At 41.2% G+C, this 122,525-nt stretch overlaps 1 protein-coding gene across 2 annotated transcripts; it reads right to left on the bottom strand.

The window, feature by feature from the left end:
• Positions 1-2,584: 2,584 nt before the first annotated feature.
• On the bottom strand, positions 2,585-82,373 carry MARCHF6 (membrane associated ring-CH-type finger 6). 2 transcript variants are annotated; one of them, XM_055246298.2, is made up of 26 exons: positions 82,101-82,373; positions 59,162-59,258; positions 58,228-58,301; positions 55,123-55,266; positions 50,030-50,102; positions 46,578-46,746; positions 45,371-45,560; positions 42,958-43,019; positions 42,316-42,348; positions 39,797-39,848; positions 36,227-36,285; positions 34,919-34,999; positions 34,609-34,677; positions 34,454-34,528; positions 33,521-33,655; positions 31,353-31,472; positions 29,818-29,918; positions 26,274-26,411; positions 25,000-25,204; positions 22,029-22,098; positions 20,859-21,040; positions 19,128-19,262; positions 12,745-12,834; positions 10,052-10,184; positions 6,538-6,673; positions 2,585-2,992 (listed from the first exon to the last, which is right to left on the bottom strand). In XM_055246298.2, the coding sequence occupies exons 1-26, from the start codon at positions 82,117-82,119 to the stop codon at positions 2,902-2,904; spliced, it is 2,733 nt and encodes a 910-aa protein (XP_055102273.1). In that variant the 5' UTR covers positions 82,120-82,373; the 3' UTR covers positions 2,585-2,901. The 2 variants fall into 2 exon arrangements, with proteins under 2 accessions (XP_055102273.1, XP_063476000.1); XM_063619930.1 differs by lacking the exon at positions 55,123-55,266 and having other exon boundaries at positions 82,101-82,350.
• Between the last annotated feature and the right edge of the window lie 40,152 nt (positions 82,374-122,525).

Genomic DNA, 122,525 nt, shown 5'->3' on the forward strand with positions numbered 1-122,525 from the left:
CTATGACCGTTTGATAACTGGTCATGTAAAACTAACCCCAAATGCTGATTTGTCTTCTATATATAAATAGTAAAAATAAAACAAAAAGGTCTTCTTTCCTAATTAGCCTTCTTGAAGGTTGTTTTAACCCAATATAAAATTAAACAAAATTATAGTATAATTAAAAAAAAATTTATGTGAAGAAGGGCAGCAATACTAACATTTTCTGAACTATAGGTTTTCAATATTTAAAAGGCTCTTGGTTAATACTAATAATAAAACCTGGATGCTACCCAAGCAAATATTATGCTGGAAAATGCTTTCCCTATGAAAATACTTATCTCATTGAAAACAACAGGATAAAGTACAATTGAAAAACTAGGGGAGAATTCTTAAGTAAGACAATATAAATTACCTGCCAGTAAAATGGAGGGCAATTTTTTGGCCATTCATATTGTTTGTTTACAAAACATTTGGTAAGATTCATTTAAAATTCTGTAGGATTAAGAATTTTTAACCTTTTGAAGTATCTGCCTAGGATCTCTTGCTGTTAAAACAGATATGTTCCAATGACTTTATACCAAGATCCACAAATTCTCTGAAAAATTAAAAAACAAAACAAAAAAACCCCAAAATTAATATAATCAAGTTGGCCAGGCATGGTGGCTCACACCTGTAATCCCAGCACTTTGGGAGCCCAAGGAGTGCGGATCACTTGCAGTGAGGAGTTCCGAGACCAGCCTGGCCAACATGGTGAAACCCTATCTCTACTAAAATAACTAAAATTAGCCAGGCGTGGTGGCGCACACCTATAGTACCAGCTACTTGAGAGGCTGAGGCAGGAGAATTGCTTGAACCTGGGAGGCAGAGGGTGCAGTGAGCCAGGATCATGCCACTGCACTCCAGCCTGGGAACAGTGTAAGACTCTGTCTCGGGGGGGGAAAAAAAAAAATTATATATATATATAAAGTTATATGCTCAATTCAATAATAATGTTTTTCTCCCAAAGAGAGCAATTTAGAAATACACCATAACAGGCAGCATTATATTTTAAAATCCTCCTAATTTTTTATAGTAGGACTAAATTTCTGAGTAAAGGTAGGGCTAACAAAGACCTTATTTCAAATGAGAGAAAAGGCTACTCCAAAGTGCCAAAGAGTGTAACACTGAATCCTATGTCAGGCATTATTTCTGATACTGATTTTTTTTTTTTTTTTTTTTCCAATTTTGCCTAGGTTGGCCTCGAACGCATAGCCTTGCCTCCTTGTGTGCCAGGACAACCGGCTGGAGCCACCGCAGCTCCCGATACTGATGTTTTTAAAAATATGTTTTAAAGTAATTGCTTACCACTTAGGGAAAATATTGTTGAAGTATAAAACAGCCAGAACACATTGCTCTTTATTTTGGTAGCTTATGTTTGGCTGACTTGCAAATGTTAAAAAATCCTCAGATTTTAGTCTATGGATTTTAGTACTATATGAAAATTCTTTTATAGTTTCTGAGGACCTATGTTATACACTTTCTATGAGACCTTCTAAATTATCGTTCAAAAACAAACACTACCCTTACAGTATACCTTTAGCATTAAACATTTAGATCATGTACCCAACCATTCTATTTTTCTAAACTTCTAATCTGAAGCTTTGGTTATGAGGGAAAACAAAGTTTGTAAGCGTTCAGTTCTCTGAGATTTTTCAGAATGTTTCCAATGAAATACATTCCTATGTTAAAAGGCCAGCTCAGCCAAGCTTCCTTCTGGACAAATAATGAATTGGTTTTATTTGAAGTTTTATTCTGTAAACAAAAAGCTTTGGAAACTTTGGGATTTCCTAATATGAAAAGCTAGGAGAAATGCACACCTAGTCCTCAGCCAACGACGCACTAACCAGCGAGACCAGATGTTCTAACCAGTCTTCTCTAATGCTGTCAATCTAAGATCACAACCACATCTATACTTCACAAGCATCTCAGAAGTCCTAAATCCAGTAAGATGCAGTACAGTTGGTGATGTCATTCTGAAAGATTTATGACCTTGCAGGACTTTCAGCCACTGCTACGAAAAATAAAGAGATAGTTGTGTGTGGAAGAAAAGGGAGGATGCGGGTGTGGGGGCGGGGGGGCTGACTAATGAAAATCTTCATTTGGACTTTTTTTCTCTAAGTATAGACATGCCCCTAACAAGCACTGAAACCCAACTCCCAATGCTGATCACACTAGGAATATTAAATTATCAAAATTAAAAATAATTTCCTCACCTAGCACAAGATACTATACAATATTACAAACACAGACACATGAAAAAAAATCAGGCAGTAGAAAATGTACAACAGCTTTGGTGTTATACAAAATAACTTCCACAAACAACTAACAGTGAAGCATAAAGTTCATGTTTTCTTACCACGGACACTCCACTGCTGATTTCTACTTGTTTCCTTTAACGTTCTTGGTAAGGTCTGAATAGCCAAGAAAGAAAGCATGTACAGTTCCCTTAGTGAGAGCTGCTAGGACATCATGAACTGCGTTCCACAAGACGTCACTGAAAAGTCTTGCCTGCGCACTACTGCTCTGTGGCACGTTTCCTGTCGAGATCACAGCAAGTCCAAAATAAAGTGACAACTAGATTTAATAAATTAATATACATTTTGTTTAAAGATGTACAATGCACATTCTGTTTAATCCAAGGTTTTAGGGTATCAAGGAACTTGTATTTACACATATACAAATCTTAGACAGCAGTAATGTCAGAAGATCCAGGGAAGAACAGCAGAAACTTACACTGCTGCTCTCTGAATGCTGAGAACACAAGTCAAATACATTTAACTTAAAAACAACGCTGAGAGATCACTGGGAAAAATCTCCAAAGAGAGAAGTCCACAAAAAAGGACATGTAAAGGGGAAGGTCAAGTTGTTGAGACAACTACTTTATTCTTGGGATGACTGTGGAGGTGGTGGAGATGAGCCTTGTTTGCCAGATTTCCGTTCGTAGTTCACGAGTCGTTGACCCACAAGGTACCTAGGTTGCAAAAACAAGGTGGTTACTCTCTTGTATGAACTTACAGAGTAAAACACTCATATGTCTTTTAAATCTAACTCCTACTTAAAACCCGTCAATGGTTGGGCAAGTCAAAGGGACTCTGGCACCTGTAAAGGCCGGCACGTCTACCTAGGTATGGGTTTGTAGGAAGCTGCAGAAGCAGCAAAGGCTGGAAGGCCTCCAATGCTGTGCAGTGAAGGACATGCTTCAGTCAGTGGTTTAGGGGGTCTCAAAAACTCAGACATGTGGAGGCCAGGAGGGATACAGTAAACTTATGCAGTGGATTTATCTGTTACGGTTCAGATTTTATAAAACAACTTAGTGGGCAGATCTAAGAAGACAGACTAAAAACATGACCGTCAGATAGCTAGGAAGGGGCTGGGCACGGTGGCTCACGCCTGTAATCCCAGCACGTAGGGAGGCCGAGGCGAGTGGATCACCTGAGGTCAGGAGTTTGAGACCAGCCTGGCCAACATGGTGAAACCCCATCTCTACTAAAAATACAAAATTAGCTGGGTGTGTGTGGGCCCAGCTACTAGAGAGGCTGAGGCAGGAGAATTGCTTAAACCCGGGAGGTAGAGGTTGCAGTGAACTGAAATTGTGCCCCACTCCCCTCCAGTCTGGGCGACAGTGTGACTCCGTCTCAAAAAAAAAAAAAAAAAAAAGTAGGAAGGGGTGAAAGTAAAACTGGAAGCTCTAGTTACAGAGAAGAAAGGATAAATCAAAGGAGAAATTTCGGTGAAGTCAAAGGGAAGACAGCATTGCAGTGAGTGAGTGTGAGTGACAGGAGGTGGGAGAATATGGTTCAACAACAGAATGGCAAGTGTTCCTAACTTATGTATGTGATGAAAGGAGAGAGAAGGCAATGGCAAAGGCCACAGGGCTGTAGAAACAAGGCAGATGTTACTGTAGTTGGAGCGACAGGGCAGGAGATCCTACTCAAGGAGACAGACATCTCCAATGCCAGGGAAGGGCGACAGCTGCATTGAAGGCTCACTGAAGGCCTGCCTTACTTAATGGGGGCAGATGGCTTGCAGGCTGATCCCAAGAGGACAGCAGGGACAAAGCTGGATGGCAACAAGCTGTAGGTGGCTGGGCACAAGTGTGAAGGGCACCCATTTGGAGGCAGAGATGCAGATCAGGGAGAATGTCCAGTAAAAGCCCACAGAGTTGAGTTAAGGAGACCGAGGGAGAGTGAAACCTGCACATGACAGGCTGCCAGGCAGCTTTCCTTCGTCCCTTTCCTCCATTTACTCATCAGTGAAATGAGACCGATAGTCCCATGCTGCAGCATTGCTTTAAGAAAGGGAAAGTGTATGAAGCCCGGTGACAAAGGCTTAGCATGTTTTAAGGGTTCACTGTGGGAACTCTTACTTTTCACCAATACCTTCTCCACCTTGACTTTCATCTATCACTTTTCTGTAAATGCACACAAGCCTAAGGAAATATTTTGGCAGTTTATGTCCAGTAGTTTAATATGTCACTTTTTGAAAAGTATGCTAATCTTACTGCATCTTTATCCATAATGTCACTGTTTTCTTCCTTTTCTTTTGTCTTACCTTCTTTTCTTGAAGATAGCCATTCCTTACCCCACTGTTCCCCAACCAACCACTGATTTTAAAACTTTGAGAATTTTGTAAATATTTTAAACAGTGAAGGCTGAGCAATATCTGCTAAAATATACATAGCACTACCTGGCACGCAGTAATGACTAAATAGCAAGATACACTAAAAATATGGTCAGCATTATGGCAATGACAAAGCAAGTAAATAAAAAGCATACAGAAACCAAGTTAAATTGTACAAGTCCAAAGAGTAATTCAGTGGCAGAGAAAGGAGACGCTGAACCCAACTCCCTCTCTTCCACCACCACTCACTCTCTCATACTCAAGCCCACCACACACACACACACACACACACACTCACTCTTAGCACCTCCTGCAGACCAAACCCTGTGCTAAAGAGTACATATACAACAGCTAACAAGACATGCCCTCACTTAGGTCTACAGTTCAACACCTTTCTGCATGAAGGAATAGATGGGAAAAGAGGAAAGAGGACACTGGGCTACAGGAAAAAGCAGAAGAAGATAAAGCATGAAAAATAAGAGGTCAATGGGAATAGACCCCTGGCAAAGGCTGAGAAGGGCAGGGTGCAGAAAGGCAGGCGCTCAGCGTAAAGAAAGAAGCAGGCAGAAAGTTCCCTGAGGGCATGTCTTGCTTGTCATTCTGTTTGCACTAATTACGCCTCTGCCAAAAAGTTGAGTGCTAAAAAGTTGATTTTCATCATTGAAAACACCCCTTCCCCTTCTTTCAGTTGACAGTCCTTTGTACTCTGACTGCCTAAGTGTACTTGTATTTTTTACTGTCAGTAAATGCTTTAGAGAAGTCTTGAACACTATAAATTTCATTCTCAAAAATCGTACTCCTCAGAGTAAATAAGGTAACTATAATTTGTTGTGCAAGGGGGGACAAGCACAAGTAAAAGGGGATAGTGTTAATAATGACACAAAGGCAGCAGGTATAAACTGGGACTCTCTTGGCTGACTGAGATGGAGAAACCATAAACTCACTTTCTCTGCTAGAACCCATTGAAGCAGATGATTCAGCCTACAGTTCGGACATAAAGGTCAAATATTATCCCAGGAAGGTGTTTTCCTTGGCTTTCCTCAATCTCTCACTGAAATCAATGACAGAGTTTTCAACGGTTTTCTCAAAACAGAGAGTCCCACAACATTTTTGCAGTAACCCTCAAGCCTCTCTGTGCAACCTCAGAGTAACCTAGTGGCCCTCCATAAGCAAGAGGGGCTTATGCAGGCACTGCTGGTTTCTAATGTAGGTTTCTTATTTTTATCTAAAACTGTTTAATATACTGTCAGACCAAAACACTTCAAAACAGACTGAAAAACTATTTGGAATGGGCATTAAAAAATCTCTTGGCTGGGTGCAGTGGCTCATGCCTGTAATCCCAACACTTTGGGAGGCCAAGGCAGGTGGATCACGAGGTTAGGAGATCAAGACAATCCTAGCCAACATGGTGAAACCCTGTCTCTACTAAAAATATAAAAATCAGCTGAGCATGGTGGTGCACACCTGTAATCCCAGCTACTTGGGAGGCTGAGGTAGGAGAATTGCTTGAACCTGGGAGGTGGAGGTTGCAGTGAGCCAAGTTCGCACCACTGCACTCCAGCCTGGCAACAGAGCAAGACTCCATCTCAAAAAAAAAAAAAAAAACCAAAAAAAAAAAACAAACCACCACCAAAAAAAACTCCCTCTCCAAAACAGTTTCTCCCAGTCTTTTCCAGCTCCATAAATGACAACTCCATATTCCCTGTTGTTTGGGCCAACTAAGTCCTTGATTCCACTCTCCTTCACATGTCACAATCTGTCAGCAAACCTTGCTAATCCCACCTCCAAGTATATCCAGAATCTGAGCATGTTTCCCTCCTATGATTTGTCACATCAGATACATAAATTAAGAAGTGAAAACACCTAAACAAGAGACGAACAGAACGCCAGACTTACTTGTCATTTTTAATATGTTCATAAAGGCGCTTAAACTGGCGGACTTGGAAGGACAAAATTGCCATCAATACCACGACCATCAGTAAAAATGGATAAATCCGCCGATGGACTAAGTTTTGCATTTCCGCAGTAACACCTAGAAAACCAAAAAAGAAAAACTTTTAAGTGTATGTGAAATAACAGTGACATGAAATGTAAACATGTCCTTCCCCTAGAAGAATGGACTGGGGCAGACAAGCTTTCTAAGCCCCAGGTCTGTTAACTTTCTACAATCTGTGTGGGTCATGAGCCCTTTCTGACCCCCAACTTTCTCATTTGTAAAATAAGGAGGCCAGGCATAGTAGCTCGCGCCTGTAATCCCAGCACTTTGGGAGGCTGAGGCGGGCGGATCACTTGAGGTCAGGAGTTCTAGAGCAGCCTGGCCAACATGGTAAAACCCTGTCTCTACCAAAAAAATACAAAAATTAGCCAGGTGTGGTGGCGTTGCACCTGTAGTCCCAGCTACTCAGGAGGCTGGAGTGGGAGAATCGCTTGAACCTGGGAGGTGGAGGTTGCAGGGAGTCAAGATCAGGCCATGCACTCCAACCTGGACAACAGAGTGAGACCCTGCCTCAAAAAAAAAAAAAAAAAAAAAAAAGGAACTGGATGAGATGACTTCTCATGTTCCACAAGCAGTGGTGTCATTGATACATTTCAACTGCACCAGAGTTTAAAGAAGCAAAACCAAAACTGTGCTTACACAATAAAAAATATCCTCAAACTTTTAGAACACACATGTATTTATTTTTCTATATTTAACTCATGAGTTTTAATATTTCTTTGGCAGAGGGGACTGAGGGGCTTTAAAATCAGAGCAAGTACTTCCGAGGAAATCAGAAAATTAATACCCTCACGTGGATTATTCCAAACACCACAATAGTGTGCTGTGCATAAGCTCTGGAGCTGAGTTTGAAATTTGAATGCTGCTCTTACTCCTTAAAAACTAGACTTTGGGGTAACATTCTCAATCACTATGAACCTCAATTTCCCATTTCTAAAACAGAGTTGACAAAACATATTAAAAAGCTACCCTAAGAATAACATGTAAGAATTACATAAAGCATCTAAACAGGGCAAAACAGGTACTAACATTTTTCATTTGCCACTCTTTTTCCCTTCCAAAGTCTTTCCAGAAAAGCTCACAATAAAATTTTTAAAAATGAAAACATGAATGACTGGTTTGGAAATCCAAATTCTTAAGTCTATATACTATTAATGGGCAGAACATAATATATGCTAATTAGAATAAAAAAGAAAATAGGGCATTTCTACTCTAGACAAAACCAGTAAAGAGATTGTTCTAAAGAGTCAAAATAATTTAATTTTAATGATGTATTCAACTAATAAGCAATGGGCTGGGCGTGGTAGCTCATGCCTGTAATCCCAGCACTTTGGGAGGCTGAGGCAGGTGGATCATCTGAGGTCAGAAGTTCAAGACCAGCCTGGCCAACATGGTGAAACCCTGTCTCTAACAAAAAGACAAAAATTAGCTGGGCATGGTGGCGCATGCCTGTAGTCCCAGCTACTCAAGAGGCTGAGGCAGGAAAATCGCTTGAACCCAGGAGGCGGAGGTTGCAGTGAGCTGAGACTGCACCACTGTACTCCAGCCTGGACAAAAGAGTGAGACTCTGTCTCTCAAAAAAAAAAAATAATAATAATAATAAGCAATGGGCTTTGAAATATATTTTGCAGGAAATATATATTTGCATTTTAATATGGTATTTATGATACTTGGCATAGTCACAATTCAAACCAAATAAAAGCCTTGAAGTTTCTACTTAGAAGGAACCAGGAAACGATGCAGTTTGCACACTGTGGGCCCTCAGCTTAACTGTTCCCTGTTTCCCATGCCATCCTGCAGATTGAGGGATACATTGCTTAGCCTCTCTCTATACAAACCTGTGTTTAGCAATTTTTTTTTTTTTTTTTTTAAAGAGACAGGGTCTTGGCCTGTTGCCTGGGCTAGATTGGAGTGTCACAACCTGAGGTTAGCCCTGAACTCCTGGGTTCAAGCAATCCTCCTGCCTCAGCCTGCAGGGCAGCTGAGATTACAGGTGTGCGTCACCACTCTCAGATAATTTATTTTTATTTTTTTTAGAGGTTGGGTCTCGCCATGTTGGTCAGGCTGGTCTTGAATTCCTGGCTTCAAGCAACCTCCCACCTCAGCCTCCCAAGTAGCTACTGCACATGGCTAATATCTTTACTGTCTAAGAAGCAATGACACTATTAGAAGTCAAACCAGTGGCAAAAGGTAAAGAAGGGCACACACGCAGAGGGCTTCCAAAGGGCTGGAAAAGTTCTATTTCTTGACCTAGTAAGGTAACATACAAGTATACATGTTACACTGCAAGTTTGGTTGTGTGTTTTTTTTAAGCTCTTCTCTCATGGTTAAAGTGAGGAGGGGTCATTTCTGGCAGATGGATAAGACAAATGAAAATGAGACAGTTATGGAGAGAAGAGGACATGGTGTGTTTGATAAGAGGCCATTCCATGGTTGTTTAATCAAAAGTCTGCGTATATGACATGGATTGAGGTCAAACTGAAGCCCACGTCAAAGCAAAAGGAGGAGGCTTGTAAACTATGCCAAAAGTTTGGACTGCATTAAAGGCCACAGAGGAACCAATGAAAAAATATTCACCAAAGAGGTACAATGAGATTCATTCTTTTGAGAGGTCATTGTGCCCAGTGTGGAGAAGGAATTAGTGATGGCAGGTTCAAGGCTGGGAAACCAGATAGGAAGGTGCCAAAGTTAGGGTAGGAGATGAATGACTCAACAAGTCAGGAGCAAAGGCTCCAGAGACGAGAGACCAGATTCTTCAGGGAAGAATGGGACACCTGGAGACCAGAGGGACATGGAGGACACAATAAGGTGACATGGATAGCCTTCAAAGTTTCTGACTTATGCAATTTGTTGGATGATAATGTTTGCTGCTGAGAGACGGAATTCTGGAGAAGAAAAAGATTTGGGAAGGAAAAGCCTCTGCTTATAATTTTGAAAATATGCTGGGTTTAAGGATCTATGAGGGTTCTTCAGTACACAATCAACAAGACAGTGTATTTCCAAGTATAAACATGTTGCCCATTAGCATCTCCTCTTTGGATCTTTTATGCCAAAGAATATTTCTTTAAAACTTAAATATGACAACACTGTTACTTAATTTTATATGACTACAGCACTTCTAGTCAGAAGAAGACAACTTGAAGGAAATCTGATCCTGCCTATTTTGTACAGCATGTACATTTCAAATTTTATCTTCTGGTAGAGAAAAGGACTGTATCAAAGAGCTTTATGATCCTCTAATCTTACCCAGAGTAGTCAAATCTAAGAAAAGTGGTATTTTGAAATCATTGTTTTAGTTGGACTCACATTTACAAATAGAGCACATGGAGTGAGACTAGGGGTAAAAAGAATGTCCAATGTTAATAAAAGTTAATAAAAGTGCTCCTTCAAGGCTCCACAACCAGCATTACGTACCTAGTAAAGGAACAACACCAGAAGCTATGACATAAGGTACACACAGGGAAAGCAACAGCACAGAGATCACTGGTGCTGCCAGTTTACGAACAATATAGTGAAGGTCAATGTTCCGGATGCCATTTGCGTAAACCTGAAACATTACAAAAAACAATTAGAACAAAAATACAGGACAAATTCCTCCAAGTTAATAGAGCAATCTCCACACAACTGAATCTGCCAACCCAAAAATAGTCAAACTGGTTACTTTTTCTAAAGTCAAGGCAAATTCTGGTATACCAACATAAGCGTAGTGCCCACGAGTTTCTGAAGAAATGTATTTACCCACTAACGCTCTGCAGTTAGCTCTGCTAAGTGATGAAATAAGGCACTAATCTAGAATAATTTATACTCTACTTGCATTATACAATATCAGATGACATTCGGTGGTATTCATTCAAGACCACATTACTTGAAGTAACTTCATACATCTTATGTAAGAGATATGTAATATGTAATATTTTGTTATTATACAATATTGCATTCATTTTATCTGAGTATGATGAGAAAACACTGAAGCAGGAAACGTTTCTGAAAAGCTTGCATAAATCAAATTTTAACAAGTCAAAAGGTATTTAAAAATTTAGTATGAAAGAATTCTATAGTGAATATTTAAAAAGCAAGTCCAAGAGTTACTAGAATATTTCCATCATCTTATCCAGAAAACTCTACAAGAGTAATGCAGAGGAAAGAATGGATGGAAATGGGAAAACCTCGGGAACAGAAAATTTAGATGGAGTGCAGACAGAAACAAGGCTTAGAAGGCTGATATTTTCTTCTCCTCTTGCCTCACCAGCAGCACTTAAACCTCTCTTAGCTATGACTGAATGTAGCACAACTGAACCTCATCACCTCAGAGTTTGAATGGCAAACATGCTTAACCTTTTAAAGGCATGCTGCCATTCCCAAAGACACCTAGTTAACCCAAATGTATTTTAATCAATGAAGCAAGGCATCCCAGTGTTTCTCAACCATTCCCATTTTTCTTCAATTTACAGAGACACACACACACATATGCAAGAGAAAACAATGAATAAGATAACATATTATTTAGAAGATCAATGATGTTCCACAGCCTCCAGTATGAATAAACCTCATCTCCATGCTCCTTTTTCAAGGGCCAGAGGCTAACCTGTTCATTCTAGAGTGTACTGGCCTGCACTCTGATCCTGAAGGGATATGAAGCCAGAAGCCCCCAATCCATCACACTCCTGGTGGACTTCAGAATTAACCCATACTTTAGAGACACACACAAACACACTGCAATTTGCTGGCTCCCTAACCCCCAACTCCTAAGAATCAAAATCTTGAAATACAGGCACTTTTTGAACAGATTTTCTTGAGCATGCTTGGCTAACTACTGCCTTTACTTCTCATACATCAAAAATAGGTGTACTTTACTGCTGCAGAACTGTTATGTCTTATTTATGTGGCACTGGCCTAAGGATAAGAGGGGTCCCCACAAGTACATTTACTAGATAACTAAAGCATAAAGAAGTAGCAAAATCTGTTATGTTGGCCATTTTTGATAGAAATTTTCCTTAAATGAATTACCATACTTCCTAGTCTTATTATCGGAGTGCTAAAGCACAGTCTACCTTTTCCAAGGTATTGTCACGACAATCAAATTATCTGGCAGTTCTGTAATACAATAATAGTCTTAGGTACTATGTAGCTAGATCAAGCCAAAACAGCTCCCCTTCTGTAATGTTTTTTCCTCTGTCTTCTTTAATTACCTCGAGCAATAACCTTTCCCCCACTCCAAATCTACTACAGGCTTAGAAACATTAATATCAACCTTCACCAGAAAAAAGCACATATTTTCATTTTTGTCTCCACTACGAACAGGGTTCTAGATACTGTAAGCTACTGGTTAACCTTCAGATACAGGATGGCTTAAACGTGGTTGATGAAAATTCATGGGAGTATAGAAGACCACAATATGCCACCCTAAAAATACGCCTCTTAGGCATAGGGATTGTTTTGAGTTGAATGCAACTGAGAAAGAGTAGATGCAGGAAAACTTTCTGTCCTCCCTCTATTGCCTAGAAGCAGAATATAAATGTATAAAGACAAAAGGTAGCCCACCCGACTTTCCTCCACCACGAAGGACAAAGATTACCCACTGAAGGGAGCTTTGGGCCTTTCTGGGCCTCTAGATGGCACCAGAGAAACCAACACTGCCAAGCTTTACTAAGGAGCCGCATCTGCCATTTGTTTGCTTCCCCCTACTTGCCACCCCTAGAGACTCAAAGTCTTTTTCCTTCATCTTGTCACTTCTCTAAAAATTTATTATTCTTTGTTGAAGATTAGTTGGAATTCAAAGCCACCTCTTTGAAATTACTCATTCCCTGGGTATCTCCATGTGTATATGAAATATGTACTTTAATAAACTTTTGTTTTTCTGTTGCCTTTTATTTAAGGGTTCCATTTTAACTAAAAAAAACAAGGGTTGAGAAAAAAATTATTTTTCCTCCCCTACAGTGGTAAAACAAAACTGCTGTCTTAAAAAAAAAAAAAAAAGTTATATATGCCCATCAAAAAAAATGTAGAAAACTCAGCAAGGTAGGAAGATAAGAAATAACAGTTATAGCTGCCAAACATAAACACAACCAATTCCAGAATGTCTTTCTCTGAAAACTGATTTTGCTTACCTGTTCAATTACAGTTTTCAACCACCACTGAGGACCCATCAATGTTATAGCTGCAATGATTTTGGCATGCAGGACTCCAAGTGCCCAGTCCTAGGGAATTAAAAACCATTTAACATATTTCTGTTGTTTTTTAACAATAAACACAGCAGAGAGGATGTATAATTTTCTTACATTATTTCACATCAAAATAGAAGTTCTATAGGATTGGCAACAATTTTACAAAAGACTAACATACTGAAAACCCAGAGAATTTTTTTTCTTCAACAGCTCAAATTCAATGTTTCCATCAAAAATTGTTCTTCTATCTTTTAAAAATCTGTATTGTTTTCCCAAGAGTTAGAGAAAGTCTGGACATTAATGGATATCTCAAAAAGCAAATAAAATAAATGCCAAGATTTTATTTCAAACTATCTTTAGGCTATTTCATTGGTTTCAAGTGAGCTGATTTATGTCAAATTAAGACTGTGGAGCAAAGTCTGGCCTAAGAAACCATTCTAAAGGCTCACAAATAGCTTCTAGCTTGCAGCATTTGTGGTTCTACTGGGGAACTGTTACTAAGTTCCTCCTCATGGTGCAATGGACTCTTGGCCTGCCCACTCTCCAACTCTCCACCAGACAGTCAGAGTGATAACTACTTCCTCCCTCCCCACAGCCCCCTTCCCCACCACCACCAAGTATCTCTTTAAATGCAAATCAGACCATGAATGTAACTTCCCTGCTTAACAACCCTAAAGTCCTTAGCAAGGCACACAAAACCCTTTATAACCTGGTCTCTATCTAGCTTATTTAAAACAACAACAACAACAAAAAAAAACGGTATTAAAAAAAAAAGAAACCACATTAACATTTAGACTGATTCTTACATAAAACCAAAATCTTTACAGAGAAGATTGGAGTCCTCTGTGACCACTACCTTAAATCCTGATCCCTCCCCAGCAATAACTACTATTAGCTTTTGGTACATACCATCCACGTTTTTCCCCATGCATTCAGCTGCATCTATACATCTATATTCCATAGAAAATATGTAGTATCATTTTTATATGGACTTTGCTCAGACTGTTAATTCTCCTCTTCACTGTCTACCATCTTGAGGCCAATGTTTCCATTTCTTTACTGGTTTGATTGGTTATTCTAAGGATCTTCTTCAAATGGGGTGAGAGGTTGATACACACACTGAATTCTTGAATACCCTCAAATATCAATCTTCATCCTGATAGGTGAACAGCTAAATGATTTTTTGTCTGTGTAGAGGAAGCTTGGTTTTTGTCCCTTTTACCCAGTCGTCTATAAATTCTCTGATCTTATGGTTTTCAGTGCTACAAAGTCCAATGACAATGCAGTTTTTTGAAGCTTGTATATGATTTCCCTGTGTCTAATAAGATACACCCAATTATGTGTTTTTATCTTGGATCTCAATCTTACCAAATCTCATGAGCCCTTTCAAACTACAGAACCATATCTTTCTTCAGTTAAATTTTCTCCTATTTTTGTATCAATGCTGCCTCACATTTGCTCCTTCTGGAACCCCCGTTATCAGTACGCTAGGTCTCCTAGATGTTTCCTCCTAAACATTTCTCTTTCTCAATTTCCTCTTCCATTTTGCCCAGTGCTTTGCATTCATCTTCCAAGCCTCCAAGGCAAGCCCAGTGGTGACTATCCACATCTTTTTTCACTACTAGATTTGTCTGAAATCTATGCCATACAGCTCCACAACAACTGCGTTCTGCTTTAGAGCTGCTGCTTGTGTGTGCGTGTGAACATACTGCACTCAGCGTCCTGTGTGTTTGCTCTTCTCTCTGGAAGCTCATGGCTCTGCAAGCAGTGCTCTGTCAAACTGGCATGTGTCCTGACTGCTCTGCCTTGACTTCCTTTCTGTGGCTGCTGAGCCTCCTGCATATAAAGCACTTGTTATAATTTCCTCTGCAGCCTCGAGGAGGCTTGGGCCTGGCTGAGAATATCCTAAAGGGCTTCAAAAGGATCTTTTACCTCTTCAGATCTTTGGGATAGCCGTCTAACAGTCTCCTACTGAGGAACATGAAGAAAGCCTCCCTGCTTTTTCTCACAGGCAGGGAAGATGCAACAACCCACCAATTCAGCTTTCTCTTGGCCTTATGGGAGTCCAGCAGACACCCAAATGAGATTAATGTTTACCCAAGGAGGTCCAAGATCACTGTGATTCGCGTTCTCTAAAAACCCACTGCTTTGCAGTCCTCTCCTGCCAGACAGGACACACCACACTAGCTGCTCTGCTAGAATTCCAAATGGCCCACTATCCCACAGAGCTGCAGCCACTTGCTGCAGGAAAGGCAAGTATCTTAAAGTCATGAATGAAGAAAAAGCAAGCTGTTCCTTCAAAAACTTGGGGATTTAATGCAAAACATTAAGGATAGCACGCAGCACATTATCTGTCTACAACTTGTGCTTTCCCCGGACTCAGAAACATGTCTGGGAGCTACTGATATCAAAACAAGTATCTCTACTTCATTTTTTCAATTGCTGCATTGATATTCCACATTTTATTTGGGCATTCTCTACTGGTGGACATCTGGATCACTTCTTATTTTTTGCTATAAAAAATGATGTATTTGCAGAAACAGCCTTGCTCATGCCTCACAGTAGGTTCTGAAAAGCCAAATTGCTGAGTCATAATATATAAGCATTTTTAAACTTTGATAGTACCAAAGAATTCTCTAAGGTGATGATGATTTCACAAGTAATGCTGAGTACTGTAAAGACCACCAAAAATACAAGTATAACTAGAACAAGTTGCATTTATTACTCATTGCAGCAAGGGAGTAACGCAGCATGGAGAACTTGGGGCCCCTCAGTAAGAGTGCTAGAAAGGGGATATTATAGGATTTCAGCTTATGTTAGGGATTTGGGGGAGGATTTAAGAAAGCAGGTATCAGATGCTATTAGAAAGCAGAGTAATCTGTGAATGGTTATCTTAATAAATAAATCTTATCTAGAAAAAGTGGCAGAAGCTAAAACTGTAATTGGTAATGAGGCAGTAACCAATTATGTTAGCAAGTAAAGGGGAATGTTTGGTCATTTCTGTGGTTTGAATAATGCTCATGTTCTGTCTGTGTTCAGACATGATTACAGAGGGCCTTGCTTTTGTCTTCCTCTATCTTGATCATAGAATGACGGTGTATGATGTTGATGTTCTGTCAAATTGTTTATGTCCAACAGGAGAACACTAAGGCCTGGCTAACAGTGCCAAGACGGCTGTTGATGTCACGGGATGCTTTGGCCTTTTTCAGGGCTCCTGCTGCGTAACATTAAAAGGCAGATAGTATCTGTTTGTCCCATTTGTAGCAGTACTGTGCTTGATCACTGACCAGGTTAGGGTATTGTCAGCCTGACCCCTCCACTAGTTGTGTGTTTCCCTTTGAGCCATCAAGTAATCCATAAGGTGACACTTTGCCACCATGCAAATAACCACTTTCACACTGCAATGTAACATACCTGCAAATTCTTTTCCCATCATGTGGTAGGGTGTCTATGTCCTCTTCCCTTGAATCTTAGCCAACATTTGTTACTTGCTTATACCCAGTAAAATGTACTGAAAAGTGATGTTGTAGGCCTTCTGACATGGGGTCATAAAAGATGATGCAGCTTCTTGTTTGTGGGGTCACTCATTTCCCTGAACTACAACATAAGAAGCCCAAATACCTTGAGGTTACTTAGCTATGAAGCAGCCCAGGCACATATAGGAGCTCCAGTCAACAGCCCCAGATGGGTAGCAACCAACAACAAGCATCAACTCTCACACTGTTCAGTGATCACTGACTGGGTTAGGGTATTGTCAGCCTGACCTCTCCACTAGTTGTGTGTTTCCAGCCAAATGATTCCATCCATAACTGTCAAATCATTCCCAGCCATTGAATCTTCCCAGCTGAGTCCCAGATAGCACAGAGCAGAGACAAACTGATATGCCCTGTCTTAATATCTGACCCATAGACTCTATGGACAAAATTAAAATGGTTGTTTTAAGCCACAAGTTGTGGGATAACTTGTTACACAGCAATAGCAACTGAAGACTGATCAACCTTTCATCTGTTGGGTTCAACATCCATTAACAATCCTTGCTATAATCAATTATTTTGTTAGGTATTGCAAAATAGTATTTTTCTAATTGTGTTAATCTCTCTACCTTTATTTGCTGGCATTGTTCTGTAAAAAAAAAAAAAAAAAAAAAAAAAAGGTAGCTCTTTCCTTCAATTACAGCTACTGTTTGACTACTCTGGAATACGGCTCTTACAGAAAGGCATAACACGTTTAATTAGATCCTCCTCAACTTACAATGATGTTAGGTCCAGATAAACCCATCTTAAATTGAAAACACCATAAGTCAAAAATGCATTTAATACATTTAACCTACCAAACATCATAGCTTGGCCCAGCCTATCATAATGTGCTCGGAACATTTACATTAGCCTACAGTTGGGCAACAACTTCTAACACAAAACCTATTTTATTTTTTGCCTTGTAGTATAACTGAGGCCTAACAAAGCCTATTTTATAATTACATAACGAATATCTCGTGCAATTTACTGAATACTGTACTGAAAGTGAAAAACAGAATAGCTGTAGGAGTACAAAAGTAGTTTTTACTGAATGTGTATTGCTTTCAACCATCAAAAAGTTAAAAAGTCATAAATCAAAACACAAGTCAGTTCTGTACTTCTTTGTATTACTTATTTCTCACCTATTCTAGTCTATGAACCAGACTAGAAAGGAGGCAGTTCCCCACATACGCATGCCTTGTCTCATGCCAGGTCTGCCCATCTCCCTCCTGGAATATACTTCTTCCTTTCTTACCCACTTCTCTGTTCTCTACTGGTTAGGTTGGCTTAGATACTATCGCTTATGGAAAACCATACCTGAAACTCCCAAAACTAGATTAAATGCCTCTCCTGCACAATGCCACAGTTCCTTGTGCTTCCCCTAATCACACCACACAACACCTGTGTACCTGCCTAGCTTTCCCATCAGAGTGTAAATTCCTCAGGAAAATTACTGCACTAGCCTCATTTTCATCCGGGGTGTAGGTACACCATTAAAAGCACTTAAATACAAATTTTCTGGTAAATGATGTTTGTGGAGGTTCTCCATCTGGAAAGCAGAGAAAGGGAAATATGGCCCAAATAATTTTCATTTTCTGAAAAATCCATTGCAATACACTAAGAGATAAAAACAAAGCTAAAAAGCCTTTGAAAGACTGAAGTCAATACCTAGCTCTTTTCCCTCAATACCTACTAAGAACTTGAGATCTTAATTCTGTGATGTTAAAAACCTCAGGCTCTAAATACAATAGAAAAGTTCCATTTCTTTTTCCATGAGCTTTGAGACCTTTGCTGTGATTTACATGGGTTCCCTCAGGATGCTCTTGGTTTTTTTTTTTTTTGGAGACAGGGTCTCACTCTGTCGCCCAGGCTGCAGTGCAGTAGCATGATCTCAGCTCACTGCAACCGTGGCCTCCCAGGCTCAAGAGATCCTCCCACCTCAGCCTCTCGAGTAGCTGGGACCACATGCCTACACCACCATGCTTGGCTAATTTTTTGTATTTTTGGTAGAGACAGGATTTCACCATGTTGTCCAGGCTAGTCTTCAACTCCTGAGCTCAGGTGATCCACCCGCCTTGGCCTCCCAAAGTGCTGGGATTATAGGCATAAGCCACTGCACCCAGCCAGGATACTCTTTTTAATGAATCTGTGACTTTGTGGGAAAACATGCTATAATAATTCAAAAGTATTAAAGCCTCCAAGTTAAAAGGAATAAGACAATTCACTCTACCTCAAAGGTGAATAAAAATCAATGACTATTAGTTTGTATTTTCAAGTATTAGAGAAGACTAAATGGTTAGTAACATTTTAACCTATAAAGTAAGCACTTTTAAAGGAGTTATAAGACCTGCATATTCTGAAACAAAAGATCAATTAAAGAGCATTAAACAATTTTATGAGTTCCTAGATTTAAAAAAAAAAAAGTCTTTCTAAACCAGCTGCTTAAAATCACCTAAAATAATTAAAAATTATATTTTTTTCCTTTTCTTTTTTCTTTTTGAGAGAGGCTCTCACTCTGTTGCCCAGGCTACAGTGCAGTGTCATGAACACGGCTCACTTCAGCCTCAACCTCCTGTGATCCTCTCACCTTTGCCTCCCAAGTAGCTGGGACCAGACGCATGAGCCATTTTTTTATAGAGACTAGGTCTTGCCACGCTGCTCAGGCTGGTCTCGAACTCCTGGGTGCAAGCAGTCCTCCCACCTCAGCTTCCCAAAGTGCTAGATTACAGGCGTAAGCCACATGCCTGGCTAGGACTATTTTCTGATCTCAAATCCTTAATAAAATAACATGAGCAAAAGACATACATTTACCTGCCATGGATAAAAAAGAGGAGTCTGATCCAAGGGAACCCTCAGAGGAGCAACAATGACCAGCTCAAACAGGAGCCCCAGAAGGAGAGGGACAACTCCAGCCAACAGCACCGCAACTATCAAAGTCTTCATGATCTATTAGGAAACAGAAGCCCATATCATTAAAGAGGATCTTTCTGACTGAGCCAAACTCTATTTCCATTTTGAGGTTTGAGACTGATGCCTAACAGAGCAACCACAGTCATCCCTCAGTATCCACGGCGACTGGTTTTAGGACCCAGAAAATCTGCAGGTGCTCACGTCTCTTACATAAAAAGCACACAGCTGGCTGGGCTGTTTTTTTCTCACAATCCAGTTCTCAGGACTAGGCTTCTGTTTGCCCAAGAAAAGCCACCGACTGTCCGAAGCCCCTGCTCCAACGGTGGCCCACCCATACACAGGCTGATCTGTGAACCTTGAGGTGGACTGGTATATAGGAAGGGCTCTGCACAATCCTAAAGTAATTAATAAAGGTGATCAAACTGGCTCCCTCAAAGAACAACATGGTCCAATAGAACTTACCATACTGATAGAAATGCCCTGTATCTGTCAAACATGGTAGCCATTTAGCCACATGACTAGTATACCAGACAGTGCAGCTCTAGCAACTGGACTAAACGGCAAAATGAAAATAAAGCTGACAGAGAGGAGACATTATAAAAGAGTAATGATGAAATTCTGACCAAAAAAAAATGATTTAAAGTGGCCTTGGATCCTGATGACCTCTCTTTTACTTCAGGTGGTCTCAGAGAACACACCTGTTTCAACAAGAGACTAAATATGATTTGTGTGGAAGACAAAGTACTTGTTTCTCTACATGGCACTTTCTAATAATGTGGAAGCTATCAAATGACAACTGGAATTAGCTGGATTCTGTATTTTAAATATGGTTGTCTCATTATCTTATGGATTAAATAGCAATTTAACCCCTCCATAATATATAATGAATCTCTCACTATAAAAATGGATTTTATGTTTTTCTTCATTAATATTAAATGGCTATTAAACTTCTAATGAAATTAAAATCAAAATATAAATCAATAAAAAATTAGAGTTGATTATACAAATGAAAAGGTGTAAGCAGTAACCTAAACATACTTACCAGTTACAGCCAACATTACACACATACAGACATAGAGCACTGCACTCAGATAATCATTTTACAGTATTTTTTTTTATCCTACATTTGTGGGAGTCAAATGTGTTACTGAGAGCAATAATGTTATGAAGTGTCCAGTAAGGCCCTTAAGTAAGTAATATAAGCATGTGTGGGTGTGTGCATGCGCCTGTATAAAGAAAAACATGCTACTAAGTGATCCAGTAAAAATATATTATATACATATACTTTTTAAAATACAGATGGGGTCTTGCTTTGTTGCCCAGGCTGGTCTCAAACTCCTGGGCTCAAGCAATCCTCCTGCCTTAGCTTCCCACAGTACTGAGATTACAGGCATACGCCACTGTGCCTAGCCTGTTTTTCTTTTAAACTTCATATATCTGAATGTAGGACTCTGAACAAGAATGAACTAGAAAGCCACTATCTTGAAAGAATATTTCTTCTAATTCAAAAAATCAACTCTCTTGAAACAATATAGTAAGGAAATAAATGTGCCAAAAAAAAAATTTAAGATGACTGGAAAAATATTCACTATTCCTAACAGACAAGATCAGTCTTTTATTACAAACACATACCATGAGAGACCACTCTTTAACCTTCTGGAAGATTACTCTGCGTCCCTGAGGCATCCATGCCACCATCACCGTCACAGCCCTTATGGTTAGCCAGCAAACATAGAGACCACAAGCAGCTGTGTAGAGCTCATGGATTTTGGCAGTCCCCGTCCAAAATGACATTAACCAACGGCCAGCAAATACTGAAAATAGAAAAGCTGATAAATGAGACATGTGGCTAGGTAAAGAGAACTGTAATCTTCATGTTGTTATGTTAGTATTTTCACATTACGAAAAAGATATCACATTCGATATATCAATGTCTTCATCAAAAAAACAAAAGACAAAAACCACAGTGTCTAAAGAGTACACAATTTGATGAAATCACAACCAAAACAAGGTAAGTTCAATGGAGGCGAGCTCTACTGGGACATACACTCTGACTTGTCATGCCAATTACTTATTCTTTTAGGTCTAAAAAAGCTTTTGAAGGAATTAATATTTTCATTGTTTTTATCACCAAATGAAACTGTTATGCAAATAATAGGACAAAAGTGGGGAATTTCTTCCTCTTATTTGTGATGTCAATACTTTTAATATTTAGAAACATTACAAATAATTTGGGGTAACTTTCTTCCAATTGGCTCATTCATCAAGACAGAAAACTAAGCTTATTTTAATAAGGAGTGGGCAAAATAACATTTTAAAGCACAATAATCAAAGAATACCATATTAATTTTCTTAGAAAAAGTTAAGACTATCTGAATATACTGGAATGTGAAAAATGGATTTGAGAGCAGTCTAAGGGAGTGCCTCATACAAAAAGTTGTTCAGAATAAACTCTATGGCATCCCACAACAATCACTTGGGTAAGATCATTTACATAATTTAGTAACTTACTTTATATGATTACTTCTCAATAGGCTAGATAGAACAGCAAGACCCAAATTTCCAGTATATTTTTTCCTACAGATTATACTTTTTGAATACAGATTATACTTTTTGAATTCCTAAATAGAGCTATAGATCTAGCTGAGGTGGAAGGATTGCTTGAGCCCAGTAGTTCAAGGCTGCAGTAAGCTATGATCACACTACTACCCTCCAGATTGGGGAACAGAGCAAGACTCTGTCAAATAGCTAAATAAATAACCTTAATGATGCTATTAGCTGAAGGCTAGCACAAGCTCATACCTGGTAAAGTAAGGCAGATGAGGCTGGCAATCAGTAATGTTATACACATGAAGACAATCAACAGAAATATCTGCAAAGTAAAACATAAAAGAGTGCATAAATAGAGAACACGTGCTCAATGTATTTTTATCAAAGAATCAACACAATCTTCCCATTAAAAAGAAATCGCCTATATTTGTGTTGCCAGGTTTCCTGCAATTTCACATAAAATTTTTATTTTTAGTAAAATTACCTATGATTTAGGCCAAAATGAAAATAAGTATCCATTTTCACATAATCAGACACATCTCACAATAGCAAATATGTTTTAATCAGAGAGCATAAAAATAAAATTCAGCTTAAATTTTCCCTTGCTATTAAAATAAAACATTACAAATTAAAAACATTCACCTTTTAATCAAATAACAGTGCTATCCAATCAGAATGTTCTATAATGACAGAAACGTTTAGATCTGCACTGCTCAATGCAGTAGCCACTACACCACATGTGGCTACTGAGCATTTGGTATGTGGTTAGTGTAAATGAGTAATGAAATTTTTAACTTTATTTAATTTTAATTAAATTGAAACGTAAATAGTCATATAAACTAGTGCTCCTGTACTGAGAAGCTGATATGGTGTGACTGTGTCCCCACTCAAATCTCACCTTGAATTGTAATAATCCCCAGGTGTCAAGGGAAGGGCCAGGTGGAGATAACTGAATCATGGGGCAGTTTCTCCCATATTGTTCTCACGTAGTGAATAAGTCTCACCAGATCTGACGGTTTTATAAATGGGAGTCCCTCTGCACAAGCTCTCTTGCCTGCTGCCATGTAAGATGTGACTTTGCTCATCATTCACCTTCCGCCATGATTGTGAGGCCTCCCCAGCCCTGTGAATGCTATGAGTCAATTAAACCTCATTCCTTTATAAATTACCCAGTCTCAGGTATTTATTAGCAGTGTGAAAACAGACTAATACAGAAATGCAGATAAAAAGCGATCACACAGAGAGGGGGAAACCAGTTTCCTTAAGCAGAAAGGCAGCAACTGTGAATTGCCTGCTAGCTTACCAGGTGGATCTCCACAAGACCAGAGGGCAGAGCTCTGGTGGGAAGCCTGAAAAGGACAGATAACAAAACCCAGGAGACTCTGAGGCTTTGTCAGCTCTGCCTGAAAAGTCATTTTTTGATTCTGTCTCTGATCTGGCCAGAAAGTAACTGTTGCTCAGAAGGCCTTTTTTGTCTCTGGAGAGGCGAGAGAGCTAAGTAAAGACCAAGGGGAAAAAAAGGGAGCTGACTATGAGATCTGCTATTAAGAGATAAAGGAAAAGATGACTTTCATGCTTTCCTCAAGGTTATGCAGCAAAGTCCTCTAGAATAAGCCACTGAATCAGGAACAGAGATATGCCCCTCAAGGGGACAAAGGAGCAGAAGAACAATTCAGTGAGTGTGGCCTCGTGCAGAGGGTGCTCAAGGTGCTCCATTATCTGGTTCCTGCCCATCCAAGAGCATTATCTCCCACCACTCCTCTTGTCCCTCACCTCTTCACGACCTTATCCCTCACCGCTCCCATGGCCCCTCATCTCTCCCCTTGTTCCTCACCTCTCCTGGACACACACCTCACCCTCTAAATACATTCAATTAGTCCAGGCACAGTGGCTTACACCTGTAATCCAGTACTTTGGGAGGCCGAGGCAGGCAGACTGCTTGAACTAGGAGTTTGAGAACAGTCTGGGCTACACAGCAAAACTCCATTTCAACAAAAAATATAAAAATTAGTCACGTGTAGTGGCATGCACCTGTGGTCCCAGCTAATCGGATGGCTGAGTAGGTAGGAGGATCACTTGAATCCAGGAGGTTAAGGCTACAGTGAGCCGTGATCACCAACACTGCAACCCAGCCTGGGCAATAGAGCAAGACCCTGTCTCAAAAACAAAACAACACAATTCCCTTATCTGCAATTTCAAGCCCACCATACCTAATGTGCCCTAGTCCTGACATATTCCTGGAATACCCTTCCCACTTCCTTTTTTTCCACTCTCTGACAGGTCTCTCAATGTTTAAGACAGTTCAGGCACCACCTATTCTAGGAAGATTCCTTTGGGCCCATATTAAGAACGAGTGGTTCTTGATTGAAGGAGTCACAGCACCTACTGTAAACACCAGCATGAGAACTCAAATCTGCCACTGTCTTTCTCATCTCTGAGTAAACTGTAAGCTCTTTCTGAGCAAAGACCATGTATGCTCTCTACATCCTCACAGACACTGAAAATATCAATCATAGACACTTAAGACATGTTTGCTGAATGACTGAACACATGTGACCCACAGTAATCTACAAAGGTATAATAATGACTATTTTTACAAAAAAAGAAATGTGAGGCTGAGAGGTTAAATAATCTGCCCGAGTTTTAAAATGATAGGACTCACAAGCCCACGTCATTATTAAAGGGCATTTTAAAATAACAGACGATATAAATGATGACTTCACTGTAATCATATAGCAGTCATCAGCTTACATTTCTGACAAAACTCTGAGTTGCACAAAGATTGATCACTTGCTAACGAACATGGAATAGGCACATTCTTAACCAATATTGCCTTCAGTTTCCTTAGCTATAAACATGAAATTATCGCCTATACTTTGCAGTATTTGAGTGGAGATTAAATGAGAGAACATCAAAATGCCCATTCTAGTTCCTGACACATTGTTGAAATGTATCAATAACGTTAGTTTCTTAATTACTCTAGAGTCTTTTCCTGTTAAATAGGGAGCAAGAGCCCAGGGAATCCCAACTCTTTGACTTATCTCTAAAATTTGATAAACTTACCAAATCATTTACGTTACATAATGATGGTAATAAAATGTGGAACGTGTCTACACAGACGACTGCATGCTAACAGCACCAATTCTCAACAGCAATTTGAAAAAAAAAAAAAAAAAAAAAAAAAAAAACCCTCTGTATGTGATGAAGTCTGTATAGCACCTACCCTGAGTGGAAAATTTAAAGGTCGGCGGTAAGGCTGAAAGCCAACAGGCCCTCCCTGCTGGAGTATGGCTTGGTGGGCTGCATGAAGGCCTTCTCCCACCACAGGAATAGCGTTGTTATTTCGAGCATGCTGATTATTGTTAACTTGTTGATTTGCACTGTTTTCATTTTCTTCCTGGTCTCCCAACAAATAAGAATGAAGATCCCTGTGCAAAAATTACATCAGTAACAAGTCTCACTTCAGGTCACAGTAAAATGGCAGACATGACACTCATTTTCTTCATATTTACTACTAAGGGTAGAAAATGTATAATACAGAATTTGTGCACCACATTATTACCTAATTTTGGTCTAAATGTTCCTACCTGCTTTAAATTAAACGTTTCTAAATTTAATGTTAATTAACTTGTAGGATATCCCATAAATTCAACCTATTTTATGTTTTCTTCAGCCAGTGTCTGAGAAGAAATCAGTAACTGAAAGAAAAAAGTACAATGTACAAGATACTTACAAGTACACTTGTAAGTACAAGATGTAAGTACTTACAGGCACAAGGTGTAAGTACATACTTAAAATGTACAACATTGTTAAGGATCTACAGGAGGAAAAGAGAAATTTCTTCTCTTCTCTACAGATGACTCTACTGCAACATACAGCTACAAGCTATAAATGTGTAAAACCTCCAAGCTATAAATCAGCTAAGTCAAAAATGAGACTGGGGGAGGAAGCAGTTAGAGAAGGACAGATGTTCAAGCAAATATAACCAAATCTGTACTTCACCTTTAAGATACCTACAAGACGTCAAACTGAAAAACGTTTAAAGATTCAACTTTTAAATAAATATAGAGTATACAAAGCTTGGAAAAAAAAAATGCAACATGTTCACTAAAATATTGAGAAATCAAATCTGAGAAGAACCCATTTACCAGGTTATGAGCACTAAATAAAGGTAAGTTAGTTTGTCTAAAGAAAGGTAAACTGGTTTTCAATGCGCTAAAAAAAAAAAAAAAAAGACATTTACTCCATGAAAGCTGGACCAGCAGCAAACTTCTATAAGAGGGCAAAAATATGCATATATTCTCCATGAAAGGATGGACAATGATAAGAAAAAAAAATTTTATTTAGAAGTATTATATGCACTTGCAAATATTACTAAATTGTCTCTTATGAAAACTAATTTTTCTCGAGTGGGCCATGGAACATACTTTTTCCAGAAAGGTTATTCAATAGTCACAAATGACATGCATGTCCAAGGAGTCAGCTGCCTACACTCACAGCAAGTATCCGGCGGTCACAGTCCACGCTCGCACCAGCCCTTTCAGCCACTGTCTCGTGTGTCCCTGTTCGAGTAATGCTGGCAAGACAACCTGAAGCAGAAGCAGCTCGAGGGACAGTTCACTCACTGGAGCATCACTGAAAGAGCCAGGATTTATAATGTGAATTGTATTTGCATATGACTACTATTTAATGGGATTACAACAAAACTTCTTAAGAGTCTAATAAACTTACTGTCTTTATTACCTCTCCTTTCATTCTCTCTCCAACTCAATGAGGCTTTCCCCACAAACTCCACCAAACTGTTTCTGATAAGGGTCACCAATGACTTTCAGTTTGCTAAACTGATGGGTAGGTCTTGGTTCTCTCCTCACTTGCTATATTAGTAGCATATTACACAAAAGGTCACTCCTTTGACACCTCACATCCAAACAGCTACAGAATCCTTTTGACTGTACCTTAACAATATCCTAAAAATTTCTCATGGCCTCCACTGCTACCTCCCCTTTATCTCTGCCACCCTCACCTCTCACCAGGATCATTGCATTATCCTCCCAGCTGGCTTCCTGTTTCTGACCTAGCCACTCCAACCCAGTTTCCTCTCATCACAGCAGTCAGAATGATCCTCTTTAAACCTAAGTTAGATCACTCCTTTGCTCAAAGCTTTCCAAGAGCTCCTCAATTCACTCAAGTAAAAGCCAAAGTGCTTATGTTCTACAAGACTCTCTAGGAGGTGGCTCTCCATGACCTTTCTGACTTCAGGGCCAATTCTTTGCCTTCCTCCTTCTACTGCAGACAAACTTGCCTCCCTGCAGGTCCTCAAACAGACCTGGGTGCCACTGCACCTACTTTCTGCAAGAATATTCTGCCTTCAGGGATCCACGTGGCTCACTCTCTCAACTCCTTCAGGGCTTTCCTCAACTGTCACCCCCTCAGGTCTTTACCAGTCACCATTCCTAAATTGTAACCCCATCCTGCCCACTTTCTATCCCCTTTCCCAACATGAATTTTCCCCCATAGCACTTATGACCACTGGCACCATTGTATATTTCATCTATTTTAATGTCTATCTGCACCACTAAAATGTAAGCTCTACTAGAGCGGGATTTTTTCTTGATTCTGTTTTTTTCACTGTTATGTCCCTAGTACACTGAAAAGTACCCGGCATATAATGGGCTCTTGATTTTGTTTAATGGATGAATGAACTAAATACTGCTATAGCACAAAAAACTCTGCTAACCTTCTAGGTATAACTGATCACCACAATGGGTTTATCCCAACAACATATAAAGCTGGACATGTGTGTGTTTCCGGTTCTCACTATGACTGGAATTATATACATACTATACATGAACTAAAAGGTAAGAAATCCTCCAAATCTATAAAAACCCTAAGTGTAGAAAAATAAAGTTTTATCACAAAAGAGTAACAATTTTAAAAGTCATAAACTGATGCTGCATTTTAAACTACTTACTGGCATTTTTTCTGCCACTTTAAATAACCAGGATGTAAGTATTTTCCAATTCTAATTTAATAAAATACAAATTTCAGATTTTACTTTGTGTACAGTAAACCTTTTATTTTTGAACAATCATGTTCCTATGCAAAGCATTAAGATCCAAATAAGAGGCTAGGTGCAGTGGCTCACACCTATAATCCCAGCACTCTGGACGACCAAAGTGGAAGGATTGCTTGAGGCCAGGAATTCAAGACCAGCCTGGGCAATATAGTCAGACCGTCTCCACAAAATATTTTTTTAAATTAAAAAAAGAGAGACAGAGAGAAAAAGACCTAAATAAGACATGATTTCTGCCATCTTGGATAAAACAATACATATTTGTAAAGTAATGTAACAAATGCTATAAAAAGAAATACAATGATGAAGACAATTTTAAAGGATGGAATGATGGCCAGGCACAGTGGCTCATGCCTGTAATCCTAACACTTTGGGAGGCTGAGGCAGGCAGATGGCTCAAGCTCAGGAATTCAAGACCAGCCCAGGCAACATGGTGAAACCCGGTCTCCACAAAAAATACAAAAATTAGGCAGGTGTGGTGGCTTGCGCCTGTAGTCTCAGCTACCCAGGACACTGAAGTGGGAAGATCACTTGAGCCCAGGAGGTTGAGGCTGCAGTGAGCCATGATCACACCACTGCACTACAGCCTGGGTGACAGAGCGAGACTCTTTCTCATAAAAAAAATAAAATTTAAATTTAAAAACCTTAATCTGGATTTTAAAAAGAATATCAAATGCTTGCCACTCAAACGTGGATAAGCAAGTCATTGTAAACAGAGAGAAAAAGACAAATAACTAAGTAAATTAGGGGAGCCTCAACGGCAGTGTAGCACAATTAAAAGAACTGAAGTCAGTCAATGCTGAGACAAGATGCTGAAAAAGCAACATGAGATTATGCCAAGCCTTACATCTCATTCTAAATGGTGTAGATATCACATAGATTACAGAGGAAGTGCTGACAACTTTTAAACACAGGGGTAAAATAATCAAAGTTCTAGAAAATCTAGAGGCAGAGGTGTTGCGGATGAATGGAGAGCAAGAGGAAGGCCTGAATTAAGTAAGTGGCAAATCGAGTTAGATTAGTAAGAGATTTTAAGAAATTAGAATTGACAATACTTTAAAGACTCGTTAGAAGTAAACTTGAGGAAATAATCCAATTTGCCTGCAATTGGGATAATGACTGTGGGGATAATGCAAGTCCCTAAAGAAAGAGCATATAGGATGAGTGGTAGAGATTACCAGTAGTGGTAGGTTTCCGGATGGCATTTTTTTTTTTTTGGGGGGGGATGCAGTTTCACTCGTTGCCCAGGTGGGAGTGCAATGGCACGAACTCGGCTCACTGCAACCTCTGCCTCCTGGGATCAAGTGATTCTCCTGCCTTAGCCTCCCGAGTAGTTGGGATTACAGGCATGCTCCACCACGCATGGCTAATTTTTTTGTATTTTTGGTAGAGACAGGGTTTCTCCATGTTGGTCAGGCTGGTCTCAAACTCCCAATCTCAGGTGATCCACCCACCTCGGCCTCCCAAAATGCTGGGATTACAGGCGTGAGCCACCATGCCTGGCCTTAGCCCACTTAAGTTTTTAAAGCAAAAAAGATTTTCCATCTACAAGCCTTGTACCCTATTTTTAATAATTAAATGTGCAACTCTGGCTTTATTCTTTATAATGTGCTTTTCAAAATAAAGATGATGCTGATATACTTTCATTAGATATGGTAAAACATTTCAATGCTGTGCAAATGCATACTTTATGTGCAGCAAAAATAAACATCTTCCTTTAGAAAATGAAAGTACTAATTTTATCTGATCTAAAATAAGGCAAAATTTATGCAAAGTGGAAAAGGTCCAGAAAATTTCTTAAACATTAAATTTAATTTTAAATAAAAATAAAGGTAGAATAAGGCAAAATTTAATTGTCAGATGATTTCCAGTATCTATAAGAAATGTTTTAAATGTTTAATGTAATCTGAATATCAAATCCCTAACAGAGATAAATTGGTAAAGCTATTCTAAACTTTTAAAACTTACCTGTAGAGCATGACATTGTATGGAAGAAAATTAGGCAGCACACTCTTAATTATACGTATAGGAAGCCAAAGCATCAGGAGGACAATGGAGCCAAAGACAATCTGCAGAAGGAAACAGGGTATGACACCACTATAAGAGTCAATCACTCCTGTGCAAGACAGGCAGACTTCTGAGCACACTCAAGCAATATGCAGCCCAGGCCTGTGTCTACTCAAAGCCCAAGCGGTTCCCACTCTACACATTATCTTTGGGTCATTCTGTATAAAAATGTTTTCCTAAGATGCCTGCCCCTCTTCCTGTAAGGACCTCCCATCTAGGACACAAATGCTAAAACGGAAGCCACAAAGGATAATCACCACTTGCTACCTAAGGAATGAGCTAGAAACTTAAAATGAGGAAGCAAAAATGCCTGCAACTTAATAAATCACTTGTAACCAGCTAAGACTTGACCCCATGTTAATGGCTACAAAAGCTTTCAAAGGACGTAATGTTACTTTAGAATTTTATTTTAGAAAAACTTAGATTTACAGCTGGGCAAAGTTATCCCAGCACTTTGGGAGGCCAAGGTGGGCGAATCACTAGGTCAGGAGTTTGAGACCAACCTGGCCAACATAGCGAAGCCCCCCCTCTACTAAAAATACAAAAATTAGCTGAGCGTCATGGTGGGCGCCTGTAATCCCAGCTACTTGGGAAGCTGAGGCACGAGAATTGCTTGCAACACAGAGGTGAAGGTTGCAGTGAGCCAAGATCGTACCACTGCACTCCAGCCTGGGTGACAGACCAAAACTCCATCTCAAAAAAAAAAAAAAAAAAATGAAAGAAATTAGATTTAACTATGTAATTTCTTCTTCCGGGTGGGAAAACTTTGACATGCTTCTGTTAAGAGTTTAATTTACAAGTCAGTAATAAGTCTCCATTGCTTCAATGCAAATTAAACGTAATTCAGACAACCGTAATTTAGCAATCAATCATACCAGTAGTCCCCAACCATTTTGGCATCAGGTACCAGTTCCATGGAAATCAGTTTTCAACGGGGTTTCAGGATGAAACTGTTCTGCTTCAGATCATCAGGCATTAGATTCTCATAACGAGCACACAATCTGGATCCCTCGCACTCGCAGTTCCCAATAGGGTTCCCGCTCCCATGAGAATCTAATGCCAAGGCTGATCTGACAGGAGATGGAGCTCAGGTGGTAATGCTTGCTTGCCCGCTGCCCATCTCCTGCTGTGCGGCCATTCCTAACGGGACATGGACCAGTACTCAGCCAAAACATGGGGGCTAGGGACCCCTGAATTATACTACTATGGAACAAGGAAGTATCTTCCTTTTAGTAAGTATCTTTTTACATATTTATTTTAACAAAGTAACCAATAAAACAGCTACTTGACAACTGAATACCACAGGCTTAGATAAATATATTATTCAATATACTCCATCAGCCCGCTTGAGAACTGGAAAAAAAAAAAAAACTAAACAATACTATAGGTTAGCACACTTTATTCAAAAAAAAAAAACAATGGAAACATCTTCTTACCACTGACAAAATAAATCTTCGGAGATGCCTATATATTGGTAAATGGATCATTTCCTGTACTGGATTGAAATCTGGATCATTCAAATTCCTTAGAAACCACAGGACACCAGGTCGAAGTACCTGCAAATACATTTTAAATACTATAAATATTCACCAATGTCTTCAAATTCTATATATGAGCTAAAACTTGAACAGAAAGATAAGCACTTAGAATTATTCTGGCATCTAAAGTGGGCCCCAGAAAATGTATATGGTATTCTTAGGAAAGTAAGTTCCTAAACCAGAACTTTATGAAAACTACCCTGTGTCTGATGATGTCCTTTGACATGATCATTCACTGCGGGCGGGGGAAACATTCACTGGGTCCAATGTGTCAAGAAATCTAGACCTCTGAGATGAAAAATAAATACAACCGTTACTATCGTAAAAGGGTTATGTTGCAATTTATAAATGTCCTAAATAGATGGTCTGATTTCAGTCTTACACTTCCACACAGGAGTTACCTTAATTAAGAAACCCTACAGCCTCAGTATCTTCAATTTACTATCTATGCCTTCCCCCTGTGAATGAAAATCATCACCCAAGAGGCTGTAGGTGATGGGGTAAAGGAGGAGTCTGGGTACTAGTTCTATGTGGTCCAAACTCACTGAGTTATCCTCTGTAACACATCAAATCTGCCCAAACTTCTATTCTCCATCTCCTAAACAAGGGGTTACAGTGTGTGATTTCTAAGGTTCTGCCTAAGTTCCAAATACTAAAATTTTATATCAACAAAAACCACCACACTGATAAAATGAAAGAAATCATTATAAAGCATTTTATTCACTTAATGAAGTAATCTGGAGTTCACATATAATTACATTTTTAAGAAACACATTTCTGTACTTGTTTTAGTTCTCAACCATTTGTTTCAAAGAAAGAATGAAAGCTTTAGTTACCAAGAGAATTTACTGAAATTATACTGTATGATTCAGAGAATGCTTTGGTCCCTGACTCCTCCTCCTCTTCTTCAAATCTTTCAAAGAACAAAGTACACCAACAGCAGCATGCAGCCTTTGTGCTTTTGTGTTCCGTTCCCACTGGAACTGTCAACCTGGTCCTCCACACCCTGCACATCTCCATCACCCATCTCCATGTAAGCTGACATTTTCAATGTTGTATTCATTTTCAGGCTATAAAATCGAGGAGAACAGGAATTGTGCCTTTGTTTCTCACTGATACCCCAGAACGCAGTATAGTGTCCGGCACACAGTGAGCATTCAGTATTTGGGGAATGACTGAGCTTGAGATGTGCACTAATCAAATACTCATCTGCTGTCATCATCTTCAAATCACTAAGAACCAGATTCCAAAAATAGGACTAATAAAGGTATCAGGCCAGGCACAGTGGCTCACACCTGTAATCCCAGCACTTTGGGAGGCCAAGGTGAGTGGATCATTTGACGTCAGGAGTTCAATAACAGCCTGGCCAACATGGTGAAACCCCGTCTCTACTAAAAATACAAAAATTAGCCGGGCATGGTGGTGGGCTCCTGTAGTCCCAGCTACTTGGGAGGTTCAAGCAGGAGAATCGCTTGAACTCAGGAGGTGGAGGTTCCAAGATCATGGCACTACATTCCAGCCTGGACAACAGTGCAAGACTCAGTATCAAAAAGTAAACAAAATAAAAAAATAAATAAAGGTAATCCATCAGGCCAGTGAACTGGAATCATAAAGGACCCTCATTGTAATTCTATACTTAAGGCGCCTAAATCAAAATGATTTTAAATGTCTGATCCTGCAAAACCATATCCTTTTGGTTATTTCCAGCAGTACAGTTCCTTGAAGTCTGAGACACTCACATCATAGAAAATTCCAAGAGTCTGTATCAGAGGATGGCTAAAGTATATACGAAGTATGATAAAATGAGTACTCTTATCTTTTTCCTCAGTTGAATCGTCTTTCAGACTCAGACAGAAATATTAAAACTTGCCAATTATGGAGACAAACAACTGAAACAGTTTAAAGTAATTAAGTCAAAGTCCCCTATAAGTTATTCCATCTTAGAATAAAATAGTAGAGAATATGATTTAGGTAGGAAATCATCATAGCCTTTGAGACATGACTGGTGGTGAAAGCAAAAGTCCTTTTTATAAATGTACAGCATCAGCATTTCCCTGTGGACTTACCTCTCTCAGTAGTAGAATGAAGGAGGCAAAGTAGAAGACATATACCATTCCCACTAGCCAATGCAGAAACATGGTAGTACCTGGAGCCGACTGAAAGCTCAGTTCTCGATCTTTCAGAGTAGCATCAAACATTTCCTGAGCCAAAACAGGACAGGTAAGAGAGATCCGTGCCCCCTACATTTGCCAAGTTAACATTTTCATCTCCTACGAAATAAATAATCAATCTGCATGCAAGGAACAATTCCTAGAACTACAGTTCACTTAATGTCATTTCACGGTGTCACAGAACTATATACAAGATTGGCTACTGCTTCAAATATAAAGAATGATAAACCAACTGGTAAAAGCTTTATTATTACTGATTATATTAAAGAACTATTTTTGATGAATGTAAAACCTTTTCTTGGTTATAGGTCTGCATTCTTGAGAAGTTTTAAAAGTAAGGTATGGGAGGGTAAATGTTATCTCAGAACCAAAGGCAGTTTTTCTACACATAAAATATTCTTGAAACAATCAAAAACTGATTATCACTAACAGCAATTAAAGATTATAATCAAGACTGAGCATCTTAGTTAAATCAAATGATTAGGGTTAAATTTATTACTACAAACACAGTTTCCTTATCAAATTATTCTCTATATATATAATGTCTTGGATTATCTACACAAATTTAAGACAGCAAAATGGGCAATAAAATTCTCCACTATTAGAAAGATTCCATCCAAACTATCCTGACATCAAAAATTTGCACAAAGCCTCAAAAACTCAGGTACTCAAGAAAAATTAACATTAAGATTCTATACTGATACTCTTGCCAAAAGAATAAGCAAATTATCAAATATTTACTTTCCTTTAAAAAGAATCCATGCTGAAGACTTCCTTTTTTGAAGCCTTGAAATTATGCTATTATACAATAATGAATACTCAACTTACCAAGGAACAGATATCCAGCCACCAACCACAAATGAGAGGGAATACTCCAATTTCTACCACCACTAACAAAGAGACCTTAAGTGAAAATAAAGGTCATCAGTATCACCCAAATGTAAGAGAAATCATTTCCAATTTTAAGTTATAACAGGAATTACCTTAACAACAATATAGCAGACTCCCAGTAAGCGACGAGATCTATGAAATTTCACAAGAGTTGCCAAGCCCTATAGCATCAGGTCAAGGAAAAACTGAGTATTTAAAGGTACAATGAAACAGGTAACTACTTAGCCAACATTTAGTATTTTTTGACAGAATTAATTTATTCCACATTTTGTCCACACTGACCCTTACTGCAAATACCTACAACTTTTACTAAGATGACAGGGAGAGACAAGTTTTACCATTAACGAAGAGTTCTTTGGTGTGAATATTAGTGAACACCCAAGTTGGTTCATTAAAGGATACATGACAAATTATCAGTGTTATTGCTAAAAGTATATACCCAACTATGGTTGTGATTAGGCCTTCAAAATGAGATGCTTGGACCTGGAAATAAGAAAAAAGTAAATAAAATTAATCTTACAACATGTCCTACACCCCAGTTTTCCCATATTAAACAACCCAAATGACTAAAAGAGAATTGTCGAGACAATTTATAACTAGAAAACAACTGTAAAATCTCCTTTGGATGACATCTCTGAAAACCAAATTCTCTCACTGACTGTTATATATTACTAAAAAATGAAAAAAAAAAAAAAAAAAAAAAAAAACACTTTACCCAAGGAGACAAAATAACAGTAGAGTGAATTCAATTTTACAAAAACAAGAGCACTGTAATACAACAGCCTGCCCTGTACTCTCACTCTAAAGCAGATTTGCTAAAGGCTAACCACTGAAAGCAGGAACACACTGCCCAAGTCACCCACCAGCTGGGTAATATCCTAGCCACTTCATTTCCTACCACTAGAAGTAACTGTTCAAGTTTCCCTTGCTCTGCAAATCTGTCCCATTCTCAACTCACAGAAAGAATTTTGAAAGTAACAATGCCTGTCGGTATTTTTTGATTCCTGAGTTTCAGATAGCAAGTGGCAAAAGTATGGAAAGTCAAAATTTTTCAAAACACTTATCTGAACCTTTCAAGTTCTTGCATTCAACTAGTGAGAATCAGAGGTGTACTAAATATTAGAAGACTTCAGAATGTGATCTCTCAGATCTCAAATATACAAACTGAGCATATGATCCCAGATAGTCAGCTCTTCCTTAAAAGACTAAATTGTTCTAGGGCCCCTACAGAGAAGTAATAATCCTTCCAAAATTTATTTACCCCTGGAAAATACTGATAAAATGTCAAAACTAAAGCACTCTAGAAAACACTACAACCCATCATTCCAAAATAGTCTATCCTTTTTTAATTGATTGATATATTGTTACTTTTCTATATTCAGCAGGGGGCACCTGGGGAAAGGGAAAGAAGAGAACATACAAGTTCTTGAGATGGACAGAAAATCAGCCTGTGGGAAACTTTCCCACGTTATGCCTCAGGCCCACCCAGCTGAATGGATTTCAGAGCACATTTTCATTAGCTGGCAACATGACCACTATCTCTTGAGCCACTGTTATTTTTTTTAAAAAAAGAATTGAGACGGTATTGCCTAACTATTCCCTTGCATAATGCCAATGAAGAAATGATGTAACTCTTTAGAATACTATTTGATTAATAATCACATTTGGGAGTAATGAATGAAAGTAACTTTGTAAAAGTATTATACTCACGTGTTCTTCAAATCCCAAACCAACAAGGGAGAAATGACCAATATGGTAAGGGCAAAATGCTAAAAGGGGGGAAAAAATTCAATGAAATCTTCAACATCAAAACAATGAACACTCCTACTACAATCCCCCACTAAAAGGAACTAGGGCTTCTTGGAGAAATGAAAGATTCCAGAACTAGGCTAAAAATATACTGCCTAGGACATTCTCTGTAACTAGAGAACAACAAAACTATTAAGGTCTAATAGGGCCATGCCAAATCAACACAGAAACCATTGTGAAAACAGGCCAAAGAGAGGATAATATGAGCATCAAAAAGACTAATGACCAAAACTGATGGAAAAACACTGAACATATACAAATCCATGAGTTTATGATGCTCAAAAAAGGAAAAGCCCAAAATAATAATCACGAAAAGAGAAAAAGCAACATCAAAGAAAACACTTTGATGTTTTGGAAGCAGTTAGCACACCAATGGGAATAGTTAATGCACCAATTCCTTATTCTGAAAACCAAAATTAATGGCGAAAATATGAGCATCTGTCCTACTTGCCCTGGACAGACAGGTTAGGGTTGCCTGAATAGTCCCAAATTGATAAGAATTTCTTCTTCTTTCAGAAAAGTCAGCCAATAAATGTAAAAAATGACAATTTAAAAATCACCATTCTGACACCCCTAATACAGTAAATAATTCTGGCAAGGATCATCAAGAGCTAATAAAAATCATTAAGTGGAAGGCTGATGGAACACTAAGACACTAAAATATCACTCCCAACAGATTATTTTATAATGGTAAAGGGAAAAACAAAACCTAAGATTAGAGGCCCAGGTTGATATCAGCTGAATCCAGTGATAAAAGTGGATAATCCAGCATCATGTATCTCAGCTCCTCACATATACTATTAATAGGCACAGTGTGACCAGTGATGGATTTGTCCCAGATGTATTGAACCTGAATCTAATAAGGCCCTTAGATCTGACTTCCAGTTTAAGAGAAATATGGGAGACAAAGGATAAAGGCAGAGGACATCCAGGAAGCAGATGGACAGATGGAAAACATGACATGCTGCTAGAACAGTTAATCTAATCCCAGCAACAAATCAATGGCCAAATAGGATGAGTTGGGGGAAGCAAAGAGAAGAGTACTCTAGATTAAAAGACTAATAACTTACGACTTAACAACTAAAAGTAATATGTGGACCTTATTTGGGTCTTCGAAGAAACCAACTGCAAAATAGTATCTAAGGGGACAACCCAGAGAGTTTGAATATGATGGATTATTAGGAAATATTAAATTCTAGTAATTTTGTAAGGTGAGATAATGGCATTATAGCTAAGTATGAAAGTCTTTTTAAAATCTTTATAGCAAGAATTTTTATAGTCTTCTTTTTCCTCAAGCCTTTCTGGCTAAATTTTACTTCATTGCTAATAATAAAATGTAGTTATCTTTTCTTTATGGTAGAAATAAATCGACAGCACAGATTACCAGAGGAGTGGGAAACTCAATCATGGAGAGAGAAGTCAGAGTGAACCTACTAGGGATCTGGCCTCTAACCCTTCCTATTTCATGGGTAGGAATCTTTTTGAACAAGTATTCCCAATATATTTAAATTTATTTATAAATTATATATACATACTAGTTTACTAACATATTGTGTGTAATATAAAGCAGAAGAAATTTAAAAAGGTAAGGAAAAAAACTGTGTTGAATTTTGCCTATTTTGCTCTCATATCCCAGTCTGAAGACGACTCAACGAGGCCCCTGGGAGGGGCAAGTTTTAACTCTATTAGCAGATATATTAAATAATTATTAACCTTAAACACCAGTACAATCAACTTCCATCCCATTACACACAAACTAATGGAAAGGCATCCTGAAATTAAGGACAATTTCTCAGGATTGTCACCTTCTACTGGAAGACCACAGCTTTGTCAAATTATATTTCTGCAAAGCATATGACCACAAGAGCCAAAAAACTGCCTGTAGAAAACTTCCAACAGAGCAACCCGTGCAAGAAAAAAACAGGAGGGTGTTTAATCCCAATGATTAAAAGAAAAAGTATGTTCCTAATGGAAGAAAACTTGTTTCATTTCAAAAGATCCTAACTATATAATAAAACATAAGTTTACTAAAAAAATCTTTTCGCAGTATAAGCTCAGGAGGTTGGATTAGAAAAAGCTTTACTTAGATTTGATTTCCATAAATGAGAGTTCTTATTTGTATAATTCATGTTTTAAATGTGACCTGTTTCTCCAAACATTAATTTAGCATTAAGCTTTTCTGCAAGAGTAAAGACTTAAATCTATATTTTCTCTAAAAAAAATGCAGTCAAGATCATAACATTTTCAGTTTATATATGAATTATTTTACATAATGAAAAACATATGCAGAATAACATACAGACACCCCCACATGCAAAGAGAACAAAGAATCCTAATAAATCTGCACCTTTGTGAGTATCTACTAAAAATTAAGAAATCAATGGAAGTATCCAAAATACTTTGTTAACAAAATACAAGTAAATTTATCTTTCTCTTTTACAGATAATATACAGAAATCAATTTTTGGTCTCATCCTCAGTCCAAATATTCAAAGCCCCTTACACCACATGGCTTCTTATTAAAGACATCTGTTTTACACATCACAATGTAGTCCCCAACAGAGCGAATAACTTGGAATTTGGTGGAAGAAGCCTTGGGAAATCTCTACTCATCCTCTTCAGCAGAGCTGAGGGGTAAATCCCATGTACTAAGGAAGGAATTTCTCATAGATTATCCCTATATAGGGATATGTTGCCTGAGGTCTCTGAGATACAAATCATAGGACACCTAACAACCCCATTCTATCAGACCCTACCTCCTCACCCCTAAGAGATACAGAAACTGAATTCTAAGGCCTTGGTTTACTCAACTTAGTTTTCCTTACCTCTTCTGGAAAGGAGAAAAACCTCTGTCAACAGTGTCTCCTCAACCTTGCCTTTCTTCCTCTAATTACTCCCAATGGGAGGGACCATTGTGTGCTGTCAAAGAATCCTCACAGCTGCCCTCGCAGAAGTGCTTGGAAGTGATTTTGCATGTGCTGGAATCTGGTTCTAAGGGGCGCTCACATTTGGGGAAGGCTTACTGTCTTCCCACAAGCCTACACTCAGCTCTGGTAACAGCTCCCAAGTCAAGATCTCTAGAAGGCAATGGTCAGGATTTTGACAGATGAAAACAAGATATTCCACCATAGGGAAGAGCACACAGACAATCAGCAGAAAACTAATTCCAGAAATGGGAAACTGTATATTTTCAAGTCGGTCTAAAACCAGCTTCTACAAAAAAAAAAAAAAAAACCCAGAAATGCCCAACAGAGTGAGAGACAGGTAGGTAACTGCAGTCACTGCTGCTTAGGAAAGTATCTGTCTGTCTGGGGCCTAGCTATACAGGGTTTGTACCTGAAACTATTTTCATATACCGCTTAGTATTTATTTCTATGTTAAAAAATAATAATACTAAACCTATAACAAGACTCCTACAAAATTAAATTCCTACCATAATACTATAAAAAAAAAAAGCACAAACATAACTTACCAAAAACAAGAATGAACAGTGTATTTAAAGATACCACCCAGAAGACATGTTCCTAAAGGAAAAAAGCATCAATAAAGCATATTAAATTCATATTTAACATACGTTTAATTGGACTATTCCACTTATTTAGCTAGAGCCAAATAGTAAAAACAGCTAAGATTGAAATTTTCCCTCTCTTGTTTTGGGATTTCAATCTAGACATAATATGTAACTTTCATTTTTCATTAGACAGCTCATACAACTAAGCCTAATAAAACTCAGAAATGTTACATGTAGAAAAAACAAATTCATTTATAAATACTTCCTTTTTAGAAATAATCTACCACAAATTACACAGATTTTCATAACTACCAGATTTCATTTAAATCAAATGACACTGAAAAATTTCAAATGCAGAAAAATTTGAAAGCCAAATTAATTGTAAACATCATGTTAATGTCAACTGCAGTGTTTCTTTCAATGTCCAATCTGCCTTCTTGACACCTACAAGGTCACTATTGCCTGGCTACCACTCCTTTGGAAAACTCTAGCTTGATCTCCTCTGGTCCCTCCACTCCCTATGGTGGCCTGACTTTCTTTGTCCTGTCTCACCTGACCATCTGGTCACCTCCCACAGTTACATACTGTCACCTCTAAGGTGACAGCTATCTGCCTATTCCTTCAGCCATGTTACACACACTTTAGCTATGCCCCATGCTGACACTGACCAGACTGCCCAAGTCCATTCATTCATGCCCACAACCTTCCCCAACCATCAAGTTAAATGATCCTTCCAAAGATCTTTTGTCTAAAAAAAGGATTTCTCTGGTCAGGTCCCATAATCTTCCACAAAGAAGGGTAATTAGTTTGTAAATGACTCCTACATTTCTTCTCACCATGGTGGCTCAATTTTTTCAACCTCTCTGCCTTAAGGGCTCCTAAATTTTCCCTATCCCCAACATATTTTATACTTCAACCTCTACGTTATCTTCGCTGAAAATTTCCTGCTGACAAACTCCATTCCACTAAGATCTAATCAAACCCTCTTTTGTGCCCCTCTTGTGTCCTATGCACACTTTTTGTCACTGAGTCTCCAAAGTATTCCTTGTTTACATGTTCATTTCTCTCTACCACACTACACAGCATCTTTGAGAACAGGGACCCCGTCTCATTCATACTGAATTCTCCAGTGCCTATCACAATATCTGGCACACTATACATATTAAATATTTTTTACTAAAATAATGAATTCATCCTGTCAAAGGTTTTTCCAATAATTCAAATGAGTTTGAGTCAACACCACTATCTCAACGACTTCTGTTCTTCATTTATGAGGAACTGACGGAGTAAGAAATATAAATCAGTACGTGGCCAAATAATGCTTTCTATACTGACTGTGATCAAACCATGACTAGAAGCTCATTAATATCACATTCCCACTAAACTGTGGAATTATGCCAGATATGTTCCTAAAAACCTACACACTGCTAAATTCAACATCCTCTTCTGGTTAACATCTGGAGCCAGCCTGAGGAGAAGGCCAACACTGAGGACAGCAAAGGAGACAGATGGAGATACCTGGGTGTCTGATGACATTGTTGGGCCTATGGATCAAGCAACCTCAAGCCCATTCTTCCTCTGGACTTCCTGTTATATTAATGTTCCAACCAGTAGAGGTTCTGCTACCTGCAGCCAAAGTCATCTTAAGCTATTTAAAAATCCCAAATGGCAAATAACTTCATATTACAGGACCTGAAAACAGCATCATTTCTTCTTTAAAGAACAAGTTCTCTGAAGAATTGCTCCTCACCTTAGAGGTGCAATCTTTACTAATATGGCAAAGTTCCTGGGTAAAGACAGGTGGGGTTTAGCAAACAGGAAAACCTAACATCAGCCTGGGGTGTCTCACTGTGAAAATATGCAAAACTGCTTTGCTTCTACCAGCACAGGCAATAAGCACTGCAAGATGAAACTTTAAAAGAAGACCAAGTTCTTTTTAACTACCATTAACTTTGGGGTTTATTTTCTTTGCTAAAAATCAAATATTTAATAATTTGTTTAAAATATTACCTTTATGCTTTTTCAATATTTTCAGCACACTAAACATACAATCTTCAACATATAAAGTAATCAAAAGCCAAAGGGCATCTTGACCTTTACTACATACTATAAATGTGAAGTTTCTGAATCACTAAGACAACTCCAATTCTGTTATTAAAAAGAATTAGTTTTGGCGGGGCGTGGTGGCTCACGCCTGTAATCCCAGCACTTGGGGAGGCCGAGGCAGGCGGATTACGAGGTCAGGAGATCGACACCATCCTGGCTAACATAGTGAAACCCCACCTCTACTAAAAATACAAAAAATTAGCCGGGCATGGTGGTGGGCACCTGTAGTCCCAGCTACCTGGGAGGCTGAGGCAGGAGAATGGAGTGAACCCAGGAGGCGGAGGTTGCAGTGAGCCAAGATCACGCCACTGCAGTCCAGCCTGGGTGACAGAGTGAGACTCCGTCTCAAAAAAAAAAAAAATAGTTTTACTTACCAGAAAAACTAGTGATCCATCAAGTCCTAGCATCTAAAATAAACAAAAATGATAAGCATTAATTTAAGATACAACAGAACTTTCTATTCTAATTTATGAAAAGCCTCATTTTCCTTTCAATATTTTTAAACACAGTCCTCGCCCACTTCCTATACTTTCCAATACTTCCTATCATTTTCAGAAAATAAAAAAAATTCTGTTTCTGAATGAGAGTTTTATATTTTGGGTCTCCTTTTATTCAAAATTACATGATTTATAAAGTTTAAAAAAGTTCCATCTTGGATTTGTTACTCAAGATATACAGCTAATTAAGACTACTTCATAATAAAACTGTATTATTTTTGTCAGCTGAAGCATGAAAATACTACTTAAATTTAAATTGTTATTTTGTTTTTCAAAAGTCCACAATTTCAGGTAAAACATTTCCTAAATGGAGCAAGATTTTGTAAGACAAAAAAAGTCACCAACATCACAATATTTTGACCATAAACAGTGTATCACTTAACTTTCACTAGGAATGAAAATTCTAGTAACTTTTCATCAACTGTAACGATAACATTAGTGTATACATCTAAATACACCAAAGTTTAAAATATATTTTAGGATTAAAACACCACGATACTTGACAGAAAAAGGTCTTACTCTTTCCCATGTAAGCTCTTCGGCAGCTCGGTCCCATTCTAAAGCATTCCAATTCATGTCATCTGAAAATATAATTGCAATTTAAAGATTACTGATGGAACTTGAACTAAAAATAATAAATTATAAAAAAATAGAATGCACTAAAAATAGTAAAATTTAGTACTTTGTAAGCTGTTGTTGAGAAGCTAAGCCACATTTCCATACTGAGTATTTGCTTGTCAGGGAACAAATAAGAATAAAAACATACATATAAATAAATAATACATATACAGTAAGGTAATCCTAGATTGAGATAAATGCTAGAAAGGGAATAAATAGGGTTATGTGAAAGAGAGGAATTCAATAGCTCTAAGCCAGGAAAGAATCTGGCAGATTTGAGAAAAGTAAGGAAGCCAGGGGACTAAGGACATTCTGAGTAATGATATGGGTAGTAGAAAGACAGAATCAGATCATACAAGAGGAATGTGGAGTCTGGATTTTATTCTTTAGTAATGGGAAAACTACTAAAAGATTTAAAGGCAGCAGAGTAATATGAACTATGCGGAGCAAGAATGGAAGGAGAAAGAATAGTTAGGAGCTACTGTATTAGATCAAGAGAGAGAAATAATGGCCAGACCCAAGGGTAGCAGCAGGCTGTATTCTCAGAGCCTCTGACCTCTCCCTGCAAAGGCCCCCTGTTAACCATTACACAAGTCACTTTTTCTCATCCTTCAGAGGTCTCAACTCAAATACCAGGTACTCTGAGCTACCTGGAAAACCTTATTTAAAATAGGTCTAGGCTGGGCACAATGGCTCATGCCTATAATCGCAGCATTTTAGGAGGCTGAGGCAAGAGAATCACTTGAGCCCAGGAGTTCAAGACCAGCCAGGACAACAGGGAGAACCCATCTCTACCAAGAAAACAAAATCAAAAACAAAATTAGCTGGGCGTGGTGGCACACATCTGTGGTCCCAGCTACTTGGGGAGCTGAGGTGAGAGGATCACTTGAGCCCAAAAGGTCAAGGCTGCAGTGAGCTGTGTTCCTGCCACTGTACTCCCACCCAGGTGACAGGGCAAAACCTTGTCTCAAAAAAAAAAGTAAATTAACTAAATAGGTCTCTCCCCAACAGGACCCTCAGAGCAACCTGCACAACACTTATCATGACGTGTATTTCCTACTTTTTCACTAAACCAGAAACTCCAGGAATGCAGCAGCCTAATGTTTTGGTCACAGTTAAATGCTCAGTGTCTAACAGAGTGCCTGACACAAAGAGACACAAAAATATCAGGCATGTCAAGTAGAACTAGAGATAGTGCAAAGCTTGACAGGAAAACTGTGGTGGGAGGTAGGAGGGGAAGTGAGTGACCGACAGCTGACTGGTAGACCCTGTCTTGGATCTTTTTTTTTTTTTTTTGAGACAGAATCTTGCTCTGTCACCCAGGCTGGAGTGCAGTGGCATGATCTCAGCTCCCTGCAACCTCTGCCTCCTGAGTTCAAGTGATTCTCCTACTCAGCCTCCCAAGTAGATGGGATTACAGGCATGCACCACCACGCCCAGCTAATTTTTGTATTTTTAGTAGAGATGGGGTTTCACCATGTTGGCCAAGCTGGTCTCAAACTCCTGACCTCAGGTGATCTACCCATCTCCTGTCTTGGATCTTATTTTACATTCTAGAGTTTACACTGCTAGAAAACGAGACGTTGATTTATTTAGATGGCACCTTGTCTGCAGTATACACTTCGAGATTCTTTTTCAATTTTAGAAATTGCACTGACTTAAGGGACATGGAAAGAGAGAAGCAAATGAATGAGGTAAATCTGTATCAAAGTCCTTTATTTAAAAAAAGTAGTACCTAATCCAACGTAAAAAATAGTTTCTTCCTATCTATCCTATTAAAAAAGTCCTGTGTAGGCCGGGCGCAGTGGCTCACGCCTGTAATCCCAGCACTCTGGGAGGCCGAGACGGGCGGATCACGAGGTCAGGATATCGAGACCATCCCGCCTAACACGGTGAAACCCCGTCTCTACTAAAAATATTAGCCGGGCGTGGTGGTGAGCGCCTGTGGTCCCAGCTACTCAGGAGGCTGAGGCCGGAGAATGGCGTGAACCCAGGAGGCGGAGCTTGCAGTGAGCCAAGATAGCACCACTGCACTCCAGCCTGGGCAACAGAGACTCAGTCTCAAAAAAAAATAAAAATAAAAAAGTCCTGTGTAAAAAGGATTTTAAAACACAAAACATGCCCTGTTTCATAGAAAAAAAACATATTTATGCATATGTACATCCATAAATGCCAGTTTGCCAAAATAAAGTAAAAATAAGTTAGAAATAGAACTTCACAACATTAAAATTTGAAAACGCCAGCCCTTTTCCTCAATGCAAGTTGAGAACAGATTTGCAGTGCTGAAGAATGAGGACACACAAGCAGCCATTACCCTGGGCTCCGTTATTAGCATCTGCTGCATCTTCCACACCAGCGTCATCTTCCTCCTCATTGTCCTCCTCCTCCTCTTCTGCCTGGTCATCCTGGGCATCAGGGTTTTCCCCCACCACTGCATTCTCAGCTGGTGGGTTAGCAGGCTGATCAGCAGCAACATTTTCTGCACCATTTCCTCCTGCTGGAGCCTAAAATCACAGAAAAGCCCAGAAATTTAGATCCACTTGTCTGTTTTGCTCTGTTTCCAAATCACATTATTCTTGCTAAAAAAAAAAAAAAAACAAAACAAAACTAGGCCAGGTGTAGTGGCTCATGCCTGTAATCCTAGCACTTTGGGAGGCTGAGGCAGGCAGATTGCTTGAGCCCAAGAGTTCAAGACCAGCCTGGCCAGCACAGCAAGACCCTATCTGTACTTAAAAAGTTAGCCAGGCATGGTGGTTTGCGCCTGTAGTCCCAGCTACTCAGGAGGCTGAGGTAGGAGGATCTCTTGAGCCCAGAGGTTGTGAGGCTGCAGTTAGGTGTGATCATGCCACTGCACTCCAGCCTGAGTGACAGAGCAAGACCCAATCTCAAAAAACAAAAACAAATATAAACTCTACTAAATTCTTTTTAAAAAGAAAACCTTTCAAAGACATCTTTTTTAAATGTATCCGATGTGGGATCAATTTTAGTATATAAGAACATAACCTCACTTCATAGCACATGTACATATTCATTCAGTATAATTTAACGGATTAACAGTTCACAAAGCATTATAGAAAATGGTTAACAAATCTGGCTCTCTTAAAAACAACGTTCTGTAGTCCTCTTTATGAGACAGCCTTTGTCTTTATTGACAGCATCAGGGATGAAAATACATTTTTTTTTAAATGTACATACATATATACATACATGCTCTGTTATCAAACACCTGAGGAAATGTTTTCAAATTTCTGCTCAGTGGGTAAGATTGTGCACATGGACTTTAGTATACCCCCTAATGCTGTTCCCACTCTAGCTAGAAAATTAAGAGGCAAAGTCATAATACCACTTTCTTGATTTTTCACATCTCTCTTCATCTTCACCCAAACCTTTCCACTGCCCTCCTTTGTAATAACAAAAGAATGTTTATGAGGGACATGGAAGTCAAGAGTTTGAGTCTTAGAAAGAGACAATAATTCTCATGACCTACCTAAGTAAAATCAATTTTGGGGTAGGGGAGTTACCTCATTTTGGTGATGCCCCGCAGCATTGAAGGGTGGAGCAGCATGCTCCAACCAAATTGGTGCTCCCCCGTGGACTATCTGCTCTCTCAACCACACCAGGCTGATGAATGCACACAGTGTGCATGTCACCACAAAACAACCCTGCAAACAATCTGCCAACAAATTTTCCCTATTAAAAAAAAAATACATATAATTACTCCAAAGAACACTTAAAATTAGGAAAACAAAGGTAAAAAATTTTCTTATACTAAAGTCTCAGAAAAAAAAACAGCCAGAAAAATAAATCATAATTTTTTGGATGAAAATCTCAAGTTTCTCCAAAAGAACAATTTGTGATTACGGTGAAATTCTATTTATAAGAGAACCTATACATATTTATGTACTTGTATTACGTATCTTATTTAGGCATCAAATACCATCAGAACTATACGGAAATTACCTATCCATAGCCTATCTTTTGAAAATGGCCTAGAAACAGAAAGGCAGCAAGCAAAAAAAGACAAAAGCAGTCTAACACTTGACAAAGGCCATGCATTAAATTTATGTAATTTACCAAAGGTTAAAAACTCTGTCCAACTCTAAGAATTTCTGTATCTTTATTTTACACACGTTTAAAAACTTGATTAGCTGACACCTGAACCCACACAAATTAATAGAATCATCAAATCAGAAAAGAGGAGAAGCTCCTCCAGACAAGTCTAATGACAACATAAAGAAATGAAGGTTGAGAGATATTCAGTATGCCATATGTAAGACAAAGAGGTCTATTATAAATTTAATAGAAGTTTGTCACTTGGCCAGGTGCAGTAGCTCATGCCTGTAATGCCAGCATTTTGGGAGGCCAAGGCAGGCAGATCACTTGAGGTCAGGAGTTTGATACCAGCCTGGCCAACGTGGTGAAACCCCGTCTGTACTAAAAATACAAAAATTAGCCAGGCATGATGGTGTGCACCTATAATTCCAGCTACTCGGGAGGCTGAGGCAGGAGAATCGCTTGAACCCAGGAGGCAGGGGTTGCAGTGGGCCGAGATTGAGCCACTGCACTCCAGCATGGGTACAGAATGAGACTCCATCTCAAAAAAAAAAAAAAAAAAAAAAAGAAGTTTTTCATTTAGAAAGCAAATCAAGTTTTGATGCTAACTGCAATCATACCAAAAGTGTATTAGTTTCTCAACAAATCCAGAAAGGCAAAGTATGGTTCCTTTAGTAATCATACAAGAAAAAATGCATCAAATATCGTGATACTGAAGACCATTTTGTCCTTTTCCTTTCTTAAGAGGCTTATCTTTCCTTCCCTAGTCCATGTTTATGATTTCAGAATTATTCACAGATAACTCAAAAACCTCTGGACTTTTAGCCATTGGAAAATCCATTATTTTAATGGAATCACTTTTTTCCTCCAAAAAAAACCTGAGAAGGGTCAATCTGGTAGACCTTGACCCGGCAGCTCCAAACTTAAACTAAACTGGTACGGCCTCTAGGAAAATATAGTCTGCAATATGTCCTGAATCAAAAGACGAATCCTAACTACCACCTTAGTAAGGAACTCTCCAGGCTATTAAATTCTGAAAGGTTGGGACCAAAATATCCCCTTTACATCTTCCTTGCCATCAGCAATAATCCTGTTTGTTACAGATTTTAAACATTTGGTGACAAACTCTGGAGTCCTTTTTCCTTATTCCTTTAATCTGGGCTGGTTTTGTGGATCCTGGACAGAGGTGATGCTGCCCAAGTTCCAGAGCCCAGAGGAGGGCCTGCAAGCTTCTTCTCTTGCCCTTTTAGAATGCTGTCCTGAGACTACCATGTAAAGAAGCCCCACTAGCCTTCTAGAAGATAAGAGCCACAAGGAGGAGAACCAAGGCATCTCAGACAAACCATCTTAGATCATTAAGTCCCAGTAAAACAGCTGAGTGACCTAGGCAAGCCCAATAGATGAAAAGCTCAGCTGAGCCCAGCCCAAACTGCTGACCCCAGAATTATAAGCAAATAAAATGGTAGCTGTTTTAAGCCACTAAGGTTTGGGACAGTTTGTTTTGCAGCAATAGATAACTGATACAGTGCACCTAGAGATGACCTCAATTACTAAGCTACAGAATATATAGAAACTGATAAGACATTAAGGAAATTTAAACTAAAATTTCACAGAAAAAAAATTCCATAGAGAGTATAAAATATTACTCAGAAAAAAAGTAGTGTGGTCACAAACGCTATCAGAAAAACTGGCTCAATTTTTCAAACTGTAAAAGGCAGCTTAGGACTATAAAACCAAGCCATGTTTATAATTTATTTTGACTAGCCCACTAGGCTTCCAGTGGTCCTCTGGAGTCAATGAGTAGTCTAATGAAAGCAATTCAGGTGACCCTCAAGCCAATCAGGTGAGAGGGGAAAAGAAGCCTGCCAATATAAGGCAAGCAACAATGCTTAATGTCAAGATATAGTAAAGTAACTACAGGCAAGTTCTTAGCATTTATATTCTAATGATCATGGAAAACATTTAAAAAATAAATTTGAGTTCAAATGTGTATGTTAAAAACACATGTTAAAATGAACTCTTGGGCAAGCACCGTGACTCATGCCTGTAATCCCAGCACTTTGAGAGGCCGAGGTGGGCAGATTACTTGAGGTCAGGAGTTTGAGACGAGCCTGGCTAACATGGTGAAACCCCATCTCTACTAAAAATACAAAATATTAGCCTGGTTTGGTGCCACACGCTTGTAATCCCAGCTATTCAGGAGGCTGAAGCAGGAGACCCAGGAGGCAGAAGCTACAGTGAGCAGAGATCACACCACTGCACCCTACCCTAGGTAATAGAGCAAGGCTCCATTTAAAAAAACAAAACAAAACAAAACAACTCTTATGAACATAAGACAGTAGTATATATCTCAAACTGCATGACAGCCTATTTAAAAAGTCATCCCAGACGGGCGTGGTGGCTCACACCTGTAATCCCAGCACTTTGGGAGCCCGAAGAGGGTGGATCACCTGAGGTCAGGAGTTCGAGACCAGAGTGACCAACATGGTGAAACCCTGTCTCTACTAAAAATACAAAAATTAGCCAGGCATGGTGGCGAGTGCCTGTAATCCCAGCTACCCTGGAGGCTGAGGCAAGAGAATCGCTTGAACCCAGGAGGCGGAGGATGCAGTGAGCCGAGATCGCACCATTACACTCCAGCCTGGACAACAGAACAAGACTCCATCTCAAAAAAAAAAAAAAAAAGAAAAGTCATCCCATCATTACAAAACAGTCCCATAAAACAGGTATGTTTTAAAAGAAATGTCATTTACATTTATCAGCTACTTCTACTGCAGCTATAAAACTGTTAGTGTAATAGACATAAATTATTGTTCTCAAAACAAAAGAATTTACAAATTATAATAAAAATAAATATGCAAGGAAAAAAGCAAGCATCATCTACATCATGAAACATTCGTCACAGAGGTTCAATACTCACGTTGACAGCATATCTAATGGCAGTGTCAGTAGTGAGCTCACGGAGCCAGTAAACAAGCACTTGTAGATGCGGCCTACCGAAAAAGAGCATGATGGCATACAGTCACAACTCGCATCATGAATTCACATAGCTGCTCAAGAAAGCAGAGGTAAAGTGGAACGCCACAAATGCCACTGAGATAAATATTTAGTCTTTACAAGCTTAAGTCTCAAAATATTAAATTTTTTAAAACATGGTCAAGCACAAATATAGTGACAATGAAGAGTAAATGTTACACAATCATGTTTAGCGCTTAGATTCTCTCTAGGTTTACTTGCTTTTTTTTTTTATTGAATGAGCTTTGATGTTTGAAAAGAAAAATCTAAAGTAAAGATCTCCAAAATTATAATATAAAGAATTTTTTAAATTCTATAATCCCAAAATCCATTGTCTGCTCATGACAATAAAAGTTTCAGTTTTGGAGGTGTAAGTCTTTGAAATTAAGAGAATTTTTCAGTAGAGTATGTACTGCAATGCCATAAATGGCAACCTGACAACCAATATTTTAAAAGCACAGATTCACAGGTCCTCTAAAATACAGAATATATTATTCTAAATTCTGGCCATTTAGAGAAAGACAAAGTATGGGTGAAGGTACTGCTATCAAGGCAGAAAGTCTTTTAGTCAGGAAGGCAGAATTCTAGACAGAATGAGATAACAGACCACAGATTTGAAAATGGGGCACAAGAATAAAAACCTGAGGCTTTCTTTCAAACCAGTATTTGGGTATTAGCTTAAGCATTCCCTATACAGCCTTGTATCAGAGACTTCAGTTCAGATTTTCAGTGACTTATAATGGCTGTTTTCAAAACCAAGTCAAAATGGAAAGGTAGGAAAAGATTTTCTGTAACAAAAATTACTTACATGTTTATAAAATACTCAGGCAAGTATGCTTGCAACAGTGTAAAACTGACAAACCAAATGTTTAGATAGGTAAATGGATTCATATGCAATAGGCCTTCTTACTACAGAGTGCTGTGCATCGTTAAAAAAAAATAAGACAGCACAACACTCACTCACATGGAAAGACCACCAGGATACGATGCTAAGCTAAAGAGAAAAGTTACAGAATATGTATCGTGTGACGTAATTTAAATTGTGTGTATCTGTATATAAACAAATTAGAACAGAAATCAAGCTCGTGATTAATAACTGTTAAATCTTGCCTATTTCATCTACTGATTTCAAAGAGGCATGTAAGTCTTTCACTAGGAGGGTGAATGCTTTACGTATTTCAAGGCCCAGCTTTCTGGTGTATAAAAGTTCTTTAATTCTATTTTCTTAGTGGATTATGCCTTTTATTAATATGAAATGTAATGCTTTGTCCCATTTAATACATTTGAATGATATCTGATTAATATTGCTCTGGCTTTTTGAAAGCCATTTGCTAACAAAACTATTTTTGTATCTCTTTAGCATTAACTTGTGCTGCTTTGTATTTATCTCTAGTAGTAGTGCAAGTTTTATACCTACACATCTATGAAGCTCTCTTGTAACAGAGAAATCTAAACCCTTAGGATTACAGACGTATTTAATTTTATTTCCCTACTTCCTTCCTCTGCCTTCCCTTTCTTTCCTGCCTTTGTTTGCAATTTCCAAATTTTATTCGCTGTTTCCCACTCATCCTATTTCTATTCTTCTAGCACTTGCCCTTGAGTTTTGTTATGTCTTTATTAAAGCATATTTTACATAAATCTTAAGTGTACAGATGGGTGAATTCTTAAAATATGTATATCTTGGGTAACTACCACCCAAATCAAGATGTTCAACACTTCCAGCTCCCCAGAAGGCTCCCTCAAGCTTCTTCCCAGGCAACAGCCCCTGCAAAAGGTAACCACTATTCAGATCTCTATCACTGTAGATGAATGTAACCTGTTTTAAAATTTCACACACATGCAATCATACAATTTTGTGCCTGGCTTGCTTTTGTCAAAGAAGCAAAATTAATCCATGTTATTCCATGTCACAATAGTCAGCTCTTTTTTCACTGCTATGTAGTATTCCGTTGCATGAATAAACCACAATGTATCCATTCTACTATTAATAGGCATTTGACTGATATCAGTTTTTAAGTACTATTAATAAAACTGTTGTGGTCATTCTTATACACATATCCTTTAGTGAACAGAAAGTTCTTGTTCTGTTAGTTATATTCCCAAGAATGGAACTGCTAGATCATAAGGTATTTGTAATATTTAGCATCAGTAGATACTGCCAGTTTTCCAAAGTGGTTACAACATATGCACTCCCCCTCGATCACTGTATACGTGTGTTCCAGATGCTCTACGTCCTAAGCAACATTTGGCACTGTCTACTCTTTTTATTTTTAGTCACCCTCCTTGTGCATTTCTCTAATGATGCTGAGCACTTTTTCATGTGTTTATTGGCTACTGTCATCCCTTGGTATCCATGGGGAATGGGTTCCAGGACTCTCCTCAATAACAAAATAAACAGATGCTCAAATTCCACAGTCAGCACTGCAGAACCCACAGATATGGAGAGCTTAGTATATTTAGCTATTTTTCCAGAAATACCTGTTCAAACCTCTGTCCACTGCTTAACTGGGATATGTTTGCCTTTTTATTATTGATTTATATACTCTAGATACAAGTCCTTTGTTGGATATGTGTACTGCAAATATCTTCTCTCACTCCATGGCTTTCAATTTTTTTTTTGAGTGCCAGAATTCAATTGCCTTTTATTCTTAAAAGTGTCTAAAGATGAACAGAAGTTCTTAACTTTAATTATGTTCAATTTACTAATATTTTGTTTTATGTTTATTCTCCTGTATTTTATTTTAGAAGTTTCTTTTTAACTTTCACATTCAGGCTTTTAAATTCATCTCAAATTAATTTCTGTGTTAGGTTGAGGTAATGATATGATTCATTTTTTTCTGTATGGCCATCTGATTGTTGCCATACCATTTACTGAAAAGACCATCTTTTTTCCACTGATCTGTGGTGGCACTTTTGTCATTAATAATGTAACAATGTAGTTTTGAGTCCAGTTCTGGGTAGTTGTAAGTCTAGTCTACATTTTTAACGCACAGTTGTATTTTTTTACCTACATCTAGAACATCTATAATCTCCCCACAAATGAGACAAGCAATTTTAAAAGCTTTAATTTCTATCTTCCTGTCACAATTTCTCCCACGTTAAGATCATCTGGAATTTTAGTTCCAGGCTGTTACCCAAAAACTATTAATTACTGCAGATTAACAATTGAGACTTAGTCATATGAAACACTTCTTTGAATCTCACATCTTTCTCTTTGATTCCTTGCTCATTTAGTAAAGTATATCCTCAGTTTTTTTCAAAAAGGTTTAAGGTAGTAAACTTTCCAATCCCTCACATCTATTGAAACATCTGTAGTTTGTCCTTCCATCTGAGAGTAATTTGCAGAAAGGGAATTTTAGGTTCAAAAACATCAAATTTTGAGTTTCCACTGTCTTCTAGCATTCAACATTGTTAATTTTAAGTCTGATGCCACTCTGATTTTCTTTACTTTGTAGGATAATCTGGAAGCACACAATCTCTATACCTCTATCACCATCGCCACCTTACCCAGCTCTAGGAAACTGGAGAATATGTCTAGGTTCGTGAGACTTTTCCTTTACCATGGTCAGCTTTCTCGTTCAATCTAAAAGACACCAATTGTTTCCTCATCTCCATTAACTCTTTTACCTTGTGGAACTACTTAACTAGACAGACTAGACTAGCCTCCACTTGTCAATATTTATTTCTCATACTTGTAACTACTTTGTCCCTCTGAGTATCATCCTGGGAGAATTCCTTGATACAATTTTCTAGCTCACTCACTCTTCAACAGTACCTATATTCTGCTAGTTGGTGTATCTTCCAAGAATTTCATTTCCATAGGTAATCGAGACTATTTTATCATATTTTAAGGAGACATGAAGATATTAATTATACTAATTAAACATTTTGTTTAACTCTAATGAATCTTATCTATATACTCTGCCACCCATATACTACGTACTTCTCTCCATGTCTATAAGAACAACAAAGAATCCAAGAGGATTCTTTGGATTGATTAGGGGGGTTGATTAGTATATCACCCTCCCAAAGAGCCTCCTGTATCTGAAAGATAAGCCTCCCAATTATTTATGACCATTACATGTATGAGTATTTTTAAATTTTATTTGTATTTTATTGAGGCGAAGTCTCACTCCGTTGCCCAGGCTGGAATGCAGTGGCATGATCCCAGCTCACTGAAACCTCTGCCTCTCAGGTTCAAGTGATTCTCCTGTCTCAGCCTCCCGAGTAGCTGAGATTACAGGCGCACACCACCACACCCAGCTAATTTTTGTATTTTTAGTAGAGCTGGGGTTTCACCTTGTTGGTCAGCTGGACTCAAACTCCTGACCTCAAGTGATCCTCCCACCTCAGCCTCCCAAAGTGCTGGGATCACAGGCGTGAGTCACCACGCCTGGCCATGTGAGTATTTTTTTAAAGGAGGGTTGCGGAATCCCAAAAGAATTCATCTTTTGCAGTCCTTTTTTTTTTTTTTCGAGACAGAGTCTTGCTCTGTTGCCCAAGGTGGAGTGCAGTGGTGCAATCTCAGTTCACTGCAACCTCCGCCTCCTGGGTTCAGGCAATTCTCCTGCCTCAGCCTCCATGTTGGCCAGGCTAGTCTCAAACTCCTGATCTCGTGATCCGCCCACTTTGGCCTCCCAAAGTGCTGGGATTACAGGCACCAGCCACCGTGCCAGGCCATCTTTTGTAGTCCTTGAAAACTCTAGTATACTTCATATCTAATTATGATTTGATTTGATTTTTTCCATGCTTTCATGAACTTTCATGGTTAGCCATTCTGTATGCTGTGTTCTTTCCCACATTCATTCAAAAAACTGACCTGATAAACTCATTCTTAGTTCAGATGAACATCTTCTAAGTAAGGCTTTCCTAATATATGACATTCTGACATCAAATAACTAAACATCAGTCAAATAATAATATGATGTAATATTGCTTTATAATATTAAGTTGTTATGCAATGTTTAAATAACTCCAACCAGAGGCTTGAATACTCACATGCTGTAAGAGGAACAACTCCCAACCACGCAAAGGCCACAAGCGTATAATGAAACCAATATCGTATTGCAGTGCCAATACTTGTAACCAGTCCAGCAAATATGTCTTGAATTGGAAGCCGTGAAGGCATATCTGGAGAATAAACTATAAGCGGAAAAAAAGTACTTACAACTTCATGAAGATTCGAAAATAGCTTAATTCATAAATATAAAAATAGACATTAACTAAACTTCCAATATTTGCCTTGTGCTTAATTTTTTTCCTATTTAAAATAAATAAACCAAATAGTTACAATATCACATTTACCCAAGAAGTCATTTATGAGGCAAATCACATGTGAAATGTAGAAATCAACAAAGGCCTCTGAGCAGGAAAAAAAATCCAATAGATGTTCACATCCCTTGCTAATAGCCATGAACCTCATACAAGGCCCATTTACACATATTTTAATATTCAACCAATATAATCATCTGGTTTCCCAAACTATAAAAGATGTAATAAAGTAAACAGGAACAAAAGATGAAGCTGACAACATGCCATCAACACTCCCCCAAATATAAGCATTAAATAGCACTCAAAAAGCACAACAGTCTGCAGCAGATCATTTCACGTGGGAGCAAACATCCCACTGACATTTGTTAGCCACTTTCCCAATGTTAGCATAATACTTAAAATTTCAAATGATAAATTCAGATCTTCCCACTACTCTGTGAAATGTGGCTCAACACATTCAGAAAAAGAAAAATTCTGCCACATTTTAAAAGGATTCCCTTTTAAAATGGTTAAAATAAAAAACCACTGCTTATTATTAAAAACCTATACCACAGGTAGCTCGGAAAGAACATAAAGGAAAAACAAACACTTCTTTCTCCAGTAAGGCCAAAACAAGAAATTATGATATATTAGGGTTTAAAAGCAATGACCTAAAATTTATAAGAACACTATCACAAAACGGTTCACACCTATAACCACTGAGAAATAAACAACTGACAAATAGCAACTTTTTTTTTTTTTTTGAGTCAGAGTCTCACTCTGTTGCTTAGGCTGGAGTGCGATGGCATAATCTCAGCTCGCTGCAAACTCTGCCTCCCAGGTTCAAGTGATTCTCCTGCCTCAGGCTCCCAAGTAGCTGGGATTACAGGTGCCTGCCACCACACCTGGCTGATTTTTGTATTTTTAGTAGAGACAAGGTTTCCACCATGTTGGCCAGGCTAGCCTCAAACTCCTGACCTCAAGTGATCCTCCTGCCTCAGCCTTTCAAAGTGCTGGAATTACAGGCATGAGCCACAGCCCCTGGCCACAAATAGCAACTTTTAATGACACATGCCCACAGATCACTGACTTCAATAGGATATCTGGTATACAAGAGCAAGTCATTAAAACCAGTAATAATAGAGATTTTTTGCAAAAGATAAAAGAGAGAATGTAACTATCAAATGAAAATTAAAATGTACAAAACAAGCTTCTATTGGCCTCAAAGTAAAAGCCCACGTATTTCCTATCAACTGAATTTCATGAAGATACTCAACTATTTAGTCTTAGTTTCCTATGAATCTTGACAAGCTGTACAGCTTTTACGTACTACAGAAAATTAATGACTACAAAATAACAGAATTGACTTTTTTATGATAATATACAGCTCCAAAAGTGAAAATGTAATAACTTTAATCATTTATACTCATCAAATAAAAACAAAGTAAAACACTAATACAGCATTTATATTGAGAAGCTCAAGATGCTTAAAAAAAAAAAAAAAAAACCACACACAAACACACACAACTAAAACACGAAAATCCTTTGTAAGGGAAGGCAATATAGGGGACCCCAGAATGAAAAATTATGCTTCAAATATTTAATAATTTGCCAGCACAGTCCTCTACTTATTTAAGATGAAACATATGAAATATTAATAGGCACAGGAATTATAGTTAAAACCTTAAAGGCCGCAAAATATTTTATAAAGGCTTATGAAATATTGACCTTAAAAGTTAGTCTCATGAAAAAAACGGTAATTTAAAACTTTGTTTGGCCAAGCAATGTGGCTCAAGCCTGTAATCCCAACACTTTAGGAGGCTGTGGCAGGAGAACTGCTTGAGGCCAGGAGTTCAAGACCAACCTGGGCAATATAGTGAGACCCCCTCTCTATTTTTTATTATTATTTTTTAAAAAGCTTGCTGAGCGCGGTGGCTCATGCCTGTAATCCCAGCACTTTGGGAGGCTGAGGCGGGCGGATCATGAGGTCAGGAAATCGAGACCATCCTGGCTAACATGGTGAAACCCCGTCTCTACTAAAAATACAAAAAAATTAGCCAGGTGTGGTGGTGGGCGCCTGTAGGCCCAGCTACTCGGGAGGCTGAGGCAGGAGAATGGCGTGAACCTGGGAGGCAGAGCTTGCAGTGAGCTGAGATCACGCCATTGCCCTCCAGCCTGGGCAACAGAGCGAGACTCTGTCTCAAAAAAAAAAAAAAAGCTTTATCTTTATGACTATTATTCTAACCTATACAACTTTAACTCAAAATGTAGTCCAAATTTGAAGAGTACTGAGTATTTGATGAAATCATGGTATCATTGTTTATGTTCCTAGGTGGATAATGGTATTATAGTTACGTTTTTGAAAAAGAACCCTTACCTTTTAGAGATACATACTGAAGTATGTACAGATGAAATTATAAATGGTAGAATTATTTTTTAAATAATGGAGAAAAAATAAAAGGATAAAGAGGCAGGGAACAAGAGCATATGTAAAACAAGACAGGCTATGAGTTGAAACTAAGTGATGGGTACATGTGGACTTGTTAGATTTTTGCATGTGTTCGAACCTGTGTATAATTAAAAGTAAAAAAAATTTTAAAGACAAAAAAAAACACCCCACAAATCTCAAACCTATGTGTGTGATAAATGAGAGCATACAGTTTTTTAAAATATTTTCCTAAATAAAATATCAATACTTCCTATTATTATCAAAGAAAATCAAGCTGAAAATAGTTGCTTTAAAGTGCTTAAGCACTTTTTTCCCCCTTCCTCTGTCAACTGATCATATTAAACACTTTTATGCCACGAGTGATAACCAAAAAAAAATGCAGTGAAAATGTCTGAAGAACTTACTTGGTGTAAAAGCAAATCTGTGCTTGCATAATTCACAGTATTCTTTTCGACTGTGTTTCAGCCATTGAACTAAGCTGTAATTGTAAATAGATTGATAAGTACAGTGTTTACAACATAGAAACATTACAGTTCTGTTGAAAACATTGTTTTTATTAAAAATATATATCACAGAGCTTTTAGTTTCAAAATTTTCAAATTTAGAATATTCTTAACTTCTTGTAACTGCCTTCTAAGAATAAAAAACTACAATAGCTAGAGATAAAAACAACACATTTTTCCACCATTAAAAAAGGTTCAATTAATCAAAACTGTAATTTCCTCAAAGCAAAATGAACATGAAAGAATCTCCAAGCATCAACATCAGTTTTAATCCTGGTCTGAGAATACTGGTACCTGGTAGCTAGGTCTGAATCCTGGTTCTGCCACTAACTGGCTGGCTATGTAGCCTAGGACAAGTTATCTAACCTTCCCATGCTTCAATTTCCTTATCTGCATAATAACAATACTCCACCTCATCACAGTTTTCTTATAAGGATTAAAAATGAGTTGAGATGTACAAAACACTAAGAACAGTTCTTGGCAAAAAGTACTTCATAAATGTAAGCTACTATTATGCCAAGCAAAACTAGAAAATCGTAACACTTTCACAGAACAAAATAAGCTCTCCATGGTAGAAACAAATAATGGGTAATTACGTGTACCTGGAAGAGGATACACCAAAATAACAGCCATGGTATTAAGAATTAATGGATAATTTCTTTTCCAAATTTTTGAATTTTTACAATAAAAGGGCTTTTTTAGTTTCCTGTGCTCAGGACAATACAATAAAAATTTTAAAAATAATTACAGAGAAAGTACATTGAAACGATCCGTTACTGTATACATGACAAAACTGAAGCTCAGACTTACACAACTTTCTAAAAGTATGACTTACCATTCTTGATGGATAAACTTAATACTGCCAGTACATACACAAGGATGATAAAGCGGTTTCTCAGGTGTTCCTTCCGACCGACACACTCTACATATGTCTGCCAATGAAAAAGGAAATTTGAATTTCCTTTGGTTATAACTTTTTTAAAAAAACAAGAAACAAGCACAAACCAAAATATTGGACATTAAGGCAAGGATCTATCACTTGACAAAACATTAATAGTATGTTGAATGGAAAGTTGTGATTAAGTTGCTATTCAAGTGTATATCTAAAACTAAAAAATTCCTAAATAATGTATTAAAAGATAAGTTGTTCCTCTGTATGACAGATTTTAAATAAACCAAAGCCGAAAATAAGAGAAACAGATGTTTTTATTTAAAACTGCACTCTCCACAACAAATAATAAAAATATGTAAAATCAGGTCACCATTAGCATCCTAACAGTTTTAAACTCCAGTCTTAACAATTTAACGGTTTAAAGTCCTAACAGCCTAAACTCCACAAAACACATCTGAGGACTCACCACAATAACAGCAGTTAGAAGACACGCTTTTCGTGTCACCCCATCCCACAAGAGTGTGAGGTAGACAGACACAGAAACACACACACACACACACACACACACACACACACTTTAAGGGTTGGTGGGGGGAGGGGATATCCCAAAGCCACAAAGGCACCAGGCCACAGAGAGATGAGCTGGAAGCCACCTTAAGCAGAAGGGACAGTGCTAAGGGGTCCTTGGACCGCAGCCCACCCCTCATGCCCAGCACTACAAGACACTCTAGGGGCACATTTGTCTGTCCTTCTGCCTGGAGTGGCCCCAAAGCAGCACGATGGCAGAGGAACCGCGACTGATCCTTCGCACTCTGGCTCTAAAGCTCCTACCCGAGTCCACTTAGGGAACCCTGGTTACAACTTTTATTTTAGACTGTTCTCAGCTATCCATCAGGGCCAAGAGCCAATCCCTAGTGGCCTATTGGAGGGAGAATGGGCAGAAACTTAATGCACACTTTCGGCCTGCTCTCTCACAGGGAATTCTTCCTTAACGAGGACTTACTACAGTCCCGATCCCCATCACTAATGGACTTAACAGGTCTCTGGCATCCATCGGATTCAAGTGAGCACATGCCGAGAGCAGTGTGGTGCGTGGTTAAGAGCGTGGCATTTAAGAGCATCACAGGCCTGTGGCTACTCTTCTGTGGGTGGGGGTGCATGCCTTTTCTAGGCTGGTGGAGAGCTCTATCTGGTTACTTAGTGTGCTAACCAGTTGGGTGATCCAGAGCCTAACTGCTCAATCTCAGATGGCTGAGTGCCATTTGTCTAAATTGGGGGATGCCGAATGCTCACCTAACTGGTTAGCATGCTACTCTCCCTGGTTATCGATTAACTACTAGTCAAATCTCTTCATCAAGTAGAAAAGCCATGCACCCCCACCCACAGTATAACTATCAATGGGACAATCCTGTCTGTGCTGGAAGCGGGTAAGGTTGCTCATGTTCAGTCAAATTAAGCTGTCTCTACTGCTGTTGCCTTTGAAAAGGTTTCAGCTATGAACACAGACCTTCCCCCTACCATGACCCAAAGGGCTCTGGTTTCCTGGAAGCTGCTAGTGGGTCATGGGCATTAATGCAGTGGTCAACATCACATTTATGTTCATAACTACACAGGACCTGAACATCTTTAAACTTCCCACTTTCACCTTCATTCTTGGTTAATGAAAACATCCCTGGCAAAAGCTTTCACTCTGATCAGTCTTATTACTGGCCCAGAATTTGAGTCCTAGCGGTGCAATACTAATGCCCCAACTGCCCTGCTTAATCAGCTTCCTCAAAGTTCTGACACAAACAAAATAGAACCACGCTCCCATTCCATGATTCCCACCAGCAGTATCCAGGCAGCCCATGCTACTTTGAACACTAATTTTCTTCAAGTGCACACTTCAGCTCCAGGGAAACTCAGGGAAGAAGAGCCCATAAGGTACCAAAAGACAAGAAGCATGGACTTTCTTGCAATGGACCCCGGCAGCACGTTAAGATCCAAAAACAAGCATTTTAACTGCCAGGAATTCAGCACACCACATTGAAAGTGGGATTACCATGGCTGCCAGCACCAGGCTTGTCCTGCAACAGATCCTCTTTAAAGGATTTAAACTGGACTCTTTCCAACTACAGGGCCTTGAAAGAGTTCTATGTTGTTTTAATCACTATCCTCCAGAGTTGGGAGTGGGTAATTTGTGCGCCTGCTGCATTCTTTAGATAGGGTATTAATTTATCAGGCTCTCTCTCTGCAGAACCAAATTGAGATTCCCTATTAAGATTCTTGGTCACAGTGGTCGCCTCAGTAGGCACTACAACTGCCACCTAAGAGTGACAGGGCCATGGCGGGGGTGGGGAGAAAATGTGATTGATCTAGGTTACCAAGAATCACCAGAGTCACTGGAGCCGCAAGTGTGGATCAGTTCTACAATAACCAGTTATCTATATAGGAGCTGAACCCTCATCCAGCCATTCACAACAACACCGTGGATTAACTTTTGAGACTGGCATGTGCTACTACTGTAGGATCTACCAGGGAGGGTGGGTGCAAGTGTGGATGTACAGATCCCAGGCATAGGGTCTGGGATCCCTAGCCCACATTCAGATGGCTGTGCAAGTAGGAAGTAGGGCATAGCAGCCACAGCATGACAAAGGGTGTCCCACCCGTGGGACGCTGCCCTCCAGGAACATCGTGACGGGTTGGCCATTGACCATGGCCTGGGGTATGGCAAAGATAGTCCCGTTGGCACACTGCTGCCTGTGAGATGCAAGGACAACAGGTAGAGTGATATCCACGTGGGTACAGCAATTGGTCACCTGGTGGGCTCATTCCATGATACAAACACTGCCACCTAAGCAACCTAGCCCTACGTGGCCTGAGAAAGCTGTGGTCGGGACCAAAGCAGTGGCAAACTCCAGGGCACACTCACCCACAGGAAGCACTGCTCACTCCAAGTGGATGGCCAGCTAGCGAATGGTGGAACAGGACAGGTGGAGTGGGGAGAGAGACATGGATCTCCACTTAGAAGGATGTAGACACACACATGAATTAGGGCACTGATTTTTCAGAAGAGCCCTGTCCTTCTGAATGACAAACCAACAAACAAGATACTAAGCAAACCCAACAACTCTAAAATCAAGCCCCAGGGCTCTGCTTGGCCTAGAGAAGAGAACTGGGATCCCAAGTTTCTCACTCAGAGAATGCAAAGACACAACTACTATCCTAGTAACACTTAAGTTTTTTGTTGCTGTTGTTTTTCTTTAAGAGACAGGGTCTTGCTGCGTCACCCAGGCTGAAGTGCAGTGACACCACCATAGCTCACTGTAACCTCTAACTCCTGGCCTCAGGCAATCCTCCCATCTCAGCTCCCAAAGCACTAGGATTACAGGGGTGAGCCACCATGCCCAGCCCCTAAGACTTCTTTTTCACTTATTGTCTTGCCAGTTTGCAGTGGTATTTTCTAGAGGCTATATGAGACAATAGAATGATTGCAGCTAGAGATGAAAAGACCCAGCTGCTTCTCATTAAAATAGGTATTAAAAAGATTGGCAAATATAAAATCCACTTTCCTCATCAATTTTCGGAGTTTGGAATAGTTATTTTCACGAAAAATCGTATTTATATTAACACATAATGAGTGTTGTTATTTTAGAGCAAATTAATAAATACTTCCAAAATTGTTCTTCAAGGAGTTCGTCAAGAGGAAGAACAAGTGCATTAATCCATTTGTTACTTTAAGTGGTTTGGATTATATGAAAACAATGACAGGTTAGGTCTCAAGTGGGGAAAAAAAATAATCCTAAAGGGAATTCTAACATATCATTATTTCTAAGCAGTATTAATAACTCTTTAAAATCTCCCTAGTATCTATTTTCACAGAGTCAATTGTATAATCAAGTATAAAAAATTCTAATGAATGGATTAATGATCACTATTGCTACATGCTTTTAAGTCAAAACATATTTTATAAAACTACTGAAATGACCACATTTCATAAAGCATTATATCCACTAACAATTGTACACAGACATGATAAAAGAATAAAGATCTTTAAGATGCTGTGGGTTTTCTCCCCCCTCAGTTGGGTCTTAGGAGAAAAATGAATATAAGGAAAATGAAAATTAATTTTCTGCTCCATTATGGAGCAGAAAACATCAAAACCCAAAATGATGTTTTCATATTCTCAAAATTAATTTTAAGTAATTAATTGGCATTTGATCTTCCATGTCTCTATGTCTCTTTTTTTTTGGCCTACTCACATTGGCAGCAATAAAAATTTCTATTCTGAAATATCTGTGGGGAGTGGGCATTACAGGAGCACACCACCACATTCGGCTAATTTTTTTAGGAGATGGAGTCTGACTATGTTGCCCGGGCTAGTCTCAAACTCCTGGACTTAAGCAATCGTCCTGTCTCAGCCTCCTGAATAGCTGGGATTTATAGACGCCAGCCAGCAGCTCCCTGTATGTTTTTTAATTTCTATTTGGTATAATGTACTAGAAACTTTAATGCAGGCGTTTTAAAAGACTAGCCACTGCTTCAAAGAAAAAAAAGGTGTAAAAAAGGACAACATTCATTTGTTACTTTGACGTCAGTTAAGAACTACCCTTTATTTCATTACCTACTGATATGGTTTGGCTTTGTCCCCACCCAAATCTCATCTTGAATTCCCATGTGTTGTGGGAGGGACCCAGGTAATTGAATCATGGAGGCAAGTCTTTGCAATGCTGTTCTCGTGATAGTGAATAAGTCTCACGAGATCTGATGGTTTGAAAAACAGGAGTTCCCTCACACGAGCTCGCTCTCTTTTTGCCTGCTGCCATCCCTGTAACTGATCTTGCTCCTCCTTGCCTTCCGTCATGATTGCGAGGCTTCCCTAGCCATAGGGAACTGTAAGTCCATTATAAATCTCCTTCTTTTGTAAATTGCCCAGTCTCAGGTATGTCTTTATCAGCAGCATGAAAACTGACTAATACACCTACCATCTCTACACACAGTTCTAAGCACTCAGAATGTATTCTGTCATTTACTCCCCTCAATAACAATCTCATAGTTTGGGAAACTAAGGTTGAAAGGGGTAGGGTAATATAACACATCTAAGGTCACACAAGAGTAAGGAAAAGGCAGTATACAAGAGATCTAAGATATTACTGAACTGTCACACTTTCAGAAAACTGGCTGGAAATCTAAGAATAGCTAATTCTATTTCAGTTGCTGAGAACCAAGTAATTATCAACCAAGCACCAAATGAGGATTAAAAACTAGCTCCCAATTCCAAGAGTACTCTCCTTTTGATCTTATCATGCTTCTTCCCCACAACTACCTTCATCAAGCAATCAGGTTATCGTGAATGTTTTATTTTTTTCATAATGTCAATATTCTATTTATCTGCTCCTCCAACTTTATCATATTCTCCCACTTGCACGGTAGACTGCTCCCTCTAGTAAAACATACATTACTGAAATATAAAGATAAAAAATAACCAGGTAGTACAGCAGCTAATTAAAAAGTAGTTTTATTACTGCCAACCTGAACATTTCCACAGTTTACCAAGTTCTCTTTCTTTGTGAATTATCTCTTCAAGTTCTTTGTCCAGTTTACTAATCAAGGTCTCAACAGTAATAAAACTAAAAAAACAAGTCAGCTTTGTGCTGGGTTAGGTAAAAAAAAAGAAAGAAAATGGTTTGAAAAAACATCAGCGAAAGATCGGAACACACTCACCAAAAGAGGAATAAAAAATTTTAAATGTTCAAGTCATTCAAGAAATGCAAATTTAAATCACAAGAAGATGGTGATGGTTGCACAACAAGGTGTATTTAATGCCACTGAAGTATATACTTAAAAATAGTTAAAATAGCAAATTTTATTACATACACTTTACCACAATCAAATTTTTTAATAATCACAGTAACGCCAGGTATGGCAGCTCACACTTGTAATCCCAGCACTTTGGGAGGCTGAGGCAAGAGGATCATTTGAGCCCAGGAGTTCAAGACCAGCCTGAGCAACATAGGGAGACCCCCATATCTACAATAAAATTTTAAAATTAGCAGGGTATGAGGGCGCCTGCTTGTAGTCCCAGCTACTCAGGAGGCTAAGGCAGGAAGATTGCCTGAGCCCGGGAGCTTGAGGCTGTAGTGAGCTATGACGGCGCCACTGCACTCCAGCCTGGGTTTATAAGCAAGATCCTGTCTCAAAAAAAAAAAAAAAAAAAAAAAAATCACAGTAAGATACCCCCATACCTATTGAAAGGGCAAAAAAATGAAAATAAAAACACCCTTACCAGACAATCCAGAAATCCTACTTATATTTAACCTGATAAAATGAAAACTTATGTTCACACAAATACCTATGTGAGTATGTATAATGGTTTCATCCTTAATTCCCCAAAACTAGAAATAACCAACTCAAGAATTCCACACCTGGGTAATAGATAAACTGTGGTACATCCCTACAATAAAATACTAAGCAATAAAAAGAAATGAACTAGTGATACATGCAACGATGATGTGGATAACCCTCAAACATTATATTAAGTTAAAGAAACCAGACTCAAAAGACTACATACTGTATGGTTCTATTTATGACATTCTGGAAAAGGCAAAGCGATAGGGACAGAAACAGATCAGTAGTTGCCAGGGGCTGGAAATGGGGGACAAAGTTGACCATAAAAGGGTAAAGGATATTTGCAAGGGGGGGTAATGGAACTATTTTATACCCTGACTGTGCTGGCTATATGACTGCATGTATTTGTCAAAATAGATATTAAATAAGGTAAATTTTACTCTATTTAAATACTTTAATTTGAAAAATGAAATCAAAAGGCCTTCTACAGTAGTGTCTACACAGACATGTGGGAAGAACGAACAAATAAGAAAGGATGACATGAAAAAAATACTTGTTCCCTCTCTAAAATGTCATCTAATGAAATTGTAGATTGAAGTGTACACCCAATGAGCACATGTTTTTCATCCAACCAGGCAGAAACTGATGTTGTTAGGGACTGCGGAAATCATCAGCATTGGTCACCAAATATTTCTCACTTTCCACTTTCTGGGCATACGCTGAAACTGCATTTCCCTGCCACCTCTGAAATTAGGCATGGACATGTAACTTACTTTGGTCAATGAAATATGAGGTACAATGACAAGTATCCCTTCTTGGTAGAAGTGTTTGAAAGCCAATGAACACAATTCATCACACTGCATTTTCCCTGCCTCAATGGGCGTGGAAGCATGCAGTAAGGGATGGAGCTTCCATCAAGCTGGGTTCCCCAGTGACTACAGTTAGCAAAAGCACTTCCCCCTCCACCCACATTGGAAAATTAACTTTTTTTTTTTTTTTTTTTTTTTTCTAAGAAACAGAGCCTTACTTTGTCATCCAGGCTGGAGTGCAATGGCACAACCATAGTTCACTGCAGCCTCAAACTCCTGGCTGGGCATGGTGGCTCACACCTGCAATCCCAACACTTTGGGAGGCCATGGTGGGCAGATTGCTTGAGATCAGGAGTTTGAGACCAGCCTGGTCAACATGGTGAAACCTCATCTCTACTAAAAATTACCCAGAACGTGGTGGCGCACACCTGTAGTACCAGCTACTCACGAGGCAGAGGCAGGAAAATCGCTTGAACCTGGGAGGTGGAGGTTGCAGCAAACCGAGATGACACCACTGCACTCAAGCCTGGGCAACCAACCAACGGAGCAACACTCTATCTCAAAAAGAAGCAAACAAACAAAAAACACTCCTGGGCTCAAGTGATCCTCCTGCCTCAGCCTCCCAGCTGAGACTACATGGGCACACCACCATGCCTAGCTAAATTTTTCTTTATTTTTTGTAGAGACAGGGTCTCACTATCACCACGTTGCCCAGGCTGGTCTCAAACTCCTGGGCTCAAGCAATCCTCTGGCATTGGCCTCCCAAACTGCCAGTATTATAGGTGTGAGCCAATGTGCCTGGCCAAGAAGTGATTAACCTTTTGATGCTTTATGCTCCTGAGGTTTAGGGTAGTTTGTGACTACGACATAACTTAGCTGATCCTATTTTATACAGAATCTTAGCAGCTTTGCAAAAACATGAAGCAAGTACGACTATTACAAACATACAAAGTCAAAAAAATAGCCTGTTTTGTATACTAGTTCCAATCCCACCACCCAAAACCTCAACAGAGTAACAAGGCCAAGGCTACAAAAAGAGAGTGAAGTCTACAAAGGGCTCAGCTTAAAGTCCTTTAGTAAAAATTAAACCACGAAGTAGGTTCTGTGGCAGATTGAGGCTCTCCCCCATCAGACTCATATGCAGTAAAATTATGAATCTTGCTCAGGCCAAAGTAAAATCAATGCATCTTGCTTGTTATGAATACAAACTTACTTAGAAACAATATGGCAAAGCTCTTCCTGGTTTTCAAAGGGAAATTTCTATTTAATCCTGTAGCACTTTTTGTTGCTGTATTTGAATACCTAATGTCTTTACACACGCATACCTTTTAAAGATTCCACCATAGAGCTTGGCTCAATAAACAATAGTGGGTTTTTTAATTAAAAAAACTTCAAATCCTTAGTAATTTTTCAAATTCTTATGGAGATTGCCCAGGAGATGGGAAAGAAAGAAAGAAAATCACTACCAATGAGAGGAGGTTATCAAATTGGAGCCTACTGTGGAAGTCAACCCATTCCATCAAAGTTTTTCTAGCCAACAGTACAGTTCAATATTTTATCCTAAGTGCCTACTATGAGGAAAAAAATAAAACTCTATGTTTTGGGGTACATGTTATAACTCTTAAGCTATTATCTATCTTGAAAGTTCTTTGATGTAAGACTTCAAAATCTCTCCACTTCTGGTGTTAAAACAGTGATAATTTAATATACAAAGGATTACTTTTTATTACTAACAGACTTTAGTTTTTAGAACAGTCTTAGATTTACAGAAAATATTAAGAGAGTACAGAGTTCCCATATACCCAGCAGACAATATCCCCTACTATTAACATCTTATTAGGATTTGTTACATTGTTGTTACACTTAACCAATATTGATACACTGTCATTAACTCAAATCCACAGTTTATTCCGATTTCCCTAGTCTTTACCTAATGTCCCTTTTCTGTTCTAGGATCCACATATATTTAGTTGTCATGTCTCCTCGGGCTCCTCTGGGTTCAGGCGGTCTCTCAGATTTTCCTTGTTTCTGATGACCTTGACAATTTTAAGGAGTACTGGTCAGGTATACTGTAGAATGTCCGTTTATTGGAAATTGCACGATTCACGAACAGACTGGGGCTATGGGTTTTGGGAAGGAAAAATCACATAAAGTGGCATCTTTATTATATCATATCAAGGGATATGCCATCAACATGATTTATAACTGTTGGAGGCCGAAAGATTGAGGGTCGTGATCAACTCAGTATACTACTGGAGGCTATAAGAGTGAACAGCAAACTGTTCTCATAAACGCAGAATGTTGGCAAACTGACAAACTGCCTATGCCACCCAGAAGGAATGCTGAAGGCAGTCATGCCCCAAGCTCAGTGTTTCTTGTGATTAGGTACATCTGAAGCCTGTGATCAATTAAGCAGCTGACCAATCGTTATCACCTCCCCCCTGCTCTTTCTACCCAATAAATATGAAGGGCTGTGGAAGCTAGGCTGCTGCCTTTGCTCACTAGAAGCAGGGAGCTCTCTTTTTCTTCCCCTGGACCCTTCCTTTAGAAGTTTCTTTCGTCTTAAGTTTTCATTTCTACATTTGTCCCCCTTCACTCAGTCTCATAATGATGGTCTCAACTAGTAACAGCAGTAACTGTCATAGTGACAGTCTCAAATAATAACCGTGGCAGTATGCCACATATAACTGTTAATGTCGACCTTGTTCATCTGGCTGAAGTAAACAAGGAATGTTTAATATGTAATTATCAATAAAATTTTTACAATTAGTAGCTACAATTACAGTAGACAATTTTGAAAATATATTAAAAATATTACTCAAAGTGTCTGCAGATTACCTATATATCCCAAAATAGGGAAGTAGCTATATAAATGGTGCACATTCACTATATGGAATGTATACAGTCCCTTAAAAATAGCAAATATAAGGCTGGGCGCAGTGGCTCATGCCTGTAATCCCAGCACTATGGCAGGATGGATCACTTGAGTCCAGAAGTTTGAAACCAGCCTGGCCAACATGGCAAAACCTATCTCTACTAAAAATACAAAAACTAGCCAGGCACGGCAGCATGCGCCTGTAATCCCAGCTACTCAGGAGGCTGAAGTACAAGAATCATTTGAACCCAGGAGGTGGAGGTTGCAGTGAACCGAAATTGTGTGACTGCATTCCAGCCTGGGCAACAGAGCAAAACTCCATCTCAAAAAATATACATATATATACATATATATGTATATATAACTATTTGCTAATATGGAAAGAAACATAACATTTTTAAATGACCACACTCCTTTATTTCCAACTAAGTAAAAACACCATAGCCTAAAGGAGAAAATGCAAAAAAATGATAGCCACTGTAATTGGTCAGACGAGAACATGGGTAATTTTTCTTCCTTTCTCGTCCCCAAGTATATCGTGTTTAATTGCTACTTTTACAATTACAGGCAGAAAAAAAATGTTTAACTGCTCAAATTTTACAAAAAATATTTCCTTTTTGAGGGTGAGAGTATACCCATAAACAAAATATATGGGTTTGGGAATTAGGTCTTGCAAACACAGCTTAAAAATTCCAATTCTCGGCCAGGTGCAGCGGCTTGTGCCTGTAATCCCAGCAGGCTGAGGTGGGCAGATCACCTGAGGTCGGGAGTTCATGACCAGCCTGACCAACATAGAGAAACCCCACCTCTACTAAAAATACAAAATTAGCCAGGTGTGGTGGCACATGCCTGTAATTCCAGCTACTCGGGAGGCTGAGGCAGGAGAATCGCTTGAACCCGGGAGGCGGAGGTTGCGGTGAGCCGAGATCGCGCCATTGTACTCCAGCCTGCGCAACAAGAGCGAAACTCTGTCTCAAAAAAAAAAAAAAAAATTCCAATTCTCTATGTACCCCAAAGTTTACTTATTTTAGCTCACCAGATTACTATCGTTACTAAATTAAAAATTCACCTGTACTGTTGGTCCTGGAAGCCTGAACACTGCACTTTCTGGCCTCCTTGCCAACTAGGCTTGTTAGAGTCTGTCAATGAGAAGCACTTCTGTGAGATCAGAAGAAGCAGAGAGGCTGGGTGCAGTGGCTCATACCTGTAATCTCAGCACTTTGGGCGGTCGAGGTGGGTGGATCACCTGAGGTCAGGAGTTCGAGACCAGCCTGGCCAACGTGGTGAAACCCTGTCTCTACTAAAAATACAAAATTAGCCAGGCGTGGTGGCGTGTGCCTGTAATCCCAGCTACTCAGGAGGCTGAGGCAGGAGAATCGCTTGAACATGGGAGGCAGAGGTTGCAGTGAGCCAAGATTGCACCACTGCACTCCAGCCTGGGCAACAAGAGCGAAACTCCATCTCAAAAATAAAAATAAAAAAGAAGCAGAGAAACAGTGAAACCATTTTCTACTTGTTTCTAAAAACCAGCAGTTGCAGCTAATGGCAGGTACTGCAGACTCCTGCTAACAGATACGCAAGTCATGGTGGAGATTCTGCCAATAGCTGTGGGCAACAAGCTTCAGCAGCACAGGCAATGATTCCAACAATTTCAGCAGTAATGAGCTAGTTATCCCTGTATCCCCTTCTCAACTCTTAAATTCTCCCTTTCAGTCCCTGTTCAGTGATAGGGACGCTAAGCTTTTCTTTTTTTTTTTTCTTTTTATTTTTGCCTGGGACAGTTAAACTTTGTCAGTAGAGGGTGCTGGAGGGATATCTAAGAAGAAAGGGGTGTTTTCTAGCTCCTGCCACACCATCAGTAGTTTTGTTTTAATGAACACCTTCATACAGCCCTGCTGATGGGGACCCAACACACTCCAGGACTTGCACAGGTACACACGGTATATCCCAACTCCCTCTGCATACCTGCACATCAACCTTGGCTCACCTGTACCCTGGAAGGTTGCTTTCTGCTCCCCAGAAGAAGTGGTGTACCACTTTACACTCCCACCAGCAGTATATGAAAATTCCAACTGCTCTACCTCCTTACAAACACTTGGTATGGTCAGTCATTCTATTACCATTTTAGCCACCCTAATAGGTATGTAATGATATCTCACAGTAGCTTTAATTAACAATTTTATTGAGATATAACTTATATGTCATAAAGTTCACCAATTTAAAGACTTCAATTAAGTATATTTACAGTTACACAACCATCACCATAATCTTTTAGAACATTATCATCATCCCAAAAGGAAACCCTGTAACTATTAGTGGATACTTCCTACTCCGTCTGCTCTCCCCAGTTCCAGACAACCACTAATTTCTCTATATATAGATTTGCCTATTCTGGACATTTCACACAAATAGGATCATAGAAAATATGTTCTTTTGTGACTGGCTTATTTCACTTTTCCTAATGTTTATGAGATTTATCCAAGTTGTACCATGCATCAGTACTTAATTCCTTTGAATTTCTGGGTAATATTCTATTTTATGAATAGACCACATTTATCCACTCATCAGTTGATGGACACTGGGTTGTTTCTATTTGGCTATTATAAATAATACTGCTAACTCATATACAGGTTTTTGTGTGAATACATTTTTTGAATTCTCTTGGGTATATACCCAGAAATGAAATTTCTGGGTCATATGGTTACTCAGTTTATCTTTTTGAGGAATTACCAAAATCAGTCACACTATCGTACATTCCCACCAGTAACAAATGAAGGTTCCAATTTTTCTACAATGCTCACCAACAATTGCCTGTTCTTTCTGATTATAGCCATCCTAGTAGGTGTGAAGTGGTATCTCATTATGGTTTTGACTAATGATGCTTAGCATCTTTTCGTATGCTTAATAGCCATGTACATGTATTTTTTAGTGAAGTGTCTATACAAATCTTTGGACCATTTAAAAACTGAGTTATTTGTTTTCTTATTACTGAGTTCTGAGAGTTTTTATATACTCCAAGCCCCTTATAAGACACATTTTCTGTATCCTGTCTTCATTCTGTTAACAGTGTCTTTCTAATTTTGAAAGAAATTCTGAATTTTGATGCCATCCGATTTATCCACTTCTTTTATGGATCATGCTTTTGGAGTCATACCTAAGAAATCTTGGTCTAACCCAAGATTACAAAGAATTTCTCCTATATTTTCCCCTAGAAGTTTCATAGTTTTAGGTTTTTCATTGAGGTCTAACAGCCTTTTTGAGTTAATTTTGGTATATGGCACAAGCTATAGCTCAAAGTTCTTTTTTTTTTTCCTACAGCTATTCAACTATCCAGTGCCATTTGTTGAAAAACGATATCCTTTATATTTTATGCAACTGCTTTTGCACTTCTGTCCAAAAATCAACTGTCCATGTATGTGTGGATCTATTTCTGGACTCTCTATCCTACACTATCAGACCAATGGATTTTAACAATTTAATTTTTTAAGGTGATTGCCATGTTTTCAGATACATTAAGAAACTACCACTTGTCAAATTTTGACATAGTATCAAAGAACATACAAACATCTGAAAATATTCATCCCTTTTCAAGCTATAAATCTGTGTGATGCCAAATTTTTATATACGCTAACCAAAACATTTAACAAAGTGACTGCAAAGGGAGAGATGAGAATCCAGTTGTCTTATAATAATCCAGATAACGTTATTTATTAACATATATTGAGTTTATTGTTACTTTTAAATATTCTAAATAATTTGTGTTCATTTTTCAGTTCTAATATGGTAAATATCTATCTTTATATATAAAACCCACATAAACAAAAGTCCTTTGGGAACACAATTTTAAGAATGTAAAGGGGTCCTGGGACAAAGCTTTGAAAACCACTACTCTAGCTACATCAATGCTCTTCAAACTGTTCCATTCATAGAAATGCCTCTTGACACTTTTCAAGGACTTGGAATGAAGAAATGAAACAAGCAGAAAACATTGTTGCACAGGTCCTAGATACATAGTAGACATGTACCCAATATTTGGTAAATGGGGAAGTAATCAAAAAAGACATGGAATCTCCAATATTCTATTTCAAAAGTGTTAGAACTGCACCCTAAACAGGGTAAATTTGTGTGTAAATTATACTTTATTAACCTGATTCCATCTTTACAGAATACATTAAGAGGTGACAGAAGGGAAGAAGAGAGACAGGAAAGTAAAAAGGGTATTATAGCCAGGCACAGTGGCTCACACCTGTAATCCCAGCACTTTGGGAGGCCGAGGCGGGCGGATCACCTGAGGTCAGGAGTTCAAGACCAGCCTGACCAACATGGAGAAACCCCGCCTCTACTAAAAATACAAAATTAGCCAGGTGCAGTGGTGCATGCCTGTAATCCCAGCTACTCGGGAGGCTGAGGCAGAAGAATCGCTTGAATCCAGGAGGCGGAGGTTGCCATGAGCCAAGATCGCACCATTGCACTGCAGCCTGGGCAACAAGAGCTAAACTCCGTCTCAAAAAAAAAAAGATATTATAATGAAGTTATAAAAAATAAGTGTACAGGGAATGCTTCCGTCTTCCAAGCCTTCAAGAATTCATGTCTGGCCGGGTGCGGTGGCTCACGCTTGTAATCCCAGCACTTCGGGAGGCTGAGGCGGGCGGATCACGAGGTCAGGAGATCGAGACCATGGTGAAACCCCGTCTCTACTAAAAATACAAAAAATTAGCCGGGCGTGGTGGCAGGCGCCTGTAGTCCCAGCTACTCGGAGAGGCTGAGGCAGGAGAATGGCGTGAACCCAGAAGGCGGAGCTTGCAGTGAGCCGAGATTGCGCCACTGCACTCCAGCCTGGGCGACAGAGCGAGACTCCGTCTCAAAAAAAAAAAAATTCATGTCTATCATGGGCTGAATTGCATTCCCCCTCCCCCCGTAATTCATGTGTTGAAGCCCTAACCTGCATGTATACATAATGTAACTTTATTTGGAGACAGGATCTTTAAAGAGGTAATTAAGTTAAAATGAGGTCCTTAGAGTGGGCCCTAATCCAATATGACTAGCGTCCTTAAAAGAAGAGATTAGGACATAAACGGACAACTACATCAAGACATACAGAGAGAAGACCACATGAAGACACAGAAGACAATCATCTACAAGCCAAGGAGAGAGGCCTCAGAAGAAACCAGGCCTACCAACACCTTCATCTCAAACTTCTAGCCTCCAGAGTTGAGAAAATAAATTTCTCTTAAGCATCCAGTCTGTAGTACTTTGTTACAGCAGCCCCTGCAAACTAAAACATGTCTAAAACTGAACTACTTATCTCTTTCCATTCCCATTTGAAATAGTCTAAAAATCAATCATTTTTAACTCCTCCTCCTTATATTACCTCCTCAATTACTATGTTCTATTAATTCTACCTCGGTCTATTTCTTCTTTTCCATTCCTTCCATTCCCTCTACCTTAATGTAAACTCCTATATCTCATCTAGCCTACTGCAACAGCATTCTAAAATACAGTCTGAATTATTAAGTTTTCCCTTGGGGGGGTCTTACTTCCTATTCACTTTTTAAGAACTCTTTCTGTTCTACCTGTATTATACTAAAAATAAGTGATCTTCATATCCTTATAGGAGAGAAGTAAAACCCACTAAAGTAAGCCTGGCCTGGAAGAAACGGGAAGTAGGCGTCTGGAAGTGGAGAGCCCAGCAATAATCACTCACAGGACTTCAGTCTAAAAAGTATTCTAATTGAGCAATGTAGCAGATCCCTTTTGGACTGTCTTACCAGCTCAAGAACGGACACAGCCAGTCACGATTCTTATTCTTACATTACCTTTCCCACCACCACCCAGCTACCTGGATTAAAAGGACAGGCAACTGACCCAAGATGAGCCAGTGAGATTCTAGCTTCCAGAAATTTGAATTTAAGACAAACAAAAACTTGTCTTAACCAGGAAAGAGACAGACTCAGTAACCCTGGGGGATTGGTTTCAGGAACTCCACAGGTGCCAAAATCCGCAGATGCTCAAGTCCCTTATGTAAAACAGCATAGTATTTCCAAGTAACCTATGCACGTCCTTCCATATACAGGAGTCCCCTGAACAAGAGTTAGGGGCACCGACCTCCTGCACAATCAAAAATCCACATACAGCCAGGCGCGGTGGCTCACGCCTATAATCCCAGCACTTTGGGAGGCTGAGGCAGACAGATCACCTGAGGTCAGGAGTTCAAGCCAATATGATGAAACCCCATCTCTACTAAAAATACAAAATTAGCCAGGCACGGTGGTGCATGCCTGTAATTCTAGCTACTCGGGAGGCTGAGGCAGGAGAATCACTTGAACCTGGGAGGTGGAGGTTGCAATGAGCTGAGATCGTGCCACTGTACTCTAGCCTGGGCAAAAAGAGCAAAACTCTGTCTCAAAAAAAACAAAAACAAAAACAAAACAAAACAAAAAAACACACACACATACAACTTTTGACTCCCCGAAAACTACTAATGGCCTACTGGTGACCAGAAGCCTTACCATAACAATACAACATAAACAGTAGATTAATAAATATTTTGTATTACTTTTTTTTTTTTTTTTTTTTGAGACGGAGTCTTGCTCTGTTGCCCAGGCTGGAGTACAATGGCACGATCTCGGCTCACTGCAAGCTCCGTCTCCCATGTTCACGCCATTCTCCTGTCTCAGCCTCCCAAGTAGCTGGGATTACAGGCACCTGCCACCACATCCAGCTAATTTTTTGTATTTTTAGTAGAGACAGGGTTTTGCCATGTTGTCCAGGCTGGTCTCGAACTCCTGACCTCAGGTGATCTGCCTGCCATTGCCTCCCAAAGTGCTGGGATTACAGGCGTGAGCCACCGCACCCAGCCTTTGTATTACATTATACTAGGTATTATGAGTACTCTAGAGATAATTTAAAGTACAGATCTGTGAACACCACAGTTTGAACTGCATGGGTCCACTTATACGTGGATTTTTTTCTTCAATAAATATATTGGAAAATTTTTTGGAAATTCACAATTTAAAAAAAACAGATGAACTGTGTAGCCTAGAAGGAGCAAAAAAAATAAAATTGTGCCATGAATGCATAAACTGTATTATATGTATCGCATACTGTATTATATGCTGTATTCTTACAATACGTATTGTAATATTATATACTGTATTCTATATTATATACTTTATTTTTACAGTAAAGCTAGAGAAAAAATTAAGAAAATCAGAAAGAAAATACATTTACAGCACTGTACCATATTTATTGATACCCGTCTGTTTACAAGATAAATCATTCCGAAATGGCCAGCAACCACAGCTACAAACCTCAATCTATGGCACATACGAAGCAATTCGACTTTTTCCTCATAATGTCATGCCTTTTTTCAGCTTCCTGGAGCACTTCCAGCATCACTTAGTGGCACCTCATATGGATCCTATCATGTTATTCAAAGTTTAAGGTACTGCACTAAATGCAATGAAAAATACAAGAGAATCCAGAGAGATACTTTTTACCATATACAATTTACTGGAGAGATGAAATGCTCATGCAGAGATGATTAGCTTCATAAGGCGTTTTAAGTGCATAGGATACTCGCAACACTTGAGCTCACAACAGCAACAGAAGGTGGCTACGAAATTATTATAGTAGCACAGTATGCACTACGGTTAATTTCATGCAGTTATGATTTAATATTGTATCTTTAAGTTTCTTTACATCTCTCAACTGTGAATGGTGCCATATACAGTCTCCATTACATGTTTGTGTGTATAAGTTTTAAGTAGATACGATACTCACAACACTTGAGCTCACAACAGCAACAGAAGGTGGCTATGAAATTATTATAGTAGCACAGTATGCACTACGGTTAATTTCATGCAGTTACGATTTAATATTGTATCTTTAAGTTTCTTTACATCTCTCAACTGTGAATGGTGCCATGTACAGTCTCCATTACATGTTTGTGTGTTCAAGTTTTGATAAATTTTAACAATTCATGACAGATTTGTATATATTTTATGATAGTGAGTAAAACAGACTAGTACCTACATATATTTTATGCATTAATGACATAACTTTTTAACTTTTTCACTATTTCTAGACTACACAGTTCATCTGCAAGTTTTTTCAAATTGTTGCAAATCTCCAAAACTTTTTCCAATATATTTATTGAAGAAAAAAAATCCATGTGTAAGTGGACCCACGTAGTTCAAACCCATGTTGTTCAAGAGTCAACTGTACTTTAAATTATCTCTAGATTACTTAGAATAATTATAACATAAATGTTATGTAGTCGTCATACTGTATTGTTTGGGGAATAATGACAACAAAAAAAGGCTGTACATGTTCAGTACAAATGTAATCATCTATTTTTTTCCAAGTATTTTCCATCTGACATTGGATGAATCTGCAGATGCAAAACCCAGATACAGAAAGCTGGCTGCGTATCAAGACAACTTATGTCTCACCTCAGCTCAAAACCCTCCCATAGCTCCCTATCTCACTATAAAAGTCAATGAAGTCCTACATGCTCTCTCCCCATTGGCTCCATATCTTTCTGACCTCATATTATACTTACTCTTCTCCAACTCTTTTACTCCATTACAGCTACACTGCTCTCCTGGTTATTTCTTGAATACTCTAGGCATGCTCCCATCTTAGACACTTCACATAGGCTATATTCCCTCTGTCTGGAATGCTCTGCCCAGAGTATCTGCATGGCTAACTCCTTCTCCTTTGCTCCTTCTCAGTGAGGCCTTCCTTTACTGCTATATTTAAAACTGCAACCCCTAGTGAGCCAAGATCGCGCCACTGCACTCCAGCCTGGGTGACAGAGCAAGACTCTGTCTCAAAAAACAAAAAACAAAAAACAAACAGCAACCCGTGCCCTCATATCATGGCACTTCTTATTCCCTCCCAATTCACTGTTCTCCACAGCATTTATAACCTTCTAGTTATGCCATATAATTTATTACATGTTTATTTTGTCTTAAGCTAATAACTATAATGTAAGCTCTATGAAAGAAAGGATTTTCTCTATATTGTTCCTTGCCTAGCCCAAATGCATAAAATAGTGCCTGGCTCATAACAGGTCCTCAATAAACATTAAACGAATAAATGAATGTACGCTTGGTCACAAGCGTGCCAAAACAGTGAAAGGTAATGTGTGGTAAGAAACATGCAGCAGACATCTCTGGAAACAAAGAAGACTGTGTGGTTCTAGAAAGAGAGGAACTAGCTGTCTGATTCTGACAACTTTCTATCCTTTTAACTCATTTCTTCCAAATTTAAGTTACCTCAAATTTTTGCCATAGTGATATAGAACATGATCAACCATACTACTCTTTAGCTTCACACTTTTCGAATGAATTTGTTCCATAAAGCATAAAGAACAACCGCTTTGGTATTCTGTAATAAAATTACTAAGACTTTGTATTATGCTGTGCTAATACAAGCAGTAATTTAACAAAATGGAAAAGAAAAAAAAAACCCTCAGCTTTATATCACTGAGCCAAAATGTGGGCATTCTATGACAAAACGTTTAATATTATCTTTGAGAACCGCACATCAACACTTGCAACATCTATTCCAATATTGTAGTGCTTTTCCTTAAAAAAAAAAAAAAAAAAAAAGTGTATCCTTGACTAAAGGATAGATTTTTCCTTGAAACTGAGAAATCTCAGTGCATTGCAGGATCAGACTCCTAACCCATAAAATGAGGAGGGCAAATGTCTAAGGTCTCCTAGAGCTCTGAAGTTTAAAAATGTGAGGATGGATAGCAGTTGACATAACACATCTGCACTCATACAAATAACATTTACACAGTAAGAATGATTTATCCATCCCTGTATTTATGAGAATGGACTATAAACCTGTTGATTTTACAAAAATTAATTTAATACTGAAGACACTTTAGAGATCTTTAAAAGCTAGCAAACAATTAGTATGAAAGGGCCATGTCGGAACTGAGTATTACTACAAATGCGTAACATTCTGAGCATTAGATTATCATATATGGTACCATCAGAAGCAAGCAACGTGCTATTTTTAAAAGGAAGAGTTACACACTATATGCATGGTAGATGTTTTTGTAACATTCTTAATCTCTTTGCTCAGAATATTAAAATATATTTTTAAAGAACAGAGAACCGGCCAGGAGCGGTAGCTCACACTCGTAATCCCAGCATTTTGGGAGGTTGAGGCAGACACATCACCTGAGGTCAGGAGTTCGAGACCAGTCTGGCCAACATGGCGAAATCCCGTCTCTACTAAAAATACAAAAATTAGCAGAGCGAGGTGGCGCGCTCCTGTAATCCCAGCTACTCAGGAGGCTGAGATAGGAGAATCGCTTGAACCCAGGAGGTGGAGGTTGCAGTGAGCGGAGATCAGGCCACTGCACTCCAGCCTGGGCGACAGGGCAAGACTCCGTCTCGGAAAAAAAAATAAAAATAAAATAAAATAAATAAATAAATAAAAAACAGAACCACAACAGTATTAGTGTTTTCAAAAGTAGGTGATACTGATTTTTTTTTAATTTAGTTATGTTTGGCCATATTTTGAATATCTCCTACCAAAAAATTTCTAATCAGATTTAAAAAACCTAAGTTGCATTTTTTAAAGAAATAATCTGTAATAACTGATTTCACAAATAGAAATTTTTTATTAGTTTTTTGGCATCTTTGCTCTATCATTTTTAATCCTCTATAACCCTCCCTTTTCCTTTAAGTGTTATTTCAACTTAAATTTAATTGTAAAAATGTCAGAAGACTTCCAAACTGGAATTTTGCAAAAGCAGGCATGAGAATACAGCACTAAAATTCACTTGCATTTCATGACTAATAATTTCATAAAGCAAAATAAAGTTCCCACCAAATTATATAAATGATTCATCCTATAGAGGGAGTGACAAAAATAAATTTCAACATTGGACTTTTAGTATACACTCATAAATAAGTATCTAATTTAAGTGCAGAGTCTGACAGACATGAGCTTGAATCTTGCCTCTGCCATTTACTACCTGTATTATCTTGGACAAGTTACTTAATCATACTAACCATCAGTTTCCTCATCTGTAAAATGAAAATGCCGACTACCTAACGATGTTGAGAGAATTAAATGAAATGTATATAAAGTGTTTACTAAAGCACATACTACACGTTGAGTCTTCAGCACATGTTATTGAACACAGGGAACAGTGTTCAATAAATAAATGTTATGTATACTTTTCCTGATTATAATTTTACAAGAGAAAAAATATATTTAAGCACTAGAAGTACAATGAAAATATTTCATGATTCCATATGTGCTTCAAGCACAATTCCTGAATTACCATAGATTACTGTCACACCATAAAAGTATGCAAGTAGCAATGCCCGGGCCAAAAGAATAAGAATTGAATATAATACGTCCATACTTATCCTGTGATAAATACATGCCTTACTAGATTTACTCATTAAAACCTGAATCTAAAAGGATGTGAAACCTACGTAGATGGAAATTTACACGCAAGGACCACCTGTCAAAAAGAAATAGTTCCCAACCTTCAGCAGTTTCGCTTTACGATTTTTTCCAAAGGCGTCTCCAGTGGCGATTAGCTACACTCAGTGTATATAATAAACACACTGTGGCATAATGAAAGGGAAATTATTTGCAATCAGAATGCCTAGGTTCAAATCTGTCTCTTACTACCTGTGTAAAGCTTCGACAAGCTATTAAAATAACGAAGCCTACATTTCCACATTTATAAAAGATAATACCTACCTATTGCACAGGCTTTTTAAGAAGATGAAACGCGAATGTACAACAAGTGCCACGTTACAGTTGAGGTTTTTATAAAAGGCAAGACTTAAAAAAAAAATAAGTCGTTATCAACTCATTACATAGATAATATCAAACTTTTTTCACTCATTATTGCACTCCATAACGGCGTTTGATAATTCATTTTCATTTAAAATCGCCAAAATCGCAACCCATAAGATTGAAAGACGCTTATACCCCCATAAATATACCTAAAGTAGAAAAGCATTTGCACCGATAACCGGAACATTAAAAAAGGCAAAATTTAGTAATTTCCTCTATAAACTCACCACTCATTTAAAAACACAGCTGGTTAAAAATAATCTACTACCTTCAAGTGGGTACGAAAATGCGCTTGAAGAGACATAAGGTGTGGACGTTTATATCTTAAGTATTCATTTCACAAGGGTCAGTTTGTTCAATGTAACCGTATCCAAAACACACGCAAACGCAAAACAAAACAAACAGAACCCTGCTTATAGATGTCAAGGATTTAAAACCAAATGGATCGCAACAAAAGAGCCCCTCCGTTTAGTAAACAGATTCTCGAGCGGCAGGCAAGCCGAGGACCGGGCTTTTCAATAGGGGTCAGCTCATTCCATTCGGCCGTCACCTGGCGGGGTATTTTTCGCGAAGTTTCAAAGTCAACAAAGAAGTTCTGTGGCGAGGGGGTAGGGCCTGGCAAGCAATAGGCAGAAGGACGTAAAGAAAGACAAAACCCAGTGGGGGAAGGGTGCGGAAAACGCCCCCGGACGACAGTGGCAGCGACAGCGGCCCCCTCTTCTGGGCCAGCGCGCGACGGCGGGGAGGGAGGCCACGCCGGCCAGGAGCAGCCCCGAGGCCCCGGTCCCGACCCCGGGCCCTGCCCGGCAGGGTCCCCGCCCCCCTCGGCGGCGCGGGCGGGAAACGGCCGGGGGGCGCGCAGAGGGTCACCTTCTGCTCCCCGGCCCAGAGGCCCAACGGGTGGGCAAACGGCCCAGGGGCCCGCCCCGCCGCGATCCAGCAGCCCACCTCGAGCGCCGCGGACCTGGCCGGGGCACGAACCCGGGCACCGACGCAAGGGCTCGGGCGCCGCGCGTCGCCGACTTACCTTCCTCCGCGGTGTCCATCTTGTCTGGGGGGGCGGCGGTGACGCAGCCACGAGGCTCCCGCGGCCAGGCGGGGAAAGAGGGAGGGGAGGAGGAGGGAGCCGGGCCCGGGCAGGTGCGTACGCTCAGGTGCGAGAGAGGAAGCGAGAGGAAGGAGAGGGGAGAGGGAGAGGGAGAGAGGCTGACAGAAAGCGAGCGACAAGGGAGGGGGAGGGGCGGGAACACCTAGGGGCGAGGCCTGGGCGGGGCGCCGAGGCGGAAGGGGCGGGAGCTCCCCAACGACCGGCGGTGTCACTTCCGGCGGCGGCGGCGCGCACGCTCGGTCGGCGGCTAAGGAGTGGGGGCCTCTTCGTTTGGGGCGCGGCGAATCCCCGCGTGCGCCGGGCCACCTGGAGTAGTCGCCGAGACTGCGCGGGACAGCGAGGCCGAAACCTAATGGGAGCTGAGCTTTGATGGCGGCTTGTGGAGGGACAAAGCAGGCGCAAAGCGGTGGGAGGAGGCTGCGAGAACCTAGCGCCAGCCCCAGCCGACGCGGGGGACAAAGGCCCCGGCGCGGGGCTCTTCGGAAGGAGGTGCCTGTGACAATGCGAGTCTGTGCCCCACGCTCCCGCACCGCGATGCCGAGGCCGAATGGCTAGAGTGGGCCCAGGCATCAGCATTTCTGTTTGGCACCCGAGCAGTTGTGCTGCACGTTTTGAAGAACTACTAAAGCCTGCCTGTGATGAAAAAGGCAAAAGCTGACTTCACCAAAATTATTCCCAGGGAGGCTTCTGCATTTGGCTGGAAGGACTATTTGAGTAAACCGCTGAGGCTGGGGGTTGAAACATAATCCTCCTCTAAGGGAGATCGGTTCCGATACCCCGAATTAGGGACGCTTGCCTGGGCAGAGCTAAGGGAAGATCAAAAGCCAAGCTCTGTCCCCGTCAGCACGTCACCCTCCCTCACTGTAATCCTTGACTGTTTCTCTAAATGAAGAATTATTTAGAGAATATAAATTATAAGGGCCGCCACGTCAGAATTGCCTGAGTGGGAGCAGTCTTTCCAGCCTCGAAAAATGTTTAAACAATATGCAGATGACCTAGGACAAATAAAGAATGCTAGCAACCGCTGTTATGTGTGAGTGGTGGAATTGGGAGGGCCCCTCCCCCATTCTTCATCAAACAGAGTAAGGTTTAGAATAAAAATAATGAAATATAGTCTTTCAAAAAGAGCAGCGCTTGACTAATGTTACTGATGTCACTCATGTTACTCAAGGCATGAAAGAACTCAAACTCTACATAATAATACCCACTGATTTCAAGGGCTGGCCCTGAGAATTAAGCGGACAGCCATTCTTTAAATTTGTTTTTTGTTGTTGTTTGCTTATGATTTTTTCTTTTTTTTTTTTTTTTTTTTGAGAAGGGGTCTCGCACTGTCACCCAGGCAGGAATGCAGTGGCGTGATAATGGCTCACCGCAATCTCACTATGTTGACCAGTATGATTTTCAACTCCTCTCTTTAAGTGATCCTCACGCTTCGGCCTCCCGAAGTGCTGGGGTTACAGACATGTGCCACTATGCCCTGCCTAAATATGTTTATATATACCACCTCCAAAGAAACAATTTGAAGACGCTCTTTCCCCAGCCCCTCTCCTGATCCAACTCCAAGAGCTCACCCTCCCTGTAAGACCTGTAGCAGAGCACGTGTTGGCCTGCTCATACTAGGGGCAAAGATCAGGACGATCAGATGTTATATGGCATAAGGGTGAAAGATTCTGAAAGAAAGACTGAGACTTGCTGGAGGAAGTACTAGTAGTGCCAAGGGCAGGTATGTGACCCTCGGAGCCGCAGAGGCAGGTTAGGATGAAGGGAATGTGTGTGTATGGGGGGCGTGGAGGAAGCCTTCCTTTTGTCTTTAGGTGCCTTCCCTTGTGAGGTTCAAAGGAAAGTTAACCTTTTAATCAGTTTTCCCTTCTGCATAGTAATTCCTTCTGGAATTGCCCTAACCTTTTCGCATTCAGACTTTAGGCGTTAAATATAAGAGTAATAAGCCAACATTTGTTGAGTCCCCACTGTGAGTCAGGCACTAGTTCTCACAACAGCCCTTTCAATACATGAATCATTCACACCTCTCTTGGTTGCCATTGACAGGGACTCAACTGTTAGGCAGAAGGGAGGAATGTACTGTCGATATGGACAGACTCCAAGAAGGGGAGGGACTGCTGGGACTACTAGAACGAGAATGCCTCTCTGCCCCCATGCCTCAGCTCTGCCACTCTCTCTGCACATTGGCTTCATGCTGTTGAACCAGCTTCCTCCATATGGAAACAAGGCCACTGACAGCTCCCAACATTTCATCTTCTGCCTCATCATCAGACAGGCGAGGTAAGGATGATGATCTCTAGTCCCAAGTTAAAAATTCTCAGGGAAGGCCAGTTCATTGGTCCAGCTAGTTGCCTGTCCCTGAATCAAATGATTGTGCCAAAGATCTAGGATCTTTACGAACAGGGACATTGTCATGTTCTTGTAACTGCCATTTCAGGTAAGAACAATGGACACTACCTTGTGGAAGTAGAGAAAGACCATTTCCCACAAGAAGGGGGAGGACCAAACAATAGATATGCATTACAATTAGAATTCTCATTGTCCAATCAAGAAAAATACTTTTTTTTTTTTTTGAAACATTGTTACCCAGGCTGGAGTGCAGTGGCATGATCTTGGCCCATTGCAACAGTCCACTACCCTGGCTTAAGTGATCCTCCCACCTCAGCCTCCCGAGTATCAAGTAACTGGGACTACAGGCATATGACGTCCGCTAATTTTTATGGTTTTTTTGTTTGTTTGTTTGTTTTTGGTATAGATGGGGTTTCACCATGTTGCCCAGGCTGGTCTTGAACTCCTAGGCTCAAGCAATCCACCCACTGTGGCCACCCAAAGTGCTGGGATTACAGGTGTGAGCCACTGTGCCTGGCCAAGAAAGATACTTTATTGAAGACATAGTATACCCATGATTCCAGCCTTTGTGTGTGTGTGTGTGTGTGTGTGTGTGTGTGTGTGTGTTTACTGTGCTGCGAGAATACTATAGCAATGCTGGCTTTCCATACCCCAATAAGCAATGAGTAAGAGGGGAAGTGTAGGGGGACACAGTGTAACTGTAACAAACTAATAATGACAACTAACCAAACTCCTTATTATGTCCAGTGAACATCCATAGCAATCCTGTGAAGTAAATATTACACACATTTTTTTTTTGAGACAGAGTCTTGCTGTGTTGCCCAGGCTGGAGTGCAGTGGCGTGATCTCAGCTCACTGCAACCTCGGCCTCCTGGGTTCTAGCAATTCTCTGCCTCAGCCTCCTGAGTAGCTGGAATTACAGGTGCCCACCACCATGCTTGGCTAATTTTTGTATTTTTAGTAGAGATGGGGTTTCACCATCTGGGCCAGGCTGGTCTTGAACTCCTAACCTTGTGATCCACCCGCCTCGGCCTCCCAAAGTGCTGGGGTTACAGGCACGAGCCACTGCGCCCAGCCCAATTTTTAAAAAAATATATTCTTGGGACAGTTGAAATTGAAACATTGAAACTTATATAGATTCTGTGAATGGTTTTGTAGCAATGTGAACTTCTTGATTTGAAAGATCCTTGTTTGGGGAAATACCCACTATAGCATTTAGGGGTAATGTGGACTCAGGTCTGAAGCTTGTTCCCAAATGGTTCAGAAAAAGACTAATTGTGTGTGGGGTCAGGGCAGAGGTAACATTGGCGAAGCTGGTGATGACAATGTGGAGATTGTCTTGCACTCTCCTTGCAACTTTTCTGTGAGTTTGAAATCATTCTAAAATCATTTTTTTTTGTTGTTGTTGTATTTTTAGTAGAGACGGGGTTTCACCGTGGTCTCGATCTCCTGACCTCGTGATCCGCCCGCCTCGGCCTCCCAAAGTGCTGGGATTACAAGCGTGAGCCACCGCGCCCAGCCAAAATCATTTTTTAATTAAAATTACTAGGTACTGACAGAACTCTAAAGCAATAGTTATCAAATTTGAGGGTGTCTGTATCATTGGCACCTTTAACAATCTGATAAAATCTATGGATTTTGTTCCCAGAAAAAATTGGTTAAACCAAAACATTTCATGCAATTTCAGGGGGGTATATAGGTGCCTTGAACTCCATGCATGAATCCTAGGTTAAAAGAATCTCTCATTTAAAGTATTGAGAAAAGTGGTGATGTTCGTTTCCCTTTCTAAGACTATGGCAGACTGGGTTTTTTAGACCAACAATTGGAAATTCTATATAAAATATAGAAAACAGATTCCTAAAAGCACTGAACGCCTGACAAAAATAGTAGGGTAACTACCAGGCCAAATTTTTTTTTTTTTTTTTGAGACAGAGTCTCTCTCACTCTGCTGCCAAGGCTGGAGTGGTGTGATCTCTGCTCACTGCAACTTCTGCCTTCTGGGTTCGAGCAATTCTCCCGCCTCGGCCTCCTGAGTGGCTGGGATTACAGGCATGTGCCACCACTCCTGACTAATTTTCAAATTTTTGTGGAGACAGGGTTTCACCATGTTGGCCAGGCTGGTCTCAACTCCTGACCTCCAGTGATCCGTCCACCTCGGCCTCCCAAAGTGCTGGATTACAGGCATGAGCCACCATGCCTGGCCTACCAGGCCAAAATCTAAGGACAAGAGAGAATACCAAAAAGTAAATGGAACGTGAAGGCTGCTTTTGTTTTGCTGAACCAGGCAAACTTGAACTTCTATTTGACAGTTTCTAGCAGCAAAAAGGATGACTGTCAAAGCCCAGAGCCTGCCCAAGGTAAGGCATCTGTTAAGAGACCTTCCACCAGGAGCTTCGCCCAAGACCCACACAGCTGCTCTCTCAGGGGAATGGTGAACCAAGTAAATCTGACTTCTCCTGGAGACTTCTAGGAAACTTATCTGAGCCTTATTTTTTAAAAATTCCAGAAAATTTATACCCATGAATCCGCCCTGGCATAGACTGTACCCCAAATTCATACCCTAGTGATCAAATAATCTTAAGCAGTGAGTTTAGTTTGAAGTAATCTTGGACTGCTGGGACCCCCTAAGCACCTGGCAAAAGCAAACACAAATTCTCTGTGGAAGAATGTACCTATGTGCTACTCATTGTCCCTAGAAATTTATTTGTGGAGATTCTTTGATATGTGTGTGTGTGTGTGTGTGTGTGTGATAACACACATGTAGTACAAGAACTAACACACAACAGGTAGCAGAAACCATCCACAAAGACCTCAGGTGTGGAAGTTAGCAAACAACAGATTATAAAGCTACTACACTATGACTGTTTAAAAACGAGTAATGAAACAATTTTATTTTAAAATCTCAATTTTTAAACTGGAATTACATCTTTTGCCACCATTTAAACATAAAATATAAAATTGTATTCATCAAGAAATGAGGATATGCAATGCATAATTTTTTAGGTTGCATGCAAGCAAAATCTTCAGAGAACCCTGCACTTTTCCATGGGCGAGGGCATGGCTGTCCTTAGGCATGCGAGAGTCTGTGGCCTGTGGCTTCCCAATGGCAGAGGCCCCGTTTCATGTACTGATGTATCCCTGAGGCCAACACAGAGCTTCACACATAGTAGGATGCCACTAAATTTTGGCTGAATGAGTAATGTATGATTTTCCAGGAGATGCTTTATGTCACTGAAATAGCAACGTGTGTGAATGCTTTTCTTAGGAAAAGACAAATTCATACCATAGCTGAAATATCAATCCAGTAACAACCATACATTAGGGTTAGTGTGTCTATGCTCTTACGTTGGGATTTCTCGGTTATAATGAATTCATTTTCAGTACTTCATGCAGATATGCTCAACAGTGATATACACCAAGTTAAATCAAATAATCAAAATAGAGCACCATGTGTTTCTTATACAATATTCACATAAAAATTACTTACAGTTTAACCCAGATTGTCACTAAAATGAAGGCCTTGAAGACCAGTTGTTCTTTTCTCCAAACTTTTGTTATAAACATTTTGAAATATTCAGAAAAGTTAAAGGATTAATATAATAAACACTTGCATGCCCAAGCTAGATTCAACAATTGTTAATATTTAGCCATATTTATTTTAATGATATCATTCCTTTCTGTATAATTTGGTGTATATGTATTTCCAAATATAATATAATATATTATATAACATATAATATATAATATATATAATTATATAATATATAATATATTATATATTATATACGTTATATTATATATTATATATTATATATGTTATATTATATATTATATTATATGTAATATATAATCATATATTATATGTAATATATGATCATATATATGCTATTTTATATAATATATAATTATATTATTATATATGTTATTTTATATAATATATAATTATATTATATATGTTATATTATATATAACATATAACATATATAGCATATAATATATAACATATATAATATATAATATATAACATATAATATGTTATATAATATATCATATATAACATGATATAATATATTATATATAATATATGTGTTATATGTTATATATTATATATTATATGTTATATATTATATATTATATCTGTTATGTATTATATGCTATATATGTTGTCCAGGTTATGTAATAATATATTATGTATGTTATATATCATATGTTATATGTCATATATTATATATGTTATGTAATATATATTATATGTTGTATATAATTTATATATAATATATGTTATATATAATATATTATGTATAATATGTTATATATAATATATGTTATATATAATATATTATATAATATGTTATATATAATATATTATATAATATGTTATATATAATATATTATATATTTCTAATGATACAGAAAGGAACTATATATATAATACACATATATTACATATAATATATTATGTATATTATATATATAGTTCCTAAAATGTGTATATACATATAGTTTTGTTTTGTTTTGTTTTGAGACAGTTTCGCTCTGTCACCCAGGCTGGAGTGCAATGGTGCAATCTCAGCTCACTGCCACCTCTGCCTCCCGGGCTCAAGTACTTCTGGTGCCTCAGTCTCCCAAGTAGCTGGGATTACAGATGTGCACCACCACATCCAGCTAATGTTTGTACTTTTAGTAGAGATGGGGTTTCACCATGTTAGCTAGGCTGATCTCAAACTCTTCAGCTCAAGTGATCCTCCCACCTTGGCCTCCCAAAGTGCAGGGATTACAGGCACAAGCCACCGAGCCTAGCCAAAATATATATATTTGAACATCTTTGCCTCTAAATACTTTAGCATGTATCTCCTAACTTTAGAATAATCTCCTTGAAAACCATTTCCACACCATAATAATATATAGACTCTAAAGTTTCTCTAATTGTTCCAAGCATGACATTTATAATTTCGTTTGTTTGTTTAGCAAGGGTCCAATCTGGTTTCCCGTATTGCCACTGGTTTGGTCTCGATAGTCCATCTCCTTTAGTCTAGAATGGTCCCGGTACTTTTTGTTTCCAATGACAATGCCTTTTGGAAGACTATAGAACAATTGTTTCATGCAATGAATGTCCCTCATTATAGATTTATCGGATTGATTCCTCTTGGTGTCATTAGCTTCTTCCTGTAGCCCCTGTATTTCCTACAAACTAGAAGGTAGGTTTAGAGGCTTAATCTGATTCAAGTTAAACATGTTTTTGCAAGAATATTTGATAGATGATTATGTGTTTTTCTTTTCTCTTTTTTTTTTGAGATGGAGTCTCACTCTGTTGCCTAGGCTGGAGTGCAGTGGTGTGATCTTGGCTCACTACAACCTCCACCTCCCAGGTTCAGGCTATTCTCCTGCCTCACCTTCCCGAGCAGCTGGGATTATGGACATACACTACCACACCCAGCTAATTTTTGTAATTTTGTATTTTTAGTATTTTAGTAGAGACAGGGGTTTCACCATGTCGGCCAGGCTGGTCTCGAACTCCTGACCTCAAGTGATCCGCCCACGTTGGCCTCCCAGAGTGCTGGGATTACAGGCGTGAGCCACCTCACCTGGCCGGTTATGTGTTTTTCATATTACAGTACGTCAGGAGGCCAGAAAGTCAGGTTGTGCCATGATTCACATTCTGAGTTTGAGTACTTGGTTGAAGTGGTGGCTGCCAAGTCTCACCATTTATTAAGTATTCTATGGAGTAAGTCCTCAGATCCTTTCATTCTTGTCTTATTCATTAAGCAGGACAGCCAAATTTTAAAATTATTCTGAAATTTGAAAGTTCATGTTATTAAAAACATTCTTGTTATTTATAAAGATAAGTTTATTTTACAAAACCTTCTAAGCTCTTTATCACAAAATTCTCCCATAATTTTTCCAGTAAGATAAAACCTCCTTTTTCTGTTTGTGTCAATCTCCAATTCTTTTCTTTTTTTTTTTTCTTAGTGCAGTGGCATAATCTCGGCTCACTGCAACCTTTGCCTCCTGGGTTCAAGCACAGATTGGAATGATGCAGCTTCAGGCCAAGGAATGCTGGCAGCCACCAGAAGCTGAAGGACACAAGGAATGGATTCTCAGAACCTCGGCAGGAAATGTGGCCCTGCCAACACCTTGATTTCAGACTTCTGAACTCCAGTACTGGCAGGGAATAAACTTCTGTTGTTTTAAGCCTCCCAGTTTGTGATAATTTGCTACAGCAGCCACAGGAAGCAAATAAGGAGGGCCTATTTGGCAGAGGATGCAAACCCAGCAGTGGGTGACGAACTAGTCATACTTACAGCTACCGTATTCATCACTAGTCCAGACTTAAGCATTGACTTCATCACTGAAAAGGCTGCAGCTGAGCCTAGAGTTTCAGGCTCCTGTGCTGCATATGGCTACAGTGATTCTTAGGTCAGCTCCCTAGGATGCAGTTGAGTCTCTCTCTAACTGATGAGTCTCTTTAAATATACAGTTGGGCTGGGTGCAGTGGCTCACACCTGTAATCCTAGCACTTTTGGAGGTTGAGGAGGGAGGATCGCTGGAACCCAGGAGTTCAAGACCAGCCTTGCCAACATAGTGAAACCCATCTCTACTAAAAAAATACAAAAATTAGCCAGGCGTGGTGGCACACACCTGTAATCCCAGCTACTCGAGAGGCTGAGGTGGGAGAATCACTTGAATCTGAGAGGCAGAGGCTGCAGTGAGCCAACATCGTGCTACTACACTCCAGCCTGGGCAACAGAGTGAGACTCTGTCTGAAAAATATGTAAATTTTCGTGGGTTCTGTATCCATGGATTCAACCAACTGTGGATCAAGAATAGGTTCATCTGTGCTAAACAGGTATAGACTTTTCTTCTTGTCTGTATTCCCTAAATGAAATAGTATGACAAGCCAAGCATGGTGGCACACACCTGTAATCACAGCACTTTGGGAGGCTGAGGCAGGAGGATTGCTTGAGCCCGGGAGTTTGAGACCAGCCTAAGCAACATAGACCCCATCTCTACAAAAAATTTTTTTAGCCAGGCATGGTAGCGTGTGCCTGTAGTCCCGGCTACTCAGGAGGCTGAAGTGGGAGGTTCCCTTGAGCCCAGGAGGTCAAGGTTGCAGTGAGCTGTGATCACGCCACAGCCCTCCAGCCTGGACGACAGAGTGAGACCCTGTCTCAAACAAACACAGATATATAGTACGCCAACTTACATAACATTTACATTGTATTAGGCATTATAAGTAATCTAGACATTTAAAGTATACGGGAGGATATGAATAGGTTACATGCAAATTCTATGCCATTTTATATAAGGAACTTGATCACCCATGGATTTTGGGTGCAGGGTCTGGAAACCAATCCCCCACAGATATTGTGGAGAGATCATACATTTTCATCTGATATTTTGACTTCGAACCTGAAATTGTATATTTGCTCCAAAGTGAAACTCTTCCTAAGAGTTTTTATCTTAAACACATGGAATCCAAAGGAACCTTGAGGAATTATCTGGCATATCTCACTCCGTTATTCATGGAAACCTTTGAGTTCTGACGCTGAATCTCTCTTGTTAGCTTCTCGTGTGTCTTTATTGTTTTATGGACTGAATGTTTATGTCCCCCCAAAATTCATATGTTAAAATCCTAATCCCCAATGTGATGGTACTAGGAGGTGAGGCCTTTGGGAGATAATTGGGTTTAGATGAGGTCGCGAAGACGAGGTCCCCATGATGGGATTAGTGTTCTTATAGGATTTAGGCCACTCGGTCTATGATATTCTGAAATAGCAGCCTGAACTGAAACAAGACAATTATCATCAAACATCATTTGAGTGCTTATTCTGTATAATATGCTATGAAAGATCCCCAAAACAAGCAGATTAGGCAAGTCTAAGGCCTGATTTCTGTCCTCAAAGAAGGCGAAGGCTACAGTTAGATTAGGAACTACTGCCTAGCTTTACTGGGAGAGAATCATTTTTACATCAGTTGGAGAAGCCACATAATGATCACCATTATGACTGCCTAGATGTAACTTCGGGATCTAACTAGAATTGCTAGATCCCTTAGGCTTAAGTCTTCTATTTGACCACAAACGTTGAATGCATATGCATGTTATATTTGTCTGTTAAGTTCTCCTTCCTTCTTCTCCTGGCAATATCTTCCTTTCTTTTAGAGAATTGCACCTCCCTCACTCAAAACACGGAGTTCTAGGGGAAATCGGCCAGTCTGGGGAGGGCAGATAGCTGAGGCAGGACTACATGTACCCTCCCCTGGTACCCACAGGTGCTGTGTTTCTACTGCTGGCCCTTCAATCCACTTCCCTCCCCAACTCTGAGTCCAGGCTTCTGACATTTAGTTCATGGCTGCACCAACAGACTGACATTGATTCTAACAATATTTTTAATTGAAATTGTAAACAGTTATTCAGAAGCTCTAAAATAATTACAGTATCTAGCATGGATCGAGCACTTGCTGAGCACCAGCACCATCCAACCCAAGGAGGCCAGGGCGGAGGCGGAGAACACTCAGGTGCAGTGAGTTGCCCAGGCCCCACACCTCCTGAGTGGCTGCACTTGAGAAATGGCCCCAGGGCCTGTGTCAGGAAAGCATATGAGGCTCCTTGGAGGTTTCTGAGTTCAGCCAGATATTTAACCTCACTTACCTCCCTTGCCTACAGTTTCAAACTCCTGTGCTGCGTGTGGTTACAACGGGTATCAGGTCAGTTCCCTAAGTCCCAGATGAGTAGCTCTCTAACAGATGTCTCTTTAAATATACAGTTGTCCCTCTGTACTCATGGGTTCTGCATCCACGACTTCAACCAACTGTGGATCAAGGACTGGTTCATCTGTACTAAACATGTATAGACCTTTCTTCTCGTCTGTGTTCCCCAAACAGACAAGGGCATTGTTATGCCCTCCTTCCTGTGAGGCTTCATGTCCTACTTCTCCTGAGGTAGCCCTCACAGCTGTGTCCCTACACTGCAAAGGGCCCCATCTCCTCGTTGATAGATGGTAGGGACCTCTTTCTTGACCTGCCCAACTGCTGCATAGACAGAATATACAGACAGCAGCCAGCCCATAGATGACAGCAGAAGTGTGACCCACAATCTGCAGCAGCCAGTCCAGGAAGCCAAACCACAACGTCCACAGCAATCCGCCCAGAACAGTCAGGACATCATCAATAACTACTGGCTTCCCTACTTTTTCCTGCTGCTTCCAATTTAGTACCAGAGAAAGCCCAACATGCTCCCCTAACCAATCGCATGGGATGCCTCGCTTCTGGTGAGCCACCTGAGGCTTCCCCAGGCCAGCGGGCTTCACTCAGGGCACACCTGGAGCCTCTCCTCCTCCACTATGAAGCTTTCCACTCCTCTGCCTGCCTTCAAGTCTCTGCCAAACGCTAGGAATGGCAGCCGCCTCCTTTCCTACAGCAAGCCCTGAATAGCCTTTGCTTGTTCTCATTGGGTGGTCTTTGTTTATCTCCACATCGTTTTCATTTTAACCAGTCCTTAGGTCTTTCTGTTGGCATCCTGCCCACCCCTGCCTTCAGACAGCCTTCACCACTCTCTCTGAGGCCTGTGCGCCAGCCTCAAATCTGTGCCACTTTGGCAGAAATGGCCCTGCTTAGCGAGTCTCAGCCTTTCCCTGCAGTGACTTCTTTGTCTCCTCATCAGGCCACTCAATTCTATGGCAGGGGAGATCTCCAATCACTGCTGAGACACCCACAGAACCTGATTTTAGCCCCGGTGCTGGGGAAGTGGTTGCCATAGCGATGGATGCAGCAGGCAGACATAGGAAGGGCTCACTGCAGCCAGCCCACGCCAGGAGGGGCCAGGCCTTCTGTTTGGTCGGTGCTGCTCGCTGCACCCCCAACCCCCAGCCCCCACCTCCAACAGCAAAATGGGGGCTGGGAGCAGGAATCATCCATGGCCATCACGCTGGGATCCTTGTCTTAGCACACCCACCCCTCCCCATCATGTTGGCTGTTAATGGTGTCACTTAGTTGTGCAGCTTAGACTGCATTGCTTAGCAACGAAATAACAAACAGCGTAAATCGTGTCTCCATTGAATCTCCGTGAATGCCTCACTTAGATGACTGTGACTTCAGTGGTCTGTGCCAAGGTGGGGGTGGGGCAATCCGAACCTTTTAAATGGAGGATTTACACATACAGAAAAATATGCACAAAGCATAAGTGCTCATCTTGATAAACTGAAACCAACACCCAGATCAAGATACAGAACATTTCCAGGACCCACCAACTTCCCTCCTGCCCTTCCCAGCTAATATCCACTCCCCTGTGGACATGGATATGACCTTCATCACCATCTGTTTGGTTTGCCTGTATGTGAGCTTCACATGAATAGAATCCTATGGTAAGGATCTTTAGTGTCCAGCTTACTTCACTCATCACTCTGTTGATGAGATGCTCCCATGTTGGGTGTGCAGTCGGAGGATGGGGGTGGTGCTGCTGAGCATGCTTGCCTCCACCCCCAGCAACAGGACTGGTCTCCTGGCTTCTCCACCTCACCTTCTGTATTAGTCAGAGTTCTCTTAGAGGAACAGAACTAATAGGAGATATATATATAAAGGGGAGTTTATTAAGTAATAACTTACACAATCACAAGGTGCCACAATAGGCTGTCTGCAAGCTGAGGAACAAGGAGAGTCAGTCCGAGTCCCAAAACTGAAGAACTTGGAGTCCGATGTTCGAAGGCAGGAAGCGTCCAGCAGGGGAGAAAGATGTAGGCTGGGAGGCTAGGCCCGTCTCGCCTCTTCACGTTTTTCTGCCTGCTTTATATTCGCTGGCAGCTGATTAGATGCTGTCCACACCATTAAAGGTGGGTCTACCTTTCCCAGTTCACTGACTCAAATGTTAATCTCCTTGGGCAACACCTTCACAGACACACCCAGGATCAATATTGCATCCTTCAATCAAGTTGACACTCAGTATTAAATACCATCACCACCTTCCCGTTGAAACTCCTTGGATGGATGCCCCTCTGAACCAAACCCAGCTCACCATGCCTCCTTGGATCCTGGCCCATCTCTGTAAGTGGATGGGGCTTCTAATCCAATGTTCCTCACCTCTCTCTGCCCCACCAATCAGTGTGGCTGGGACACTGCACCCCTTGTTCCTGAGCCTGCCTCATTAGGACATCCCAGAGCCCTGGCTGCCCACATAGCTCACTGCCTCTCGACGTTAAGGCCTTAGAATTGTTTCCTTTAGAGCATGCCCCATTCCAGTTGGTTGATCCTCTTCTAATTTTTTAAACTGCTTACTTTTAAGCTTATAGAAAAGTTGGAATAATAGTACAAATTCCTATATACATTCCCCAAATGTTAACGTTTTGCCACATTTGCTTTACCCTTCTCTTTCTCTCTGTCCATACAGGCATAACTTGTATATATTACTTTTTCTAACCATTTAGGGGATTATAGACATGATGCCTTGTTGCCCCTAAATACTTCAATGTATATTTCTTTTATTTCTTTTTTTTTTTTTTTTTTTTGAGACAAAGTCTTTCTCTGTCACCCAGGCTGGAGTGCAGTGGTGTGATCTTGGCTCACTGCAGCCGCTGCCTCCCAGGTTCAAGCGATTCTCATGCCTCAGCCTCCAGAGTAGCTGGGGTTATAGGCATGCGCCACCATGCCCAGTTAATTTTTGCATTTTTAGTAGAGACAGGGTTTCACCATGTTGGCCAGGCTGGTCTCGAACTACTGACCTCAGGTGATCCACCTGCCTTGGCCTTCCAAAGTGTTGGGATTACAGGCATGAGCCACCGCGCCCGGTCCCAATGTATATTTCTTACACACACACACACACACACACACACACACACACACAGACATTTTATTTATCTTAAAACTAGTCAAGTGCAGTGGTGACAAGCGGGGAAAGATTAGAAGGAGTTTGATCTGTAACTGACTGTGAACAATCAATTGAGATAACTCACTACCTTTGGACCAGCTGACATTTTCTTACATAACCACAGTACATTTATCAGGATGAGGAAATTAATCTTGACATATCATTATTATATAATCTACAGACCTTATGTAAATTTTGTCAATTGTCTACCCATTTATTTGAAAGTTAAAGACTTTTTTTTAGAAATTATTTTTATTGTAAAATATGTGTAAGATTTACCATTTTAACCATTAAGAGTACAACTTATGGCATTCATTACATTTGCAGTGCTGTGCAGCCATCATAATTATCCATCTTCCATTACCCCAAATGGAAACTCTGAACACATTAAACTGTAAGTCCCCATTTCCCCTCCTCCAAGCTCCTGGTAACCCTCCTTCTACTTTTTGTCTCTATAAATTTGACTATTCTTGGTACCTCATATAAGTGGAATCACACAATAATTTGTCATTTTGTTACTGGATTATTTCTCTTTTTTTCTACTTTTTTTTTTTTTCTTTTTGAGACAGAGTCTCACTTTGTCACCCAGGCTGGAGTGCAGCGGTGTGATCTTGGCTCACTGCAACCTCCGCCTCCTGGGTTCAAGTGATTCTTGTGCCTCAGCCTCCCAAGTAGCTGAGATTACAGGTGCCCGCCACCAAGCCTGGCTAATTTTTATATTTTTAGTAGAGACAGGTTTTCGCCATGTTGGCCAGGCTGGTCTAGAACTCCTGACCTCAGGTGATCCACCTGCCTCGGCCTATCAAAGTGCTGGGTTTACAAGCATGAACCACCGTGCCTGGACTTTTTTTTTTTTTTTTTTTTTTTTTGAGAAAAGGTCTCTCTTGTCACCCAGGCTGAAGGCTGGAGTGCAGAGGCATGATCACGGCTCACTGCAGACTCCATCTCCCTTAAGTAGCTGGGACTGCAAGCTTGGGACACCATGCCCGGGTAATTTTTGCATAGATGGGATTTCACCATGTTTCCCAAACTGGTCTGGAACTCCTGAGCTCAAGCAATCTGCCTGCCTCAGCCTCCAAAAGTGCTGTGATCACAGGCACGAGCCACCGCGCCTGGCGTGTCTGGATTATTTCATTGCACACAGTGTCCTCAAGGTTCATCTATGCCTTAGTACGATTTACTTCCTTTATAATTAAAACAAACAAACATTTTTCATCTGGCCCACTATCCAGAATCCACACTGCACTTAGTTGTCAGGCCTCTTTAGTCCTCTTCAATAAGAAACAGTTCCTTAGTCTTTGTCAAAAATGACACTGACATTTTTGTAGGGCAGAAGCCAGTGTTTTGGAAAATGTCCCTCCGTTTGATGTGTTGGTATTTCCTCACAATTGAATGCAGGTTCTGCACGGCCAGCACGAGCGCCATGAAGGGCTATTGTATCACGGAGGGCTGCTGCATCACACCAGAGGCACGTGTTGCCTATTTGTCCCGTTGCTGGTGATGTTAACTTTGATCGTTTGAATAAGGTTTGTCAGGTTTCCCCACAGTAAAGTGATTGTTTTCCCCTCGGTCATTGCTGGGAATCTCCCTTGTGGGGAGATAGTTTGAGACCATATACAAATCCTGTTTCTCAAACTTTTCTCACAATTTAGCATTCACTGATGATTCTCCCTGACATAATCATTACTATGGTGGTTCCAAGCAGTATTTTCTTATTCCATTATCTTTCTGCATTTATTAGTTGATAAGAAAGAGTTTTCTTCTCCCTCTTTATTTTCTCATTTATATTACTGTACCTGTAGGTATTCATGGATTCTTAGACTGTGCTTATAATAAAGTAAGAAGAGTTATAGGCCGGGCATGGTAGCTCACACTGGTAATCTCAGCACTTTGGGAAGCCGAGGTGGGCCGATCACTTGAGGCCAGGAGTTCAAGACCAGCCTGGCTGACATGGCAAAACCCCATCTCTATTAAAAATACAAAAATCAGCCAGGCATAGTGGCAGGCACCTGTAATCCCAGCTACAAAAAAAAAAAAAAAGTAACAATTCAATACTAACATGATTGTTACTCAAAAGAGTCCAGATTTGGCCAATGAGAGCCCCCTCAAGCTTTTGTCCTTTGGATGAGTTCCTACCATTCTTTGGGCACTTCCTCACTGTCTGCCAGAATAATATATTCTGGGTTCCTCTTGTTCCTCTCCAGCCTTAATCCCAGAAGTTGCCATTTCTCCACGGAGCCCTGGTTCCTTTTAGCGGACCATCTTAGTCAGGAGAATCATTGGCGGTGTCCTCGTCCGAACACACCAGCCTTAGCAAGACAGTACTTCCTCCTTTCAAGTGTTTTCATCAGTCAGCCCTGCTCCTCAGGCTGCTGAATGCGTTCATTCTGGGAAGTGGATTACAGGTGACTTCTTTATGTTTTAAATGTATGTGTTCATGTATTTCCTATGACTCCTATAACAAATCGCCACAGATTGAGGGCCTAAAACAACACAGATTATTCTCGCACAGTTCTGGAGGTCAGAAGTATGCAGAGGGTCGCACTGGGCTAACATCAAAGTGTCTGCAGAACTGGGTTCCTTCTAGAGGCTCAGGGAGAATCTGCATCCTTGCATTTCCCAACTTCTAGAAGCTGCCTGCATCCCTTGGCCGGTGCTCCCCTTCTTCCATCCTGGAAGCAAACGCATCCCTCTGACCTCTCCTTCTGCCCTCACTTCTCCTCTGCCTCCCCTGCCTTCCTCTTCTAGGACCCCTGTGATCACTGGACATTGTGTCCACCTGGATAATCCAGGGTAATCCAGGGTAATCCCCGGTCTAAAAATCCTTAGCTTGCCGGGCGCTGTGGCTCACGCCTGTCATCCCAGCACTTTGGGAAGCCAAGGCAGACGGATCACTTGAGGTCAGGAGTTCAAGACCAGCCTGGTCAACATGGTGAAACCCCTGTCTCTACTAAAATACAAAAATTAGCCGGGTGTGGTGGCAGGAGCCTGTAATCCCAGTTACTCAGGAGGCTGAGGCAGGATAATCGCTTGAACCCAGGAGGCGGAGGTTACAGTGAGCCAGGATCGCGCCACTGCACTCCAGCCTGGGTGACAGAGGAAGACTGTCTCAATAAACAAATATAAAATACAAATAAAAAAATAAAAATCCTGAGTTTGATCACATCTGCAAAGGCCTTCCACCTTATTTATTTATTTTGCCATATAACAGTTTCTAGACATTAGGACGTGGACATTCTTGGAGGGCCATTATTCTGCGCTATCCCAATATATTTTATGTATTTTAAAATAAATAGTATAAATTATTTTTGTAATCTAAAAACAAAACCAGTCATGGGGGAGAAGGCCTAGAAGGAAAGCGCACTCCTGACACCACCGCCAGCCCCTGGGGCGCCGCTGCCCCTCCGCCGGAGGCAAAAGAGGGGGCGAGCGGGTGGCCTGGGCGGGACGCGCTCTGCCGGGCTGCGCGCGTTTCAGAGGCAAAACCACGCGGCGGCAGGGAGCGTGGGAGGCGTCCTTCGTTGGAGCGGACGAACCGCAAGCGCCCCGTGCGGTGGTGGAACCACCTCGGTGCAGCCGGTGACCGCCGCCGTCCGGCTGGCCGCAGTTACCCGGCTCGCCCCGGCCTCGCCCGGCCCCTCCCAGCAGCCCCGGGCAGCCGCGCTGCGCTATCCCCGCGATCCGCGATCTCCCGCGTCCCCCAAGCCGTGCGGCTCACACTCCTGTTTCCTTCTCTCCCTAATACAAATATTGCCATTTCCCAGACCTCGCACTCCGCGCTCGCTCTCTCATTCTGAGCCGGCTCTCGGCCGGGGGAAAGTCAGGGCGCATTCCGCCCACTCAGCGCCCCGAATTCGTGCGTCCCGTTTCCCTCCCCCGAAACTATCCATCTCCGGTCGTTCTGGGGGAGCATCGCGCCCATCCAGGACGCAGCCCCACGTGTCCCCGCGACCCTGGGCGGCGCCCGTCCTTCTGTCTCCTTCCCCGGCCCCCCAGACCCCCGCGGCCTAAGGTCGGCAGCGACCTGGGGGAACCGAACCCAGATGGCAGGTCCCCGGCGATCGAGCGGATTCGGAGTTCGAATATGCTCGGCTTCGGGGGCTCCCAGGACGGCTGGGGTGCTCTGTCGCTAAAAGCGTGGAGGAAGCTTGAAAGAGCTCCTTTGGTGTCACGAGTCATCTTTTTTCTAGACATGAGTCCCCGGGGTCTGGGCAGGGTTGCAGACTATCCAGCGTCTCCCCCTCCGCCGGCTTCGGCCCTAGAGGCCCCCAGTGGCTGCCACCTGGCCGCCTGCAGGCGTCCTCCGGCTGAGCCTTCCTTCGGACGCGCCTAGGGGCTCCTCACCCACCTGCCGCTGTGACAGCCCCACCCAGGCAGCCCCCATCACAGGCGGGGAGAGAGCAAAGGGGAAATGTAGGGCTGAAGAAAAGATACTGAGGCCAAGAGCCGGGAGCTGTTCCCAAGACGATTGTCTTGTGCTTAGAACCGAAAAGTTACCGCGGGGCGCGGTGGCTCACGCCCATAATCCCAGCACTTTGGGAGGCTGAGGCGGGCAGATGACGAGGTCAGGAAATCAAGACCATCCTGGCCAACATGGTGAAACCCTGTCTGTACTAAAAACACAAAAATTTTTAGCTGGGCGTGGTGGCAGGTACCTGTAGTCCCAGCTACTTGGGAGGCTGAGGCAGGAGAATCACATGAATCCGGGAGATGGAGATTGCAGTGAGCCGAGATCTCACCATTGCACTCCAGCCTGGGTGAGAGTGAGACTCCATCTCAAAAAAAAAGAACAGAAAAGATACCTGGCCCTTTGGGAGGCCGAGGCGGGTGGATCACGAGGTCAGGAGATCCAGACCAGGTGAAACTCCGTCTCTACTAAAAAAAAAATACAAAAAATTAGCCGGGCGTGGTGGCGGACGCCTGTAGTCCCAGCTACTCAGAGAGGCTGAGGCAAGAGAATGGCGTGAACCCGGGAGGTGGAGCTTGCAGTGAGCAGAGATTGCGCCACTGCACTCCAGCCTGGGCGACAGAGCGAGACTCCGTCTCAAAAAAAAAAAAAAAAAAAAGAAAGAAAAGATACCTGGCCCTCCAAGGATGAGAATGCTGACAGCACTGAAGGCCTAATTATATATAACTCACATGCCATAGCAGTCCCTCCTCTCAAGGGCACAAACTCCATGAGTCACATGCTGTGCAACCATGACCACAACCCCCTTTTCCTCTCTAAAAAGAAAGCCATACCTATTCACAGTCACTCTCACGCCTTCCTTTGCCCCAGCCCCTGGTGAACACTAATCTGCTTTCTTTCTCTATAAATTTGACTATTTCTGGACATTTCACATGAATGAAATCATATGCGATCTTTTGTAACTGGCGTCTTGCACTTGGCATGTTTTCAAGGCCCATCCGCATTATAGCACGAATCGGTCCCTCATTCCTCTTATTGCCAAACGGTATTCCGTCGTATGGATATATCACAGTTCACTTATGCCTTTGTGGGTTGATGGACATTTGGGTGGTTTCCATTTATTGGCTATTGTGAATAATGCTGCTATGAGCATTCAGGTATACATTTTTGTGTGGAATAAGATTTCAATTCTTCTGGCTATATACCTTGCAGTGGAGTTGCTGGATTATACGATAACTAACATTTTCAGGAACTGTCAAAGACCTAATTTTAGATATTTTGGGAAGACGGATGTGGGTCCTGTTCAAAAAGCAACTGCACAGATCTGCAACAGCCAGCACTGGATAGATGACCTCCCAGACACCTAAGAACCTAGGTGGGAGGAACTGCTCACTATATTGAAAGGAAGGAGACAGAACCCAGGGAGGGTTCGATCCTGTAAAGACCCCCTTCTTCTCAGCGAAAAGGGAGGCAGACATTCCAACTCCCAGCTATAACCCATTACAGATGTTTCAACACAGAGAGTGCAGAAATCCACAGGAACAGCCCAGAAGCTCATGGAGCTGGGGGCTTTGATGAGGACGTGGAGAGGAGCTTGCCAGCTGAACTAATATTTGCCTTCACCTCCAAGCGACTTTGTGTGTTGGCAGCAAGCCAGAGAAGAGCCTTCTGGGAAGAGAGAGCAGCTTGGGTTAAAGCCCAGCCACGTGGGAGTGCTTGATGTATTTGGCAGTGATGAGAGGAGGAGGGCAGGACTTGGGGGAGACAGGCTTGGAAGGGTAAACTGAGCCATGACTTCAGTGCTATGCTAGGGAGCTTGGACTTGAACCTATAAGCGCTGAGCATCAGTCGAGGACTTGGGGTTGGGGAGGGTGGTCAGCTTGTGTCCTGGAGCCGAGGCCTTGGAGATGGTGAGGGAAGGAGGCCTGAAGATGGAGTCTTGGGGGAGGCTGCAGTTGGGAGAGAGAGACCACGAAGAGCTGAGAGTATACTTGGGAGGGAAGGGAAGGATGGGGAGGAGGAAACAGATCAGAATGTCCACAGGACTGCATAAAAGGTGGAGGATAGCGAGGGAGAGGGGAGAGCCAGCTGGATTCATCAAGATTTTAGTTATTTTTGTGCAGGGAGAGAGAAATGACATTGTCTATGACATTGACAGCCCCCAGGGCATATACAGCCCTTAAATGCTTTAACAGCATGATGGTTTCACTCCGTTGAGTTCCAAGAAGTTAGCTTCAGAAGAAAACTCAGAACTTGTAGGGAAGTTTGCAAGTTCTTTTGGTTTGGGAGAAAGCCTTAGCTCTCTGTCTTGACTGGAGCGCCCCACCCAGTAGCGACTGCCCAGGAAGGCCCCCATCCTGGCACACACACCACCCCATCCATGCCCAGCAACACATGTGCAAACCCCTCCTGGCTCCTCCTTGCTGGCACGTTAAAGGCCACCTCAGCATCAGTAGAAATGTGGAGAAGGAAACATTTGTCTCCAGGAGCCACCCTTTTCCTTCCTTGTTTTCTCATTTCTCTGTTTCTGTGTTTCTTCTCCCTGTTTCCCTATTCCTCTGTCACACCCAGAGCTCTCCAGCTGCCTCGTGTCCCGGAAGGACCCGGTCCCAGGGTAGCATCACGTCTCCTCCAGAATTAAGGCCCTGAGCTCTGGCACAGGCTGGTGGGTCACAGAAAGGGCCCACATCTCAAGGGATCAGAGGATAAAACATTCTCAAAGGATGGATGCAGGCTGAAGATCTGGACTGAGGGCTACATAGAGTGGCGAGCTAGGGAGTACGTCCAGGGCGCCGAGTCCCTCGCTTAAGCCCCTAAGCTTTGGAAAGGACATGACTTACCTAAATGTTCTTGAGAGTCAAGTGCATGATCAGGGAGAACAGCTAATGCAAGGGCCTTGAAGTGGGAAAGAGCATGAAGAATCTGGCGAGGGTGAATAACTGGCACAGGTGTGTGGGCAGTTCCCCCGCCAGGATATTTCTGCATGGCACTTTCTTCTGAGGGATTTCTTGGAATTCGCCCAGACTGCAGAGGTGGTCAGATGTCAGCATGGTCCTGGTCCCATCCAAGCATTGCTCCTTATTGCCAGAATGTGACAGGCTTGGCAGCCTGTGGCGACAGGGGCCAAATCTGAGCTGCACGCACAAGGATTATCCTGGTCTTTCTCTGTGTCTTTTGCCCCAGAAAGCTAACAGTGGTTTGGCTGTAGTGTATAATTGTATTCAGATGTGCTCACATCCTCTGGGGAGCTGGATCCTTTCATAATTCCACAAATTGTGAAATGTTTAGACATTAGGAAACCAAAGAGAGTTGACTTACAATTAGAGAATAATAGTGCATTTAAAATAGCTAATGGATTCTGCATTACTTTTCTCTAAGTTGATAGTTAAAAGCCCCATAAAAAAACAGGGGGTCAAGGTTCTCTGTCTCATCTATAAGTGATTTCTCATAGTTTTGCAATAAGGGTTAACTACATTAAAGCTGAGCTGAATGTGCGCTTCCAATCCAAAATTCATCTTTAGCCTAATTTCATCCAGTTTACTAATGGTTCAGAGCCAAGAGCAATTTAATCAATGTCTGTACCCACTTCAAATATCACTAACAATTGTGTGGTAGACTGTTACAGCCATGGCCCCCAGTGAATAGGGTCCCTGTGTCCTCACTCCTTTGCAATGTGACTTTGCTGCTTCTCCCTAAATCAAGAAGTGGGACCTATTTCTCTATCCCTTGACTCTGGGCTGGCCTTGAGACTTGTTGTAACCAATAAAATGCAGCAGAAGTGACATCGTGAAGCCTCTGAGTATAGGCCTTAAGAAGTATTGTAGGCCGGGCGCGGTGCTCACGCTTGTAATCCTAGCACTTTGGGAGGCCGAGGCGGGCGGATCACGAGGTCAGGAGATCGAGACCACAGTGAAACCCCATCTCTACTAAAAAATACAAAAAATTAGCCGGGCGTGGTGGCGGACGCCTGTAGTCCCAGCTACCCGGAGAGGCTGAGGCAGGAGAATGGCGTGAACCTGGGAGGCGGAGCTTGCAGTGAGCTGAGATTGCGCCACTGCACTCCAGCCTGGGCGACAGAGCAAGACTCCGTCTCAAAAAAAAAAAAAAAAAAAGTATTGTAAATTCCATTTTTAATCACTTGGAACACCCAGGGTTCATGGATGAAAAGTCCAGCCAGCAGCTGTACCAAGGCCCCAGACATAGGAATGAAGCCATATAGACCCTCCAGCCTCAGTGAGCCCAGAGGAGACCAGCAGAATCGTGAGGAACAATACATTGTTGTTTTAAGCCACTACGTTTTAGGGACATTTGTTCTGCAGCAGTATATAATTAATGCAAATAGTATCCTAAAAGGTGACAAAATGGATTCATTTTCCTATAAAAATAGACCTCATCTCTAAAGAAATGAGACATTTCCAAACTTTCCAGAACAGTAGAGTAGGGTTTCACCTTTGAAATAAGAAAGCAAGGTTGTTCAAGAAACCCTATGATTTTAGATTCATATGCCAAAATAAAATACTCTTTACCCACTTAACATGCCCGAAGAGTTTGATCATTGAGACTAAGAGCTAGTCAGGGAGAAAAGAAAAAGAACTTGATGCTGGGCACAATGGCTCACGCCTGTAATCCCAGCACTTCGGGATACCGAGGCGGACAGATTGCCAGAAGTCAGGAGTTTGAGGCCAGCCTGACCAACATGGTGAAAACCCATCTCTACTAAAAACACAAAATTAGCCGAGCATGGTGGCACATGACTGTAATCCCAGCTACTTGGGAGGCTGAGGCAGGATAATCACTTGAACCCAGGAGGTGGAGATTGCAGTGAGCTGAGATCGCACCACTGTACTCCAGCCTAGGCGACAAGAGTGAGACCCGGCCTTAAAAAAAAAAAAAAAAAAAGAACCTGATAAAGGGGTTTGATGATTGTGCCTCATTTTGCCCTTTCCAGTGCTTTGCTCGCTCCCAACTGGAAGGAGCTGGAGGCTGCCCTCCTTGGCACTTCACTGCTGTTTGCATTAGCAAAATCGTGCTCTCCCTTTCTGCTCTTCCTTCAGAGCAGCTCTCTCTGCACTAGCAGACGCTGCTGTTTCCAAAAGGATGTGGTTTCCCTATACTCTGTGGTCTCACCCTGACATCATGACATCACTTGCAAGAATTTAAATTAAAACGTATGCCCCCAGGTTATGATTTCAGGAAGAGCTTCTCTGTTGTTTTAGTGGAAAAAACCCACCCGATTGGATGATACTCCTTTCATGGGTTCTCTTGAAATTAAGGAATTTGATAACAGAATTTATTCCTCTATTTGCCAAAATTCTGAGCAGCAAATACCTGGAGAAAAAAGAACAAGAAATTATTGTCAGACGTGGTGAGTTCACACCTGTAATCCCAACACTTTGGGAGGCCGAAACAGAAGGATCGCCGGAGCCCCAGCTCAGCCTGGGCAACACAGGGAGACCCTGTCTAATACAAAAATCAGCCGGGCACAGTGGCACATGCCTGTAATCCCATCTACTCAGGAGGCTGAGGTAGGAGGAGAGCTTAGGTCTGGGAGATGGAGGCTACAAGTGAGCAGTGATCGTGCCATTGCACTCCAGCCTGGGCAGGGGAGCAAGACCCTGTCTCAAAAATTAAAAAAAGGAAAGAAAAGAAAAGAAATTATTGTCTATGTTGTATGATATTTGTCTATTTCTGTATTTTACATTATTTTAATTTGCATACTATAAAATGGTCTCACTATGTTGCCTAGGCTGATCTCAAACTCCAAGGCTCAAGCAATCCTCCTGCTTTGGCCTCCAAAGTTTTGGGATTACAGGTGTGAGCCACTGTGCCCAGCCAAAATTGACTTTCGAGTTTGGTGTACAGTTCTGTGAGTTTAACAGGTGTATAGATAGTACAGACATATGTATCCACCACCAAAATCAGGACACAGAGCAATTTCCTTCCCCCAGAAAGCCCCCTCAAGTACCTTTTTGCTGTCAAACCTTCCCCTGACCTCAGCCACTCACAATCACCAGGTTTCCCTTCCTGCAGGGTCACCTTTCAGAGTGACATATCAATGGAGTCAGGTAGGTGGTAACCTTTTGAGACTGACCTCTTTCACTTATTCATTCATGTTTTAAGGTGTATGAATACTTTTAAAAAAATATCTGAGTAGGCCAGGCGCAGTGGCTCACGCCTGTAATCCCAGCACTTTGGGAGGCCGAGACGGGTGGATCACGAGATCAGGAGTTCAAGACCAGCCTGGCCAAGATGGTGAAACCCCATCTCTACTAAAAATACAAAAAAAAAAAAAAAAAAAAAAAAGTTAGCCGGTCACAGTGGCAGGCGCCTGTAATCCCAGCTACTCGGGAGGATGAGGCAGGAGAATCGCTTGAACTCAGAGGCAGAGGTTGCAGTGAGCCGAGATCGCGCCACTGCACTCCAGCCTGGGTGACAGAGTGAGACTCTGTCTCAAAAAAAAAAAAAAAAAGAATCTGAGTAGTATTTCATTATATAGGTTACTAAGATTTGTTTATCCATTCATTCATTGAGAGATGTTTGAGTTGTTTCCAGTTCAGGGCAATTACAAACAGAACTGCTATAAACATGTCTTCATTTTATTTTTATTTTTAAAATTTTATTTTTCCATTTTTTTTTATTTTTTGGAGACAGAATTTCGCTCTGTCGCCCAGGATGGAGTGCAGTGGCACAATCTCGGCTCACTGCAACCTCCACCTCCCAGGTTCAAGCGATTCTCCTGCCTCAGCTTCTGAGTAGCTGGGATTACAGGTGCGTGCCACCACACCCAGCTAATTTTTTGTATTTTTAGTAGAGGTGGAGTGTCACCATATTGCCCAGGCTGGTTCTGAACTCCTGAGCTCAGGCAATCCACCTGCCTCAGCCTCCCAAAGTGCTAGGATTATAGGCCTGAGCCACTGCGCCTGGCCTCTTCATTTTAATTCATAAAACTGTAATGCAATATTCACAGGCCTGGTAATTAGGAACAACAGTAATGTAAGGCCAGGCACAGGCACATTGAGCCCAGGAGCTCAAGGATGCAGTGAGCCATGCTCACACCACTGCACTCCAGCCTGTACAACAGAGCAAGACCCTGTCTCAGAAACAACAAATAAACAAAAATCTGTAACGCTGTTGATTTCAAAGCTACTTTGTCAGCAGAAATATTAAACAGTAGTTTATGATACTTTACTTTTTATTTCAAGAATTTACTCAAGAGCCAGGCACGGTGGTCATACCTGTAATCCCAGCCCTCTGGGAGGCTGAGGTGGGTGGATCACCTGAGGTCAGGAGTTCGAGACCAGCCTGGCCAACATGGCGAAACCCTATCTCTACTAAAAATACAAAAATTAGCTGGACGTGGTGGGTGCGCCTGTAGACCCAGCTACTCAGGAGGCTGAGGTGGGAGGATCACTTGAACCTGGGAGGCAGAGGTTGCAGTGAGCTGAGACTGTACCACTGCACTCCAGCCTGGGTGACACAGCAAGACGCAGTCTCAAAAAAAAAAAAAAAGGCTGGGCACGGTCGATCACGCCTGTAATCCCAGCACTTCAGGAGGCCGAGGTGGGTGGATCATGAGGTCAGGAGATCGAGACCATCCTGGCTAACATGATGAAACCCTGTCTCTGCTAAAAATACAAAAAAATTAGTCGGGCGTGGTGGCGGGCGCCTGTAGTCCCAGCTACTCGGAGAGGCTGAGGCAGGAGAATGGCGTGAACCCGGGAGGTGGAGCTTGCAGTGAGCCTAGATCATGCCACTGCACTCCAGCCTAGGCGACAGAGCAAGACTCCGTCTCAAAAAAAAAAAAAAAAAGTACGCAAGTAGTTTCGGGGGAGGAGTTAAGCTTTTTGTTTTTGTTTTTTTGCATTATCACTTTTATTTTTAGAAAACCTAGGTGTAACCAGGCCGGGCGCAGTGGCTCACGCTTGTAATCCTAGCACTTTGGGAGGCCGAGGCAGGTGGATTGCCTGAGCTCAGGAGTTCGAGACCAACCTGGGCAACATGGTGAAACCCCGTCTCTACTAAAAAATACAAAAAATTAGCTGGGTGTGGTGGCGTGCACCTGTAATCCCAGCTACTCGGGAAGCTGAGTCAGGAGAATTGCTTGAATCTGGGAGGCGGAGGTTGCAGTGAGCTGAGACCATGCCACTGCACTCCAGCCTGGGCAATAGAGCAAGACTCTGTCTCAAAAAAAAAAAAAAAAAAAAGAAAAAAAAGAAAATCTAGGTGTAACCGCTTACGTTAAACAACCAATAGGTTGGATGGATTATAAAGGCCAGCACTGGAGTCAGCTGAATGACTGTATATGATGAAGTGTCATATTTCATTCTGCTGGGTCAGTTAGGGGCCTTCAGAGAAACGGAACAAATAGGATGGATGGATAGATAGATACATGGATAGAAAGATAGAAGATACATAGATAGATGACAGACAGACACAGACAGACAGACAGACAGATGGATAGAGTTCTGCCCTGGATTGTGTCCTCCCCAAATTCACAGGTTGAAGCCCTAACCCCAGTGTGTTTGTATTTGGAGATAGGGCCCTGAGGGGCGTGATTAAGAGTAAATGAAATCATAAGAGTGGGGCCCTAACCCAATAGGACTGCGGTCCTTGTAAGAAGAGGAAGAGGCACCAAGAGATCTCTTGCTCTGCAGGTACACAGAAGAAAGGCCATGTGAGGACACAGCAAGAAGCAGATATCTGCAAGTCAAGAAGAAAGGCCTCTACAGACACCAACCCTGCCGGCACCTTGATCTTGGACTTCTGGCCTCCAGAACTGTGAAAGAATAAAATTCTGTTGTTTAAGCCACGCAGTTTGTGGTACTTTGTATGGTAGCCCTAGCAGACTAACATAGATAGAGATTTATTTTAAGGAACTGGCTTACGCAACTGTAGAACTTGGCAAGTCTGAAATCTGTAGCGCAGGTTGGCAGGCTGAAAACTCAGGCAGGATTTCTATATTACAGTCTTGAAGCAGAATTCCTTATTCTCTGTGAAGCCTCAGGCTTCGCTCTTAAGGCCAACTGATTGGATGAGGGTCACCTACGTTAGCAAGGGTAAAAATCTCCTTTGCTTAAAGTCAACTGATTTAAATGTTAATCACATCTACAAATTACCTTCACAGCAACAACCAGACTCGTGTTTGACCAAACTACTGGACACCATAGCCTAGCCAAAGTGATACATAATATTAACCATCACACTGTCGATCAAATTTTAGGAAAGCTCTCATTTGGAACAGACATAAGAGATATCTTCCTCCACATTGCTGCCCTTTGTCATCTTGCTTTGTAGACAGAAAAATTAATTGATGACTAAGGGGATTGTTTTTCTAGTCAGCCCACCAAGGCTGCTGTTTGAACAAGCATTGGATCCAGAATCCATTTCTTTGAACCCAGCCACCTTGCTGCAGAGATTGAGAAATCCTGCCTCTATATTCAACTCAGTAAGACTGATCTCTTTGCACAACGAGCTTGCAATGTCATGGTACAGTTTAGGAACACTGAAGTTCACAAACATGATAGTATCTTATTTATTGATTGAATGTTTACCAAGTACGAGGCATTGTTCTAAGCACTTAACATACAATGTAATCTGTTAATCATATAGTTTAATCCTTAAAATAGCTTGTGTGCAGTAGACACAATTTCTACCCCCTTTTACAGATGAGCAAAGAGGCACTGAGAGTTAAGCACAGCAGCAGAGCTGTGATTTGCACACAAGCAGTCAGCTCCAGAGCTCAGAGCTCTGCCGCTTAACTACCATGACTTAACACATTTCACAAACCATGACAACTCAGGCAAAGCACTTAAAGTTCACATAATAGTTTTAAATCAAGTAAAATGGTGGTTTAGAGCAGGGCAGTTGAACACGTGATCTGAATTACAGAAAGGTAGGAATTAAAAAAACATTTTAACTTGGTGCACTGTAGTTGGACCTTAAAAAGTATTCAATACATTGGCAGCCAGAAATGGACAAGGGATGGCATGGATTTGTTAAAACGAGGTTTTTGGTATCCTTGAGGGTAGTTTGTAGGTACAGAGAACTATGCAGATGCTCATTTTGAGTTTATGTTTTGATTTTCAACATATTAAATGTACAAATCCTAAATGTGTATTCTTTCATTAGTTATTAAAGTTTAGGTTATAGATCTCATTTTTCTTATACATCTAGGATACTCAGGAATCTGTTTTAAGAGGTCTTTGGACAATACTTGGTCCTATTTACTAACTTAGCTAATTAAAAAAAAAAAGATTTTTTTTTTTTTTGAGACAAGGTCTCACTTTGTCACCCAGGCTGGAGTCAGTGGTGTGATCTTGGCTCACTGCAGCCTCAACCTCCCGGGATCGAGTGATCCTTTCACCTCAGCCCCCTAAGTAGCTGGGACTACAGGCACTCACCACCATGTCTGGCTAATTTTTTTATTTTCTGTAGAGATGGGGTTTCACCATGTTGCCCAGACTGGTCTCCAACTCCTGAACTCAAGCGATCTGCCCGCCTTAGCCTCCCAAAGTGCTAGGATTGTAAGTGTGAGCCACTGTGCGCAGCCTAACTTAGTTGATTAACCATTTTCAAACCTTTTCAACCACATTTATAAATTTAATGTAACTGACTTCCTTTTAGAGTACTTTTGCTGTCTGAGTTAACAACAAAAATTCCTGAATACTAAATAATTATAGGAAATCTAATGCATTAAATTTGCAAAGGAAGAAAAACAAATTCTCTCCTAAGCATTTCAGTATGGTAAATAAACTAATTAAGACTTATCCTTAAATCACAAGTCTAAATTAACTATTTACTTATACCTTTTAACTTTGTGTTACATGTCTGACCTTTTTAACAGGCCAAATTCTCTTAACTATATTAAGAACATAAAATACCAAATATGCACATATCCCTATTTAAACAAATTTCCTATTAATACTATGGTATGGTTTTGAGTCTCACAAGTTTTCAGTACTTAATTATAAATCTTCTCCAACCAAAAGATTCATACCTGGCTGGTTATGGCGGTTCATGCCTGTAATCCCAGCACTTCGGGAGGCTGAGGTGGAAGGATCACTGGAGGCCAAGACTTGGAAACCAGCCTGGGAAACATAGCTAGACCCCACCCATCTCTGCAAAAAATGGCGTAAAACAATTCTTCAGGCGTGGTGGCGTGTGCCAAGGTTGCTGAGTAGTAAAAAGAGAGATGGCTGGGTGCGGTGGCTCACCTGCATTTCATGATACTGGTAATCCCAGCATTTTGGGAGGCCATGGCGGGTGGATCATCTGAGGTCAGGAGTTTGAGACCAGCCTGGCCTGCAGGGCGAAACCCCATCTCTACTAAAAATACAAAAATTAGCCTGGTGTGGTGGTGCGCATCTATAACCCCAGCTGCTCCAGAGGCTGAGGCAGGAGAATCACTTGAACCTGGGAGGTGGAGGCTGCAGTGAGCCAAGATCACACCACCGCACTCCAGCCTGGGCAACAGAGCGAGACTCAGTCTGGAAGGAAAAAAAAAGGATAGTTACCATGCTGGTTAATTAAGGCCACTAAGGTCAGGGACTGTAGGCAAATGCAAGTCCCACTGCTGCAGGGATCTAGAATGACTCTTCCCACTGCCATTCGACATGCAGAGCCCTTTCTACAGTTGCTTTGTCAATGACCCACCCCCATAACCTGAAGAAGTGTTAGTGTGGCCTATGTTGCTACACTCCAGTTATACACTTTGCTTAATTCAAACACCTTTGACTTTAATAGGGATCCATAAATATGTCAATCCTTGTTCCTTTCAATATGAACGACTTGTTTGAATCTTGCTTTTTCTTATTTTTCAGACCACACACAACTTTTGTGGATATTTAAAATGCTATATGTTTGGAATCGATATAACACAGGCACCAAATTTTTTTTTTTTTTTTTTGAGACGGAGTCTTACTCTGTCACCCAGGCTGCAGTGCAGTGGCAACATCTTGGCTCACTGCAATCTCTGCCTCCCAGGTTCAAGCCATTCTCGTGCCTCCAACTCCTGAGTAGCCACGATGCCCAGCTAAATTTTGTATTTTTTGTAGAGACGGGGTTTCACTATGTTGGCCAGGCTGGTCTCGAACTCCCAATCTCTAGTGATCTGCCTGCCTCAGCCTCCCCAAATGTTGGGATTACAGGCGTGAGCCCCTGCTCCTGCCAGATGCACCAAGTTTTGAGGGTATTCTGACTGAGGCCTGGCAAGAATCCTGCCTGAGGTATGAGGTGCTTGCCCTAATACCCAGAATTCATTAATGTGAGCTTATTAGGAAAAAGGGTCTTTGCAGATGTGATTAAGTCAAGCATCTTGAGATGGGATCTTCCTGGATGATCTGGGTGGGCCCTAAATTCAAGAAGTGTCCTTGTAAAAGACAGAAGATGATGCAGCCCAAGGAGAAGAATGACACTATGAAGAGGGGGACAGAGATTGGAGTGACACAGCCAAAAGCCAAGGAACACGTGGATCCTCCAGAAGCCAGAAGAGGCAAGAAGGGATTCTCCTTGATATGGTTAGGTTCTGTGCCCCACCCAAATCTCCTGTCGAATTGTCACCCTCAATGTTGGAGGAGGGGCTTGGTGGGAGGTGACTGGATCACGGGGGTGGGAGGGTGGACTTCCTCTTTGCTGTTCTCATCATGAGTTCTCATGAGATCTGGTTGTTAAGAGTGTGTGGCACCTCCCCCTTCCCTCTCTCTTCCTCCTGCTCCAGCCAGGTGAAGGTGTGCCAGCTTCCCCTTCCCCTTCCACCATGATTGTAGGTCTCCTGAGGCCTTCCAGACATGCTTCCTCTACAGCCTGTGGAACTGAGTCAATTAAACCTCTTTTCTTCATAAATTACCCAGTCTCGGGTGGTTCTTTTTCTTTTCTTTTTTTTTTTTTTTTTTTTTTTTTTTGAGACAGTTTCACTCTTGTTGTCCAGGCTGGAGTGCAATGGCACGATCTCAGCTCACTGTAACCTCTGCCTCCTGGGTTCAAGCAATTGTCCTGCCTCAGCCTCCCGAGTAGCTGGGATTACAGGCATGCACCACCGCACCCAGCTAATTTTGTATGTGTGTGTGTATTTTTAGTAGAGATGGGGTTTCACCATGTTGGCCAGGCTGGTCTTGAACTTCTGACCTCAAGTGATCCACCCACCTAGGCCTCCCAAAGTGCTGGGATTACAGGTGTGAGCCACCGCACTCGGCCACAGGCAGTTGTTTATAGCAATGTGAGATGGGAATAATACACTCCCCTGGAGTCTTCAGAGGGGGCACACCCTGCCAGACTTCCGGTCTTCAGAACTGTGAAAGAATATGTTTCTGTTGTTTTAATCCACCAAGTTTCTGGTGATTTGTTATGACAGCCACAAGCAATTAACATAGGTCTGGTCAGGGGCATACCTGCATGAAGTTGGTTCAGGCATGTGTATTATGAATCTTAAATTGCAAATATAGGCAGGGCGCAGTGGCTCATGCCTGTAATCCCAGCACTTTGGGAGGCCAAGGTGGGTGGATCACTTGAGGTCAGGAGTTCGAGACCAGCCTGGCCAACATGGTGAAACCCTGTCTCTACTAAAAAATACAAAAATTAGTCAGGTATAGTGACACAGCCTGTAATCCCGGCTACTGGAGAGGCTGAGGCATAAGAATCGCTTGTACCTGGGAGGCAGAGGCTGCAGGGAGCTCGCGTCACTGGAAACTGAGCCACTGCACTCCAGTCTGGGTAACACAGTGAGAACCTGTCTCAAAAAATTTTTTTAAAGTTGCTAGAAATCCAGTATGAGAAATAAAAATGAAATTCTAAGCCTCCCAAGCAACTGACGGTCTCCAGACTCCCTCCTGGCCAAGGGGACCCCAGAGAAACCCTGAAAACTGAGTTCTCGACCATGATGGTATGGAAGGTTGGACATGCCTCATTATACCCCGATGTCCTGGATAACGACCATGAGGCTTTCCTTCCCAGGGGCCTAAACAGAAACCAACCTTTGGGAAAGAGGCTTCACTCCTGGTATCAACCAGCCACCTAATGCTGCCCTGCCCTCATGTGGTCTGGACAAAATAACTGACCGGCATCCTTGCTAAGAGGACTACTGGCTGCGAAGTAGTTAGAGACTGCTGGCCACGAAGTCATTCTGGCAGGTCTCTGAAGGATGCACAGTGAGGATTTTCATGTCCTCTGACTCATCTTTTGATGTCAGAGGCCTGAAAACTCCACCCTCGGATCATGCTAACCCTGTCATTTTTTGAACACAGGTCCCAGGGAGAGGCATGGAGCTCGACTGCACATGTGCATATTTCTCTTCTCATCTATATTCAATGCTCCTCCCATAGCTTATTGAATGTGTGTATTTGGCTACCTCATTCAGCATAAATTCCTGTCTTGTTCTTCTGCCCCTGGAAGGGTCTGTTTCTGGCTTCTGGCTGGAGGCTCTGCTTCTCAGCCTGTCACAATGGCTGCCCTGCAGGCTGCAGCCCTTTATGAGAAGAAAGCTCTTCTTTCTAGGTTTATGAACCTCGTCATTCCTCAGTTGACAGGTGACATTATCTGAAACGTAAAAGGGACAATTTTAAGGATGGAATTTGCTAGAAGTGAAGGTCAGGGTGGATCTGGGCCTCTGAAAGGGATGGGAGCCAGAACCTAAAACACTGGCAGGACCTTCCCTAATTTTCATCTTCTTCATTGTTTCTTCTCACATTAGACCTCCTTCCCTAGCAGAATATGGCCAACCCACGGCTCCTGAATTTATGCGTTACTATTCCCGACACTAGCTAGTTTACTGTCACCCTACATCAAAGGTTTAACTTACATCAGGTTAAACCCTAGTCTGATGCACCATGGTCCCGGGGGCAGGATCTTGCTGTCTAAACATGGCAGCTGCATGCCCACACCTAGGGACCAGCAGGCTGATTCTCTGAGAAAAGCAGGCAGGTGAATGTAGCAGCAATCTTGTTTGGCTGTGTGCTGCCTAAAACACCAACCCAAAATGAAGTGCCTGAAAACAACATTATTTTCACAGATCTGGAGGCCAGCTGATGTCGACTGGGCTTGGCTGGACAGTGCTGCTTCAAGGGGTGACTCTGGCTGGGGCTCAGGTTCAGGGGAGGACAGCTGTCTGGGACAAGCCCTTCTCGTGGTAATGGCAGACACAGGAAGGCAGGGCCAAGCACACTAGCATGCTTCAAGCCTCAACTTGCATCATGTATACTAATATCCTATTGGCCAAAGCAAGTCCCATGGCTGAGCCAAGTATCAGTGGGATCAGAAAAACACCCCTCTTATGAGAACTGGATGGGCCAGGGAGGATTTCTGAGCAATAATCTACTCTACCACGTGGTATCAGATGTTTAGTAATGGAACCAACTGATCAAACTTAACACCACTAATAGTAGAGTATCTAGCATGTACCTCCTGGTTTATTGTGACATGAAGTTCTTAAGACAGTCTATAAATATTCTTGTCAAAAATGTTTAACCTGAAACTAATCTAGCCTCTAAATTTAATTTCTGGTTCACAGGAAATATGGTAAAGGAGTGAGTTAAATGGACACCGTCTCAGTTATCTATTGCCAACTAATAAGTTACTCCAACACTTAAAACACCAGTAAACAACAGCTCACAAGGTGGCCCAAGAGAAATCAAGGGGAAAGCCACGTGATTTTTATGACCTAGTCCCGGAAGGCACAGGCTTTTACTTTTGCCAGATTCTAGTTATTAGAAAATACAGCCCAAACTCAAGGGGAAGCTGTGTCTTTTGAATGCGGAAAATCAAAGCATTTGTGGGGCCTGGTGCGGTGGCTCACACCTGGAGTTGCAGACCAGCCTGGCCAACATGGTGAAACCTCTCTCTACTAAAATTATACAAATTAGTCAGGTAGCCAGGTGTGGTGGTGCATGCCTGTAATCCCAGCTACTCGGGAGGCTGAGGCAGGAGAATTGTTTGAACCTGGGAGGAACAGGTTGCCATAAGCTGAGATCATGCCACATGCCACTGAACTCCGGCCTGGCTGATAGAGTGAGACCCTGTCACGAAAGAGAAAGAAAGAAAGAGAGAGAGAGAAAAAGAGAAAGAGAGAGAGAGGGAGGAAGGGAAGAAGGGAAAGAGAGAGAGGAGAGAGAGAGAGAAAGACAAAAAAGAGAAAGAAAGAAAAAGAAAGAGAGAGAGAGAGAGAAAGAAAAGGAAAAAGCATTGTAGACATATTTTAAAATTAAAATCACCAATGGGATTATTTAGGTTAAAAAAGACTACAGAGATAAAACAACCAAAAGCGGCCAGGCGCAGTGGCTCATGCCTGTAATCCCAGCACTTTGGGGGGCTGAGGCAGGTGGATCACTTGAGATCAGGAGTTCGAGACCAGCCTGGCCAAAATGGTGAAACCTCCGTCTCTACTAAAAATACAAAAATTAGCCGGGCGTGGTGGCGGGTGCCTGTAATCCCAGCTACTCGGGAAGCTGAGGCAGGAGAATCGCTTGAATCTGGGAGGCAGTGGTTGCAGTGAGCCTAGATCTGGCCAGTGCACTCCAGCCTGGCAGCCTGGGCCATAGAGCGAGACTGTGTCTCAAAAAAACAAAAAAAAAAAAGAAAGAAAGAAAGAAAGAAAGAAAAGGAAACACACCATGCCACAGGTGGCTATGTTGGGAAGCACCGTGGTGGGTGAAGAAGCAGAAGGAACAGGGCAAATGTGAACAGGAGGCTTGACTGTGATTTTTGAAGGCAGGAATGGGGAAGGCAGGATAAGCAGGCGTGAGGATTGGTGAGTCTGAATACCTTCGGCAGGCTCTGCGACATAAGGGCCAACTCTAGTTGTCTGGTACTTGGCCCTAGAGTTATTAGTGCATGTGGAGAGTGGCCCTGAGAACTCTGTTGAGACAGCCAGGTGGGAAGGGCTCCCTGGCAGAGCCTCAGACCTACCTGGGCACTGGAGTGGAGCCACAACAGTTCACGCAGTTTGAGGCGGGGAGGAGCCTGGCCCCTCCTCTTCCTGTGTGGAACCTGGAATTCAATCTGCAAGGCGGGAAGCCCACAGGCAGGAAGCGCACTCTCTTGCTTTGTTAAAAGTCTCTCTTTCCCATTTTTTTCTTTTTGCCCAATAAGCCCCATTTTTCTCACTCTTCAATTGTCTGCGAGCCTAAATTTTCGTGGCTGGGTGATAAAGACTCCATCTTTAGCTGAACTAAGGAGAAGTCCTGCAACACTGTGAGAGCTCACTGAAGGAGGTGGTGCAGTAGGGGCTCTGGATTGATTGGTTTGCATTTGAAAGGCAGGCACTCTCTCCAGTAGGAACTGGCCAGCCCCAGGAAGGGCAGCCTTTCCAGGGTCAGTAAGGCCCCACCTGTGAAAAAATCAGAAACACATGCTTGGGCCAGGCCTGGTGGCTCAGGCCTGTAATCCCAGCACTTTGGAAGGCCGAGGCGGGCAGATCACTTGAGGTCAAGAGTTCAAAACCAGCTTGGCCAACATGGTGAAACCCCATCTCTACTAAAAATACAAAAAGATTAGCCAGGTGTGGTGTTGCGTGCCTGTAGTCCCAGCTACTTGGGAGGCTGACGTGGGAGAGTTGCTGAAGCCAGGGCACAGAGGTTGCAGTGAGCTGAGATCGTGCTATTGCACTGCAGCCTGGGTGACGGAGCAAGACTTCATCTCAAAAAAAAAAAAAGAAAAAGAAACACATGCTTAATACACTTAGTAATGTAAAACACGCACATGTAGAATTTCATACAGTTTTTGAGGGTCAGGAATCTGGGGGTGGCTTAGCTCATGGTTCTGGCACAGGGTCTCTTAGGCAGTGACCATCAAGATGTTAGCCAGAGCTGCAGTCATCTGAAACTTCAATGGGGCTGGAGAATTTGTGTCCAAGATGACCCAGCCACATGGCTCCTGGAAAGAAGCCTCCGTTCATGGCTGGCTCTGGCCAGCAGCCTCAGTTCTTCACCACGTGGGCCTCCTCACAGCGCTGCTGGCACCTCCCAGAGCAAGTGATCTGACAGAGGGAGTGAGAGTGGAAAATAGAGGCCAAGATGAAGCCACTTATAAACATAAGTTAACATCAGAAGTGACAGCCTATTATGTTTTATCCGTTTTTCTGTAGCTTATAACAGAACACTTAAAACTGAGTAATTTGCAAAGAAAAAGAACTTGTTTCTTACAGGTATGGTGTCCAAGCAGTCCACAGTTGAGGGGCTGCATCTGGCGAGGGCCTTCTTGCTGGCGGAGCTTGCAGAGTCCCAAGGAGCGCAGGGCATCAGGTGGCAGGGAGACTGAGCGTGCTAGCTCAGGTAGATCTTCCTCTTCTTATAAAGCCACCAGTTTCACTCCCAAGATAAATGCATGAATCCATGAATCCATGAATGAATTGATCCATTTTGCCCTCATGACCCAATCACCTCATAAAGGCCCCACATCTCAGCACTGCCACATTTGGGATTAAATTTCAACATGAGCTTTGGCGGGGACAAACATTCAAACCATAGTACATCACTTCTGTTGCATGTCATTGGCCTCACAGACCAACTATGGTGCGATGAGGCACAGCAGGGTTGGGGACTACGGAAGGGTATTACTGCCAGAAGGTGAGAATCAGTACAGGCCAGCCAGCAGACAGCCGCAGTCCACCTTCTGGTCTCCAAAGGTTCACATCCTTCCCACATGCAAAATACCGTCAAGTCCTTCCAAAGTTCCCCAAAGGCTCATCCTACTGTAGCATCAGTTCCATCTCCAGATCATCTAAATCAAGTCCAGGTGGGACTTTATTTCCTTAAATACAGTTTCTATATTATAATTCTTCTCGATAGGTTGTCCGTCTACCTCTGCCTCTCCCTCCCCAATTGAACATGTAAGAGAACACAGAATAACTACTCCAGACGCCCCTGTTCACAAAGGGAGAAAAAAAAGGTGTCGCGTGTGTGGCTGAGGAGCAGCCTCAGTCCACTGCTTGACAGTAGAATTTTTAGGGTCTTCTTTTTGGCCAGTCATTGTAGCTCATTCCCATAATCCCAGCACTTTGGGAGGCTGGGGTGGAAGGATCACTTCAGCCCAGGGGTTCCAGACCAGCCTGGGCAACATAGTGAAACCCTCATTGCTACAAAAAGTAAAAACAAAATTAGCCATGATGACATGGCTCATTAGGCATGATGACATGTGCCAGTAGTCCCAGCTACTGGGGAGGCTGAGGTGGGAGGATTGTTTTAGCCCAGGAGGTCCAGGCTGCAGTGAGCCAAGATCGTGCCACTGCACTCCAGCCTGATTGACAGAGCAAGACCCTGTCCCCTCCCCCAAAAATAAGTAACAAATAAGGTCTTATTTTCAGGTTGTATTATCTCTGTTCCTTTCGGTCCAAGCTGGTAACGTTTCCGTATATACAATTCTCTTAAACTATAGATTTTCTGTGAATTTTATTGGGGTTCATTCCATAGACAAATGCAACACCCACAAATCTGTTCTCTACCTTTGGCTTCTGCAGACAGCTGAGGGACAAAGCCCTTAAGCTTCCTAGAAGCACTCTCCTAGAAATGAGAGCCTGTGGGGTGCACCTTTACTCTATAGAGCAGGCCCTTTGTCTGACTCAGTGGTACTCTGAGATGCCACCTTATATCTCTTTGGAATCTTACAGTCACACCTAAGGGTTCATCTTGGACCACAGTTTTTCTGGCAGGACCTGCATTTATGTTTGCTTAGAAGCCATTTCTTAATTGTTTCACAATTTGCTAATATAGTTTGGATATTTGTCTGCACCCAAATCTCATGTTGAAATATAATCCTCAATGTTTGAGGTGGGGCCTGGTAGGAGGGCAGAGTTTGGATCATGGGGGTGATTCAAAACTGAAGCTCATGGATGGCTTGAGTCATCCTCTTGGTGATAAGTGAGATCTTGCTCTGAGTTCCCACGAGATCTGCTTGTGTAAGTGTCTGACGGCCAGGTGCTGTGGTTCCAACACTTCGATAGGCCGAGGTGGGCAGATAGCTTGAGCCCAGGAGTTCGAGACCAGCCTGGGCAACATGGTGAAACCCTCTCTCTACAAGGAAATTTTAAAAATAGCTGAGTGTGGTGGCTCGCACCTGTATTCCCAGCTCCTCAGGAGGCTAAAGTGGGAGGATTCCTTGAGCCTGGGAGGTTGAGGCTGCAGTGAGCCAAGATTATGCCACTGCACTCCATCTTGAGCGACAAAGCCTGATGGTTGCTGCAGTGCAGTGGTGTGATCTTGGCTCACTGCAGCCTTGAACTCCTTTGCTCAAGCAATCCTCCCACCTCAGTCTTCCCAGTAGCTGGGACTACAGGCATGCACCACCACACCCAGCTAATTTTTTCATTTTATTGTAGAGACAGAGTCTCACTACCTTGCCCAGGCTGGTCTTAAACTCCTGGGCTCAAGTGATCCTCTGTTTTGTCTGTGATCCTCTCAAAGTGCTGAGATTACAGGTGTAAGCTACCACACCTGGCCCAGGTATTTCTCTATAGCAGTGCAAGAATGGCCTAATACATTTGCCATCTAGGCAGACTCAGAATTTCCAGAACTGTCCAGTTCTAACTCATTTATATTTAACTGTCTTTCCTTTTGTTGACCTCTCCTCTAGGGTCTTACTAGAAGGAACTAGAAAAAACTAGGTAGTACTTTCAACACCAATTGAAGATCTCCTTGGCCAGATTACCCAGCTAATTTGCTTCTATCTACATAACTGCAGTCAACAGCATTGCCAAACTTTCTGCCACTGCATAACAAGGACCCCCTTCCTCCAGGTTCTAGTTCATTGACCTCACTTTCCTACAAGTGCTCACTTGCAACCTTTAAAGAACCGAGTCTTAGGCCCAGTGTGGTGGCATGTGCCTGTAATCCAGCACTTTGGGAGGCTGACTCAGGAGGATCCCTTGAGCTCAGGGGTTTGAAGCTGCAAAGAGCTATGGCTATGCCACTGCAGCCTGAGCAACAGCGTGAGGGCCTGTCTCTAAAAAACAAAACAAAACAAAACAAAAACAAAAGACGTGAATCTTTTATCAACAGCTTTTTTCAGGTAAATCAAGGCTTTCACTAACACTCTCGATAATCCAAAGCCACAGTTCCAAAGTCACTTTCACACATGAGGTGTCGTCATAGCAGCACCCCACTTCCAGGTATCAAAGGTATCAACATCTGTGTGAACTAACAATTGCTGTGTAATAATTTAGCCTGAAACTTAGCAGCTCACAACAATAAACATTATTATCTTACACAGTTTGAGGTTCAGGAGTCTGGGAGTGGCTTAGCTGGAGTTTCTGGCTCAGGGTCTCTCAGGAGGTTACCATGGGGTTATAGCATCTGACACTTGGCTGAGGCTGGAGGATTCTTGTCCAGGATGGCCCAGGAACATGGCTGTGGGTCACAGATTTCTTTGCTCCAGAGGCTACTCAAGACATGGCTGGGAGCTGACTTCCCCTAGAGCATGTGATCTGAGAGAGAAAGCTAGACACACACACACACACAGACACACGCACACACACACACACACACACAGAGAGAAGAGAGAGGTGGAAGTCCCAGAGTCTTCTGTAACCTAATGTTGGAAGTTGGAAGAGACATACCATCTGATATGGTTTGGCTGTGTCTGCACCCAAATCTCATCTTGAATTCCTGTGTGTTGTGGGAGGGACCCGGTGGGAGGTAATGAATCATGGGGGCAGGTCTTTTTTTTTTTTTTAGGTGCAGTTTTGCTCTTGTTACCCAGGCTGGAGTGCAGTGGTGCGATCTCAGCTCACTGCAACTTCCCCGTCCTGGGT

This window comes from Symphalangus syndactylus, chromosome 16, assembly GCF_028878055.3.
Source record: "Symphalangus syndactylus isolate Jambi chromosome 16, NHGRI_mSymSyn1-v2.1_pri, whole genome shotgun sequence".
Classification (NCBI taxonomy): domain Eukaryota; kingdom Metazoa; phylum Chordata; class Mammalia; order Primates; family Hylobatidae; genus Symphalangus; species Symphalangus syndactylus.

Bases quoted from the DNA above. Each gene is read 5' to 3' on its own strand.
- MARCHF6 (XM_055246298.2), bottom strand. The intron at 29,919-31,352 runs GTAAGAAGATGT...TTCCTTCTGCAG, and splicing joins GAAGATTTATTTTGTCAGTG to ATTGTCTTTGGCTCCATTGT. The intron at 21,041-22,028 runs GTATGAGCTTGT...TTCTATTTTCAG, and splicing joins CATCTGCCTTACTTTACCAG to TATTTGCTGGCCGTTGGTTA.